Source organism: Gouania willdenowi, chromosome 4 (assembly GCF_900634775.1).
Source record: "Gouania willdenowi chromosome 4, fGouWil2.1, whole genome shotgun sequence".
Taxonomy (NCBI): Eukaryota; Metazoa; Chordata; class Actinopteri; order Blenniiformes; family Gobiesocidae; genus Gouania; species Gouania willdenowi.
In genome coordinates, this window is record NC_041047.1 from 35,603,098 (window position 1) to 35,747,276 (window position 144,179).

Below are 144,179 nucleotides of genomic sequence, written 5' to 3' on the forward strand. Positions count from 1 at the left end.
GGGGGACAAATCCGGCGCTTTGGAGCATCCGATTTGTCCCACAGGAGGAAGTCAAAATGACAGAAAAAACATGAATCAATGTGTAACTGAAACTCAAAGATACAGTATGTGCAGGTGCTCACAGCTTTACCGATGCGTATATCACATCATTGCAGTTATTTTTAATGCTAAACTGTTGAAAAAACTCAAAATTCTTACAAATTCCTTCAATTTTCCTCAAAGTTGTGACACATCGGGTTGCATTGATATTTACCTCATATTTATTTGTTTGCTGTTGTAACGCGCGGCCTTGTTTCCGTGCACAGTTCCACATTCACTTTGATTGACAGTCTCAAAAACAGGAAGTAAAAGCCTATTGGCTGGGTGCAATCGGCGATCATTTCCGTTTGTATAGGGGTCTATAGGAGGAAGGAGGGACTTATATACAGTACATTAATGTATATGAATGACCAGCAGCAGTAGATCATAGTAAAAGACTTGTTAGGGATTTTTATGCATTTCAAAAGAATGATACATAAACATAGATTTCTCAGAAACTTTAGATATCAGCTTTGATTAAATTTAAAGTGAAGATCCTGTTTGAACTGATATCTGTCACTTATCTCTTGGATTTGTCAGTTTCTTTCATAATTTGTATCTTATGTATAAGTAGAAGTGTAAACTAGGACACAATAATGTAATTTTTCAGCATAAAATCTGTGTTGCACTTATCAAACTGATCCATATTTGGCCCCTGAACTAAAATGAGTTTAAATCCCCTGTATTAGCTCATATTGGCATTATATAACACACATTTAGACACATTTGTGAACAATATTTGAGAGAAATAGGTATTTTGTGTTTATAGAAAATTATTAAGATCATGAAAAATGTGAGCAAAAACAAAATATTTTTGTTTAGTGTAGTTGGAATTAACCAAATAAACTATGGCAATGTGATTCTATAAAATCTACATCAGATATTTCAGTCCCAACATTCCACTCTCATATATCTATATGCAATAATTCAAATTACAATTTTATTACAAATACGGTTAGGGGGAAAAAGCAAATCAGAATCAGATGCACTTTTTTGATCCCAGCGGGAAATTACTTTTTTTCAGCGGCCCGAGAACTATTGTAGCATAATTAAGTAAAAGTGTTAATAGAATACAAGTGCACACATTGCAGCAAAAAATGAATACATAAAAAATTATATATATATAGATGTATACATAAATAAGGTTAGGGTTAGGTTTGAGTGTTTAGGTGAAAAATATAAAAACTGGGATTTTGTTGACATTTCTAATAAAGGAATTGTGACATTTCCTCTAAGATTGTGACAGTTGGGATTTTGTCATGAATTCTGACTTAGTATTGGAGTCTTAAAATGTGGATGCTTCTGTTTATTTGTTTTTCCCCAGCAAACAAGTTTTCATAGTGGAATCTACTAACATGACGTTTTGTGCTACAATCAAAGTTACACATGTAAACTAAATAACCAGCATCAAACATTTTCTCTCGCTCAGTCCGAGAACTTTGAGTTTAAATTTGTATGTAATCCAATCTTTCAGTTTTAAGACCTTTATTATATGAACTCAATTGAATATCTTTAAAAGCTGTGGGCTCTGACTTTTAATATCCCTGTAGTTGTGTTTTAAAGAGGTGGCGCTGGGGCTGACGGTTAATCTTTTTTCCCATGCGGAGCGACAGAAGCCAAAGGATAAATTGGCTCCTGGCACCACAAACACGCCTTTTCAATCCCAGATAGCACCGATACGGGATCTAAAAGAACACCCAAAGCTTACGCTCATCATATCAACTGGGTCTTTTCAACGGGGGGTCAAAGGTGGCCCTCAGATAAAGTGCTATACAAGAGATCAGTGGGGGCCGGGGCCTTCTTCACCTAATAAAAAGCACACACAGCGTTCATGGTGATACATTTCTTAGAGACAAGTGTTGGCACTCCTGTGTGAATTTGTCTACTTGTTCCTTTGATGTTTTCTTCTTCTTCTCCCGTATTTTTTCTCCTCCAACAACACCTCTTCTCTCCACTCCAGTGGATGAAACCTCTTTTTTGTTGTGGTTCAAGCTGCATCTTATTGTCTCTGTCACGGGTGCTTTGTCTTACCAAGGCCCAGTGCACCCGCAGAAAAGCCAAGGGGAGGGGAGACCTCATCAAAGCCCAGGCGAGATGGACTCAACAACAGTGGATTAAGGTCTTCTGCATGATAAAGTCCCCTACCTAGGGGTGGAATTAACTTAATATGTGAAAGAATGTTATTGAGAGGGAATAAAGTGCCAAAAAGCTCTGTCATTCTCTTCGTAATGTCCTAATCCAGCGCCTGACACAGAGACCTTGGGCTGGAGTTTGTTAATCACGGTGATGCCCATCTGTATTCCCTGTCCTTTAAGCTATTTAAACTTCGCCTAAACTCAATTATTGTCCCTGGGAGACCAAAATGGCATATTAAGTTACGTGAAAGGGTATTCGACCAAGGGGAAAGAGGAGAAAAAGGAATCCCAGCCTTAAAGCGAGGAGATGTCAACGCAGGCAATTTAAGTACAGCTAAACAGATTAGAGGCTGCATCTATAGAGCTGGAAAACAACAACACAATGAGTTAAAAAGAGGAGGAATCTCATTTTCAAAGCATCCTCTAAACTGTTAATCAGAGAGGATCTGAGAGGCTGTGGCCCTGGTACACCGTCATGGTTCATATACTGTATACTGTAGCTGGCCTCACACAGGTGTGATACAGGTAAAAGATGATTTAAACATCAATGCATATTACACACACACAGACTTATTGTACACACACACACACACACACACACACACACAGACTAATTAACATATTACACTAAATGATTTACCAAAACATTAGCTCATTTTTGTTAAACTCATGGCCCGGGGCCCAAATCTGGCCCTTTAGAGCATCCAGTTCGTCCCATCATTGTGCAACTGACACTCAACAATACTTGCAGGTGCTCAGAGTTTTCCCAGTGCAAAATTGTGACATGATTTTTCCCTTAATTAAATTTAAAGTGAAGATCCTGTTGGGACTGATATTTATCACTTATTGCTTGGATATGGTCAGTTTTATATATATATATATATATATATATTGTGTTTTATGTATTTGAAATGTAAACAAGGACACAATAATGGAGAAATTACTGATTTTCCTGAATCAAATCTTTGGTCCACTACAGATGAAATTGCTCCATATTGGCCCCTGAACTAAAATAAGTTTGACACCCCTGATGTCAGTAGCTCATACTGGCATTGTCTCACTTTATATAAGGACACATATTTGACTTATCTCAAGTCTTTCTTTTTTGTTGTATTGTGATGCTTGATTGTCCTACTGATTAGAAATAGTTGGAATTAACCAAGGTTGGGCTCAATTATAATTGTAATTCCGTAATTGATAATTAATTGCAATTATGGAATAATGATAATTGTATTGAGTATCTGAGAGGCTGTGGCCCTGGTACACCGTCATGGTTCATATATACTGTAGCTGGCCTCACACAGGTGTGATGCAGGTAAAAGATGATTAAAACATCAAAGCTAATGAGACCCATGTCTCTTCAGTGGAGAAAAACCCTGAAGTTGGCGACCAAAAGGCGCATAAAGAAATGTATGTGTATCCCAAGAAAAAGTAAACTTTATACTATAAATTAAATCGATCATGAATGTATTATTTTATTTTCTGCAAGAAAGAATAAAAATTATAAAGCATTTAATTATTGTTATAATAATGATGATGACGGATATATAAATGGTAAATAGACATGATTTATATAGAGCTTTATCACCACTGAAACAGTCTCAAAGCGCTTCACATATCAGCTCATTCACCCAATCACTCTCACATTCACACACCAGTGGGACAGGACTGACATGCAAGGCGCTAGTCGACCATTGGGAGCAACTTAGGGTTCAGTGTCTTGCCCAAGGACACTTTGACACATAGTCAGGTACTGGGATCGAACCCCCAACCTCTCGATCAGAAGACGACCCTCTACCACCTGAGCCACGGTCGCCCATATATATATATATATATATATATATATATATATATATAATATATATATATATATATATATATATATATATATATATATATATATATATATATATATATATATATATATATATATATATATGTGGCAGCCATCTGCGTCAACTGGTTGGGGTTGGTGGACAGAGGGACCAACATTAAAATAAAGTACTTTTTTTCTGCTGCGATGGTTTTTATATTTTTGTACGTTACTAGTGAAAAACTAATAAACAGTACATGATTATAAGACATGTTATGAGATTATAAGATGTGAAGGATTTTCAATATTCGTGAGTAGTGAAATAAAATAAAAACGAAGAAGTCGCATAAAGAAGAGTTGAGCCACTATTCAATAAATCTAAATCACTCACATTTGCAAAAATTGCAAACAAGTCAAATAGCATTTAAAGCACAAGAAAAAATGTATTTATTGAGAAAGCTGAGATTTAGAACTTAAGAGACAAAATACATTTGTGGTCACTACATGCACGGACAACAATAAAAATCTTTAGTGTGTCAGTGAGCGGTACTAGGATGTGAAACATGTCTGAATTTAAAGCAGATTAAACATAAATACATAAAGCACAAGTGTTAAAAAGATAAAACAGTAAATAGGTGTGTATATACTGTACTTGTGTGAGTGTCGACTGATGAATGTATAGTGGATCACATGAATTGTAGAATTATATAGATATATATCAATGCATTATGTGTATATATATATATATATATATATATGTTTATAGTGTAAATAGGTGTATATTATAAAAAGATTATATGTATAGTACTATAATATATACAATGGTCACATAGGTAAAAACTTCCTCCTACTCCTTTTCCTATATATTCATTAATGTAGTACGGTGACAATAATACGGGAAAACAGACAAGTCAGTACCAAATAACAAAACACAAACCCAGTCTTAATTTGTGTTTTTTTTGCTGTCACTTTTTTTTTTTTTTAACCAATTTTAAAGCACCCTAATGTTATTTTAGCCTGTGTGGCATTTTTCATCAGCAAATTTAACCCTGAATGGTCTTCCTGGTATTAGGTAAAACTTTATTTGATTTGGAATGATCATGATTTATTTTATTGCCATTTTGAGAGAAAAAATATTGAAATATGAATTTTGGTCCATATCGCCCAGCCATAGCTCTAAATATGACGGTCCTAAAGTGTAGAGTTCATCAGTTTCTGTAGTTTGTTTGAAACTCCAACAAACACCACAGCGGAGACGAGGAGGAAGTGCATTGCGTGACTTTAAAGGAAATTCACACAGCAAGACAGGAAGTTGACTTATAAAATAATACGTGTGTACTAAATGCGGGTCACAGAAGCATATAAAAGCTCAACAGAAGGGGTCCAAGTACGGAGCCCTGAGGAACACCACAGGAGATTATTAATCAGTCAGATTTCAAAAGTTTCCAATGTTTACAAAATAACTTCACTCCTCCAGGTAGGACTTACAGTGACGTGCAGTGACCACTAGGGTTGGGTAGGCACGTTGTAAATCCAGACCACCAATGACAATTTCATATGTTTCTACTGGCAAGTGTTAATTCAGTTCAATTCAACTTTATTTGTATAAAAAACTTCACAACAAAATCATCTCAATGCACTTATCAAAATATAAAATTCATCATAAGAAAGAAAAAAAACCCAACAAGATCCACATGAACAAGTATTTATCATCTAACAAAATCAACATCATAAACACCATTAAAAAAAACATAAACAATTATTAATATAGTCTCCATACTCTCCCAACAACATATATCTCATGACACGGCAGCACATCTGTTGTTTGTGTTGGAAACACAGAAACATGGAGAAAATGACAACAACAACAACTCAGAACATCCTCAGTGAGGAGCATCCACAAAGTCAATCCTTCCTTTTGTTCCATTCACTGTAGAAAATACAAACAATGTTCTGACCTTATCTTTGCTGAAGGTCTGGTAGCTCAGGTGTTGGTCTCCATCTTTTAAAAGATGTCGTTTTTCCTCAAAAAATAGTTTCTTTATCGTCTCTAGCGCTGTCATCCTGTCTGTAGTGTTATCCCGCCCACTAGCTAGAGAACGTAGCAGCAGCGGTCACATGGCATCAGTTCACTGATGCACCGTGAACTTACGTATAGCATTTAGCATAGCATGGTTACGTCCAAAGGCAGCGTAGAGAGCTGCCTTTGGACGTAAATGGTTTTCATCTTGATGAACTGACTGTACATGTGCAAACACATAAAAACACGCTATGGAAACAGAGGCAGAGCAGCCATGTGCTTTTGGGAGGGGGTGTGGCCTCCTCCTGCCTGATAGCAGAGTGAGACTGTGCAGCTGTTCCAGGAAATAGCACCGTTTAATAATTTGGGCTTTGAAAAGCACAAAATGCTGACACTTTTAAACTTATAGGTACTGTAGGCTATTGGAAATGGAAAAATAAGCAATTCACCCATGGGTAGGCACTGCCTACCTTGCCTACCCTGACTGCACGTCACTGGACTTAAACCATTGCATTAGAGGTCTGAACATTTTTAAAGACTATTGATTATGTTTAAAAAGAGAAAAGCTACTCTAACAGCAAGTGTTTATTTCATCATTTCTTTGTGAAACAAAGCATCGATGGGATGGGCATGAAAAAAATGACCAATCCAGAGAGGAAAATTTCAAAAGTAGTTAAATTGCACAAATTAGAAGATTACTAGCAATGTGTTGCCAGATGCCCCAGCTCATTTTCAGAGGGTAGAGTTTACATATTAAAACAGGGGGCCAAATACGGACCAGGTTGATCTTAAGTGGGACGCAGGGTTCACGCGAGAAAACCAACACATTTCAACATGAATATACTTTAGTTTGCACTTCCATGTATAAATGATATAATAGAAGAACCTACAATAGAGATATCAGTACATCCAGAATCTTTAATCTACATTTCCTTGAATTTGTGCCAACTTTTTTCAAAATGTTTTATCTCATTTGAGTACATTTTGTGGAATAATTTGAGGGGAATTGAAAGATTCTGAAACAATTTAGAGTTCTTTCAACAATTTGGGATTAAAAAACAACTACCATCATGTGATACAAGCATTATATTGTGGAGTTTTATTGAATTTGTCTGATATATCATGTCATTTACACAAAGATACATGTTTTCACTAACATTTTATCTTTCTCCTGTAGGCCATTTAGGATGCTCTAAAGCAGTGTTTCTCAAATCGGGGTACGTGTACTCCTAGGGGTACGTAATGGCACCACGGGGGGTACTTGACGGAGAGAGAGAGAGTAAAATTAACAAGAATCAGTCTTGGTCCCACACCAGGTGTGATATGAACGAAAAATATAAAAACTACAGAAATAAATCTATTCAGGTCGGGACCCCAAATTTCTGAAAAATTAAAATAGATTTTTTAATGAAATAAACACACAATTTTAAACAACTGTATTTCTATATGTTTACTTTGTGAAATATAAATTTAGTAAAAAAATAAACGAATAAAAAAATCAGTTTTGTCACAACTTGTTATTCTCTGGAGCTGAGCGCTATTCATGGGAGCTACAGTCTAGAAAAAACATGTATTTGAAATCACCAGAAATTCTTGATATGAAAATAGGGTCCAGATCCCAAAACACTAAATACTGTTTCATTCACTTATTTACAAAATGAGATTCTGTAAAATGTGTGTCATCACTCATTCATTTTGTCATTATGATCGATAGATGTTTTTAAATAGTTTTCTAAGCAAAATGTTGTAGTCGGACAAAGGGGGGACTTTGATCCAAGATTAAGAGAAAAGGGGACGAGAGCCAAAAAAGTTTGACAACCACTGCTTCTGAATGGCCGAATTTGGCCCGCGGGCCTTAAGTTTGACACGTGTATTAAAGGATCATCAATGCTTAACTAGCTTAATGTGCCAGTGCTATGTTTGCATATGCTCACATACATATATTCATATTTCAACAATTGAGAAAGACAGTAGTAAAACATTCTCCTAAAACACAGAGGATGGAATACATGTGCCTGGAAACTATTGTTAGAACATGAGTCAGAATGACAGCACGGTTGTACGTTAACGGTTATAAAAATGGATTGGACTGAACAGAGCATGAGTTCATTCACCCTGAGATCCTCCACATCTCTTATTCAACCTGCCCGAGCTCATTTACAGCACACCTAACAGGGGAGATAGAGATGCTGCATTTTTAATTTACAACACTGGCTACTGATTCTTCTTTTTGACAACAAACAGCACTTACAGCCGTGCTACACGCAGTGAGAGATGCTGCTTCCCTGGAGCCTTGTTGTTGAGAGGCTGACAGTGAAGTGTTGGCCATGAACCAAGTTGGTTCATCCATTAAGGCTCTGCTCCTCACCACAAACAAGCCTGTCACACAAATCACCACATTCACTATGAAACATATTCCCAAATCTGGCTTTAGAGAGTCTTTCAGTGATTGTCAGCATTGTGAATATATCTTCCACTTCTCCTCCATCCATCAAAATGTTGCCAAACTGTAAAACGACTTAATGGAAGTTTAGTGTTGGGAAACAATCTGAATGAATTACAATCACTGACTGTTGCTGTAAATGTCACACTACATATTATACACTACACACTCAATGAGTATATAATATCTACTATATACTAGTATGATTAGGATGATGAGCGTTCTATGAAATCATAGGTGGAATTTGAGATTCTTGTCGGCAAAAGTTAAAAAAATAATAGAATTAGATTTTTAGACCGTCTTGAGATTCATGCTAACCACATTGTGTGTAACATATACAACAATAATAATAATAATAATAATAATAATAATAATAATAATAATAATAATAATAATAATAATAATATAAAATCTCACTGTATTAGCTCACATTAGCATTATCATTAGCATTAGCCTTGTAATAGCCTAACATTAGCATAAACCTAGCATCAGCATTAGCTTAGCATTAGCATTAACATAGTGTTTGTATTAGCCTCGCAATAGCATCGGCCTCGCATCAGCATTAGCTGAGCATTAGCATTAGAATAGTGTTTGTATTAGCCTAGCAATAGCATCGACCTAACATTAGCATTAGCCTAGCAATAACACTAACCTAGCATTGGCCTAGCAATGACATTAGCATTAACCTAACATTAGCATTAGCCTAGTAATAAAACTAGCATTAGCATTAACATGGCATTAGCATTGGGCTACCAATAGCTGAAAATGGTCAATAAAGTTTCTGTGTTTCCAACACAAACAACAGATGTGCTGCCGTGTCGTGAGATATATGTTGATGGGAGAGTATGGAGACTATATTAATAATTGTTTATGTTTCTTTAATGGGGTTTATGATGTTGATTTTGTTAGATTAACACTTGACAGCAGAATCATATGAAATAGTCATTAGTGGTTTTGATTTGCAACATGCCTACCCAACCTTAGTGGTCACGTGGTCACAAATCTCTTCCCTGTTTATTGGTAAGCTAACAGCGACACCAAAATCTGTTAATGCGACCGTTCACAGACGAGCCCATGTCCGCGCTAGCGTTTAGGTTATGTTATGATTTACTTCATACTTGTATTTAAACTTTTGATATACTTAGTACAAGTATTGAAATGACCTTTAAGTATATTCAGCTTGTGAATGTGCAGATTGTAGTGATTGCAGCCTAATAAATACATTTCTCCCCACATCCAGAATGGCTTTATATACCTGCATAGTAAAATGCAACACTGTTTTCTTTTTTATGTGAATTATTTTCTTTTTGTTAAAAAAACAAAACACAGGACTATTGGTAGGTGAGTTCCCTCATTGCAATATTATGTGGCCCCCAAAGTAAACGCACAAAATGACAGAAAAATACACAAAACAAAAGCACAATAACATTAAAAAAAACACAATTACAACATTCCAGGAAAAGACATGAGAGAAACACTGAAAATGCAAAACGACAACAGTGATATACAAAATTACTCAGAAAAAAATGCAAAATTACAGAATACACTAAAGTACACAAAAAGACAAGCAAAACATGATAAATTACTCCGCAAACCCGCAGTACTAACAAACGAGCAAAACAACACAAAATGACAGCACAAATACACAATATGACTCCAAAAAAACATATATTTTATTGGAAAATTACTCAAAAGGAGAACAGAAATGCACAAAATGACAGCAATGTTGATCATGTGACCCTCCGTTCAAACACACAGTTTTTGTGGCCCCGCTGTGATAAAAGTACCTCTGACTGCTAGTATATTGGGTAAGTGTACTTGGTACCTAAAAGTGCACTGAGCAAAATATACTTAAACTATGCTTAAGTATACTTAGTATAAAACACTTTAGGTATACTTCTTTTTGGTAAGGGAACAAATGATTAGCACATCTTCTTTAAGGGTTTATTTATGAGTCAGCATCGCTTCATTGAGTTTTAAATGTGGCTATTAAAGTACATTCCTGATATTATTCAGCTCTAAATATATTATATAAATCCAAATCCATTACAAGCTAAATCCATTCAAACAAAATGGGACAAAGAAGATGAAGTAAAGCGTCTGTTTCTACAGTCTGTAAATCTAGTGCCACTAGATGGGATGTTATTTTCTTGATTGGTCCTTTTCTTTTCTCCACCAATGCTAACCCAGCTTTTTCATATTCCGTAGCCGTTAAAACGATTTAAGAGCCGCTTACAACTCCTTTACTATGTCGTCTTGAATTTGTGCATCCGTGTTGGCCTAAATCTGCTGTTCCTGCAGCGTGGTGGATGCGGCGGCGCTCTTATGGAGCCCTTGATCAAAGGATAATGCACAGACTGTCACTTGGCCTCCCTGAGCAGCTGGCAACAGCACTGTGAATTATTCACACACGTTCTCATGAATACTTGTGTAGCTTACAACACTGATGATGGCAAATAACACTTATCCAAATAGAGGTGGCTTTATCCTCTTTGGTAATTCTATCTCTACACACAAGTGAGAAGAATAATGAGTCCCATGTAGACATGACCATGAACGTTAACTTTACAGATATGTTGTACTGATCAAAGCCATGTTAGGAGGATTTTTTAGATTTAGAAAAATGTTGAATGAGCAGAGGTGGTGAATGAGCAATTACACTACTTAACCCAATGGTTCTCAACCTTTTCAGCACGTGACCCTCCAAAATAAAGGTCCCAGAGAGTGGGGACCCCCACTGTAGCTGAAGGTGGTTGAACACAGACATGAACATTGAAGAACAGTCATGTGGAGACAGGACCATCTATAAGGGGGAATAAAGGGGAGAGATTTTTGGGGTCCATCCATAAAGTGATGGTCCATTGTTCTATGAATCTGTGATAACCACATTTATTTATTCATCTGAATAATATCCACTGTTATCCAGGAACGTTTATTATTATTATAGTCATCTTAAAAATGGAAATCTTTGTTTTAATCACAAATAAAATGGGTTCAAAGTGACCAAAAATGGTGGAAAAGGTGGTGAAATAGGATTTTAAAAACGACAAAAATTGGTTAAAGGTTGCAAATTAGAGTGGATAAAAACAGACAGAAAATGCGGTAATAAAGTGTCAATATTGAAACAGTGACTAAAATTATTGGAAAAGATGTTGAAATTGGATTTTAAAATCACAGAAATTAGTTAAAAATTAGAGTGGCCAACAACAGACTGAAAAAGTGGTAAGAAAAGGTTTTAAAGTGTCAATATTGGCTTAAAAGTGGCAGAAAAAAAAGAAGAAACAAAAATAATCATGAAATTTGGTGAAAATAGGTTACAAGTGACAATAATGGGTAAACATATGCGACATTAGGTGGAAAAGTGGTGGAAAGGGTTTATAAGTGTGCAATAAGCACAGTTGACCAAGTCTAATTCCTTGAGTGTTTAACATACATGACCAACAAAGATGTTTCTGATTCTGATTTCTGATTCTGATAAGTGTTGAAAATGTCTTGAAAGTGGAAGAAATGTGCAGAAAAGACATCGAAATGTGATGTAGAAGTGTGAGAAATGGGAATAATGTATCAAAAATGCTTTAAAAGGAGCAAAACTATGGCAAGAAAAAGTGATGAAAATAGGTTAAAATATGGCTTCAAGATATATTCTTAGTTTTTTTTAGGGCATCTGGCGACCCCGTCTCAGTGTCTTGTGACCCCAAATGAGGTCCTGACCCCAAGTTGATTTAAAAGAAAACTATCTGGTTACATATGATGTGAAATTTTGGAAATATATGATACTGAGTGACAATAAATCATGTTTTAAATACAGAAATCTGTAGTCCGCTCAAAAAAGTAAAAAAAAAAGATTAAATAATAATAATATAAAAATTATAAAATGTAATGCCAATTCTCAGTAGGGAAGGCTACAAAGCCAGGAATTATTGAACTAATGTATGTACATCAACAGCAGCAAGTTTGGTGGTAATAATTAACATTAGGCCAAAGACACACATGTTTTTGTAACATTTAATTATTGACCTATAGGCTATTAGAACTCCATTCCAAATATTACACTTTGCACCTTGTTTTTTTTTTTTTTTTTTTTTTTTTTTTTGTACAAAATGTGTGTTTTTTTAATGACAAAAAAGGCATTAAACATAAAAAATATATATACTGAAATATAATGAAGACTTTATATCTATGGTTAGGTCTGAAGTTGTTGGAAAAATCTGATGTGAAAAAACAGGGAGGAAAATTATATATGACATTTTTATGAAGCGTACTGTTTTGGTACCTAAGCTCAAAGAGTGTAATTTTTTTTAAAGGTGCCCCAAGGGTTAAAAAAGTAAAACGCACTGAAGAAGCAAATACATACACCAATATTTAATGTTGTTACCATGTAAAAACTCCATAAACCCCACAGGTCATACCAGTAACATGAGTCCATGCACCATTATTTTGGAATTTGTTTGGGGCGTTGAGTGTGGTTTTCTGTGGCGGACTGACACTAACTAACTGATGCAGTAAAGCTTTAGAAAGGATTATTAGTGTTAATCAAGAGTAATTCTCAGGAGACGTGATTTAGCCCAGAGTAGCTGCAGTTCCACTTTTCAACAGATCAATGTTTGGAGCTCATTAGCCTCAGCGTTCGAAAAGTGAACAGGATGTTCAGGCCTCAGATCAAGTAGTTACAGCTGTTTCACTCTGTCGATCAATAATACTGATCAACAATCACTTTTTCTTCTGATTAGCTCGTTTGCAGGTCGTTGATACGGATTGTGAGATTTAATAAAAGCAGCATAATAACTGCACATGTGAATTAAAGAAGAAAAGAGCACAAGAGTTCAGTTTGGATCTTTACTAACTGGTGTTTATAGATGTATTCACATAGAGCAGCTTTATTCATTTATCCATTAAGTACTGGAATACTCGGGTTGTACCGTGTGTATGAATCTATGATGTAATATCTCATGATTAAAGTTGTGTCAAGAGTAAAGTCTAAATTTCATTAGATTAAAGTCATAATATTTACAGATTAAAATCTTCATTTAATGAGAATAAAGTCATCATATTTTGGGAATAGTTATACTTTTTTGACAATAAAATTGTGATTTAATAATAACGTGTAATATTTTGAGAATAATCTTAAAATATTACAACTTTATTCTTGAAATATTATGACTTCAATCTTAGAATTATATGACTTAATTCTTGAAACATTATTACTTTACTCTTAAATAATACTTTGATCTTTAAATATTACATCTTTAATCCTAAAACATTACGTCTTTGATCTTAAAACATTACATTGATCTTGAAATATTACTTTAATCTTGAAATATTACAATTTTAATTTTGAAATATTACTTTAATGTTGAAATATTATTTTGATCTTTTAATATTACTTTCATCTTGAAATGACAACTTTAATCTTGAAGTATTATGACTTTAATCTTGGAATATGACTTTGATCTTGAAATATGACTTTAATCATGAAATTAAAAATGAAACTGAAATGAAGGAGAGGACGCTTTTCTGCCCCTCACAGTTTTTTTAAATGTGTTTTCCTGTAACACTGATATTCACTGAATGATTACAATGGATTACAAATAAAATGTATTATTATTGTTATTAAATATTAAAACTTTAACCTTGAAATATTAAGACTTTAATTTTGAGGTATTATGACCTTAATCTTGAATTATCTCAATTTAAATCTTGAAATATGATGACTTTAATCTTGAAATATTGTTGCTTTATTCTTTAAATTTTACGTCTTTTATCTGGAAGTATTATGATTTTAATTTGGACTTTGATTTGGAAATAATATCACTTTAATATTGAAATGTTACGACTTGAATCTAAAACATGTTAGTACTTTAATCTTGAAATATTATGACTTTAATCTCGTAAAATTACAACTTTATTCTGGAACTATTACGACTTTAATCTTATAAAACCCAGATTTTTTATTTTTATTTTAACGTAGTCTTAATACGACGTCGTACTTTGTAGTACCACTGAGTGTAAAAAGCTACTGTTCGGGTGTTGCAGTAGGATGTTTTTCATCTTGTCCTCCTCAATAACCAGCTCACTGCCTACCAGGAAGTCTCCAAAAAGTCAAGCTATTGATTTTGTGGGCATTGAAAGTCTCCTTCTTTTTTCCATAAAGTGAGATTTTGAGGCTGCGTTAAACTCCAAAGGTCAGCGTATCCCAGAACGAGTGCGTAACCGTGTCATCTTTTCAAACCTCTTCTCTTCCCAGAGCTTTGAAAGCTTCCCACAGACTGACAGGCTGACCACTAAAGGTTCTACGTATACCTATGAGTGAGTCACTGCTAAGAACAGGAAATATTAAAAGTTGTTTTTGTGCATATGGAAGAGAATAGTTTGGCTAGCTGAAGCCTGATGTGAGAATCTCTCATGTGTGTGTAAAGCTTGAGGCGACAGTAAAATGGAACATGTGGGGAATCACTGACTTCTACTGAGTTGTGACCTCTCACACTTTTCTATTTAGCTCCAAATACAGTAGTTCGGAGGAACTATTCAGTGGGTCTCAGGACTTGTTACTTACAGCACTTATTCAGTTCTTTAGTTGTAGCTAGAAAATAAACATTATGCATAGTCAACATTTTGTCTCTGACCCTTATAACAATATTAATATTAATATTAATTTCACTATATTTACATTGGATATTGGTTGAAATGAGAGTTAGGGCCCATTAATGCTCAACATTATATAGATATTTTATCACACTAAGCCTATTTTTGCAGATACAAAGAAGAAACATTATAATAAAGCTTTTTGGATGGCTGCACAATACCATATTATACACTTATGATTGTATTGTTCGTAAAGCACTAACTTATATTTAACTAAGATATATTCATGCTTTTCTGGATTTTTAGTAAACTTTATAAAAACAAATGTGTTTTGTATTGAAATTAAAAAAAAACAGAACTTCATCCAGAACATTCCAGAGAAGTGGAAAATGAACAGTGTTAAATAGTTGTACGTGCTAGCTGCTACATGTTTAGCATTTGGTGCTAGCTGTTACATATTTAGCAATGAGGTGCTAGCTGCTACATGTTTAGCATCACTGTGTTAGCTGAGGCTAGCAGTGTTCTGCTCCACAAATGGGCTTATTTTTCCATCCAGTATTTTGTATTTAAACCAAAATTAACACCCAAAAAGCACAGCGACAACTTCTCCACTGGTTCTCCTGTTTCTGGTGTTGTGGTCTGTGCATCAGTATTATGGTATACTGGGAAAGATTCCACACTGTTTGGAGTGTGAAAAAGCAAGTCATTGCTCTATTTTACACTATTAATTTAAGCTTATTTAAAAAAAAAATCTGTCTTCGGTTGCAAAACTACAACTGACATCCTGACCTGTAAAGTGTTATTTTGTGTGTTTTCATAGTCATTTTGTTTGTTTAAGAGCTTGTTGTCATGTTATGTTTTACAAGTCATTTTGTGTATTTTTGGAATTTACTGTGTTTTTGTGCATTCTGATGCTGATTTGGGAGTTATTTTGTGTATAATGTTGGGCTTCATATTTCTTCCAACTTCTTGAATTACAATTGGTGGGGATTTGCTTTGGGGGCCATAAAAAAGGGCCCATGTGGCCCCCGGGCCACCAGTTGCCCATGTTTGAACTACATCTAGTGGTAACATCTATCCACTGATATTACTTTAAAAGCTGAAAGGCTTTTGCAGAGCTAATTACCTCAGTTTTAATCCAATATTGTGATGTATTACTAAACACGCAATTAATGGGATTTTTTTATGGAAAGAAGCTGGGTAGCCTCTTAGCCCATTTAGCTTATCAGCAGGGTAGCTATATCGGCTATATGAATAACTGGAAGTGTCTCATTAGGATAAACGAGATGTGTTGAGTATGTAGAAGAGCCATGATCTAATTAGTTATTGCGGCCTTGCGTGCATTGTGTGCTTTTGGCTTAAGCTAATCAAGCAGCTGTCGGTTAGCATACCACACGTTGCGTTACTTTTCATCCTATCGGCTCCAGTTTGTATCATATTGTTGGAGAAAAGAGTGAAGGGGATGAATATTTCAGCAGCTCAGTGTGCACGGAGCAACAGCAGGGCTTCACACCAGCTTGTTTGCTCTTACTTCAGCCATTACATTTACAAGCTGCATTTGTATTTATCGCCAAGCCTGGATGATGGTTAGACGCCATCAAAAGAACTAAACACAAGGAGAAAAATACAAGGTCCAGGTTGACATGTGAAGAAAAACTGAGGTGAAGTGCTGACACGCTGATGTCTTAGCAGATAACACTTAAATCATTTTCCTCCAAAACTTCACTGGTAAACCTTCAAAGAGATATAGCCATAATACAAATTTTTGGAGTAAGTAGTGGTGTTTGAAGTTATTTTATGGGATTTTGCTGTAAGGCCCAAAATTGATTTGCAGAAGGGATAAAAGGAAGATACTTTATCTTCGGAGCTTTGTCGGAAAAAGCTTAGCATCCATTGGTAGTTCCGCCAATATGCCTTCAGGGCACGGAGGTAGGGTGGGTAGGGTGAGATGGGGGGTTGCTGGCATTGACACTATATACTAAAATGAATTGTGCTGAGTTTACACCTCCTGCTGCTTACGTTCTGCTCTTTCATAATCTTTCATGAACCATACAATGTTTTATTTAATGTCCTGGGTCAGAGAGAAACTTGAGAAAAAACATATTAATAATGAAAGGCCATAGTAGAGGGAAGGGAAAGGAGAAGAAAAAACTTGGTTTGAGGCTCCTTAGCAAACGGGTCAGAAGAACCTTTTGAAGTCTGCTGCTTCGGTGCAGTCAATAGTTTAAGAACTTGTGTTATTTCTGAATGTAAGGCCAGCTTGGACTTTTTCCTACCTGAAAATGCCAAATATCTCATCGCTGCTGCCCAGTGTTTCACTGGTCCTTGAAAGGCTACTCAACAAAGTAAAGAAATCAGATAAAAAAAACTGACTATCTTAGGCTGTAGCGGTCCAGAACTGAGGGAATATTTTCTATATCTATTTGTTTAGAGAAATGTTGGCTGCTCAAATTGTAATACTGACATATTCAGAATCAGAAAAAAACTTTAATAATCCTCGTAGGGTAATTAGAAAGGCAAAAAGCAGCATAAAAATAAATTGAGAAAAATTTATAGTAATAATAAATGAAAACAACACTGGTAATAATAATAATAATAATAATAATAATAATAATAATAATAATAATAATAATAATAATAATAATAATAATAATAATTATGATAAACACCCACGCAGAAAAACAAGCGTATGAGGTAAACTAAATAATAAGATGCAAATTAATGATAGTGTCTAATGTTTACAGTATGTACAGGTGCTGGTTATATAAATACAATATCATGAAAAAGTTGATTTATTTCAGTAATTCCATTCAAAAAGTTAAACTTTTATATTATATTCTTTGTTACACACAAACTGATATATTTCAAATGTTTATTTCTTTTAATTTTGACGATCATAACTAGGGATGCAACAAATATATTTTGCCAAATATGGCAAAAAAAAGCAACATTCGGCCTTCGGTTTGGTGAGTTAAAAGCAAGGCCGAATAGTAGCGTGTGATGCAATCAAACAACATGCAGTGATTTTGAGTCAGAAAAGTGTGTGCGTGTCGCTGCAGAACCAGCAGCAGCAGCAGCAGCTCTTCCTTTCTGCACACAAACACAGCCAGACTCTCTCCTTTCCACTTACCGCTCTCCGTCGTCCGTCACTCGTAAAAGTTGGAAACCTTCCAATTCCACAACCAAGTCCGTTGTTAGCGCTGTGAGCCACAAATCGTTAAACATCCCCATGGTTTCCTCCTTACACTACACCTGATCTCGCTGCATAGACTGTATGGTGTAGCATTAGCACGGAGTGCTAACAGCTGATGTGTGTAAACAATGGGTCCGTAGCCCCAAGCAGTGACTCCCAACATGATCGGCAGCAGAAAAAGTAGTGCAGTTTGTATTTATATACTGTATATGGCAATAAAGTATAATATATATTCTATGATAAACAGCAGTGTTTGTTTTAGCTGTTAGATAGTTGGAGAGGGAGGAGCTCACATTGTAGGAGGCGTGTTAGGTGACGTCACCTGCCAACGTGGGCAAAATCCAACTGTCCCATTTAAATGGGGGAAACATAACTTTTTACACTTTGTCCCTCTGAATGACGCTAAAGGATGTTTATCACTGTAGCTAAACCATTAGAAAGGGATTTTTTTCATCATTATCTTTTGTTTTATTTGAAGGGTAAATATAAATGAAAAACTTTTTTTCTAAAGCAAAGGCTACTGGAATATTTAAAAAATGTCAGAATATTCAATAAGCATTTACTTTCTTCAAAAAAACATGTTTAAAAATGTATTTTAGGCTATTTAGGCTATTACGCATTCGATCTTCGGTATTTAGATTTTATTCGGCTTCGGCCTCAAATTTTCATTTCGGTGCATCCCTAATTATAACTGACAACCAATAAAAATCTCAGAAAATTAGAATATTACTTAAGACCGATACAAGAAAAAAAGATTTCTAGAAATGTTGGCCAACTGAAAAGTATGAACATGAAAAGTATGAGCAGGTACAACACTCAATACTTAGTAGGTATGGAGTGGATCAGTCTGTGTGTCACCGCTCAGGTGTTATGAGAGCCCAGGTTGCTCTGATAGTGGCCTTCAGCCCTTCTGCATTGTTGGGTCTGGCGTCTCACATCTTCCTCTTCACAATATCTCATAGGTTTTCTATGTGGGTAGGGTCAGCCCAGTTCACTGGCCAATCAAGAACAGGAATACCAAAGCTACCAGTACCTTAAACCAGGTACTGGTAGCTTTAACACTTTTTGTAGACCTACAGAACTAGACTGGAGACCATTTAAAGGCCTTTACATGTTGATACTTTTCAGTTGGCCAACATTTATAGAAATCTTTTTCGGTCTTAGGTAATATTCTAATTTTCTGAGATACTCAATTTGAGGTTTTAGTTGTCAGATATAATCATCAACATTAAAATAAATAAACATTTGACATATGTCAGTCTGTGTGAAATGAATGTATACATTATACACGTTTCACTTTATGAATGGAATTATTGAAATAAATCAACTTTTTCATCATATTCTAATTATATGACCAGCACCTGTATAAGAAAAAATTAAAATAATGACAATGAATAAAATAAAGTATATATACTGTACATATGAAAGCATTTTACTAAATGTAAAAAAAATGAGTATAATCTGAATATAGTCTTATAAGTCTCACAACTGTATAAGTCACACCTTTGTGTAAGTCCCATCATCGAATAATTTAAACCATTGTAAAAATCCACCACTGTATACTGTATGTCGCACTACTGTATAAGTTGCACCATTGTATAAGTCGATATTTGCATGTTCTCTTCAATTTGGGTCATTTTATGTCAATTAATCAAATATTCACAACATCCCACGCACTTCGGCCTCAAAAAACTCTGACATTTTTACCAATTTTTCCTTAATTTTCCAATATACACACTGTAAATTTTGAGTTTGATCGGATGAATACTTTTTGAAATATGGACAATTTAGTGAGGGGGGGTGTGTCCTTAATTTTCTTCCATTTTCATCTTCCAATATGTCAGGAATTCCATCACATAGGAAAGGTTAATGTGGTATAGTAATACAGCTCCACCTACTCTCTCAGAATATAGAAAAAGATAGTAATCAGTTCAATTAGTTTTTCACTCGTAACATGAAACATATAATAACCATTGCAATAGAAAAGAACATTTATTTCACTAGTGGCGTTCTCTGCTCGACCTGACCCTCGCTACTTTCAAAAAAGATGATGCTTGAGACTCTGTGTAGCCAATCTTGCATGGCTCAGCTTCAGCCTGACAAGGGCCATGACTTTTAGCAATAACAAAGGTGCATCGCGCTGGCGGTGTCAAAAAAAAAAATGGTGATCTGGGGCGCTCTGGGGGGCTGGGTCGGTGCGCCTGGGGGCTGGCGGTGCGGCGTGCAGCGTCCCCTCATTGCCCAGGGCGGCCGGGGGTGTGGTCATTGTCCTTGGGCGGGCTGTTCCCGGTGCTGCTTCAATTTCGGGTCCTTCTGGCCTGGGGTCCGGTCCCTGCAGGCTCTGGGCTCACTGGCGGGTGCCCGCCGGCTGCCCGTTTGGCGCGGCTCTGGCCGTCTGCTGGGCGTGGGTCTTAGCCCCTCTGCTGGGGTCTCGGGCGGGGGGCACTCTGGGCCCTCCCCTCGGGGGATTGGGTGCGGGTGTGGGGCTGGGGGTGTGGATGTTGGTGGGGGGCCTTGGGGTTGGGAGTTGGGGTTGGTGGCGGGACGCGCTGGGTCCTCGGCTCCTTGGTGCTTTCTCAATTGTGTATGTGGGGGGCAGTGACTGCCTCTCGGCTTGGTGTCTTGGGGGCGTCTGGTGGGCTGCTTGGCCGTGGGGGGGGGGTTGCCTGGGCTCCCTGGCCCCTGCTTTTTCTGCTCGCCTGGCTGCAGCTTCGGGTCCGGGGCAGCGCTTGAGTTTGCAATGGCAGTTTCTTGCACATACATTGGTCTACGATTCTCTGGCATGCCTTGGACTGTGGGATAAAACTCGTACTGGGCTTAACTTTAGACATGTTGATCCTAAATACCTGTTTTAGACATTACTACTCACTCCTTCCCTCTGTCCACAGCCACCACCGTTATACCTAAGCCTCACGCCTACAACTTCACATCTCACTCCCACTTTTCAAAAATCAACTCTTCCCCAACCTTCCATTTTTCTACCTTGAATCTCTCCTCCCTGCTCCTTTCCCCCTCCACCTCCCCCCACCCCCTCACCCAGGTGTAACACTGCCCTCTCTTTTTATATCCTCCCTTTAATCAGAATCAGAATCAGAAATATTTTTAATGGCCATGTACAGTTTTAAGGACAGTACAAAGAATTTGTCTTGGTAGTTGGTGCACAAAACAAACAACAAAAAAAAATAAAAAAAACAAAGAACAACCCAGCAACAATAATAAAAATAATAATAATGATAAATATAAAGGATGAGGGTGTTTCTTACCCTTCCTTAGGGAGGGCTGGTGATGGTCACAATTCATTTATTTAATTGCAATAACAAAACATGCATTGCTGTCTAAAAAAGATTGCACTTCTTGTAGTGTTGACCTTTGACAGCATGAGCAGACAATGTGAGAAGAAAAACAAAAAAAAAATGCTTCAATTGAGGCTGTATCTTTGGATTAGTCTACACAAGGATTGATTTAAACATTGATGCAGGCTTTCGCCCTCCAATCTACAGAATTGGGGCGGCTGCTATCTGGTTGGCGCAGTCTCCCCTTCAGCGAAGTCTCCCATTGGTCTCTGGAAAGCTTGGAACGCACGGTTCAGACCAGCCACACAAGACAACTGTTGGTGGGGCTTCATAGACAAATCCCTCACCGCACTGTGCCGGATGCTTCTCATGCTTCCTTTCGAAGGTATTCCACACCGCCACGGTCAGCTACGGTATCCCGCAGGGCAGAGAGCCCTGATTTGGGAAATACACACCTTGCTGGCATTATAGTTCCCATGGACCCCCTGCTGGATCCTTTCGGTGAATATGGCGTTTTGTCGTCGATTACAGCTGCTTGCTGCTCGTTATCGTTTTGCTACTTTATTAGTTTTTTTTACAGAGTCATGCAGTCTCACTTGTTCAATACAGTTTACTTGGGAAAATATTGGCTGTTATCTTGAGCCTGTCAGAACTTGCAAATGGCATTCTCTGCTCGATCCAGGTTGTGGCCCCTTGCTTAGACATTCTAGAGTCACAAGTGGCATTCTCTGCTCGACCTGACTCTAGCGTGCCCAATTGTCGGTACCATAGTTTTTATTAGGGTTGACTTCTGGGTGTTTCCAGCACCACGTTGGAACAGCTGTGCTGCAGACTCTGCTTGACCTCGCACCAGCACTACCTGCCCTAACTGCATGATGATGTCACAATCTGTGAAGGTCTATTGCCTGGCTGCATTCAAGGATCCTCTGGATTGGCGCACTATATCTACTACATTACCTGATGGACAGCCACCTACACACAAACACTCTCCCTCGGATACCCAGTCTCTTCTGAGGGAGAAGCAGAGGAAGGAGGACTCGGGAGGCAGGATGTCCAGTAAGGTAGACAACCTCACATTGGAGCTGGTTCAAATGAAAGCTCTATTTCAGAACCTTCAGTCCAACGTCGGATGCAAGGTGTTCCAACGCCGGATGCAAGGTGGTGGTTCCACAGGAACACAAAGGGGATTCAGAACGTGTCTGTGGACTTACTGTCTCATCAGAAGCCATTGCCGGGGGACTGGAGGCTCCACCCAGAGGTGGTGGAATTTATTTGGGAGATCTTCAGCAGGGTAAGGGTGGTTCTCTTTTCTCCCAAGAAACAATCCACTGTCCGTTTTGGTTTCAGTGACAGACTACACCAGCCCCCTGGGGCAGGACGCACTCATCCACGAGTGGCCAAGACACTTCTTTATGCATTCCTACCACTTCCTCTGATCTCTCAGACCCTTCTCCAGGTCTGCCAGCTTGAAGGCGCTAGTGGCGTAGCTTAGCATAATTTTCTTGACACCGCTAGTGTTCGGCTGGTTCCTCAGTGGTACGAAGCACTCATGTCGGCTTCTGGTTTCTATGTGGACGTACTGCCATTATGTCATTTATGTATGTGTAGGTTTGGTCACTAGTGGCATTTCTGTTTGACCTGGCTCTCTTTTATCATGTGACTGGCGACAAATATTCCCCTGTATCTGTGGGTCACTAGTGGCATCTCTCCGCGACCCGACCCTCTTATATCGCTTGGGTTGACGAATGTATTCCAATTGTGTACCTATGGGTCACTAGCAGTGTCTCCGCTCGACCTGACCCTCTTATATCGCTCAGTGTGACAAGTGTATTTCAATTGTGTACTGTATCTGTGGTTCACTAGTGGTGTCTACTCGACCTGACCAGTTTAAATCGCTCAGTGCAGGGGTATTTCATTTGTGTATTTGGGGATTACGAGCGGCGTCTGCTCGACCCGACCCAGCTACCCCTCGTGCCTGAGATATTCATCAGCCTGTAAATTGTGTTTGACGGGTCACTAGTGGCGTATCTGCTCGATCCGACCCGTACACCCTTTTAATCGGGTGACTACCAGATTGATAATCATTGTAATTATTATTAATTTTAAAAAATGAATATAAAAAACAAAACACATCATAATGCTGTAGTCTTTGTGTTGCCAGTCCTGACTGGCTCTACTGCAGTCTGATTGGTGCGGCAGCATCATGGACATCCCCGAACACCTTTGCAGGGTTCTGCAGGGTGAAAGTGCTTTGCCTAATCCGCTGGAAGGGCTTCTCTTGTGGCATTCATCATTGCAGTGAGGTGAGGCATCTGATATTGCTCCTCGGGACCCTGTTGGTATTCTTCATCCGGCGGTCAATAGGGATGAAATAGAATGTAACTACGGTTCTATGAATCCCGGATGACCACCAGAGCGCCAGGTCCCTCGGAGGCCCCATGTTCTTGAAGGTTTCAAAGGACTGAGCGCCCTGTGATGATATAGACTCACGTGCCTCACCGGGAGGTCACAGGTGTTGTTGGGAGGTCACAGGTGTCGTTGTTATTAAAATTCTCGACAAGCTGAAGGATCATCATCCAGTGCTTGAAGCACCACCTCTGGCAGTCATCTGATCCAATTTTGAGATTCAGTTTAAAATCTACAACTGTTGACCATTTACAAAATGTTTCACTTTTTTTTTTAATCACTTTTACTTTCTAGAGCAGGGGCTATGTGTGTTTGCACCTGCTTGTCAGTTGTACTATTTTCTCGTGCTAAAACAATCACAGCAAACACTTCCAGATTTGATGAACTGCGTCCACTGCATTCATTTATTTGCATGTCCTCCTCCCATGTTTTGGCTCCCCTTCTAAGCTCTGCCTACTATACATATTCATTAAAGGAAAACACATTGTGATGCGCTGTAGACGTGCACTCCTGATTCCCTGGGGTTTGTATGGCTTATTAGCGCGTGGAGTGACGTATGCACGTTTTAATACCCTAAACCTTTAGTTAGTGTTGTGGTAGTTGAGACCGGTCTCGGTCTCAAGACCAAATTTTAAAGGTCTCAGTCTCGTCTCAGACTCTGAAGCATTTTGACTCGGTCTTGTCTCGGACTCAGGCTGCTCGGACTCGGGATTTTCCGTCAAGACCGTTTGAGACCAGCACTAATTCCTGCTATTTTTAAACTTTTTTTCTAATGTGATAATAACACGGAGAAGAACGGGATAAAACAATATTTTATTCATTCTTTAATCCACCCTGTATAATGACCACAACCTTCCTTAATGTGACTGAGTGACGTGTGTGACACACTCGTGTGTGTGTGTGTGTGTGTTTATGGGGGTGTGTGTGTGTGTGTGTGTGTGTGACCACGGAGCGCAAGGGAGATATGAACTAATCACCAGTAAAACTCCAGAAAACAATAACCAGTAATAAATATTATCTCCCTGGTAAAGACAGTAGCTCTAATAACTGGTAAAATGATAAACTGATGATTTTACAGCCTGTGAATGTAGTACAGGGGACGCACTTATTCCGCCTCTGGGTCCTAGTGCCTGCCACCGGTGAAGTATGTTCCGTTTACCGAGGTCTGTGTGTGTTTAATAAGTCTGTGTGTGTTTAATAAGTCTGTGTGTGTTTAATAAGTCCGTGTGTGTCTGTGTGAAAGTCTACATGTTTATGTCTCTGTCCATCAACTCTTTTCATTATATTCATGTCTTTTAAGGCTTTATTACATAATATCAGCTGTAGTCCTGGCCACCACCATCTTGGATTATGTCGTCACCAGCTCATCATTGCCACAAGTTGCACATGCGCAGAATGTGTAAACAGGTTCACAATATAATTATTTTTTTTATAGTTTCTGTTTCCACAGTATCCATAATAATAATAATAATAATTCTCAACAATAACTATTGATTAATTTGTCACATGACTGTTCCAGGGTTTGAGTTTGTTTTATTTAGTTTCACATCTACCTGTAGCTCTATGTTTTTTACACTGATGACAACTTGTTTGTAGTTTTATTTCAGAAAGTTTCACTTTTACAGTTACAGTTAGAAACCTTTGTTAATTGAATATCCTAGTTACATTACAGTAACCAAATTAAACTATATCAACTAAGTGAATTAATAAAATAACCTGTTTAAAGGCTTTTTCAAACTAAAAAATGATCTTGTGAAATCTGTGACCTGTTGACCTGCACAACTCAAAGAATCAGAATCAGAATCATTATTTCTTGGCAGAAATACTTTTAAACACTTGCTGTACATTCAGCTGACATAAAAATATTGTTTTCAAATATGTAGAATAATTATGAATTTATCAGTAGCAGTAGTAGTTTTAATATTTTAGTTAATTTTTTGCAGGCACCTTTTTTGTTGGTCAAATGTATTTGAAATAAACTAAAATTAAAGAGAGAATGTTATTTAACTGTTGAACCTTGTCATAATTTTACTTATTTATATATTTTTTTGAATTGAAAAAAAAAAATGTTTATGGTCTTGACTCGGTCTCGGCTCCTGATAGTCTTGGTCTTGTCTTGGTCTCGGTGCATTCTGGTCTCGGGCAAGTCTTGGTCTCGGATAGTGTGGTTTTGAACACAACACTACCTTTAGTGAATCTGCCCCTCAGTGCACGCTTGTCTGGAGGATTTAGCGGCGCTGTTCCAATCTACTCCCCCCCCCCCCCAGCGACAAAATTGGCATTCACCGAAGACATTCAGAAAAGGTGGAGTTACGTTATTAGAGACTTTTAATGCCATAATCTACTTTGTTGGACTTTTAAATGCTTTTAATCCCTTTATTCTCTCTTACTTGTGTTTAACTTAGTGATTTACAGCTGACAGCAAGTCTTTCCCCCCATATTAAAGCACATGTATCAGGACAGTGTATCATATATCATGTAGAACATCATAAATAATAACACTGCTTAATTGTAACATTACTTTCTCATTCTTTAAGTTACAGGAGGTGCTGAAGATTTCAAGCTGTATTTTGGATTTATTTTGGCAGGTCCATAATACAGCTTTTAAAATAATTAAACCCCACCCCAGCAAGAATCTCAAACTCCGCCTATGGTCATGGGGCTAAATTGCATGATTATAGACATTATTTGAATTGAAAACATCATGCTGGCCTTACTGTAAGGGTTAGAAAAATAAATGTGAGTGAAAGTGAGTGAAGTCTCATGAGGATGACTGATGTGTGTGATCCATGAGGGTTGTGATGTACTCATACACTCATATAGTGTATACTTTCTTGCATGGATCTGAATCCCCATCATCTCCAGGACATTTTTTTCACAGCTATCACATGAAAAAGCTTGATGTCAGAGCCGTGGTGCCTTCAGAGGAAGTTCCAGAGGCCGTGTGACTTATTCATGACTTCTCTATTGCTCTGTAACCTGTGTTGGCTCACAGAGCAGCACTTCCACCCCCCTTTTGCCTTTTTCATACACCACAGCTCGTCCTGTTTAAAAAGTAAAGAGCAGGTTGCATCTGTGCAAATAATTAATGTACTGAGGTGTTTATATAATGAGACAACGTCGGTACCAGCTTCATTAAGGCTTTTTCTTTTTCTTTTTCTTTTGTTTTTTTTACAAAAAATGGGGTTACAGAAATGAGCCCATAGCAAACGTTTTATGTTAGTGTCAGTGAGTGCAGCTATTATTATTATTTTTAAGTTAAACAGGTGTATTGTCTTTACAAAAACTTTTCTTATCTCAGTTTTGGCCCTTTGTACTCAGATTGTTTACTTAGAGTAAACAATAAAACTGTAATTTGCAACAATATGTATTGCAAAGTACATTTAACACATAACACATGATGTACCCAATTGAAAAAAGTGGTGCATCAATGTTCACTGTGAAAACATTTTCCAGTGTTAATGGTGTCAAACTGCTCCTGTGTTTAGAGTTAAAATATATATTTTTACTTCATTAATTAGTACCAAGAAAATAAAACATAGAACTGTTCCAATACAACAAATTTGATGAATAATATGTTAAAATAAGCAGAAGATAAATGGACCTTTAGGTGCTGTAAACAGGGTTGGGTTCAATTACAACTTAATTATAATTACGGTGGACGTCATTTTACAATTAAAATTACAATAATATTTTTTTCCATCTTAACTTGAGTAAATTACCGTTAAGTTCTCAATTACTAAAGTTTAATTACAATTAATCACAATTAACTGAGCCTTTAATAAAGAATCTAATAAAATGTAACTTTCCTCTTGTGTTAGCTTTCTGTTAGCATCTCTAATGCTAATGTGTCAGTTTGACCTATGTCTATAATCAGCTGTAAAATACACTAATAAATAGTATCTATCATCTAATTAGTTTCTCATCTCTTGGTTACCTTTTTAGGCTACCTAATCAATGATAATATTAGTTATGGCTCAGATGCCCACAACAAAATTATTAAAACTATATAATAAATATATATATATATATATATATATATATATATATATATATATATATATATATATATATTTTTTTTTTTTTTTAATTTATTTATTTTTAAATGGTTAAATGATCCTTAAGAGAAGTGACAGATAGTGGGACAAGTTGATATGAAACATATTTTAATAATTATTAACTATGCATGTGTAAGACATAGAACTGCAACATGGTTCACCAGGTTTACATTTACAAAGTGAATTATCTGAACTCAATTTAAATTCAATTACTATTACAACATACATAATAATTGTCAATCATGCAATTACAATTATAATTGAGCACAACCCTGGTTGTAGGCAAAGTTGGATTAACTCTGGAAATTGTTTGAAAGTGAGAGAAATGTTTTTGAATGAATCAATTAATGACAGTCAATAAACAAACTAAGTGAAATCAACAATGAGAAAAAGCTCATGTTGTACAGCTGTGGGCTCAACGCAACCCTCTGACCTATGGAGACAAAGACCAATGTCCAACCACCAGGTCCAGCGTCCAGGGTCCAGGGTCCAGGTCCAGCGTCCAGGGTCCAGGTCCAGGGTCCAGCGTCCAGGGTCCAGGGTCCAGGTCCAGGGTCCAGAGTCCAGCGTCCAGGGTCCAGGTCCAGGGTCCAGGGTCCAGGTCCAGGTCCAGGTCCAGGGTCCAGAGTCCAGCGTCCAGGGTCCAGGTCCAGGGTCCAGGGTCCAGGTCCAGGTCCAGGTCCAGGTCCAGGTCCAGGTCCAGGTCCAGGGTCCAGAGTCCAGCGTCCAGGGTCCAGGTCCAGGGTCAGCCATCCCTCAGCCCTGATCTTCTGATTCTCCTCCACATCTTATCTAACAGTCGTTATTTTGTTCTCTTTCCTTTTTTGGCATCAGGGCATCACTTTTAGCCTCTTCACTACAATCAGGTTCAATGTGTTGTTTCCTTTTCTCAGACACACTTTGGTTTCTGTCTTTTTTTTTTTTTGGTAATATCTTGAGGGATCAATAAGGGAAAAAACATTGACAAGGCTTAAAGTTAGTAATTGTAAATTAACACTAGAAAAAATTACATTGCCACGACAACGCAAGTGAGAATGCGGAAAATAATTGCCAACTCCTTTGGCTGTATGTGTTTATTGTCAATTAACACAAGTTTGTACACACTACAACAGCTTAGATATTTGTAGGCAGTACTCAGAGAGAATGAACAGCATTACGTTAAGCAATTGAGGATTTAACATGTTTTTATTTACAGGCATTGTACAGGGAATTCAAACCAGGATGCACTTGATGATTGCTCAAAGGAAGGTAGAAGTAGGCTGTGATCACGCTGAGCTAAAGCTGCTCATAAAAGTCTTGGGGTAAAACTTGTGGAAGCAAAGTAAGGGGTGAATGCTAAGCATTCCCACTAAAAGTACAATTATACTTTTTAAGCTATATATTGTAGCTGTAGCTGCAGGATTAAAGCGTTAACAGCACGTTTCCCTCAAAGTTCATGAGCAACAGCTGTCACACTCTAGCAGGCCTAATCAATAACTCTAAAACACATTCAAAGTAAGAGAGTTAGCATTGTACAAATTAGATCTTATCATTGTCACTAAGCAGTAGAACATTGACATTTTAATGGTGTAAATCAGTTAAGATTTGCATGTAGCACAACAGGGTCACTAAACATTATTATACATTTATTTTGTCAAAGTTCATCTTCCACAAATTACGTAGAATTCTCGTGGGCAACATTTTGAGGCTAAAATTGTGTAACTGAGATAAAAATTGACAGAGATATAGAAGCACAAAAACCAATATTACATTAAAAGTAAAAGTGTTTGCGTTAACACATTCCATACCAGAATTACCACTAAGCATGGGAACAGTTTGATATTTGAATGGTGTGGATCGGTTTAGAATTGGCAAAGTAGCGGCAGGGCAAAATATTGTCGGATGAATGGGAAAGCATTTGGATTTTAAAAGTGGGGATGATTAAATTGGTACATTCACATTCACAAAATGAATTGATCAGTATTCATACAATTGATCTAATGATGACATTTTACATTAACCATTAGCTGAACTATACAAATATGCATTAACTTGTTTGGCTGTATGTGTTCATTGTCAATGAACACAAGTTTGTGCACGTTACCAATAGCTTAGATATTTGTATCGGCAGTACTCAGGAAATGAACAGCATTACGTTTGTAACCCGGGTAAACTTGATGGTTGCTCAAACGGAAGGTAGAAGCAGCCGCTCACTACAAGTACAATTATAAGAATGAAGAAGATTGTAGCAACAATTGAAGCTAGAAATTGTGGCTGTAGCTGCAGAATTACAACTTTAACAGCAGTTTTCCTAAAAGTTCATGAGCAGCAGCTGTCGCACTCTAACAAACCTAATCAAGCAGTCAAAGGCGTGCAAAAGCAGCCTAATTTGCATAAAACCTTAAATTACATTAATGTAAGAGAGTTAGCATTTAAAAATTAGATATTATCATTGTCACCTAGGAGCAGAACATTTTGATCTTTGGATACTGTAAGATTTGCATGCAGCATGACAAACTGGGTCACTTTAAAAATTCATATGAATTTATTTTGTCAGAGTTCAACCATTACATAAAATTGCAGATTTTACAGTGGACAACATTTTGAGGCTAAAATTGTGTCTCTGAGTTCAAAGTTGACAGTGATATAGCTGCATAAACCCTAATATTACATTAAAAGTAATAAGTAAAGGACATCTTACATTAAAGGCAGGGTAGGTAATTTTCGAGAACTAGCATGATTTTGAAAGTAGCATCCTCCGAGTGGCGCGCTTTTACTCGCTCGCTCCCTTCTGTGCTCCCTCTAAAGCCACACCCCCCACGAGCACCAGTGCACCAATAGCAGACCTCAGATCATTGTGTAGAAACTATGTCGTCTCATGTCTCATTCAGCAGTAAGTAAACAATAAACTTTATCATTATATATGTTAAAAGAACGCGACTAAAAACTCTGTTTTAACTCTGTCAGTGGTGACGCACGTTCAGTGTGAGCTCGTGCACGTGAGTGGTCGAGAACGAGCAGGTAGACAAGAGGAGACGTGATTGGTTCAAAGGAATGAACCGTCTTTTTTCATTGGTTTTTACAGGTTTACAGCTGCTACAGATGATGGATTTTCTTTGTTCCTTTTTCAGAGAACATAAGATCTTAATTTCTGTCAGGACATAAAGAAAACTTCAACCAAAAACTTAAAAAAGTTTATTAGGTGAAAATTACATACCCTACCTTTAATCATTAGCTGAATAAGTCAATATTTATACAAAGGGAACGTTCTAGTTGGTTGATTAATTTCAGTTTCAGTCATAGGTGGAGTTTGAGGTTCTTACCAGAGGGGGCAATAGAGAAAAAATAGAATTAAATATACTGTATAGACCATCTAGAGAATCACACCATTCACAATGTGTGTAACATATACAACAATGCAAAAATAATCAGTAACATAATTGATAATGTAGACTACAAACATTTGTGTTTAATGTTGTAAATTAAATTAAATGTTTCTGCTTCATTTTCATCACCATTTACATTGTGAAGAAGAATCAACTTAAAGTCTCAAAAGTTTGGGACAATTTCACTAAAAACTTAAAATTAATTCCTATATATTTTCACTGTGTTTCATGGCACTTAAAATATGTGTATATTATGTACATTATATTAGCAATTGTATTTGAGTACTCCCTTTTTCTACCTTTAGAATCCAAGTCCAGAAAACATCTATAGATCACAATGATGGAATGAATGAGTGATGACACATTTTAAAGAATCTAATTTTGGAAATACTTGTGTTATGGTCATTTTTATATTCATCATCATATCCTCAAATGTATGTTCATGTGTACAATTTGTCATGTTTTAATACATGACGACTCCATTAATCTTTACACTTTTGAACAGCTGAATCATGATTAAACAGTACAGATCGTATTATTCTCAGTGCAGCACAGTCTCTGCCAAGCCAGAATCTCTGCTCACATGCAGACATACACTGACGTACACACTTATCAAGACAGATAAAGACTGGAGCCAAACCTTCTCATAACATCTTCATCATCCTCCAACATTGCCACTATGGGCATCTGACTCCCTCCCTTTTGTCTCTCACTGTTGGGACCTTTTCTTATCTGTATAAAAAGCTTAAGCTTTGAAACTGTTGGAGCGGGGCGCGGCACTTCCTTCGGACGTCCGCCTGGACGGACGCTAATTTTGTTTCACTTTGTTCCATTTTGTACCTTTTTTCTTAGTTTAGAATAAACTATTTTTTATATAAAATCATCAATGCTTCTCCTGGATTCCATCATTCAACCAGAGCAATGAATCATGTCACTAAATGGGGTCAACCGTAAATTCTGCCGTAACAATTGGCGTCGACGAACTGAATCCATCTTCTGCTCTGTGGGGCGTCGATCGTGGACCAGCACTGGGTCGACACATTTGAAGCCCCGGGGCTGGCCCGCGGTGGTCCGCCCTCGGACAGAGACTGGAGCACGAACCATCGGTTGAACCTCAAACACCAATTCGGACTAAGGTAAAGCTGCCTTTATAAACATATATATATATAAATTTTCATTTACATATATATTTGCTCTGTGCTGATTTTTTTTGAACCAGTCAAGCATTGTATTGATTTTCAGCTTTGAGCTTTGATTTTGATCCTCAGCTGTTCTGTGTTTTGACGCAGTGAATAGCTATGAGAAGGGCTCAAATGGTTGAGGTTCTATGCTTTTTAATGCTGTAGGTTCTCTCTGGTTTTCTTCGGGCTCGGATATTTTGTTTAGGCATAAAATACGGCTGGTCATTATTTACTTTGTTTTGTTCGGACACCCACAGCCTGTGAGGTCCTGACCATAGATAGACGGGCAACCAAAGTTTCCAAAACATCCCAGCGGTGCCATGATCTGAGTTCACCTCTGTACCGAAAGATTAAAACCCCGAACCTAACCTAAATTGTGTTTCTGTGAATCAAACAGATGAACAACCCAATAAACAAATAATATATGCATACGCATATACAATCTTGGTATGATGTGAACTCAGATCATGCTTTCAGGCGAGTTTTACTTTTTTTTTATCTTTGTTTTTATTTTGTTTAAACGTGGAATCAGATTTCTCCCTTTGGCTTGGCTTTAATGCTTTCATTTGACGAGTGTCAGCTTTTGAGAAAGGGAGAGAAATACAGAGAGCCAAACACACACACACACGTCGCTGCTGTGTTTTTCTTTTTTTTTGGACGTGTGACCACACACACACACACACACACACACACACACACACACACACACACACACACACACACACACACACACACACACACACACACACACACACACACACACACACGTACAGAGAGAGAGAAAGGGAGAGAGAGAGAGCACACACACAGGCACGCGCACGGGCGCACGCACACGCACAGCCACACCCATCCCAAGAGAGAGGTGGCGCCCCTCACTGGCCAGTTTAGTGCACTACACACTTGTGACACAACATTGTGATTTCTCACCTCTCCTGTGCCTACAGAATAGTGCCATTACACACAGACACTATTTTTATTTTATTTTGATTTCATGTTTGATGGGCAACACACACTCAAACACACACACACAGATGAATACAGTATTTCATTTTATTTTATTTTAATATTACTGTTACCATCATTATCATTTTTTATTATTTAAATTGTTAGTTTCTGTTGGCTTTGTGGTTGCCCCCTGAAGAAACGACATCTTCAATGAAAGAATGAAATCACCTTCAACTCTTACGCTAATGGAATGTCAACATCATTCAAAGGACCAAGCATCAGAAGGAAATGGACAATCAAAGGTGTGTGACCTTTCAGGACTCAAGGACTCAACTCCCATTCAGCAAAGCAATGCTGAAATAACTCGCTCAGTCCCAAGTCAACTCTTCATCGTCTATGAATGGGCCGCATGCCAATGCCCCATCATCAAAGACTGAGAACCTGTGGGCGTCGGAGTGGACACTCCCCCCACCAATGAGTTGCGAGTTAAACGCCACGACTACTGCCTGAATGATGGGCAGCAACTGCAGACTGGTCACACGTCTGCTGGAAATCTTCACCAAAAAGACACTGTTTCAAAAGCCACAAGGATACCAAGCAACAAGAAGTCCACCACAGCCTTTGGTGGTAGTGCTAAATCACTTTAGCCTTGAACTTTGGCATGGAGGGGGACAACTAGCAAATAGCCAACAAGCTTCTCCTTCGCACAATACTAACCCCTCTATCTTCTGACTGTGCACTAGATTATTTTGTTTTCATTTATTCTCTCACACGCAGACAGACCAGACATACAGTCACACACCCACATTCACAACTATGAGAAACACAGGACCACCAGAACTTCACACAGAACCCTTCTGTTTGCCACATGAGATCAAGTGTGCCCATCATTTATCTTTGCTTTTATTCATTATGTTGCTCATTTATTTACACTGCTTTGGCCTTTATGAGAAAACAACAAACAAAGGGGAAGAAAATAGTGTTACTGATAAGGTTGTTTTTGTTTGCTTTTCTTTCATTTATTTTCTTGATTGAGGGGAGGCCCCCACAATGCAAGATATGGTTACATCCGCTGAAGACAGAGCCCTCTGTTGCCTCAGCTTTTGGAGCTGAAGTTTTAATTTTTATTGGCCATGATTTTTTTGAGCTCACACGTTTTTCTCCTTTGTTATTTCTGAACGATTCTTCTTTTTCTCTTTTGTTTTTACTCAATTTCAGGAAAATTGAGACAGAGATTGAGGACTGCAGCCTCAACAAGTTTAAATTTTGACATTTTTTGACCGATACCCTCGTAAACAATCTGTACCTTACCCTTTTTGAAGCTGCTTGCGACAGACAGCCTAGTTCAACATTCATTGTTTTCATTTTGCGCGCCTCCCCCTTAACCGCGTCGGACTGTCTGGCCGGCCCAAAGCCACTCGAGAGCATGGGGGGGGGTACCAAATTTTTCCTGAGAAAAAAATGTCCCATTAGTTGCTATGAGTACATAGGCAATTACTTTTCAAACAAGAAGTCCTGGTTTAATGTGCAGAAAAAGGATAAACCTTGCTAGGGAAAGCACTCTTCGGGGGATAGCAGTCCACCTGATTTGATACATGCTTGGTAACCGAATACCGTTCTGAACAAATTTCTACGTTCCCTTAGAGTGAGGGTTATTAGAGGTTGCGTGCTCCGTTCAATGTTGAGTGATATTAGAGGTGCCCAGAAAGTTCTGACAGTTGAGTTTCCCTCAGGTTGCAGACCGAGGTTGAGTTTCCTGCCGATTCAGAGGTTTTTTCTTAGACTTCTGGAGTTTATGGTGGTTGAGTTATTCCCAAACTCTTATTCTTCAAGAGTGGCGGTTGAGTTTCCTGCCGATTCAGAGGTTTTTTTCTTAGACTTCTGGAGTTTATGGTGGTTGAGTTATTCCCAAACTCTTATTTTTCAAGAGCGGTGGTTGAGTTTCCTGCTGATTCAGAGATTCTTTTTTACATTTCTGGAGATGGACAGCGGTTGAGTTTCCCCCGCGGACCGGGGTTGAGTTTGGTTATTGTGCATGGCCGTGCGATTTCTGCCTGATCAGCAGCTAGTAGACTGTCAGTACTGCAAGGGACAATACTCTAAGTGTAGACTCCGCCAAGGCGGAAGTAAAAAGGAGCGTACCTCTTAGTAATCAGACAATACCAGTAAAAAGCAATTAATTAACACTAAAAGGTTGCCAAGCATGGGGGGGCAATAAGAGCTCATTGACCCCGAGAGACGAGGTGGACTGGCTATCGCCACTGGTGGGTTAGATGAGACCTATATTCCACTTAGACACTATGCAGCAAAACCTTGTGAATGCATGGACGTGAAAATTGAGGCATGAACGTGTGCGGTGCATGAGTGACTGAATGATGACACGTTACGTATGCCTGAGAGAACCGCGTTGTGAGTGCGAATGTGCCGTGGACGTGTCATTGAGTGATTGACCGATGAATGGCTGTTTGACTACACATGTTCCTCTGTTTCACCTTCCTTTCCTCCTGGGTTTTGATGCACTAGATCTTCTCCCTGTTTTTGCCAATTATGTAGTGGGGTGTTCAGAAAACACTGCTGCTTGTTAAAAATTAAGGTTTTAGGCCTTGGGCCTTCTAAAAAGTTACCAGGTTTTAAAGGTTTTTTCTGGGTGTTTAAAAACACCAAACGACGTTTTTATATATGATACCACTTTCAGTGGAATGACTGGCTTTGACCTTGACTGACCTTACTGTTCATGTTCAGTGTCCATGTTTTTTGTTGTTATATGTGTATACTCGTTGTGGTGTGCACTTGTCTACGTCTTCGTCTTAGTTGTTGTTATTATGTAGCTTTTTCCAAAATACAGGTCGCTGTAAGGAGACAAATCAGATCCAACTAAAGAAAAGAGATGTTTTAAATTATCCAGTTAAGTCTTAATGGTTTCCTCTCTTTCTGTTTCTGAGTGTTTCCTAACAGAATGCCACCGCCTTCTCGACTCCGATCCTTCCTCTTCGCCGCCATGCCTGGTCACTGCTTCTTATGATGAAGGATGAGAATTAAAGGGAAGTATTGTCCATAACTGTAACTGGGAAGCAAAGGGGAAATAGATTGAAATAGACACGTGACAATATGACATATTGTGGATGTTCTAACATAATATCTATTCCAGAGACTACAGCGACTTCCAATCCAACTGCAAAAGTGGGGACAGATCTTCAAATTTCCAAAAGGAGCGTACAGTTGACCCTGGCTTTGACCTTTATGGCTGAGGAGAAGGAGGTCGAGGAGGTTGGAGGGCACAAAGGCAGGCGGACACAAGAGAGAGGAAAACGGAGACACATCCAAAATGATCAGATAAGTGATTTTCCAATGATATTTATCATATGGTTTTAAGAATCCAAATGTATTCTTATGTAAAAAAGGGAAGGGAGGGGCCAACGTCCCTCTGATTTTTGATTTATATTTTATCATAGGAAAATAATATACCCCAAAACCCTCCAACCATTTTCTTCTTGTTCCAACAGCACTTAGCGTGCAAGACCATAAAACACCTTCACTGGGTTTAGACACGTTTAAGGGAAAAATTAAGTGTTCTCAACATTGGGTTGGTGGCCCAATCTGGGTCGCCTGAGATTTAAAAAGGGTCCTCCTGAAATTCTTGATAATTGATTGAAATAAGAGATAGTTTAAAGTTAAGTAACTTCCAAGCATTTAAGGAAGCTCTCCAAACCGTGCTGGGGCTCGTCACCCCTACGAATGGGATAAATACAGAGAGCAAAAGACAATATGATTGTTCGACTCAACTTAACTTTAATTCTGTCTAACCTTAAAGGGCCAATAATCTCGCTAAACTCTGGTTCAGACACAGAATAGGAGACACTTTTGCCACCAATTGACCTTCAAAATTAAGTAAATTACATCTCAAATAATAATTATGAGGGAAATGAATGAAATAAATGAACTGACAAATTCAGCTCTATAAAAGAATTAGGCTATGTAATTAGGTGTGGAGTGTTAACATTATTCAGAATAAATAAAGGATAGAATAAGATTTCTCCTTCACAAATAAGAGATAGCAAAGAAAAAATGAAACAAACAATTTAAATAAATAAATAACATTATTTATTTATTTGGTTAAACTCATTTAGCTTTCTCACATCTCCATGTCTCCCAATTGTATGTATTCATCTTGAGAAGACATGTAATCACACTCCACACTTCTCCGTCTGACTTGCATGTCCTTCTCTGTCCGACTTGCATGTCCTTGTAAACAGTGGTTCTCAAATTGCTTCTCACCAGGTAAGTAGACGTACCACAGATAATCACTGCAACTCCAGCTATGCTTCTTCTTACTCCAGGAAAAGAAAATTGAATTAATACTTCCTGCTTTTCTTTCAAGCCTCATATTTTCCCACTCGCGTGCGAATGGGCTACAGAGCTAGCATGGCTCACTAACCCACACCTAACCATTGTGTGATTGTGCAGCAGCACCTTTTAGGATCTGAAAAGCTCTCAGATCCTGACCTCTGACCTGTCTCTGCCTTCCTGGCCATACTAACTATTCATTTAGTTAGTTAACTAAACCTAACACCCCTAAACTTTTATTTTATTTTATTTTTTATTTTATTTTATTTTATTTTATTTTATTTTATTTTATTTTATTTTATTTTATTTTATTTTATTTTATTTTATTTTATTTTATTTTATTTTATTTTATTTTAGGTGAGTGTTTTTCCCCCCCACCCCCGTTTTTTTTCTGTCCAGGTACCAGCTAAAGCCTACCAGGTACCAGGTACCAGCTAAAGCCTCAGTAGTGGGATCGCGCCTGTGTTCAGGTACCAGCCAATCCCAAGAGTTCTGTTTCGGTGTTTTTCCCCCTCTTCTATTCAGGTACCTTCTGATCCCAAGAGAGGTTGCCAGGTGTGTGGAGACTACCCTTCCTCAGACAACAACCAATCATCTACAACGCCGACCGGAAACGAACGACCCACACGGCAGTGAAGGTCGCGGAGCAGGCAACATGGATCCAAGATGATTGCCGACACCGGCTGATGCTGAGACGGAGGCTGACCGAACAATGAAGGGGGAACCGACAAGGCCACTGAGACACACACAAGAAAACGCTCTAGAACAAGGGCCTAGCTTTGTTTATAAGCCACACCAAATGCTCATAGCTAGGTTGAGGGAGGACAACCTCACACCTAGCTGCAGGAATACAGTCATAAACCCTTCTGCTACGATTGAGGAAAATACTCAAGGTTCTTCACTCATGATGCCGCCAATCAAGTGATTTTTGCTTATCTAGATGCAATAAAGGATGATTTTTGATGATTCATGCCATTGATAATAATGATGAAGTTTTTTTTAAGGTTTATTTCCACATTTTTCTTGATATATCTATATCCGTGCCTCACAAAAGAAGAATATATCCAATGTATGACAATAACGATGCTAATGGTTAACCCTGACAGACAGCAAAGGTGGAATATAATAATTTTGTTTCTTGATTTGGTCGTTGAGGCGACCAAAAGTGGGGAATGTTATGGTCATTTTTATATTCATCATCATATCCTCAAATGTATGTTCATGTGTACAATTTGTCATGTTTTAATACATGACGACTCCATTAATCTTTACACTTTTGAACAGCTGAATCATGATTAAACAGTACAGATCGTATTATTCTCAGTGCAGCACAGTCTCTGCCAAGCCAGAATCTCTGCTCACATGCAGACATACACTGACGCACACACTTATCAAGACAGATAAAGACTGGAGCCAAACCTTCTCATAACATCTTCATCATCCTCCAACATTGCCACTATGGGCATCTGACTCCCTCCCTTTTGTCTCTCACTGTTGGGACCTTTTCTTATCTGTATAAAAAGCTTAAGCTTTGAAACTGTTGGAGCGGGGCGCGGCACTTCCTTCGGACGTCCGCCTGGACGGACGCTAATTTTGTTTCACTTTGTTCCATTTTGTACCTTTTTTCTTAGTTTAGAATAAACTATTTTTTATATAAAATCATCAATGCTTCTCCTGGATTCCATCATTCAACCAGAGCAATGAATCATGTCACTAAATGGGGTCAACCGTAAATTCTGCCGTAACACTTGGAAAGAAACAGTATTTAGTGCCTCGTGAATAGATTTATTTTTATAGTTTCTATAATTTCCTGTCATCTCCTTCCTGATGTGGGACCAACACTGACCTTTGTATTTTCATTTAATTTCTATCATTTTGTGTGTTTTTGTTTGTTAATGGTGTTATTTAAATTATTCTCTCTTAATGTGTGTGTTTTTGGTGTCATTTTCTGTATTTTGTTTGTCTGTTCTTTTTATAATTCTTTATATTTTTCTCTTATTTTGTGTTTTTGCTGTTGTTTTGTGAGTTGCTGGTAATATTCAGTGTGATTATCATTTTTAACTAAAAAATTAAAAAATATATAAAATCCCATTTATTTGAATGCTTTCATTTGTTAATTTTCCTCTCTTGTAATTGTGTTCACTGATTCAGTCATACACACAAAATACAGTTATATTGGAAAATGTTGCTTCTTGTGTCAAATATTGTTTGGCCATTAATTCAGATTAATTCATTACAACTAATTAATCAGATACAATTTTTTAATCGAGTCTCACTGGTTCTTACATAAAACTTTTAAGCAAAATAAATGACACCGTAAACAGGTGTTGTTAACAAAAACAATTGTTGTAATATTTTAGTATAAGTTTATTCAAAAATAGATTGACAGTATAAAATATCCCTTGTTGTACAGTTTACGCAGCTATTTTTAGCATTTGTAAAGGCGCAGTTAAACGTTTGCTAACGCTTAGCTTCACATGCTAACTATGCTACAGCAGCTGAACGGTTGTGCTTAAATATTAAGAGGAGCAGAAAAAGCTTTAGCCTGGTTTTATGGAGGTTGATTGTATACATGATTTAGCATCAGAGGTGTACGGCAGGAATACATTTGAAATCTGCTCCACAAAATAGTGCAGCTCTTTGCATCTTTCAAAAGCCCATTTCTTTCAAACTTCTTTTTAATCGTCCATGCTTAAATGTTAATCGCACATGCCTCTTCCAAACACACTCCTCCTCTATTGTCAGCGGCTTTTTGTTAGTGAAATATGTTACTAATGGCTTATGAATTAATAAGAAGCCAAACTGAATGGGACTACTTTCATGCGAGGTGACTATAAAGAGCCTGAAAGCACCGACGTTTTATTTAAATTTTAGATTTTTCTGGACGACTGGGTTTCCCTATAATGCATCCCTTTGTCATCATCTCTTAGCGGTGATTTAAAGCTGTGTGATGCGCTCGGTGTAATTTACTTACCCTGGAAAGAGCCATTAATTTTCTATTATTGTGAAAAGATGATTCGTGTTTTGGAGGCTGTCTGGATTATTTATTTAGATCCACAGCAGGGAAACACCACGCTGTGGCTAATGGAATATAAAGTCACATTCTGACATTTAACTACAGAAGTGGCACATGTGTTAATGTGTCCTCCCCAAGCACCTTAATTCGACTTGAAATTCCTAATGGAACTTGCTCTCTGTGCTGGGCCTCTGAGACAGTGATTACACATAAAGTCACTTGTCTGAGTCGTGGCTTTGCGTCTAGCGACTTAAATGCTCCACTGCATGTGTGTCTAGAGGGAAATGACAGCAGATAGCATTAGCAGTAGCATCTTCACGTGCACTGGTGCATCCATGTGCTCATTTTGACGCAGTGTCATGATTGGTACTTTTCTATAGCACAACTTTATGCACCAAAACCAGGGTTGGGATCAATTATTACTGTCATATGTGTCAAACTGAACAATAATTTAACCCTCAGAGCATCTTTGAGACCAAAAGTGACATTTCTGGTGTGTTTGATAGGGTTAGGGTCATTTTTAAGGCTAGTTTTATGAAATTTTGCCACTATTGTTTTTATGTTTTTGTTTGCTTAATTCCAAAATCCTGTGTATTGGAAGTGTATAGAAAAGCAGATATAATATGCATCATACTGACACTTCGTAAACTCATGACCAAATGTGTCCAAATGACTCCCATTGTAACCACATATTTTTCATATACTGTAATCATGACATATCATAATGCTTTTTCAATTAATACCTAATAGATCAAAGCCTCTTCCTTCAAAATAAAGGTCAAATATGTTTGGAGACCATTGCATAAAGTTTTAGGTACATTTTAGTGAAGGCCTGGATTTCTAATCTCGCAAAATATACAAGGCGTACAACTTTAACACTGTCCTTGTGCCGAAAAAAAACAATGCAGTAAATTAAATTCTGCCATCAATTAATGACATGATCAAAAATATTAAACTTTGGCCCTAAATTTCGAAATACTGCATATTTGATGTTTTTGAGAGGTTCTCATGATAAAAAAAAAAAAAAAAAAAAAAAAAGTCCATAGAAACATATAAAGGTTTGACAGTTATAAAAATATCTAACTTATATCTAAGGATAGGTCGGAAGTAGTTGCGATGCAAATAGCACGTACCACGTTCCCGAGAATTCAGTGAAATGACTCGATTCCACCGAGTAAAACACATGAAATTGTGCGACGTAAAATAGTAATCTACGTTGAATTGCCTTTGAAATGATATATCACACGACTATGTTCTGATCATTTTAGAAATAAGCGAAAAAAGAAGTGCATGTAAATTTAAAGGAGCGCAAAAGAGTTAAAATAAAAAGTGTATATTTTACTTTATTTTTATTAATACCATGAAAAGAAAACATAGAATTGTTCCAATACAACAAACGTTATGGATAATATCATATTAAAAGAAGCAGAAGATAAATGGACCTTTAGGTGTTGCATCTTCAATGATGCGTGTTCAATGAAAACTCAATTTTGATTTACATTAACTGGCATTTTTTCCAATTATAATTAATATTACAGTTATTGTTTCCCCTGAAAGTTAATTACAATCATGTTCTCAATTATGAAAGTTGAAATTAAATTAACAACAATTACTGAGCCTTTAATAAATACATTTGACGTATGTCTAAAATCACTAACACATTTTACGCTGAGGGTCAATCTGACCCCAGGGATGTTTGCCTCCAGAAAATGATTTTCAAAAATTGTTGACCTGTTCTCTAGCGCCACCATCAGGACAAACCTTTACAACATGTTTGGGGTTATTCATTATAAAGTTTTAGACACATTCTCCTTTACGTCTTTTTCACTGTGAAAGAGCTGTTCCAAAACCTTTTTACACAGTTTACACATTTAAAACACTGAATAGTTTTCATCCAAATATTCTCTTAAATTTACCGACAACATTAATGAGCACTAGAGTATGAACCCTATTGAATGTGGTGATGAAATGACCTTTGGCCTTTCCTGGGGATGTAAGGATAACCAAATAATTCATTCATAGATATCACAGACTCTTCTATGACACAAATTCAATACAATTCCACAATTTAATGCTTATATCATGTGATGACAGTTATTTTTCATCTTAAATTGTTGAGAGAACTCAGCATTTTTTTCAGAATCTTGCAATTTCCTCTGAATTAGTCCCTAAAATTTACTCAGATTAAAATTGGCACAAAATCAAGGAAATTTAAGGAAAAAACTGTAAGTTATTGCTTGACTATAGTTACTTCCTTACATAGTTTCTATATCGACTATACATGGAACTGCAAACTATGGTATGAATATATGAAAGCATATTTGGCTTTTGTTAAAAACAACAGAGTAAACCTGCTAAAATATAGAAACATGAAATTATTTTGAAGTGTGGATGTTTGCACACTTCTGAGGAAAGAGTAAAAGTTTAAAGAGCAAAATGCTGTCGCACTGAAATTGCAGATGTGCTGAGTGGTCAGTTTAGTTTGTCTGTGACTCAGAGCTCACACACTGGGTTTGTTACACGTGATGACAGCGTCTCGTCTCAGTGACTCACATCATGTGAACACGACACCTTCCATTGTGGCGTTGGTTTAGAGCAGAGGACATCTAGTGGTTGGACCTCCTCCATCTCCATTATAAACCACTATTTATCATGGTGGGATACTAATTAAAATAGCTCCTAATTAATGCCCATCTTTCAGAATAAAACCATCAGAAAATGACTTTTTAAGATATGGTTTTATTCTCATAAAATTATGACTATTCTTAAAATATTACGATTTTAATTTATTGAAATTACGACTTTATTCTCATGAAATTACAACAATTTTCTAAATATCACAACTTTAATAAAAAATTACAACTTCATTCTCAAGATAATACGACTTTAATCTTGAAATATCACAACTTTAATCTGGAAATATTACGACTGAAATCTAATAAAATTATTATTTTGAAATATTACAACTATTTTTCAAAATATTACGCCATTAATATCACTGTTACGTCTTTAATCTTAAAATAAATATTACAACTTTAATCTCATAAAATTACAACTATTCTCAAAATATTAAGACTTTAATCTCTAAATATTAAGACTTTAATCTCTAAATATTAAGATTTCAATTTGATAAAATTACAGCTTTATTCTCTGAATTTTTTAACTTTATTCTTGCAGAGTTCAGATTTATTTTAATTTTAATGTGGCCCTAATAAGACGTCATAATTAGCTTCTATGTTTTAAAAATAATTATTTGGAGGCTATTAACTTTCTGAGGCATGTTATGAACCATATGTGTCAAACTAAAATACACTAAATATCATCTTAATGTGAGCGATATACAGTACTTTACAAAGTAAATCAGTACTGACAATCATCTATAAAATGAAAATACACAATATATATGTATATGTTTATTAAAGATGTAAATCCTTGTTTTAATCTCAAATAAAATTGGTTAAAAATGGCCAAAAATTATGCAAAATTGGTTAAATGTTGCAAATTAGAGTGGGCAAAACGGACAGAAAAAGTGGTAAAAATGGTTCAAAGTGTCAATATTGGAACATTTAGTTTAAACTGGAAAATAATGGGCATGACAAAATGTGAATATGGTTAAAAAAAAAAAAAACATGAAATATGGTAAAAAAAGAGGTTAAAAGTGACAATAATGGGTCAACATATGTGACATTAGGTGGAAAAGTGGTGGAAAGGGTTTATAAGTGCTGAACATGTGCAGAAAAGGCAATAAATGGGGAGAAATGTAGCAAAAATACATTAAACGAAGCAAAAATATGGCAAGAAAAAGTGATGAAAATAGGTTAAAATATGGTGAGTTTGGTGGAGTTGTAGAAAAATGGTAAAAACGAGCAAAAATGGGCACAAATTGTTCAGACAATTATCATAATTTCTTAAAGGCATCTGGTGACCCCTAATGGGGTCCTGACCCAAAGATAGAGAACCCCTGATTTAAAACAGCGTAACTTCACTAATATTTGCTTTATCAGATAAATTCCACCAGTTTCAGAAAGCTAATGAGTCACTTTTTAAAATAATCAATATCTCAGGCAAAAACTTTAATCACTATCTGTTCATGTTTGTTCTGGTGTTTTTGTTTTTTTGTTTTATTGTTTCGTCAAACCACATCTTGTAAATTCACCTAAAAGTGAAATAACGAGAACAAGGGGAGAAATGTTGTTGAAATGTGATGTAGAAGTGTCACAAATGTAAGTAATGTTGTAAAAATGCATTAATAGAAGCAAAAATATGGCAAGAAAATGTGTTAAAAATAGGTTAGATCAATGATATCCCTTCAGACTTTTAACCTGAAGCCATGTACCCCTACTCTTGTCCACTAAAACAAACATAACAATGTAATGTCAGATACAATGTAGCCCTATAGGGAAATTACCTCTGAATTTTACCTAACCTGTTGATTAATATATATTTATATTTACATTTCCTGAAGAAAATGCAAGTGGTGATTGCCCAAGTCATTGAACACTGCATTAGCCTAGTGTTAGCATTACCCTAGCATTGGCTAGCATTAGCCAATCATTAGAATTAGCTAACATTAGCATTTGCTAGCATTAGCTAGCATTAGCATTTTCTAGCTGGTGGTGTCAGACTCACCACCAGTAAGTGAAAATCCATTTTCAAAGGACGCGATGTGCACCGGGCACGAGCACCAGGCACGAGCACGAGCACGAGCACGAGCGCCAGGCACGAGCACGGGTACCAGGACGCGATTAGCATTAGCTTCCATTACCTTACCAATAACATTAACATTGCATGAGCCTTCATCTAATGTTAGCATTAATTAGCATTAACTTAGCATTAGTACTAGCACTCCCTATGACAATTTGTGTACCCCTGAGGGTACCCGTACCCCACTTTGGGAACCGAGTCATTAGAATATGGAAGGTTTGGTTTAGTTGCTGAAAAAGGGTAAAAGTAATCAAAAACGGGGTCATATTGTTAAAAACTTATTAGTTTGTTGAATTCATGACTCCAGGGTTGAGAACCATTGTTCTAAAGTTGCGTACACATTGAACTTGACTTCAGCGACTAGAGTGTTTTATGTCCCTCCAGTCGTGGTGTGTGGTTAACATCTAGTAGTTGGACCTCCTCCATCAGCTCTATTATAGACAACTATCCCTCATGGTGGAATGGAAATAAAAATAGTTCCTAATTAAAGCCCGTCTTTTAGAATAAAGCCAATAGAAATTGATGTGTGAGGGGACAGGGACGATGTAATCTCAGTGAGAACGTTGTGATAATTAAAGAGACGGAGCAGTATAAGGACATGGCTATTAGCAGGTTAATTAGGCAATAATGAAAGAGACACCCAGGTTACTGTGAGCTTTAGTGCAATATAAGATTCCTCAGTGAAAGATAGAAGGTGGGAGTTAAATTTAATCCCGCCACATTAATAGCGAGCGGCGTAGCATCCACTAAATTATTGCCTAAAGACTTCACCTGCTGCAAACTCACACTCACACATGGATTGTATTTGGTGGCTGTCCACTCTCATTAGTCTGACGAGCCCCGCTCAAGCTTTTAGGACAGATATTTGTGAATTGAGCAGGTGGTGCTTATCAATCATGGATCTCCTTATTAAAGACGTTGAAGTGTCTCTTTTAATGAGTAATTCATTCCCTGCTACTTTGTGACCCACTTTGAAAGAAGTAGAAGGACGCTGTCAAGCATATCAAATCAAATCAAATCAAATAAAAAACGGCTCCATGCTAGCTCCATGCTAACCTGGGATTAAGTGCAAAATCAACTACTTTTCTACGTTTGTTTAATGATATAGTTTAGTCTCATATACCAAGATCAGAATTTATATATATATATATACAGAGGTGCTCACGTTACTGTAATTGAGTTGCTTTTGTGGACACTTGAACTTTTTGAGTAAATTTCTAAATCAGTCATTTTATTTGTACTTAAGTAAGTTTTAAAAGAAGTAAAGTAATTAGTTACATTTGTTTATTATTGTTTTTTTTTTTAATGATCAATGGACATTGTGTGAAACTACAATTGGTCGGCTATGATGTGATGCATTATGATTAATGTGATTGGTCGGTTACGTCTGTTGATCATTTTAAAACAAAAACATAATAGTTTACTCAGTAATGGTTGGGTGTAGAAATGTAACTTATAACTTTACTCATTTTAAAATGTACTTAAGTATAAGTCAAATAACTGATTTAGAAATATACACAAAAAGTACAAGTACCTATAAAAGCAACTCAACTACAGTAATGTGAGTACTTGTAATCCATTACTTTCTGTTAGAGGTGGCAACAAGTCCTAGTCTTTAGTACTCAAGTAAAAGTATAGAAACTTGAATAAAAAATAACTCTGGTAAAAGTATTAAAGTTGCTCTCTTACTTGAGTAAAAGTTAAAATGTACATGATACTAAATGTAAAAAAGTTTTTAAGAATTTATAGAAAACTGGAACATGGAAACAAGTTAAATCTGTTACATTTATTAACACATGGAAAATGTATCACTCATTATAAATAACATTTGTAAATAAAATATGTCAAAAAAAAAAAAAAAAAAAAACAAGTGCAAATTCTCAATTAAACCCACAGCAGCTTTGATTTGAACATTTTTAAAGTCTTAAAAGTAACGAGCTCATTTTTAAAATGTAAGTAGAAAGTACAGATATTTGTTTGAAAAAATAAGACATAAAAGTAAAAAGTCGCCAAAAAAAAAATAAAAATAAAAACTCAACTACAGCAGATAGAAGAAAACACTACATTAAGGAAGTATTTGTACTTGTTAGTTTTCACCTCCGTCGTTAACACACAGTCGTTAACATCTGTTCTGCAGATGTTCACGACTGTGTGAGGTCAACTTTTCACAACATTCAGCAACAAACCAGGTTTAAAAAAACTCATGTGAATTTCAGATTTACAGCAATATTTGTGAAATGTGTGTATGTATCTAATAGGGGTGTAATGATACACAGTTCCATACGTACCTCGGTATTGAGGTCACGGTTCGGTTAATTTTTTTGGTACAGTATGGAACAAAATGCAAAACATAAATTTGCTTGTTGTTTATTCGAAACTTTAGTAAACCAACAATTTATTCAACATTATACAGAATATGAAAATAAAATTTAAAAAATACAATACTTGTAAAGTGCTGCCTGGTAAAAATAATATTCTCAAGCAAAAAATACATAAAATATTATAAAAATAATCTCCTCACAGCTTGTTTACAGCTTTTATCTGCTGCTATAAAAACTCTGATGACAGTTGTTAAAGCTTTGGTCAGATCTGAATTACTAGACAGAGGCTGCTTAAATGCTGAGTCAGCTGTGTTCTTGTCACAGTGAAATTCACACTCGGGTGGTGACGTTTTAAGTGAGTTAGCATGTTCGTTGTGTTCCTGGAAACATACCAGATCCCAGCTGAACAATGTCTACACACTGCCCTCGTGTTATCCACTGGTCTTTCTCCGTTGCAGCATTTCACCCAGAAGCCAAAGTGTTCCAAAGCACGAGACTTTAGCGACAGGGGAGGGGCCTCACTAGCGTTAGCCATGACGTACACGGGCTGCAGCCGTTACTACTTGTCACGTGTAGCTGCAGGTAGAAGTAAACACACGCAACTTCCGTTCAATTCCGGGAACTCACCCATGCACAACCCTGTACCCAAACCGAACGTCCTGTACCAAAACGGTTCAATACAAATACATGTATTGTTACATCCTTAGTATCTAATCTAAATCTAAATGTTAAATATTAAATCTAATTCTAAATGTAGAGGAACACTGTGGACCATGTGACCTAAAGACTTGAACCATATGAGTTATTTTAAATGATTCCTCAGGCCAATATACAGCGCTGACAGTATCAATGCTGTGGGCGGGGCCTCTCTCTGGAAATACCGACTGTAAGTTTGGAGGAGACGGACCGTCTTTGACCAGGTCATGTGACCTGGAGAATGCCTGGAGAACGTCTGACTTTACGGCAGTCACGTGACCACAGGCTCAGATGTATATAAAGTTCCCACGTGACGTCACAAAATACGGGCATTTCCCAACCCGGCGCCATTGCTGTGGGCAGCTAAAACCAGTTTAGCCTCTGTTTACAACTAAAGAGAACAATATGGTAGTTTGGTGTTGGGTTCATGGTGCACTAATCATCGTGATAGGTCAGTTAAATGTGGATTCTTTAGTAAAGGGAAGTCGACAAGTCAGATCCGAATCTTTGGGATGAGGATTGGCTCTCAGGGCTGGGGTGCGAAGCGGGGCTAGGCTAGCGCCGTGGCTACAGTCTATGGGCTGGAGTATGAGCTAGAGGAGCAGCCACCACCACCACACTGTTCTCCCCACTGCTGGAGAAGCAAGCCCACCTCCCCACGTCGGTGGCACTCCCTCCCATTCCCTGGCCTCGCCGCCATTGTCGGAACCCTTCGCAGGGGGTCGGAGGGGTCGCCCGTCTGCGCCAACCCCGGCCGCCACGCCGAGCACCAACCCTCGGCGAAGGGGGCCGACAACTGCGGTGAGGCCAGGGAGTTGGGGGGAGCGCCACCAACGGCGGCAGTGGCGGCTGCTCCTCCAGCCCATAGACTGTAGCCACTGCGCGAGCCCAGCCCTTAGAACCAATCCTTATCCCAAAGGTTCTAGGTCAACTACTGTCTGCTTACACAATCAAAAGACGAAGGGAGGCGGGCCCCACTGACTGTTTGTTGATTTTTGTGACAGTGCTATGACGCTTGTGGCCACTAGGGGTGCTTGCGTGAAAGTTACCGGTCTAGCGTCCCTAGTGGCCAAAAGTTACACAGTGTGCCTTTAAATCCAAATGCTGAGAATTAAATCTAAATGTCAATGTTAATCTAAATGTTAAATGCGCTTTTATTTCGGTACTTCAGGTGAATTTGCATATTAGCTAAATATTTGATTTCACCTGCAACTTTTTTAGATTTAACATTTAAATTCAACATTTACATTTAGATTCAACATTTAGATTCAATGACAAAAAAATAAAAAAAAATATTAAAAATATTGGTGTAAATCTTGTCAAAAGTAACAAAAATTTGCATACGTTACTTAAATGCAGTTTGTTGTTAAATATTGCAACAAGTTGCTGTTTATTTTTTCATTGCACAACTTTACAATCAGTGCCCATACATTAAAGCTAGGTTAAGTAATTTTTACTTTTTAAGTTTTTGGTTGAAATTGTCTTCATGTCCTGACTGAAATTAAGATCTTATGTTCTCTGAAAAAGGAACAAAGAAAATCCATCATCTGTAGCAGATGTAAACCTGTAAAAAAACAATGTTTTTTATTGACTATTCATGTCTCCTTGTCTCCCTGCTCGTTTTCCACCCCACACATGCAAAGTGCAGCACTCGGAGGATGCTACATTCAAAATCATGCTAGTATTTTGAAAATTACCTACGCCGCCTTTAATCTCTTTCATTCTGGAAAAATAAATCTACCAAACGTGTTAATTGAATATCAGTAATGCAACATGACAATGACAATTTACGTACCCGTGGGGGTACCCGTTCCCGACTTTGGGAACCTAGGCTGTAGACCATTAGCTCCGCCCACCCTCCAAACTAATTGACGTGTAGCTGTGGAGTCAATATGACTTTAACTTCTCCCTGGTCCCCATAGACAGGTCCTAGTGGCTCTGAGTGTGATCTACTGTCCAGAGACCCTCATCCATTATCCCACCCCTCAATGACCGTGTGTGTGTCACCCTCGGAATCTAAATCCCGGAAGAACTCACGCAGGCGTCCAGAAACCTCCACATTGTTGTTTCCCCCGTTAGGAGTCCATCAGTAGAGCTGTGCTAATCCACAAAGCCAACCTTGGATTTCAGCTGCTGCGTCTGAGGGGAAAGTAATTGGGTTGTTGCTAATAATTGGATTTTCTGCAGCTTTGGTTTAGAAAAAGGAAAAAAGGAAATCATAATCAATGCAGGCTCGTAAAAGCCCTTTAAGCTTCAGTTCAGCAGTGGATGCATGTCTGCCCCAGGTTGTGTTTATACAATTATTCACCTCTGAAATACATGTATTTAGTTATTAGCTACAGCAGCGTATTAAGGCCACATTACAATCAAATACAAACCGGCCACAATGATAAAAGAATAAAGTTGTGATTTTATCAATATTATGTCAAAATTAATACAAATTTTATGAGAATAAAATCATATCTTAATAAATTTGTAATTTTGTTATTTTAAATTGTATTGTATTGTATTGGTTTATTTGAAAGGGGACAATGCAATTTCATATAACCTATGAACAAACATGGTTAAAAAAAGCCAGAATTAGCCAGGAGGCTATTTTTCATCTGTCGTCCCCTGGCCAAGATGTAAAAAGGCAATAAAATACAAGCATGACAATACATGTATAAAGTCGCTATATTTGAAGAATAAAGTTGTGATTTTATCAATTTTAAGTCATAATTAAAAAAATCATAATTTAATGAGATAAAGTTATATTTTAGTATTAAAGTCGTAATATTTTGATAATAAAGTTTTAATTTTATGAGATTCTCATAGTTCTCAGATTATTATTTTATTTTATTGTGGTCCTAATACGCTGTCGTAATTAGCTTCTATGTTTTGGAGGCTATTAGTTTTCTGTGGGCATGTTATATTATCAATATATATTAACTTTAAAACATTGTTATGAGTGATGGGAAGGTTTGATAAATGTTAGTTAATAGTTCTTTTAAGGTCAGGTGTGATACGTTAATAAAGTGGCATATTTGGATGGTGACATCTTTATTAGCCTTTAGTAATTAACATTAGCATTATGACCTCCATCAAGTCAAATACACTAATTATCCTCTCAATATGAGCAATATACAGAACTTTATATAATTATATTAGTCCTGAGTGGCTCTTTATAATCTTCTATAAAATAATAAAAAGCCACACTGGAGTAAAAGTGAAAGTATCTTCATTAAACATGACTTTAGTAAAAGTAAAAGTCACCTTTAACAACATGATTCATGTCAAAGTCCTAAAGTAGTGGCCTTTTTGGTACATAAAGCTGCAGTTTGTAGAATCTGTGAGATTAGAATGGAAACAACCATGCTCCCCCTCCCTTCCCTGTTTCAAACATGACTTACTTCCTGTTTCCCCGTTGTTCACCGGCATCCTCGTCCGTTATTACTCTCTCTCTCTAAAGGTGCGTTCAAGTTCACACCGAATGAATCTTCAGAGACTTAAATGATAGTCACACTTTTTTCTCTCTTCATCTCTTCATCTACCGCCAATTTCAAATCCTCGTACAGCCACCATGACTCCTCGCTCCATGGTCCTCCAGTAACGAGTAGACAAATGACGTAGGGAGAAACTCGTTGCTGATTGGATGTCGCGAAGCAGTGTCACTCGAAGGCGCTTGAAAAGTTCAACATTTTCAACTTTGAGCGGCTTCGTGTGATTGAGTCGCTGGAATTGCGTGAAGGGAGGTCACTTAAAGTTGCGTCAATTCAATTGAGTTCCATTCTAATCCAGTCGCTAGAGTCGCTAGAGTCGCTAGAGTCACTGAAGTCGGAGTCAACGCACCTTAAAGACCGTGTAAAGCTAAACACATTAAATAGGTCATAAATGTTTTCCTTAAAACATCTAAAAAGCCATTCAACCATTATTAATGTAATTATGGAGCTCGGATTCGCTAACTGTGTTTCAAATTTCTGCGTTCGGGATTCATGGGCGGGTCAGAAATCATAGCCGCGTTACGTAAAGGAGTCATCATTAGCATTAACACGCCCCTGCTGCTGAAGCACACCAAACTTCTGTGGCCTCCTGAGGGCGCCCTTCGGCCCCTAGCCGAAAACAAACCACATATTTAGACTCAGGGGAATAAAACGCGTCCGCTGGTGCCACATTTTAGAATAAATCAGTAATTTAATACACCGTGATTGTGTGTTTTGTCTCTAGGGGGTGAAGTTCTGACTCTACTCGGACAGAGCAGACCATTTTTGGACAACCAATGGGAGAAGCTCTCTTTCACACTGCCCTCTCCCATAGACACAGTAAAGAGGCGGCGCCCTTCCCGTGCGTAGGCGTGGTTCCAGCAGCTCTAACTGACACGCCCCCAGCATGTTTCTGTGGTGTGACACACACTTTAAGACTGTTGCTTCTCCACGTTGGTCGCACTTTTCCACCTGCTTTGCCGTGTAACCGTTGTGTCTAACGCCGCGATGAGGACTTTTCCTGCTGAGTCATCCACCATTGCACCTTCATTACTGATAGTAACACACAGAACAGCTCATGGACCAGATCTCTAACTGCGTTTCCATTACTCTTGGAAATGCACAAAATCTGAATCTCATTAAAAACTGGTGATGGAAACACTTGAATTTATAAAAAAAAAACACTCAAATAACAATAAAATTTTTTTTTTTTTTTTCTTTATTGTTTCATGAGGAGGTTTTTCAGACGTTTCCATATTAAATGTGTGGTTAAAGCTCAATGGAAACACTTTTTACACAGTTACATGGTCACATGACCAGTTCTCTCTGACTAAACATGGAGCGGTACGTGTGGACAGAGGAGGAGAACCAGATATTTCTTATTATTAGACTTAATAGTGATTAGTGCCACATTAGACGTGAAATGCAGAGTGTTCTAAGGACGTACGTATAAAGGAGCTTAACTCTGCTAATATTTATATCTGAGAAATTTCACCACTTTCTGAAAACTATAATTAGTTTACATCCAATATCAATCAATATTTCAGGCAGACACTTTAATTACTGACTCTTTATGTTTTATTTGTTTTTAATTATACTTTGTATTTTTCCTTTACCTGAAAGTGAAATAAAGAAAACAAGAGTAAACATTTTTTTGGCTGTTTTGCTTCTTGTTATGCATACTTTCAAAAATAATGAATTTATACTTTTATTAAAGTCAGTTTGAATTATTGTATTTCTACTTTAATTTTTCAGGCACTTTTTACACCTCTGGATGACAGTATGAAAATGATTGTGTATTTTACCATGGCATATGATAAACGAAAACAGTAAATAAGTGTTAACCGTACAAAACACGTGTCAAACTCATGGCCTGGGGGCCAAATCCGGCCATTTGTAGCATCCAATTTGGCCCGCAGGAGAAAGTAAAACATGAATCATTGTATAAATTAAACTCAACACTCCTGGTACTTATACCACATGATTGAAGTTATTTTTTATATTAAACTGTTGTAAATTCTTACAAAATCCTTCAATTTTCTTCAAATTCTTACATAAAATTATCCTTAATTAAATAGAAACTGGTCACAAAATACAGTAAATGTAAAGTGTAGATCTTGTTGGGACTGATATCTGTCACTTATTGTTTGGAAAGTATTAGTTTCTTACATATTGAAGGCACAGTAATGCTGAAATGACTTGTTTTACAGCATAAAATGTGTGGCCCTCTAGAGATCAATCTGCTCTAAATGAGTTTGAAACCCCTGAATGAGTCAGCAAAATGTTCATGTGGGCATGTTATAAGGCCTTATATTATCAATATATATTAACTTTCAAACATGATGAGTGCTGGGAATGTTAATTCATAGTTTTTGTAAAGTGTATGTTGATAAAGTGGCACATTTGAATCTTTATTAGCCTTTAGCAATTAGCATTAGCATTACAACCTCCATCAGGTAAAGTCAAACACACTAATTATCATCTCAATGTGAGGAATCTTTAAGAGTTGAAAAAACTCAAAATTCTTACAAAATCCTTCAATTTTCTTCAAATGATTATGTAGAAGCCCAAACTATAGGCACAATAATGTTGAAATTACTTGTTTTCCAGCATAAAATCTGAAATCAAACTGAATTAAAATGAATTTGAAACCCCTGAATTAGTCAGTAAAAGGTTTCTAAAATACTAGAGACGGCGCCGGCTAGTCTTAGTTTTCCAGACAGATTTTTATTGGCTGCTTGAAAAAGGAAACCATGGGCAGCTACGGAAATGAGCAGCGCTACACGTAGGGTTTGTTGATTCACTGAGGGGAGCAACAATGCTCCCTATCGTGACTCTCAGATCCCAGCCCGGATTATTGGGGGAAGGAGCCAAACTTCACGTGGCGTTGAGGGAACGGTGGAGCAGCTCACCACCACCACCACCACCACCACCACCACCACCCTGGATGATACAGTGAAGTCATCCCCACACTGGTCCCTGGTGGAGCCATTAGAACCAGAGCCATGCTGGCTATACAATCTTCTACTTTGTGGGCAAACATCTACTAGATGGGCTCTATAGGCTACCTACAAATGTTATTATTCTCCAAAAATCACGCTGGGTTGACAAGAAGTCAGGTTTGTGTTGGACGCATCCAGAGCAGGAAAAAGTACAGGGTTTATCATCATCCCTTTGTTTTAAAGTTTCACTGAGAGAACAGTTTGAAAAAGTTGGTTGTAACCAAATGAAAAACAGCAACGCGTCTGATTATTGCCAAAGTGTGATTATTTGGACAAAAGCCCACGGACCGCTGCATGCATCGCTCACACACTGGGATCCAGCAAATCTTTTCTACGGCACAATAAAGGTCAGAGCTAAAAAAAAGGAGAGAGAAATGGCTCACAGAGTGGTTACAATTATGGATGATTTTTAGCAATAGAGGGAACAAAGACGTCTAAGAACACAGTCACTTTTCAGGACATCTAATTCTATACTGCACGTTAAGGGCACGCTAAAAGCAACGGGTGATCTTTGCTTAATGGAAAATGATCATGTAAGAACCAATGTTGTATTAACCCAACAAAGGAAGAGCATGCATGTGTACATACATGAAAGATTCAGAAAAGAGCTTATTGTCTGTATAATTTATATATGAATGGACATCCAATTTCCTTTCATTTTGACATAAACACCAAACAAAAGACGCACAAGTGGCGTCTTCGTAGGAGGAAAAATGACTCGTCAGATTTGAGAAGAAAGCACAAATAATTAACTTTTTAAATGTATTTATCATGTTGTCATTATTTTATTAAATGTAAAACACATTTTGCATGTATGAATACAGGAAAATAACTGTACATTTTGAACATTTTCCATCAGTAAATTCAATGTATTCTTTAAAAGAAAATGATGGAGAGGTTTAAGATACTGATGTCTCTGGAGGAAAAAAAAGAGCATCTAAATAAAATACAGTGATTTGTGCAAAGTGACTAATAGTGCAGCAGATTAAATTAACATCCCATAACTATCTTTCACTTGGTGATATAAACATGCACCAAATTTGGCTTAAATGATGTCCAGAAACTTAAGAAAAGTACTCTTTCCATCTCAAAATCCAAGATGGCCACCATTTTTCAAAATGATCATCTCGTAAAATGCAAAAAAAATCCTGTTATTTATTTATTTTTTTAAATATACCAACATTAGTTGAAGCTTATCTTAAAGTTTAAAGTTCTTATTATTAATTTTATAAGAAATCAGAAAAACTGCTTTCAACAGGAACCCAATTTTAGGACATTTTGTCTGAAAGGTCAAAAAAACAATTTTCAAAGAACTTTATCACCTTGATAAAAAGCTGTATCCAAAATGATTTCATTTTTTCATGTGTAAGACTATATGGATTATAGAGACATTACATTACCAACAAGGACGTGGATAGAAAGTGATGATGAAGCTTGAATGGTGCTAAAAACATACGTAGCATTTATAATTAGTGTCAATGTATGGAAAAGATTTTCAGCCCAACATGATTTTACAAATGACGTAGAAAATAAAACATAATGTTTTTCACTTTTAGATGTTTCACCACAGAACACAGTAGAGATTTACTGAGATGTGTAATTTATATAAATAAATGATGAGTCAGTCCATCAGGACATCCCACGCACTTAGGTTGAAAAAAAAATCATATTTTTTGTTACCAATTGTTTAGTAATAAGTACATTTTTAATTTGATCAAACACTGTTTGAGATACGGCATATATTCGCTCGTCCTTATTTTTCCTCCATTTTCAGCTTCCAACATCTTCACATTGGAAAGGTAAATGTTATATACCGTATAGTAATAAGCTCCACCTACTCTCTCAGAATAAAGAAAAAAATCTGGTGGACATGCCAGATATACAAAATGACTTCAAACGCACAAACAATAACAGCAAAAATATACTGAATAATAGCAAAAATATATTGATAACACAAAGCTTCACCAAAAAAAATGGCAGAAAAATACACAAAACAACAGCAAAATACATAAAATGTGTCCAAAAACCAACAACATGACTACATGTACACACAAAATAAAAAAAGAAAAATATGAATTTTTTGTTTGATTGGATGATTTCTTTTTGGGCCTATGTTACAAATCTAGATAATTATATCCTGGATTAATCTCCGTTAGCGGCCTTCACCTAACCAAACATTGTCCATCAGATAAAAGCTGTCCTACGAACGTCGATAACAACACGCCGAGGTAAGCATGTTGATTTCAGGCTGGTTAACCGGCGCGCTCTTGTGACGGACGTGGACATTACAGCGTCAGAACAATCACACGGAGGAACTGTAGAACGTCACAAATGAGCAATAATTCTTTAAAAACATGAAGAATTAAAATCCATAATTCAGACCAAAAACAACACTGTTGCAGCAGTAAAAGAAGGAAGTAATTAATGCAGGTGTTGATGAGTGTTAATGATTAAATATGTGAGAACAACAGACACTCTGATCACTGTCTTTTTCACCTTGTCTGTTCATACATATCTACATCATAGGGCGGAATATATTATATTCATAATATCTACAGGACCGAGGCTCTTTGCATTACCATAGAATACATTAATTAATGAATTAATTAATCAGTGTGAAAACACCTGATATACGCAGGCTTTATCAGCTGATTTTTTTTGTTTATTGATTTTACTTTATCAGACCATCAGATATAAATCTATTTGTTTCCTAAATAATATCATTGTTAAATGAAAGGGTTGCATCGATGTCTAAATATTCTCTCTCATCAGCTGTCAGATCAGATCCACACAGTGACACATCACTTTTTTATTAGACAGCTCACTTTCTACGAGATCTGATTGGTCAGGAGGCGGGACTTTAGCACTCGCTAAGATGCTAGCCAGAGAAAAATCTGCTCCCAAGCAGGCTAGTTGTTCAGCATAAGTTACCATGGTGATTTAGCTCTGTAAGAAACTCTAGATACGTAACATACACCCTTTGAAATATGAGTCCTTGTTTTTCTTCCATCTTCATCTTTCAATACATCAGGAACTCCATCACATAGAAAAGGTAAATATGGTATATTAATAAGCTCCACCCACTCTCTCAGAATATATAAATAGATCTGCTATACATCCTATATATCTGGTGGACATGTCAGCTCCTCTAAATAGTCACAAAATCAGTGTGTGTTTGGGTCTGGAACATGTTTGGGTCTTCAGTAAACTACTTAGCATATGTCTCACCTCCCTGTAATGTGATCAGCTTAGAGCTATGAACATAGACTGTTCACATCACTAATGATTAGTCACAGATATACATTGGTTCTAGACTCACACGCTCTGGAAATACTTACTGTACTGTTTTCATTGGCCCATAACAGCATAAATGTAAGAACAAATCTGATCTCTGTTTTAATTTATAGTTTAAAAGTTACTCTTTGATGGAATATTAAACAATTGTTTTTAATGTGACTTCATCATTTTTATTTCACCACGATTGATTATTGAAAATCTTTAACATGAGGCCATTGTAGCTTGGCTCTGTGTCTAATAATGATTTATTGTTTATTAGTTTTTCACTCATAGCATAAAAAATACCATTTCATCAGTGAAAACATTCATTTCTGAAAACACTATTTATTAAATAAAAAAATTCCTTCATTTTCTCATTTTCTTCATTGTCTTTTCCTTCAAAATATATGAATATAAATCAGAGATGAGCAACTGTTATCACAGCAGGGCCACACAAATGTGAATGTCTGATCCAAGGGCCACATTATCAATATTCATGCCAGTATTAAGAATAAAGACAAATCTGAGCATTAACACAACAAAGAACAAATTGTTGTTTTTTTTGTTTTTTTCTTTCTCTAAGTTTTTAGTAGTTTTGTGTATTAATATGTCATTTGGGGAACTTCTGATCATATTTTGTGTATCTCATGAGTCAAATGTACTTTTGTTATTTATTGTGTGTTATATTTACATTTTGCATTTTATTGTTTATTTTCAATCTGTGCTATTTTAAAAAAAAAATTCAGTATTTTTGTAATTTTGTGTTTTTTTTTGTAATTTTGTGTAATTGTTTGTGTCTGATGTCCTTTTGTGTGAACTATGAGTTTTTTTCTGTATATTTTTTAATCTTTTTAGTCTTTGTTGTTGTTGTTGCTTTGAATATTTTTGTTGACATTCTATGCATTTTGCTGTTTTTTTATGTGTTTTTGGAGTTATCTTGTGTATTATGTTCGGATTCATATTAATTCCAAATTCTTGAATTACAATTATTGGTAGATTTGTCTTGTGGAGCCGCACAGAATAAGGTCAAGGGCCACATGTGGCCCCCGGACCATCAGTTGCCTATGTCTGATATATATCATCAATATCATCATCATCATTACAGTATTAATGCTGCATCACTTTTATTCTTGCAGAAAATAAAATAATACATGAATTAAATATTTAAAACAATTTAAAAACAGAGGGCAGTGTTAGTGAGGGGGGAAAACAAGGGAGAGTGAGTTAGGGAGGGAGGGATCTGTATGTAACCACTGTATCCTTGTAGCTATCACTCTTTGAATCAATAGTGTCCCATTACATTTGTTATTTGATTTGTATTAACCTTCCTGCAGCTTCACTTTCATTTTTTCCGCTCATTTCTCACACGTCTCACCTCCTGCTCGTGCAAATGCAGATGATTTAATATCACACGTAGATATTCTGCTCATGTTTCAGAAATCTGTTTAAGTGTAAAAGGAAAAGTCAGTCATTATTATTAATGCTATGAATTATTGACATGATTCACCCACGTGTAACTCTGCTTTAATTACCTCAATAATGGCAATGAGAGCTTTAGAAGCTCTTTATTTATCTATTTATTTATTATTATTATTATTATTATTATTATTATAGGCACAAACAATGTGTTCTCTCTCTCTCTTTCATTTGCTTTTCACGTCTCAAAAGCTCTCGGTCTCTCATTGTCTGGCGTGACACAAGCCAATCAGTGTTCCCCTCTTTTCATCTGTGTTGAAAAATAATTAAAAAGACAGAGCTGAATTGTGTACAAGCTGATTCCGCTGTTCGCTAAGCCCCCCTCCCTCCCCCCCTCCTCACCCTTTTCTCAATAATATGTTCACTTCTGTTTAAGATTGAGATCAAATAGTTCCTCCTAGAGCCGGAGTAATTAGATTTCACTATGTAAATGTCCTGTGAAGCGTATATTGTGAGTGTGAGAGAGTGTTTTCAGCGTTTGTTTGCTGCACTGCTGCCTCCCTCAGGTCATTGAGGAGGAATCAGTCCACACACACACACACACACACACACACACGCACACACACACACACACACACACACACACACACACACACACACACACACACACACACACACACACACACACACGCACACGCACGCACGCACAAACGCACGCACGCACACGCACACGCACACACGCACGCACGCACACGCACACGCACACACTTATTATGAAAACATTGAAATAGGTGTATTATGAGGGAAATAACTCAATATTATCATTTAAATTCAAATATGGCTGCCAGTTTAACATGAGAGACCGAGAGAGAACTATAATAATAATAATAATAATAATAATAATAAAATAAACATATTAAACAAATACACGTGGGTGAATCATGGCAATAATTCATAGCATTAATAATAATGACTGACTTTTCCTTTTACACTTAAACAGATTTCACAAACATGAGCAGAATATCTACGTGTGATATTAAAACATCTACGTTTTACAAAAAGTGCAACAGAAAACAAGCTTAAAATCTATAAGAACATTAAAATCATCAACAAACATCATCAACAACATGACCATAAATCTCTCTCAATCATATACAGTAGAGAAAAATAGTTCCTTTAACTTTGATTTAAAAATGTTCACATGTGATGCTGACTTCAGCTCTGCTGCAGTTTGTTCCACTTCTTTGCAGCATAACAACTAAAAGCAGCATCACCATGTTTACTGTGAGCTCTGGGCTCCACTATCTGACCTGTGTCCATAGATCTCAGAGACCTGCTGGGTTCATACCTGACTAACATCTCACTGATGTATTCTGGACCAAACCCATTCACACATTTATAACCAGCAGCAGAACTTTACATTCTCCTCTGAGGCTGACTGGGAGCCAGTGTAAAGACTTTAAAACTGGACTAATGTGTTCTGACCTCTTTGTTCTGGTTCAGACCTGAGCTGCAGCGTTCTGAACCAGCTGTAGATGTTTGATGAAGACCATTACAATAGTCCAGTCTGCTGGAGATAAAAGCATGGACCAGTTTCTCCTGATCTTTCTGAGTCATTAAACCTTTCACTCTGGAGATGTTCTTTAGGTGGTAGAAGATGTTTTTGTGATAGATTTGATCTGATGCTGAATGTCAGATCTGAGTCAATCAGAACACCAAGGTTTTTGACTTGGTCTTTATCTTCTAAAGATCCAGACTCAGATACTTGCTGACAGCAGTCCTCTTTTCCTTGTTACCAAAGACAATCACCTCCATCTTGTCATGGTTTAGTTGAAGGAAGTTTTCACTCATCCATCAGTTTATGGATTAAAGGAGCAAAAATGTGGCAAGAAAAAGTGATGAAAATAGGTTAAAATACGATAAGTTTGGTGCAGTTGCAGAAAAAGTGTAAAAATAAGCAAAATAAGTGTCAAATTATTAAAAAATAAATACATTCCTAGTTTCTTGAAGACATCTATGACCCCCTCCTGGTGTCTTGTGACACCAAGACACCATAAATGTCAATTTTTCTTTATTATTTTTTCATTTATTTCTTCTATAAAACAATGAAGACACACTATTAGTGTCTATACCTGAGATTATCATTGCATGTGTTGTTTTTTATGTGAATGTGATCTTTTTCAGGTTTGGAGGTGGGGGTTGAAGACGACAGGGAGGGGGAGTTGGGGGGGGGGGACGACAGCTATTGTCTGGAGGAGACAAAAGAAGTAGTGACATCACTAATGTTTCAAGGAAGACAGAGGAAAGTAAACAGCAGGCTTCCTTATTATTGTGTGCTTACAGTTTAAAGGCCTGGAAAAGAGAGCATATGTTAGGCTGAGGGCTACGGCCCCCCCGCCCCTGTCAAAGCGACTGCTGCTGTAAAACTATTACGCTCCTATTAACATATATTTTATTAATTGCCCTATCAGCGTGGAAACACAAAGACACGTAAACCCTGACACATTTCCAACAGCGCAGCGTTCTCACAGATCACGACAGCTGAAGGAATCAGGTCAGATTATATCAGCATGGACAACTCAACACACTGGTTTGCTATTGATAGCAGCGATCAATTCAATTAATCCTCCCTCTCACAACGCTGGATGTCTGATGAGATTCTGTTTTGTCATTTACTGTTTGACTGCTGACCATAACGTCAGCTACTATTTGAAGGTTTAACACAGGTTGTATTCATTCCACTGAATAATACCGTATCCATTGTTACCTTATTAATACCACATGCAGCCCTCGGACTAGTTTTATCTGACGTACGAAATGACAAGAAGCAAGAATACAAAGAATTCTAACATTGCAGGAAAATACAGTGAAAGATAAGAAAAACACAAAAAACTCCAAAAACACACAAAAATGATCAAAATTACAACAGCAGTACACAATATTACGCCAAATAACACAAAACAAGAACAAAAATTGACAAAGCAACAATAGTAATACATAAAATTACAAGATAAACACAGAAAATACTCCAAAAACACACAAAACTACTAGAAAAATTAACAAAATGACAACAGTAATACACAAAACTACTCCAATTAACACAAAACAAAAACAAGAATGCACAGAGTTAAAAGAAAAACACAGAAAATACTCCAAAAACACACAAAACTACTATGAAATGGAAAAAAATACACAAATTTACTCCAAATAACACAAAACTACAACAAATGTACAAGAAAAAACACAGACCATGCTCCAACAACACACAAAACTATAAAAAAAAAAAAAAATGAACAAATTGACTCCAAAATATATTCAATATTACAGAAAAAGACAACAAAAGTACAAAAAGACAAGAAAAACACAAAAGATGACACTCACAGTACTAACAAATGAGCAAAACAACAACAGAATTGCACAATATAAAAAACATACATTTTAAAGGGAAAATACACAAAAGGACAACAGAAATACACAGAATTACTATAAAAAGGTTTTGTTCTTTCCTGTATTATTGCTCAGATTGGTCATTATTTTAATGCTGAGTCATGAACGTTGATAACGTGGCCCTTCCTGTGCCATATACACTTAACCTGTTTAATAAATGATTAATTTTGCTGTTGCATTGTTCAACATAAATTGGGCTCCATTTAGTCTTTATTTTATCTTATTTTTCTGCCACTTTGGTACTTAAACATTTCTTTTGAACTGTTTTAAAACTAAATACCAGTTTTGTGTTCAGTCATTTTTTAAAAGGCCAAAACCTGTTATTATTGAGCTTTAAACTTTAGAAATTTCACTAAAAATTAATAATTGATTTACCCGTTTCACATAAACCACCACAATATACTGTATATTCATACATGAGCTAATAGCTAACTGCTAACTGCTGAAAGCTAGCCTTAGCTAACTTGTTGTATTGTCTGTTAGCTTAACAGTATATAGTAATATTCAGAAATATTCTATTACTGTTGGCTACATAGTTACAGAGATTGTTCATTTTTTAAACCTGGTAGCAGGGTTGGGGTCAATTACATTTTTCAATTACAATTACGTCTTCAATTACCCAAGTTCAATTACAATTATAATGACTGACATGTTTTTACATTTACAATTAAAATGACAGTTTATTCCACTTTAAGTTAATTATGTTCTCAATGACTACATTTCATTAACAATGAATCACAATTACTGAGCCTTTAATAAATAACCTTATAAAACATAACCTTCCTGTTGTGTTAGCTTTGTTTGCTATTGATAGCAGCGATCAATTCAATTAATCCTCCCTCTCTCATACTACGCTGGATGTCAATTACTGTTTAATGTATGCATTTGATTTTTCTTCATTGTTGGTGCAGAAACTGTTTCATAATTATTGCCTCACAGCTTTTCTATTTCCTCTGAGTAATTGGACTGCCCCGTTAGATTATCCGCTCTAAATTGCAATACTAATTATAAAGCCTAACAGTTGTGTCGCATCAATAGTCTATTAGGATTAATTAAGATAGGAAGTGACAGCTGACGATTAAAGCGCATCAGTCGCAGTTCAACGACGTAGAGGTCAAACCGTGTCGGAGGAAAAAAAAAAGATGTAAACGCGACAACGTGACGATCCGACACGTGTAGCGTGTATTTATATTTCATCGCATCCAGATTTAGACGCAGTCCAGCGTCGTCGTGTCTCAACAGCAGAAAAAAAAAAAAACTGATTCTGTAATTGATTGTGTGTCTAATTACAAAGCATACGATTAATGGAAGTTATTGATAGTTGATTATGTTGCCTTTTAACCCGCGGGAGCGTGTCCGTCTGCTCCCAGAGGAGACGTGTGTCCTTCTAATGATGGAAATGACTTTTAGATAACGAGAGTGTCCCAGACTATCAGCTGTGTTTACACACTCACCCTTTGTATCTCCTGCTCTAATTATATATCTGCACATCACTGTGAGACTCAAAGAGCATCCTATTTATAATAATAATCACCTACAACTATGTGTTTATTAATTCATTTTAACTCAAACAACCACACACGGCAAAATAACGAGAATAAAGTCGAAATGTCAAGATTAAAGTTCAAACGATGAGAATAGAGTTGGAATAAAATGTTGAGATTAAAGTTAAACTTTTCAAGATTAAAGTCAAAATGTTAAGAATAAAGTTGAAATTTTGAGAATAAAGTCAAAAATATAAATTTGAGATTAAAGTCAAAATGTCGAGATTCAAGTTGAAAAAGCAATATTAAAATTGAAATGTTGAGATTAAAGTTGAAATATGTCGAGATTAAAGTCGAAAATGTTGGAATTAAAGTCAAAATGTCGGAAGTTTTTATTTTTCATTTTTTTTTTTGTTTTATTCAGTTTATTTCCGACATGGTTGCATTCACAGAAGTTTTGTTATTCCTTTTTTTTTTTTTTTGTACATGCCGAAAAAGGAGAAGAGAGAAGCAGTTTGCTTATCCAAGTCCCATCCCCTAAATAAAGAATAGAGTTGAAATGTTGGGATTAAAGTTAAAATGTAAAGAATAAATTCAAAATTACAAGATCAAAGTCAAAATGTTGAGATTAAAGTGGAAATGTTGAATGAAGTTGAAATTGTCGAGATTAAAGTCAAAATGTCAAGAATAAAGTCGAAATGTTGGTATTAAAGTTAAAAAGTTTAGATTAAAGTTTAAAATTTGCAGATAAAGTTGAAATTTTGAGAATAAAGTTTAAATATGTCAAGATTAAAGTCGTAAATGTTGGAATTAAAGTCAAAATTACGAGATCAAAGTCAAAATGTTGGGATTAAAGTGGAAATGTTGAGAATAAAGTTGAAATATGTTGAGATTAAAGTCAGCAAAAAATTGAGAAAACAGGATTTTTGAAAAAAATAAATAAAAATCTGTCAGTGACTTTGAAGCATTTTTTTGCTTTATTGAAAACTATAACATCTGAACATTGGTTTCCTTCTAAAAAAAACAACAACACTGAGACAAGGCTTTTGATGGAAAATTTTTCATTATTTTGCTATCTGACTCACAGTTGAATGTTTTGCTGACTGTATTTTGTATCTGCTGCCCCTCCCCCAACCACCAACCTCAATACTTCATCTTAATCCCTGGCTAATCTGTCATTTAAAGGTGTGCTGCTGCCACCTTTAGGGCACAGGTGGTCACTACATCAACAGAGAAGCATTATATTCACAGTAGAACTCCGTCACACTGTATCCTAGCAACTTCCGTGAAAAAACGCAATTGACGTAATATTATGTCAATGGCACTGAGCGTTTGGAAATGACGTACGTCAATGGCACTGAGTGAGTTAAAGTCAAAATGTTGAGATTAAAGTAAAAAATACCAAATTAAAGCCAAAATGTCGAGATTAAAGTTGAAATGTTGAGATTAAAGTCGAATAAACAAGAATAAAGTTGAAATGGGGAATATAAAGATACAATTTTTGAGAATAAAGTTAAAATATGTCAAGATTAAAGTCAAAATGTAAATATTAAAGTCAAATTGTCAAGAATAAAGTCTATATGCCGGTATTTATTTATTTGTTTAACTACAGCTATAATTAAATCATTATTTTTAATTTATTATAAATTACGTGATTACAATTATAATTGAGAACAATCCTGCTGGTAATTATTGACTATCATGATTCATTAAACAAATGTTGATCAGATGAATTAATGACTACAGAGATATGTGGAAACCACATGTTTTTCACAACATTATCTCACTAGTGGTTAAAATGTTTAGTATTAAATGTTCACTGTTTGTGTAGCTTTGCTGCTAACTGGGATTGTCAGTAAAATATGCACAGATGTCTTTCTCAATATTATAAACGTTAATGTAATCGTTGGTTGTTGTCGGGGTCAGTGTGAGATAAACCTTGGGTTGCAGAGGAGTGTGTGTGTGTGTGTGTGTGTGTGTGTTTCAGTTGTTGCTACAGTGAGTGTATTTAGTCCAGTATAGGGAGTGTGTGTGTAAGGGCTGGAGTGCCAGGGGGCATACTTACCCTCCAGCTCCCACAGGACCAATGTTATTATTGGTAATATAAGTGATAAATACAGAGTGAGGCCTGCACAAACCTCCACACTCCACTGAGAGTTCTCCCTCTTCTAGATCCACATTGATTTAGCTTAGAAAATAGAAACTTGTATTATTCCTGCAACAGCTATGGAATCAAGTAAGTTTAGGACAGTGTTTCTCAAATGGGGGTACGTGTACGCAACACTACAGGGGTTACGTGAATATTAACAAATTAAAACGTTAAAAATATGGGGTATTATCATGTTTATTTTTTACTGAATAATAAAAAGAACAACAACAAAATACACAAAATGACAACAAACTCACACGAAATGAGAGAAAAACACACAAGATCACTACAAAATACACAAAAATGACAGCGACACATGCAAAACGACACAAAAACACACACACTGAGTGAGAATAATTCAAATAATACCTACAACACACAAAACATGAAATAAGACAAAAAATTAACTGAATAATAAAAAGAACAGACAAACAACAAAATACACAAAAACAACAACAAAAACACACTGTACACTTCTGTAACTCAAGTAATTTCCCCCTTTCTGATATTTCTGATTCTGATATATGTGTATATGTAATAAAGTTATGTTATTAGGGGAAATTATATTTCCTGCCCCACAATTTAATGTAAAAAAGATTCAAAATTATATAAATGTCAGAATTCTCCAAAATACTTTAATAATCTTGTTACATTATTATCAGTTTCTACATTTTTAGAGGGGGTCGTTTTTTAACTGTATATCGTGCTCTAACAAGGAGCAATGCTAATGCTAATGCTAAACTACTGTCAATATAAATATTTCCCACACTATAATGGAATGAAAAGAGAAATATAAGCATGTTGTAAAAGTGTTTCTTTTGCCTGTTTTTGGCCCCTGGCATCAGGCTTATTGGGCACAAAGAGTGCATTGTTAGCATTGTTAGCATTGTTAGCAGAGCCATTAGCAGCACTCTGACAACACAAAACGCTCCCGGGAGTTCATCAGACTCATGTCATGTGACCTCGCTGGGTTCTGAAGGAAGAGAAGAAGAACGTTCTGAATGGACAGCTTTTCCAAATGCTTTGAATTCCTTTAAGGAATAAATAGGACAGATGCTAGAAAAAGAAATGGACGTGGCCTATAAAGTGTAAGTGGTTTCTTGATGCCCATTTCTTCACAGGGACCACATTAAGGAGACACTTTTTTATTGATGGCTGCACACAGAAAAAATTAAATAAAAAAGGGTAAAGAGTGCACACAATTAGGAGTCAATTGAAGCACTAGGGGATTAAAGTTGGTATATTTTAGCTCTTTAGCTTTAGGTCTTTCCATTTTGGAGACACAAAGAAGAAGAAAGGCTTTGAGTGTTTATTCTTAAACACCCCTTTCTCCCTCTCTTCTTCTTTTATTTACTCTTCTTCTGTTATTAGGGAGGATGTCGGACTCATCCTCACTATTGTTGTCCGTTTTTTTTAACGTCTCCTACACAGTTTGTCCCATTTTGACAAATAATCCATCAAAAAACTCAGCTTGTATTTTTATAACTTGTAAACTTTTTGACTTATTTTGACATTTTTTCTTTCCCATTCATTTCTATTGGAAACATCAGCTTTTTCAACCTTTTCCACTCATTTCAGTGTCCATACCAGCCTGTCATTGTCCGATCCCGTTAGATCTGTGGAGATAAGCAGGTCTGGTCCTGGTCAGTAGATGATGGAGACCACTGAGAGTTCCAGGGGCCACAGTGGGGGACAGTCACCCCAGTGGTATCTGTCATTGTGTCCTTGGGCAAGGCACTTCACCTACATTGCCTAGTATGAATGTAGTGTGTTAGTGAGTGTTGGTGGTGGACAGAGGGTACAATGGTTCACTATGACAGCCTCGCTTCTGTCAGTCTGCCCCAGTGCAGCTGTGGCTACAATAGTAGCTTACCACCACTAAGTGTGAAGTGAAAGAATAATCCCTTAGTTCTGTAAAAATGACTTTGTGTCCAAATAAGCGCTATATAAAATTTATGCATTATTATTATTTCTACCTTTTTCAACCCATTTCAATCCATTTCAACTTTGTCATTATAACATTTTTAAACCTTTTCAACAACTTATTTAATAATAATGCTAGACTGATGCTAATGCTAGGTTCATGCTATTGCTAGGCTAATGCTAACACTAGGCTAATGGAATGTTCACGCTTTTTCACAACTGAATCTGTTGACAGAGCGGATCCTTTCACATCCTGCATGCGCGTAGATTACAGGTACGTCACTTCCTTTACTCACAATCCTTTACGACAGAGCTGTTGGGACGTGATATTTGAGTGTAAACTGACCATAGGATGTTTGTTAAATATATTAATAGTACACATTTAAATATGTGACTGTTTTGTGGTGTTCTTAATTTTTTTTTTTTTTTTTGCACAACATTAACAATCAAAAACCAGATAGAAAATAAGATTAAAAAAAAACAAACAAAATAAATCGGAATTCACTCAAAACATACATTTCTAATTACTCTTTAAAAAGCAGGGTTTCAACCTTTTAAATAGTACACAAACTGTCGTAAAATAGGCCGACCGGATGTAGACGTGTTTCGCGGATGCGTTAAAAGGATCTGCCCTGTGAAAGGATTCGGTAGTGACAATGTTATACGAATGCCAATGCTAAAGCTAGCTATTGCCAATGTTAATGCTAACGATAGGCTGATGGAATGCTAATGCTATGCGAAAACAAAGCTAATAATATGCTAATGCAAATGTATGCTAATGCTAATTTATGCTAAGGCTAATATTAAGCTAATGCAGTGAGATGCAGGCCAGCACCTGCATCCTCACTTGCATTTTTTTCAGGAGATGCAAATATTCTAGTTTACTCTCATTTGATCTTGTTATCAGCTGCTTTTATCCCCCCTGTTGATGTTAACAACGACCTCTCTTTGGAACAGATGTATTACTTATGACATCCCAGTTTTCATGCGTTCACAATTTCTACATTAGACTTTAAATCTCTGCAGCTGGAATCTCACGGCTGAGTTAACGCGAGCCCATGAAATATTGAAGCGTTCGGAGCCAGTGGCAGGAAGGCATGGCAGGTTGAGGCGAGTTCATGTCCAAAGCTCGGCTTCAGATTCACACACATCCCAATAGGAGCTAGTGTACGTACGACTGCAGGAAAAAAGCACTAATAAAACTTTCATCAAAATGAGACGGGGATATTGCTATAGCATTCTTCCCAAGCATCAGTATGAAATCTTAATCTGAGTTAATGGAAGAGATATAAAAGCCTTTCTCAATTCAAACACAAGTGGTGCATAATTTATAAATTATTGTCAGTAAAGTGATTCCGCTCTGAGATTTGCTCTTTTTCTAGATGGATGTGAACTCAGCGAGACAATAAGTAAACACTGTGTTTTTGACCTCTAACGCCAGGAGATTTTACAGTAGAGCTGTCGATATAATCCGCCGCTAAACTTCTATCTTTTTCTTTTTTTTTTAAAGCTAAAGCTTTACTGCAGCACTCAGAGCAATGGAAGTGCTCGTCGAGGCCAAACCAGTGCACGATGAGTAAATAAAAGCGCCTCAGGAGGACGGAGTGTAAGAATCCTTTTGTCCTAAAGGTTGACAGTTTGCTAAAAGCTCCGTAATGTCTCTACCATGTTGCTTATTCCGAATAAAGCCTTTCCTTTCCGCCCCCTTTCATTTACCCACCGTGGTGCTTTCTGTCTTTCTCTTTTCTTTTTTGAAAACTCCAATTACACAAGCTGTGTTTGCGTGGCACGCTGGATGTTTAATTCACTGTGACAGCGCTGGTCTTCCTGGTGCATGTGGAGCGTAATAGAAGCGCTGTCCCATGCTGGAGAACATTATTCACTAATGTAGTCTCAGCGTGTCCAGCGTACAGCTCAGGGTTGTTCCTACTCCACTACATGGCAGGGAACAGGCTCTGATTAGGATTAGCACATGTACTGGTCCCCACACACACACTTCACACACACACACACACACACACACACTCCCTGAAGACCGCCTCCTCGTTCAATCAACCTTTCTTCACACTCCAATGTATGAGCTTTGCCTTCATGCACATTCTTACAGGATAATATGCTACATAACTCATTATTATGGGATAGGGGTGTTAATGACATAGTGTGTGTGTGTGTATAATGCAATCGGTGTGTCTGTACCTTGATCCGTGTGTGTGTTTCAATCTGTGTGTGTAGAATAAGGGTTTGTAAACTAAGTTGTGTGTATGTCTGTATTAACATCTGTATGAGTGTGTCATCAAACTGGGACATTCTATTGGCTGTCTCTGGACATGTGACTTCTGAAACATATTTGGATAAATCTAACTTTTTTAAACTTGTAACTCGTGTAATAACGCTAGAAACAACAGTTGTTGCTGATATCAAGTGACAGACCCTCCAATCAGAGGCCAACTCATAATAGACTTAAAAATATAGCTATATATACAGTATAAAAATCTATTGATATGTTTGTTAGAATAAATGAAGCAGTTTATGTTCAAAGTGATCGTTTCCCCTGTTCTTCTTTTTCTGATTTTTTTTGGCTTAGTTTCCTCGTTTATGAATCCTAATTCTACACACAGATTGAAACACATACGGATCAAGGTACAGACACACAGATTGTATTAAAATTGTTTTGTTACAATCCTGTCAATGCATGCACGTAGACTACGTCACTTCTTTCACTCACGATCTTTACGTCAGGAACTGGGACGTTATATTTAAATATAAACCGACCATACAACTTTTGTTAAATATTTTAATAGTAGACATGTAAATAGGACTGTTTTGTGGTGTTTTAAATTTTTATTAAAACAAAAAGACTAAAAGGAAAAACCACCGCAAGACGATATACAAAAACGGATAAAAACACAATACAAAACACTGACAGTCAAAAATCAAACAGAAAATAAAATAAAAAAACAAAATAAATTGGAATTCACAGAAAATACATACATATGTTTCTAATTATCTTTAAATAGCGGTGTTTCAACCTTTTAAATAGTACACAAACTGCCGTAAAATAGTCCAACAGGATGTGGATGCATTTCGCGCATGCGTTATATGATTCAAAATGATCAGGCCCGTGAAAGGTTTGGGCACTGACACTAGCTGCTACATGTTTAGGCTAATGCTAGCAAATAATGATGTTAATGACCGCTATTGCTAGCTAATGCTAATGACAGCTAATGCAGTGTGACGTGGGACAGCACCTGCATCCTCACTTGCATTGTCTTCAGGAAATGCAAATATTTTAGTTGCATTTGTTGTCAGTTGATGTTTCCTCACATTGTGTTTTTTAACAAACTAAACCTGTGCTTTTTACAAATGTAGTCACACAAACGTGATGAGACGAGAAAGATTATTTTCATAAAATGAGTTGAATCCAATAAAAGGTTTGAAATATTGTAGCGTCTTGGTCTGCAGCTAAAGCTGTGAATATAAACACATCTAGGTCAACAGTTGTTAGCAATCAGCCATAAAACCCTCCATGATGTTTGTGTCACTAAATGGCAAAGAGTGAAGTCGCTCGCGTACACTGGAGGATGTGTTTTATACGTCGTCGAGGGAGGGTCTCACTGGATGTTCCTGGATCTGACAGCGTGTGCACGGCTGGCTGAGCTCAGTCTATCCAAGGTGATAAAAGCATTAAAAAGGAGACATGAATGTTAGATGCTGCTGACGTCTACACAGCAAACTTATTTAGGACACCAGCATCTCAACGTTAATGTAAATACATAGATCTGATGTGTTTCTCAGACTCTGATGAGCTCCAGGAAGCCTTAATGGTTAGAAATACAGTACGACTGTTAATTACACACTATGTTTGGGCTGTTGTCATAGGTGATGAAAACTAAGCTTTAAACCTTTATTATTAGTGAGGCTGCAGAAGGCTTTGCTAATGTTAAGCTAATACTATTACTTGGCTAATGCTAAGTTGGTGCCAATGCTAGGTTAATGACATTGCTTGGCTAATGATTAGTTAATTCTAATGCTAGGTTATTGTTATAGCTAGGTGTATGTTAATGCTAGGTCAGTGCTATATCGAGGCTAATGCTAGGTTAATTCTAATGTTAGACCAATGCTAATATTAGGCTAATTATAGGTTAATGCTATGTCTAGGCTAATGTTAATGCTAAATTAATTCTAATGTTAAACTAATGCTAATGTGAGGCTAATGCTAGACTAACAAAGTCTCTGGTCTTTTTGAGAGAGCAGACGTGTTTTCATTCGCTCCGATAACACGACCTTGGCTACAGCTGGCTACAGCTGAACAGCCTGAAAAATTGGGCCCAAGACTGAAGGAAAATGGTGAAAAAACCGCAGGGAGGCCCTTCAGAACCCAATTCGGGTTTGGAAGAGGTCAAGGAGATGATACGCGAGGGTCTATGAAACCTATCTGCCGAGATAAAGTCATTGGAAAAGACGCTGGAAAACTCACTGGAAAACCTACAAAGCGAAGCAAAGGTACTGAAAGAAAAGAATGAAAGAAATGCTGAAGAGATAAAATTGTTGAACGCCAGGGTTGAACAGCTGGAACAAAAGGAAAGAGAGAAAGATGTCATCATCACAGGCCTAAAGATAAAACCCAGGAGTTACGCGAGTGACGAAGAAACAAAATCGATTGAACAACAGGTCATTGACTACCTGGAGTCGAAGGACATTGTCCTGAACCCTGACAACATCAACTCCTGCCATCTCCTGCCGAAGAAAAATGATAACAGAGCTGTAAAAATAACCTTCACGAATATGAAATTCAAAGGAGAACTACTGAAGCAAGGAAGAAAGCTGAAGGAAATGAAGGTTTTTATTAATGAAAGCCTGACAAAAAAAATGCAAGCATGGCATGGAAGGCACGCCAAATGAAAAAAGGAGGAAAGATTCTAAAGACGTGGACAAGGAACTGCAGGATTTACATCACACTACTGGGAGAAGAGAACGGAATACCAATCCTCATCAAAACGATGGAAGACTTGGGAAAATATGAAGGATCCACCTAAACAACAACATTACTGATGGTAATCATGGATATGGACCCAGATCTATATAAACACTGGAAACAAAACTCAGACTGTGATTATTTTACGGAGACTGAATTAAATGTGGAAACCAAGAGTAAAAAAGGTCTGTCATTTATTCATTTCAATTGCTAGGTGGTGGGGTGATTAAGGATTACATTAAATTTAAATTCAAAGTGTTTATTGTCATATGTGCAGTTAGAAACACGTTTTCCTGTCCAATGAAATTACTACCTTGCTTATGAACTAAGATATAATAATGCGTTTATACAAGTTCAATCTAACAGTGGAAAATACAACACTGCCAATAGAACTAACAACAGCTGGATTAACCTTGATGTAGAGACAAAACAAGCTGCAAACAAAAAGAGACATTCCTGAGTGGTGAAATTATGGATGAAAACGGAAAAACCTTCCAAACACCTTCGAAAGAGGAACTATTCTTGAACTGGAGGAATGCTAACAACGTCTGGCAGGGAACAAGGCCAACACGAACAATGATAGAGAGGAGGAGGAATAAAATAAAAAAATAAATAAAAAAGACAACACTGACTACAGATGAGAATACACAAAAAAGGACTGTTCAGAACAACTCAAGAATGTTTGCCCAGAGAGACATGTAAACCCATGTAAATTTGCGATGGTTAAACAGGGGACGGGACCCAGATAAGCAAACTGCTTCTCTCTTCTCCTTTTTTGGCATGTACAAAAAAAAAAAGTGAATGTAACCAGGTCGGAAATAAACTGAATAAATAAATAAAATAAAAAATAATTCTAGGTTAATGCTAAGCTAACACAGTGCGACACAGGCCAGCATATGTACCCTCACTTGCATTTTCTTCAGGAAATGCAAATATTCTCATTAGAAAGTGATATTACTTGTTCTGTTGCTTATTGCTACTAAATCATTAAAGCAAATATTGTGTTGATCATGAGATGAGTGAGATGTGTTATCCACCCACTGAGAGGGGACGTCCTCTATGGCATGGGTGTGCAATCTTTTTTTTCACCAAGGGCCAAATATGAAAAATTACACCAACAGCAGGGCCACTTACTCGAGGTAAGGCATATAGGGATCTATTCTCCCGTCTGGACTTAAGCGCTTTTTTGCAGTTACGCGCTTCTCTCCTACGCGTATTCTCCGGTCCAGGCAGCTGACACGCCCACCACGCGTAATTTGTGAATGAAGGCGGGCTGAAGGAAAGGAGGCGGTGATGTCATTTTTGGGCTGTCTAGAAATCACAGAACATGGAGTTTTACCAACGCTTGTAAAAGTCATTGAAATCTGTGAAAATAATAAATTTCATTTTTAATTTGAAACGCCTTCACTGATAAACAATGTAACAGGTTGATTTGATCAGATCATTGATCAGATTATTGTAGTGTGACTATACATTCTTAAAGTCTCTTGAAAAAGAATCAAACAGTGTATTTATGATTTTTCATATTTCTTCTAGTAAAAAGTGCAGTTAACAATCTGCAGTCATTCTTATCAAAGTGTCTTGAATACAAATCAAACAAAAAACTAAAATATTTTATCATCTTTCATATTTTACATACTTTATACGAGCCATGGGAAAAAATGAGCATGTGTAGACCATTTTTTCATCCGTATTTTCCAAACATCGACCGTCAAAATACGGTGGGGCGGCTCAATGTCAGCGCAGCCAGGATTCGTGCTTGGGCCATAGTCCAGTATCTTATTGGAACTTGCCGTGGGCCAATTAAAAAAGAATGGCGGGCCACAGTGGGCCCGCGGGCTGTAGTTTGGACAACCCTGCTCTATGACACGATACACAATGACTTATAGATTAACAAACTTGTTCATCCTGTTAATGATGAGAGCTAGTTAAGTCACTGCGGCTGGGGAGTCCATGTTGGGTGTCATTAAGATATCTTACAACTTCATCACCAAGGCCCACATTCATAATTCATAATTCAGCCTCATGTCATGTGTGACTAACAGAGCTTTATTGTCAGAGTGCCTTAACGGGGCAAAGTCATGTGGAAAACGCTCGGCGCTGGTCTCTGTGTCCCACCAAGTGGAAGAGTTAAGAAGTGTAAAAGCTGCCTCTTTGGAAACTCTGACGAGAGGAAACACAAACCAGGCGAGGTCACGTGACATTAACAGAGAGAGAGAAAGAGAGAGAGAGGGAGGGAGGGAGGGAAGGGTTTCTCAACCTTCTAACTGCGTGGTGAGGTGAAGCTGCTGTGCTGTTCATCTTTGGAGTCTGGGGTCCCAGAGTGAGTCCGGACTCTGAGCTGGAAGAGGAAGAAGCAGGAAGTGGTCCCTGGACGGGCGACGCCCACTCGCTCACTCAGCGTTGCTTCTTCTGGTGGGACTCACTCGCTCACTGCTTTTCGATCCGTCTCTTTGGCTTCCTCCCCCGTTACCTTTCCATTCCATCCATTTTTTTCCCAACCTCATTTTTCCCACTCTGCTCCAGTCCCCTCATGCATTCATCATCCGACTGGCCCATCCATCTGTTGTCGTCCCACACCATCCAGCCTTGTTATTGTTGTTCTTTCACACTTGGCAGGCCTTATTCACAAATGGTTTGCCGCCTGCTCGACAATATCTCAAACTTTCTCATATCAATTACTGCAGCAGCAGGATGAGGTACTGATGTTCTGCCAGAAAGTGATCATTCACTAGAAGCTGAACACGTCACATACTTTATTATTGATCATCGTCTCAGTGTTCAAATACATTTATTTCTCATCTAATCTGCCTAAAAACTTATTTACCTCCAAAAGTTAAATATACTCCTCGACCAGGTCTGTGTTTGAAATGTCACACTCTACACTGTGCACTACAAACTCTACTGTCTACTCTACCTGTGTCAAACTCATGGCCCGGGGGCCAAAATGCGGCCCATTGGAGCATCCAAGTTAAATGACAGAGGAAACATAAATCATTGCGTGTAGGAAACTCGACAATATTTACAGGTGCTCAAATCACATGATTGCAGTCATTTTTAAAATAAACTTTTCAAAAAACTTAAAATTCTTACAATTTTTTTTAATTTTCCTAAAATGATTACTTAACATTTCCCCTAATTAAATAGAAATTGGTCACAAACCTAGGAAATGTACAGTGTAGACCCTGTTGGGACTGATATCTGTCACTTAGTTATTGGATATTGTCGGTTTCTTATATATTTAGTATTTCAAGTATTACTGTAAACAGAAGTGGAAACTGGGCACAATGATGTTGATATGACTAGTTTTCCTTCATAAAATATGTTTTCCATTTAAAGGATCATAGGACAGAATCTGTGAATAAATAAACATTAATGTGAGGTCTTTTAATGCTAATGGTTGATGAAGTGTTCTAAACCACAGAGAATGAGTTCACACACATTTCTACCTGTTGCCTTCAACAGATTGTGATACATTTAGTTCTGCTGTTCTGGGTACGATTTACCACAGTTCTGCAGACGTGACGTCAAATGACGCTAGTGCACGTTCTCCACGGTTTGGAAATAAACCGTAAATAAAGAAGAATGAGAAGAAGACGTCACAGTGGACTAAACTACTAGTGTTGTGTTCAAGACCACACTATCCGAGACCAAGATTTGCCCGAGACCAGAATGCACCGAGACCAAGACAAGACCAAGACTTTCGGGAGCCGAGACCGAGTCAAGACCATAAAAATTTTTTTTTCAATTTATAAAAAATATATAAATAAATAAAATTATGGCAAGCTTCAACAGTTAAATAACATTCTCTCTTTAATTTTAGTTTATTTTAAATACATTTGACAGACAAAAAAGGTGCCTGCAAAAAATCAACTAAAATATTAAAACTACTACTGCTACTGATAAATTCACAATTATTCTACATATTTGAAAACAAGATTTTTATGTCAGCTGAATGTACAGCAAGTGTTTAAAAGTATTTCTGCCAAGAAATAATGATTCTGATTCTGATTCTTTGAGTTGTTCAGGTCAACAGGTCACAGATTTAATAAGATAATTATTTAGTTTGAAAAAGCCTTTAACAGGTTATTTTATTAATTCACTTAGTTGATATAGTTTAATTTGGTTACTGTAAAATAACTACAATATTAAATTAACAAAGGTTTCTAACTGTAACAGGTAGTTGTGACACTGAATAAAACAAACTCAAACCCTGGAACAGTCATGTGACAAATAGCAATAGTTATTGCTGAGAATTATTATTATTCTGGATACAGTGGAAACAGAAACTATAAAAAATAATTAGATTATGAACCTGTTTATATTGTGGGGAACATATTATATACATAAATGTAATTAGAGTCTAAAGACACAAAAAAGCACCACTTTAAAAAGAAAATAGACTAATATTAGACCTCTTTACAGTTATTTGACTCATTCTGTGCTAGTGCAACTCTGCAGCGATGACGCGCTGGTGACGAAATAAACCAAGATGCCGGCGGCCATGACTACAGCTGATATTATGTAATAAAGCCTTAAAAGACATGGATGTAATGAAAAGAGTGGATGGACAGATGCATAAACATGCGGACTTTCACACAGACACACACGGACTTATTAAACACACACAGACTTATTAAACACACACTGACCTCAGTAAACACGGTAAACGGAACAGGCTTCACCGCTCGGCTGGCACTAGGACCCAGAAGCAGAGTAAGTGCGTCCCCTATCTTGACGGAAAATCCCGAGTCCGGGCAGCCCGAGTCAAAATGCTTCAGAGACCGAGACAAGACCAAGACCTTTAAAATTTGGTCTCGAGACCAAGACCGGTCTTGACTACCACAACACTATAAACTACTGTTTGGTTCTACAGACGTACGCAGAGGCATGTGCACAGGTCTTACAGTAAACAGTCACATGAACGGAGAGTAAATAAATAACTGTGTCACAGTTGGAGTGCTGATCAGGCTCCAACAGTGAAAACCTGATTTATTTCTTAAAGAAATGACATATTTACATTTGTTTTAGTGGTAAACACTGATTTTATTAACAAACAACTGTTAATATCAACGTGAAACACAAACAGGGGTGCAGTGCACCATGGGATGTATTTCTATAATCCATGTATGATAGATAATGATAATCATGTAGTTATTCCTCTGCTCTGGGATCCTGTTCTCACTGTTACAGTTAAAGCTGCATTCTTCAGCAGCTGCAGCAGGAAAGGAAGAACGCTGCACGCTAACCACACCATGTGACCCACTTCTACATATCTGTCTGAACCACACCCGTACGGTGCCGATAAACAGTTGATTATCAATTATGTTAGTGATCATTTTTGCAATGTTGTATACTACTTCTGGAGACAGTCTGTGTATCTAATTCTATTTTTTATCCCCCCCCCACCAACAATAATCTCTTTTTGGCCTAACTTCCTGATTTGCTTTCTCCTTTCTTTCGCCTGACTTGTCGTTGCGCTACAAACTTGGGGCCCGGCCCTCTGGCTCCCATCACAGCACTCACATTTATCTGGTCTAGGTGCTAATTTGTGTGTTTCATGCCTGTACTCACAAGCTTGTTTGCACACCATGCTCCACCTGGGCTTGTCTTGGCCAAACCAGCGGAACGAACAGCGGCTGTGAGAGAAAGATCCCCATGCATGTTTAATTAGAACAGGACACGTTCTGTCTCTGCAGACCTCTCCTTAGAGAGGAAGGGACTCCTGCAACCTCAGCATTACTGTCACATTATTAACTATGGCAAGAAGGAAGGACAAATGAGTTCATATTTAAAGTGAATTCACACAACTGCCATAGTACGATATGGAAGTTGAAGTAGACTATAAATGCTTTTACCTATTGTTTGTAATTCAATGTGTGTGATTCCAAAGGGACGAAGTTCAGCCTCAATCTGTCTGAGCCTAGTTTGAATCGTTCTTTTATCCCAGATCAAGAAACGTATTGCATTGTTTCCTCATCATTTTATGACTTATATCTAACTATGCAGTGTCATCAGGGTCTGACAAGCCCCCACTTAGAAAACCTAAATATAATCATTACCTTTAGATCAACCTTTTCAGCCCCAAAATGAAGGAACCACAGGTTGAACACAGACATGAACATTGAAGAACAGTCATGTGGAGACAGGACCATCTATAAGGGGGAATAAAGGAACAGATTTTTGGGGTCCATCCATAAAGTCAGTAAAATGATGGTCCATTGTTCTATGAATCTGTGATAACCACATTTATTTATTCATCTGAATAATATCCACTGTTATCCAGGAACGTTTATTATTATTTGCTCCATAGTAAACAGAACTTGTGTCAAACTCAAATCCGGCCCTCTGTAATTTCCAATTGGGCCCATAGAAAAAAGCAAAAATGACAAAACATTAATTATTGTGTGAAATTACCAGATAATTCAAATGCATAAATCTCAAATTAACCAATTTAATAAAACTCCACATTTTACTTTGTTTATATCACATGAATGCAGTCATTTTTAATTGCAAATTGTGGAAATAATTCTCAATTTTGCATTTTCTCACAAACAATTTCACAAATTTACTCTAAATCACACAAAAATTTGAAAAAAAATGTAAACATTTTGAAGCTAATTGAAGTGATTTTGAAAACAAGGACACAATGATGTTAAAATTGTTCTTTTTCCCCCCAACCTAAAATCTGCGGCACACTTCAGGTCAAACTGGTCTGTATTTGGCCCCTGAACTAAAATGAGTTTGACAGCTTTGGTATATAGTCGTCCTTCTTTTAATCAGAAATAAAAATGGGTTAAAAGTGACCAAAAATGGTGGAAAAGGTGGAGAAATGGGATTTTAAAACCCACATAAATGTTTTAAAAGTTATAGAGTGGCAAAAAAGGGTTTCAATATTGGAACTTTTAGTTTAAACTGGCAAATCATGTGAATGACAATTCGTGAATGTGGTTAAATTGGCAAAAAATACGCATGAAATATGGTGAAGAGGTTAAAAGTGACAATAATGGAACGTCATATGTGACATTAAGTGTAAAAGTGGTGGAAAGGGTTTATAAGTGCTGAACATGTCTTGGAAGTGGAAAAAATGTGTAGAAAAGGCTTTATAAATTGATGTAGAAGTGTCAGAAATGTAGTAATGTCGCAAAAATGCATTAAAAGGAGCAAAAAATATGGCAAAAAAAAAGTGATGAAAATAGGTTAGAATATGGCAAATTTGGTGTAGTTGCAGAAAAAGGGTAAAAATAAGCAAAAATGGGCTCTAATTTGGGCCTTAGTATATAATCATCATCTTTGTGTTAATCAAAATAAAATGGGTTGGAAGTGACTAAAAATGATGTAAAAGGTGGTGAAATGGGATTAAAAAAAACACAAAAATTGGTTAAAAGTTGCAAATTAGCATGTGCAAAAAAGGACAGAAAAAGTGGTAAAAAAAGGTTCCAAGTCTTGATAGTGGAACAATTATTTAAACTGGCAAATAATTGGCATGCCAAAATGTGAATGTAGTTAAATTGACAAAAAATAAGCAAGAAATATGGTGAAAAAAAGTTAAAAGTGACAATTATGAATCGAAATATGTAACATTAGGTGGAAAAGGGTTTATAAGTGCTGAACATGTTTTAAAAGTGGAAAAAAGTTAATGTTGAAGTTTTAGAAATGGGAGAAATGTAGCAAAAATACATTAAAAGAAGCAAAAATATGGCAAGAAAAAGTGATGAAAATAGGTTCAAATATGGCAAGTTGCATAAAAAAGATTAAAAAAATAATCAAAAATGGGCTCAAATTGTTCAGAAAATATTTTTATTTTCTTTAAGGCATCTGGTGACCCCCTTTCAGTGTCTCGTGACCCCAAGGTTGAGAACCACTGCTTTATACATTTGCATTTTAAGTGTATAAATTGTATAAAAAAAGTTTGTATGTATATACTGTATATATAGGAAGACTATAAGTCTGAAGATATGGAATTAAAACTCACATCATCCATCCATATTTTTAATCATTTTTCCGACAACGATGTATTTATTTAAACTGAGTGAGGCTGCATGAAACCTTGTCTCTGCCTCTGCAATTATAATAAACTAGTACAGTGTCCATTGGAACTACGTATTCATAGAGTGGGAGGAGCTTAAGTAGAGCTGTCAATTATGGCCCAATGAGAATATGTTTGAAGGTTGGATGTACACAGAGGTGTACATTGTACTCTGTGTTATAAAGGATTTATTTGTATGTAAAATAGTGTGTGTGACTTCCCTGGTTTAATTCTATGAGACATGCAGATGATAAATTGATAAATAAAGTTCGCACCAATGCGGTGGTTTAGGTATAATCTCATAACAAAAACATGAATTCGTACAAAAACGCATGATTTAAAGGAAGTTTGGGGTCAGGGGAATAATTTTAAATAACCATAAAATATTAACGTAAGTTTTAGCAGCACAAAAATGTTTTCACTTTCTTTTTTAAACCCAAACAAACTGTGACACAGTGACGTCATGAACCAGTGAACCAGAAGTACCGCGATCAATACCAAGAGAGAGTCATAATCTTAAATTTAAAATAAATGTTTTGCAACACCAAACTACTCCAAAATAGCGGATACACACACTCTGGCTATGTGCAAGTGGTTGAACAGACGCCGCATCGGGAAGATATTTGCTCCACACACACACACACACACACACACACACACACACACACACACACACACACACACACACACACACACACACACACACACACACACACACACACACACACACACACACACACACACACACACACACACACACACACACACACACACACACACACACACACACACACACACACACACACACACACACACACACACACACACACACACACACACACACACACACACACGCAGAACTTCCTTGCTTTTATAGAGAGATGCAGACGTTATTAATTTGTTTTAATGAGAAAGTAGTAGGGGTGCAACAATTGCAATTTTTTGGTGATACTGATACTGATTTTTAAAGAGCATGCACCTTGAATATTCCAATCTTTTTTATTGTAAAACATTGAAGAATATCCAGAAAACAATACAAACATGTTGTTTTAACTGCACATGAGGTAGTTATCTCAAATATAAATGAAAAGTTTAGAACATTGCTGTCCAAAATACTAAATTATATAACTTGCCTTAGCATTTCATTTTTCACATTTTAAAAACAAACTAAAGGTGTCCATCAAGTTACACTGCAGACCTGTTTACAGCTCTTTACCAAAAATAAAGTAAAAATCAATAAAATTGGCACCGATCGATCGGTGCATCCTTAGAAAGAAGTCCTTTCACCGTTCAATCATTACCATGACAACCAAGGATGCTCCAATAATCAAACTGATCCTCAAAGTAACGCAGTCTACACTCCAAGATATTTACATTGTTTGTGCTACGAACACCTGATGCAAAAAGTCGACAAAATGACATTTCGTAATAACAGCAAATTCAGAATCTTATCTTTTATTCCATATATTCAGACTTTCATTTTATATATTCAAATTTTTCTTATATAAAGTCAAAATTTCATAAATATTCAGACTTCCATTCATTGCAATCAATATATATTTAATTTCCTAAACAGCTTGCCATTATATATAAACATTATCTGACTTTTAATGCTGAGATGTGAGAAAATCATGAGTTACAGATAAACGTTCTGTTTGAAGGATTCATTCAGCTTTATTGATTGAAATTCTGTTTGAGTGATGACGAGCTAATCAACCCGCTGTCAAAACTGTTAATAAAGCCATCAGTGCTGAGGCTGAAAAATACATAACATTATAAATATAGTTTATATATAAGCTATTTAAGGCTCTGGCTTCAGCTAAACGATAACTGTAGTGATTAAACAAAGACTTCAGTTAATGGAAACATCACAGAATTCATCACATCACCTGTTTAATACAATATTAATATGAATATTTTCAATTCATATAAAGTGACCAGAAAAACTATTTAGGGTTAAATTTGCTGGTGAAAAATACCACACAGGCTAAAAAATTGTGTGTATCACAAACATAGTGTCTCCAAAGGTAAATACACAAAATGACACAAATAACACAAATAACACAGAAATACACAAAAGAACAACACAAATATTTAATAGGAAAACAAAACACACAAAAGCAGAAAAGAACGCACAATGGGACAAAAAAAATACATAAAAAAACTACAAAATCATACAAAGAGAATTAAATAAAGAACAAAAATACACAAAATGAGTACAAAAACACAAATTAACAGAAAAAATGTGTATTTCTCTGTTAATTTGTGTTATGTCATTTTAAGTATTTCTTGCTGTCATTTTGTGCATTTACCTTTGGGGATGCTACTGTAGTTGCCCATGTTTGTGATATAGATATATGCACAAAAACAACAATAATACACAAATGGAACACAAAAAGAGGAACAAAAATAAACAATGGAACAACAAAAAAGAACTTACAGACCAAAAAATACACAAAATGACTCAAAGACATCCAGAATTATCAAAAGCAAAACAAAATACACAAAAGGATGAAAGTTATACACAATGGGACATTTATTAACTAAGGGACAGCACGTGTGAGTGAGAACGCACTTAGTGATCATTTAACTGAGCTTTACATGTTCTGAGAAGTAGAGAAAGAAACAACTCCTAAAACAAGTATTTTAATACTAAATAAACTATAAAATAAAAATACATACATGCATCAATATAGGTAATATTGTAATTTTCTATATTGCTAAAACAGAAACGCCCTGACCTACGTGCTGGTACCTCTTTGTGTCACAAACCATACAGTCATTCTCCAACAAGCAGAATGGCAACATTAAAATGCAAAATGTAATATTAAGATGGACATTCTGTAAAGTTATTTGTGATGTTTTCTTGAATTTAGCATTAACATGAGAAATGGTGACATAGGGCTAACAATCTAAATTTAATTAATAAAACAGATCCTCCACTGTTTTTACAAGTTTGGCCTAAAATCATTAAAATGTCTTTATTAGTAGATCTATGTCTAACAAAACATTAATATGCACAATATTAATTTACTTTTCTTTTATAAAAAGGACTACTTTACAGTTTTAGAGCCTGAGTTCCTCCATCTTGAAATCACATGATTGATGATGTCACACGGCCCCACTGTCTGTAAACATCCCATTGTTTTCTATTGGAGTGAAACATTCAGCCTGATTTATTGATCATTTAACAGCTTTTTACATCATTTGTTAGTGAAACATTCTGCTGACACGCTCTCGTGGCTAAAGTTAGCGAGTAATCACAGACTGTTGAAGGACTTCCACCTAAAAGTCTCATCTTCATAATTTGTGCATCTTCAACAGTCCGTAATTACTCGCTAACTTCAGCCACCAGAGCGTCTCAGCGCACAGTTTAAGGGAGAGTAAAGGTCCCTTAGGACAGCTCTTCTCTACTTGTAGAGACTACAGTGGTTTGCCTCGTATATAAATGGTAGAAATTTTAATGTGGCTTTTAATGATGTAATGTCCAATGTGTCCACCCTGTCATGTGGAGTACCCCAGGGCTCTGTTCTGGGGCCTGTTTTGTTTTTATTGTACCTGATGCCTCTTGGTCGGTTGATCCGTGGTTTTAAAAATGTTTCTTATCATTTTTATGCTGATGATATCCAGTTATACTGCTCTTTTAATGACTCAGAGTTTCACTTTTTACCTGAGTTCTTGGACTGTATCTCATGCATCAAAAACTGGTTTTCATCAAACTACCTCCAGATAAACCCCAACAAAACTGAAACTCTGATCATCGCCCCTGATAAAAAGATCCCACTTATTAAGAACTCTCTCGGTGATTTGGGTTCATCAGTGAAATCCAGCATCAGAAATCTTGGGGTTGTGTTTAACCAATCGATGTCTTTGGAGGGCCACTGTCGTCAACTGACTAAAAACTGTTTTTACCATCTGAGAAATATCTCAAAAGTGAGGCATCTACTGTCCAAACCTGATCTGGAACTGGTCATCCATGCTTTTATTTCGTCCCGCATTGACTACTGTAACTCAGTTTTTACCTGTTTTAATAAGTCGACCCTGTGTAAACTCCAAATGGTTCAAAATGCTGCTGCCAGACTTTTGACCGGTACGTCCAGAACATCACACATTACCCCGATACTTTCCTCCCTGCACTGGCTCCCTGTCAATTTCCGGATTGAATATAAAATACTGGTTCTAACATTCCGGGCTTTGCATGGCCAGGCTCCTCTATACATTTCAGACATGTTGTGTCCCTACACTTCAGGACGCAGCCTTCGATCCTCAGGTCAGGGTCTACTAAGGTTCCCAAAAACTACATTTAAAACCAGAGGAGACCTGGCGTTCCAGGCTGCAGCCCCCAGACTCTGGAATGGTCTGCCCCAGTCTCTCCGGGAGATGAACTGCGTGGACACTTTTAAAAAACATTTGAAGACTTCGCTTTTCAAAAAAGCTTTTAGTTAACAAGATTTTATTTTTAATTTTTACTGCCCTTTTATGATGCTACACATGTGATGTAAATGTATGTTTATTGTTTCTGTGTACAGCACTTTGTGATTTTATCTGCGAAAAGCGCTTTATAAATAAATACTTACTTACTTACTTCACTGTCTACTAACAAACGGCAGAGATGTTTTTATTCTCTTTCGGTAAACAAAAAGTTCACATAGTCATCATTAACTTTCCTGATTATTTAGAGCACCAGTGTCAAACTCATGGCCCGGGGGCCAAATTCTGCCCTTTGGAGCATCCAACTTGGCCCGCAGTAGAAAGTAAAAATGACAGAAAACATGAATCACTGTGTGAATGAAACCCAACAATATTTGCAGCTGCTCACAGTCACTAAAAAACATAGAGCTACAGGTAGATGTGAAACTAAATAAAACAAACTCAAACCCTGGAACAGTCATGTGACTAATCAATCAATTGTTCTTGTTGAGAATTATTATTATTATTCTGGATACAGTGGAAACAGAAACTATAAAAAATAATTATATTGTGAACCTGTTTATATTGTGGGGAACATGTTATATACATTAATGTAATTAGAGTCTAAAGCCACAAAAAAACACCACTTTAAAAAGAAAACAGACTAATATTAGACCTCTTTACAGTTATTTGACTCATTCTGTGCTAGTGCAACTCTGCGTTGATGACGAGCTGGTGACGACATAATCCAAGATGGCGGCGGCCCGGACTACAGCTGATATTATGTAATAAAGCCTTAAAAGACATGAATATAATGAAAAGAGTTGATGGACAGAGACATAAACATGTAGACTTTCACACAGACTTATTAAACACACACAGACTTATTAAACACACACAGACTTATTAAACACACACAGACTTATTAAACACACACACAGACTTATTAAACACACACAGACCTCAGTAAACAGAACAGGCTTCACCGTCAGGCTGGCACTAGGACCCAGAGGCAGAGTAAGTGCGTCCCCCGTACTTCACAGGCTGTAATATCATCAGTTTATCATTTTACCAGTTATTAGAGCTACTGTCTTTACCAGGGAGATAATATTTATTACTGGTGATTGTTTTCTGGAGTTTTACTGGGATTTTTACCGATTAGTTCATATCTCCTTCTGCTCTGTGGTCCAAACTGACACCGTAGGCGCACACACGCATGCGCACACACACACAAAGGAAGGTTGTGGTCATTATACAGGGTGGATCAAATAATGAATAAAGGATGTTTTATCCCGTTCTTCTCCGTGTTATTATCACATTATTATAAAGTTTAAAAATAGCAGGAATTAGTGCTGGTCTCTAACGGTCTTGACGGAAAATCCAGTGTCCGAGACAAGACCGAGACCTTTAAAATTTGGTCTTGAGACCAAGACCAGTCTGGAGTACTACAACACTAAGTCATTCACTGTGTCGACTTCAGAGTTAGTTGGGCATAATATGACACGTTCACATAGCCACGTTGGACAGGAAATGTTGGCCAGCATGTCTTCATACACCCAATTTACAATGTCTTTTAGTTTGTCACCAGAAATTGTCAGTATGTCGTTGAGTTTAATTGCACAGTCACCTTCCTCTGGAACTATTGGAATTTTTGCCTCACCACGGTCTAAGAAAAATTCTTCTTCAGCTTGTTGATGTTCTGTAGCTTGAGAGATTCTTATGTTGTTTGTTGATGTTTATTGTTAGACTGAGAGTTTCAACATTTTTCCATAGGTATGAGCTCTTACAACACCGTCCTATGATCTCGGTTCGGCTACTGTGTGGCACAACGGTCAGTATTTGCCTCCAGTCGCCACCAAAGACCATTGTGATGCCACCAAACGGTTTGTCTGATCTACGAAGCCACCGAAATGTACGGTCTGCTGCTTCTAATGGACGGTGATCCATCATCGTCACTTCATCCACAACATGAGATGTGCCATCCTAATGAGTGTGGCAGTGTTGTCATGTTCACTGACAGCGCAAGTGGATTCATCAGTGAGAACGAGAGGACATTTTGTTCTACTGTGAAAGGTGGTGCCTTCTGGCAGTAGGGTTGCTGCAATGCCACTCGCGGCTGTTGCAAGAGCCACGTAGCCTTTTGATGGACTTTGTTCAGGATGTGGCACAATACAAAGGTTTTTCCTGTCCCACCACTTGCATCAAGCGCGATCATCTTTCCAAGACCCTGTTCCACGCTCTCTATCACGGTTTTGACAACACTTCGCTGCTCATGATTAAGTGTGTTTTCTGTTTGAGTAATTTGAGCGTGAAGTTCCTCCATGTTGTGCTCCGTCTCGTGCTGGATGATGTGGGGAGTCTGATTATGATCATGAAGTGGATTAGGCTCAGGGAGTCCAAAGTTTCCACTCAGTGTGAAACCATGTCTTTCAATGTGGTCCTTGAGGTCGAGTAGCACTTGATTCAGATTGTTCTCATTTGACTCATTCATCACAGCTCTGTGCATGAAGTCTTCACAAAGAACACGTTTTTGTGTCTTTCCCAAAACTGCAAGTGCTCTCCTCTAAGGTCACATTTGCTGCTTCCTCCATAACATAATCCACTTCCTGGTCATTGTCAACAACACCATGTGCAGCCAGATAGGTGTCCATGACCACATCTCCAATTTTATTATGTATAAAAGGATACAGAGATAGAACAGTTCAGCAGTGTGTGGGTTAAAGGCAATCATTGGAATGAGTCCAACGGTGTCGGCCATGCAGTAATTGTGGGAACTTTTTTTAGCAATTGAAATGTCTTACTTGTGTATGTGAAGTGTTGAATAACATCTGAATACACAATGTGTCTCATGTGTGGATGTCAGTGTAGTTAAAGGTGGTCCTGTGTCCAGTAAGTTGTGGGCAGCGCCGTCATTATTGAACGTGATGATCTGGAGTTTTTTTTTTTTTTTTGGATGGGGAATTCATAGATTCCCCAGTAGGCCTCAGATGCAGTGATGCACAGTGGGTAAGAGTTGTCTGAGAAGCTTGTGGTATGTCTCAACAGTTTGGGGTGGTCCTTTGAACACTTTCTGTCAACCATGCATGGACTGTTACGATTCCATTGTCCACATGGGCCGTGAATCATGTGATGTGACAATGTGATGTAGATGTGGATTTGTTTAATTGTTGGAATCTCTGCAGATACGACGTGATCATTATCAGTGGAGGTCCTGGGTTTGTCATGTTGCACCATGGTGATGAGCATATGTATATGAGGAAGATGTCTTTTTTGAGTTTTTCACCATCACAAATGCATCCACATGTCCCAGTATGTCATGTTTCAGAAGGTCTGTGAGTAGAGCTTCCACCTTCATGTGGAATACTCTGGCAGTGATGTCTGGTCTTTGATTAATCTGCTGACCTTCAAAAAGCGATCTTTTAATCTCAGCCCAGTTGGGGTTGCAAGTGAAGGTGAGGAAGAAGTCTGGTTTGCCTTTGACTCTGACCAAGGCCATGGCGTCTTGGAATTCTTTGGCGTACCATCTTGGTGATCCATAAATCTTTGGGGGGCAGTATGGTTAGTCGTCCCGGGATGATCTCAGGGTCACTACTCAGGGCATCAACAATGACATTGTATTTTTCTGCCTTGATGGATTTCTGGTTGTGGCGAATCCAGTGTGATTCAATTTTAGCCATCATGTCACATACATACTGTTGTGTGAGTTTTCCACCACGATGCAGCAAATTAAAGTGATGATCAGTGTTGCACACTTGAAGGTGGAATTTCTAAAAGTTTGTTGGGGTGACACCTATCAGTTCAGTGTGGTATCCTTGAGAGCCCTGTGGCAGAAGAAGCACATATGATAGCGGACCATATGCTGGATGAATGGCATCAATTTTCTGAAGTTGTCCTCCTCTGAGGTGAAGAGTGACAGCCAGCTTTCCAAACTGCTCAGTAGGAGTGGTTCCTGGAGCAATGACTGCAACATCACTGTCCAGTGATGGAAGATTCACAGTGCCACGATGCCACGGTTCATGTACTCAATTGCTGACTTGAACTGTTGTACATATGGGTTGCACCTGTGAATGGCCTCTTGTGCTCTAAGCAATAATTCTTCATTCAGATCACTGTTTGAGGCATGAGTACGGTATAATTCCACTTCATGGGAAGGATCATGAAAGTAGATCTGAGCAGGTGGGCATTTGACCCTGTTCAGGAAGAGGGCCGGCAATGAAATGAAAAACTTTTCCTTGTATCCGTACGTCTGGGTTGAAACCAGGAATAGCGATCTCTTTTATGCCAATGCTTTCCATTGCCAATGCATTGTTGTATTGTTTAGCTTGTTTAACAAAGTTTTGATTCATGAAAAGGTCCTTGATAGCATTTGGAGGCTGTGGTGGGATTGAGCCAGGTTTAGGATTAGTGGGATTGTATGTGAGGTCTATTTCTCCAGACACGCAACAGAATCCTTTCCTCTCCTCTTTCCAGACATAGGAATTGCAGTGTATGCATGTAGGACACTCAAACAGTGAGGTGATACTGAGTGTGTGTGTGAAATCCCCATAAATCTCCTCTTTGAAAAAGTCTGTCATCACATCGAGCCAGGTTGCAATTGTTTTTGCGCGCCTGTTCTACGCGTGCACGACTCATTTCCTGTTGGCACAGGGCATCTCTTGCCTGTCGTTCCTCCTGCTGCACGCCGTCTTGCATCGAGCGCAGCGTTGCTGGCCAGGCGATTACTCTGTTCTTCACCTGTTCTCGCGCAGCGTTTCTGGTGCATTGCCTCACGTTTCCGCTCCTTCTCTGCACGTCAATTTTTTGGCATGATACAACCTAAAGTGTTTTGTAGAATAGTGGTTATAGTCATAGTAGTAATGTGTGCGGCTCAGACGCTCTACCGACTTCTCATGTCCCATTCGGTTTAACCCGCATTTATTTTAAATTCAATTTTAGGGCCAAAACTGTTCATTTTATACATAAACGACATTTTCAAAGTCTCAAATTGCCTCAAACTAACGTTGTTTGCAGATGACACAACCATCCTATGCTCAGGTAAAGACATTAAAACTCTAATAGAGTCAACAAATGAAGAACTATCAAAAATTCAAACATGGTTAGATGTAAATAAACTAGCCCTAAACGTCAGTAAAACAAAATTCATCAATTTCGGAAAGAAAAAAATAACAGGAGATATAAGACTGAAATTAAACACGGAAATAATAGAACAAGTAAAAGAATATAGGGCAGTAGGAGTGTGGATGGACGAAAAGTTGACCTGGAAAAACATATACAAATAGTTAAAAACAAAGTGGCCAAAAGCAGTTACATCCTATGGAAGCTTCAACAAATCCTACAAACCAAATCACTTAAAACAATCTATTCTTCACTCATAGCATCGCACTTAAATTACTGCTCCGAAATATGGGGTAATAACTACAAAACGTATCTTGAACCACTATTTAAACTACAAAAAAAAGCTATAAGAATTTTACATAAAGTACCACACAACGCACACACAAACAAATTATTTGAGAAGGCAAAATACCTAAAACTGCAAGAAATAATACACTACAACACACAAATACACGCATTTAGGGCTTCATCTAAAAAACTACCTCATCAAATACAAAAACGTTTCACATACAATCAAAATTCCTACGACTTCAGACATAATAATGTGTTCAGACCGGACAGGGTTAAATCGAATGTTGGCAAACATAGTACTGTGTATAGAGCCATGAACCTCTGGAACAGCCTTGACGCAGAGACAACAATCCGTAAATCTGAAAAGATTTAAGGAGAAAACACGGAGGATATTTCTACACGCATACAGGTCTCAAGTCAACTCTTCATCGAACTATACAGCGACGACATGGAACTCATCAACTGGTCATTGAGCGCCATCGACAAAATCTTCACGACGATGAGAATGTTTGACTCGGGAAGAAACGAGGTTTGATGTAAAATTATCTGTGTTCAAATCAGGGGACGGATCTGGATAACCATAATGCTTTTGTCCGTCGCCCTTTCCGGCATGCAAAAGGACAAAAAAAAAAAAAAAAAACAATGATGTGATTTTGCTCTGAATGTCAAAATGAATTTCTGTGATTGCAACCATGTCGGAAATTAACTGAATAAAAATAATAGTTTGTAATCACCAAAAAAAGTCAAAAATAGAGGATGCACACCCTCAGATTATGTGTAGTGTGAGGGTTGCTTTAGCACGCAGACCTTTGCTGCTTTATAGATAGATTTCCCTTAATTAAATAGAAATTAGTCACAAAATCTAGGATATTTAAATTCTAGACCCTGTTGGGACTGATATCTGTCACTTATTGCTTGATATGGTCAGTTTCTTAGATATTTTGTATTTTATGTATATGTAGAAGTGGGAACTATAGGGAACAATAATGTTGAAATTACTCATTTTCCTGCATAAAATCTGTGTCTCACTTGAAATCAAACTGCTCCAAATTTGGCTCCTGAACTAAAATGAGTTAAACACCCCTGGTTTAGAACAACCAAAGCAGCACAAGTTGTCATTTTGACTGAAAGAGATACTAAATGACTTAAAAATCTGCTAAATGATCTAAAAATCAGACTGAATGCTTCACTTCAGTAGAAAACAATGGGATGTTTACAGGCAGTGGGGCCTTGTGACATCATCAATCATGTGATTTCAAGATGAGGAACACAGGCTCTAAAACTGTAAAGTAGTGTTATTTTTAAAAGGCAATTAAATGAATATTATGCATAATAATGTGTTTTATTAGACATAGATCTACTAATAAGGACATTTCAATGATTTTAGACCAAACTTGTAAAAACAGTGGTGGATAAACACGTTTTTAAAACAAATGTTAATTATTTGTCTTCCCCATGGCTGCGGACCAGCAACAGAAAGTAAAGTATGTAAAAAAGTAAAAGTAAAAAGAATAATTGTTTGAATAATGAACTTACCTGCTTCTGAGTGGTCTGGTCCCAGGTGTTACGGCTAAAAGATTCCCCCGGGGAGCCGGAGCACCTGAAGAAGGTTCCGGGATGGACCATTATGTGAGGAGCAGGAGGGGTGTGTTATTAAGGTTCTGTCAAAGGCAATCCCTTCAAGGATTCTAATAAATAAACTTGTGTTACATGCTTTTTTAATGTGAACCAAAGCAAAATGAGAAAAATCTTGCAGACCTCTAACATTAGAAAGTCCACCAGACTCCAAACCTCCTTCCTGTGACCCCAAAGAAAAATCTCCTCCCATTCATTTTGAATTTTGAACATCAAGGCATATTTCTTTATTAGGGCCAAAAAGGGATAAACAAACGTTTAAAAATCAGTTGATTTTCATTTTTTTTTTTTTTCTAAAAACAAAAAACAGAAATATCAGAGGATCGAAACAAAAACAAACGTCAGATTTTAATTTTGGTGAGACGTGAAGTTGTTCTTTTGAAAATAAGAGCACATGTATGCTGTTTTCACTGGTGTTTAAAATGTGGTTGGAACCGTACTCTGAAATCATTTTTTAAATAACAAAACAAGACTTTTCATCTGCAGAAATCACTGCAAATATATCACACCAACGTGGTAGTGGAATGGGTTTTGGCCCCAGCGTCCTCATATGTGCTCTTATTTTGAAAAGATCAACTCCTGTCTCACCATAATAAAAAAACCTTTTTGTTTCTGTCCTCTGGTTTTAAAAACAAAAACTGAAAATCAATAGATTTTTAAATGTTTGTTTATCCTTTCTTAACCCTGATAAAGAAATCTGCCTTGATTTTAATTTTTAGATTTCCTTTTCAGAACAAAACATTCAATAACCAAAACATGCACATATATATATGGATATAATATTAGGACTATTGGATATAAGGACACTTAGTATAATAATCTCTCTTTTTCTCATTTCTGAATCCTCGTCTCCACTTTATGTCCGACGACAACATCTTGCTCAGAATTATATGAAAAACATCTATAAATCATAATAATGGAATGAATGAGCGATGACACATTTTAAAGAATCTAACTTTTTAAATAAGTGCTTCCTGAAAAGATTTATTTCTATAGTTTTTATCATTTCCAGTCATCTTCCTCCAACACCTGTGGAACCAACAGACCTTTGTATTTTCAGTTTATGTTCAAATCATTTATACCATCTTTTTGTGTGTTTTGTGTGGTATTTTTGTGTATTTTGTTGTTGTTTGTCTGTTGTTTTTTTATTAATTATTCAGTATAATTTTGTGTGTTGTTGGTATTATATAAATGATTCTCTATCATTGTGTGTTTTTGGTGTCGTTTGGTTGTTTCTTTGTTATTCCTGAGGATTTTGTAGCAATCTTGTGTATTTAGTGTCTTTGTTGTAGGTTTATTTGTGTTTTAGTGTTGTGTTGTGTAGTTTGTTGTTGTTTGTCAGTTCTTTTTTTTATTCAGTATACTTTTCTCATATTTTGTGTGTTTTGGTTCTTGTTTTTTTTAATTGCTGGTAATATTTAGGTTGATTATCTATTTTAACTCAAAATAAACATTATAACACCCCATCATTTTTAATGCTTTCATTTGTTAATTTTCCTCTCTCTCTCTCACTCAAGTTCCCCCTGTAGTGCCACCGGGTACCCATAGGGGTACACGTACCCCCAATTGAGAAACACTGTTCGAGGAGATCAAAGTAATCATAAATAATAATAATAATAATAATAAATACGTAAAAATATTAATATTTCACATTAACAAAAGACAATATGGTTTATAGGAATGTGCACGGCCCACGTGTGACCACGCATGTGAACCCTTTGGTTGTAGAATAACTTCCAGTGCTCAGCAATATATAGAATAATAAAAGCAGCCGCTGCCAGTTAAAAACAATGGACTCATCACAGAGGAGGAGAGAACACAGAGACCTGACCTCTTTTCTCCACGTGTCACATTATGGTTCTACACAACGCTCCTCCTTTGCATAGAAAAGGTCAGGAAGATAAATCAAAATCTGCGTTTGCCTGACTCGCTCGATTCATCACAGCAAAGAGGGTCAAAGTGTTGGCTGTAATCACTTTTCCTTTTTCAAAAATGCTGAGATAAATTGCATTGTTAGCCCGACACATCTGTGGAAACGTTGGATCCGGTTGCATTGTGCAAACACACACACTTGTAATTAAACTAGCGTACCCAGTCGTGGCATGTTGCTGCTTTTTTGGATTGGATGGCGTTCTAGTGCTTTTTTACTCTTTGGGTGTGAGGAAGAAGGCTAATTTAGCCCTGGAGGTTCCTGAGATGTTTATTAGCTTAGCGACACTTAGATAATCTGCCCTGATGCAATACAGTGAAATGTAAACGCTCTGGCAGTGTGGATGAGGGCTTTGGTTCCATCTCACTGTTCTCTCCACCCCTGCTGAGACGTTAATTAGGGCTTCTTTATTCTTCAGTTGGCCTCGTAATGCTCTTTCTTGGATAAAACCTACACATGCAGGTGTCCCCGTCATCTCACAACAAGCTCCTTAATTAACTAAAGGTCTCACCAAAAAAAACAAGGCTTTACTTTTGTCTCCTTTTCTGCACTTTTTCTCTTTCTCTTTGTTTGCCTCGTTTTCACGGCGAATGTGCAAAAATAAAAAGAAAGCATGAATATAAAAAAAGGCTTCCTAACCCGTCCCCTGTGAGAAACGTTTGTCTTCTTTCTATATTCTGTCATCTTTCAGAGGTTATCGCGCTGCCATTGACACAGTCATCACACGCCGCTAATTACACTTAATTATTAATACACTTTCATCACATTCCAAAGCAAACCGTGCATGTTTTTCTAACAAATGAAAGGAGTAGGAAGTGATTATCTTACTGTGCAACCCTAATCAAAGGCCCTGCCGTGTTTAAATGTCCATTTAGAAAGACACCAAAGAAGAAGTTGAAAAGAAAAATAGTTTTAACGATTAGAGGAAATGCACGAGGCACAAGTGTGACAATGACACAGTTGGACACGCCTTTTTTTTGGACATTTTGAGGTAACTTTTAAAGACAGTATTATAGTGCAGCAGATATAGCTGAAACAATCTTTCACTTGGTGATACAAGCACTAAATATGGCACACATATGATTCTGGACCTACTCTTTCCAAAAAATACACCTGAACAAACAAAATGGCCACCTTTTGATTTGGTTTTAAACTTTATTTGATCTGGATTTTGATTGAATATATTTTCAAGATATATACATCAAAATACATGTTTGAACATGAGAAATCCAGTTATGGCTTTAGAAAATTGAAATAATTGAAAATAATTATAAAATAATTGAAAATAAAGCAAAAAATGCTGTCTGTCTGTGATGTTTTCGTGGGATGTCTAGGTTTTACCACCTAATGCAGGGACATGTTTTAGGATTGTAATAATGTGCATATGTTATCCTGCAACTTGATGCAATATTGATTATCAGAAAGTTAGATCATTAACTTTTGAGCTTTGTCATAAACATGCTGAAAATTGACAACCATATTTGAATTTAATTGATACTATTGAGTTTTTTCCCTCAGAATACACTCATTTCAATGTTTTAATAATGAATGTGTGTTTATTTATTGGAGTTTTACACTGAAAACTGTTTCACATTTTACGAGGTGGCCATCTTGAAAAATGGCGGCCATCTTGGATTTCGAAGAGGAAAGCGTACTAAATATAGGTTCTAGACATAATTTATGCCAACTGTAGTGCTTGTATCACCAAGTGAAATATTCTAATAAAATATGAACTTACGTCTTCAATTATCCATGTTGAATTACAACTCATTTACAATTACAATGGCCGTCAATTACAATTAAAATTACAAAAAAATGTTTTTCCTTGAAAGTTAATTACAATTACCTTCTCAATTACTAAAGTTCAATTAATCATAATTACTGAGCCTTTAATAAATAACCTTATAAAACCTAACCTTCCTCTTTTGTTAGCTTGCTGTTAGCATCTCTAATGCTAACGAGTCAGTTTGACCCATGTCTTAAATCAGCTGTAAAATACACTAATAAATATGATAAATAATGTTTATTTGATAATTGATTAATTAATTAATTGATATATTGGTTTTAATATTTTTAGTGTGAGCATTTTTTTTAATCAAAAATGGTAAAATGATCCTCAAGATTCACTGACAGGTAGTGGTGAAAGTTGATATGAAACATATTTTAATAATTAATAACTATGTATGTGTAAGACATAAAACTGTAACATGGTTCCACAGGTTAACATTTAATTAAATTTTAATTTACATTTTTTAGAGAATTTTCATGCCAACAACAATCACAAAATCATTTATCTGAACTGAATTATGAATCAATTGAAACATGTTTTTTTTTAATTATGTGATTATAATTATAATGGACCCCTACCCTGGTTCAGGGGGTACACAAGACAATTGAACAGTCATTGCGTCTCCTTTTGGCAGAGTTTGTTCTTCAGCACTTGTATTTTAATGGACAGTTTTTTATCTTCCAGTTCCATGGCCACTTTCTGGAAGAACTCAAATGTATAGTGAAGTGGTTTTGGGTATAGCTCAGATGGAGGCTGTAAATAACACAAACAAAAGCACACATCTGTATTAGTGCATCTTTCAATGATGACACCAACATCTTCAAGGGAGTCATCTGGCTGTGCTCCATCGTGGATTATTTTATACACGCCCAAATCAATTCCCTCGAGTTCTTCAGCTTCCATCATGTTGACATCCTGAAAGGGACATAGAAATATATTTAAAATTTCATTGTATTGACTTCTTTCCATTATCAGTATACCACAAAATTAACTCCATTTTAGTTAAATAGTTGTTATTTTTACTTTTAGCTACCGATGATCAAAGAGACTGACACAACTATTTTTTTTTGCTTCAAATCCTTTCATCTTATAAACATCAAGCCACTTTGACACTTTCGTAAAGATTATTTTAATTGCAGTGGCAGTTAACGTATTTTACAAAATTTACAATTATATGTAAATAATGTGACGAAGCAATAAAACAATGAACATGTATGTGAACTGTCTCATGAAAATATAGATTTAGTAAAATACATGAACCACTTGGCCACTGCATCAGCTGTCAGCTCTCGATCCTCATCTCCACATAGCGTTAACCTAAATATAAACTATTTTTGGTCATAAATGACTCTAACAACCTTATTCAAACAATCTGTGGAGGCAAATCTCAGCATTCTGCCTTTACAGTGAAGAAAAATGACTTTGTTTCGGTCATATCACCGGCTGCTGCGCTAAAAAGACACAGTCCTCTGTCTCCACATCCTCGCTTCTGATTGGTCAATCAGATAAATCACAAACAAAAACAATAAAATAGACCCTGTCTCTGTTAAGGACAAAAAAAAAAAAAAAAACACCTCAAATGCAAAACTACACACAACCAAAGCAATGAATACAATGATTTATCAAGTCTCTCAAAAACTAAATTGCACTTGCAATAATTATTAAACAATGAGGCTTAACAGAAAACACTTCTAATCCAGTTAGAACCTTTGTAAACAAAAATGCTGCTGCTGCCCCGCCTCCTCCTGTTTCATTCTGTCCTGTTTTCATTCAGTCTTAAACCAAACAGAATGGACCAAATACTTTGTTTCCTCCGTTCATTCCACTATGGAACAAACACGCAGGTGCCGAGGGTGAACCCCCTTATCATTCAGCCTGTTTGGAGGCAAAAGACGAGGAAAACAAAATACTTAGACTTAGCTTGGCTGCTAGCCCCGCTCTGCATCCCCGCTTCTACTTCTACAATGTTAGAGTTTATTACAGTGAACCCAAAAACAATAGAGGAAACTGTTCAGCAGCTGAATCCATCAACGTGTTGCCTTGACACAAAACCCTCAAACTTCTTTAAAACTGTTGTAAAGTCAATTGTCACTGATTTGTGTCAGATAATTAACTGCTCATTCCAATCAGGCACCGTACCAAAATCCCTGAAAGTAGCTGCTGTGAAACCGCTGTTAAAAAAGAGAACACTGGATGCCTCTATACTGGCTAACTATAGACCAATCAGAACCTTCCATTTATGGCCAAGATCATTGAGAAGGTGGTCTTCAACCAACTGAGTCAATTCTTAACATTCAACAAAATATTTGATAAATTTCAGTCAGGTTTTGGTTCTCATCACAGCACTGAAACTGCTCTTATCAAAGTGATCAATGACATAAGGTTGAACACTGATTCAGGAAAAGTATCTGTTCTCATTCTGTTGGATCTAAGTCTGCATTTGACACTGTAGATCATACAATTTTGTTGCACAGATTGCAAACATGGGTTGGACTAAATGGAAAAGTAATGCAATGGTTTAAGTCATACTTGGAGGAGCGAAGCTATTTTGTAAGCATTGGAAACTTTGAATCTGACAGATCACCAATGTCCTGTGGGGTTCCTCAGGGATCTGTTCTAGGACCTCTTCTGTTTAACCTTTACATGCTTCCTTTAGGACAAATTTTACAGAACTGTAAGGTTGATTATCAGAGCTATGCAGATGACACACAACTATATCTATCACTGAACCCAGATGACTATGGTCCCATTGAGGTGTTGTGTGACTGCTTAGAAAAAGTAAACTGCTGGATGAGTGAAAACTTCCTTCAACTAAACCATGACAAGATGGAGGTGATTGTCTTTGGTAACAAGGAAAAGAGGACTGCTGTCAGCAATTATCTTGAGTCTCGATCTTTAGAAGATAAAGACCAAGTCAAAAACCTTGGTGTTCTGATTGACTCAGATCTTACATTCAGCAGTCAGATCAAATCTATCACAAAAACAGCCTTCTACCACCTAAAGAACATCTCCAGAGTGAAAGGTTTAATGACTCAGAAAGATCAGGAGAAACTGGTCCATGCTTTTATCTCCAGCAGACTGGACTATTGTAATGGTCTTCTGACAGGAATCCCCCAAAAGAGCATCAAACAGCTACAGCTGGTTCAGAACGCTGCAGCTCGGGTCTTAACCAGAACAAAGAGGTCAGAGCACATTACTCCAGTTTTAAAGTCTTTACACTGGCTCCCAGTCAGCCTCAGAATAGACTGTAAAGTTCTGCTGCTGGTTATAAATCTGTGAATGGGTTTGGTCCAGAATACATCAGTGAGATGTTAGTCAGGTATGAACCCAGCAGGTCTCTCAGATCTATGGACACAGATCAGATAGTGGAGCCCAGAGTTCACAGTAAACATGGTGATGCTGCTTTTAGTTGTTATGCTGCAAAGAAGTGGAACAAACTGCCAGCAGAGCTGAAGTCAGCATCACATGTGAACATTTTTAAATCAAAGTTAAAGGAACTTTTTTTCTCTACTGCATATGATTGAGAGAGAGATTTTTTGTCATGTTGTTGATGTAATGATGATTTTACTGATGATTTTAATTGATTTTACTGATGATTTTAAATGTTCTTATTGATTTAAATGTTCTTATTGATTTTAAACAATTGAATGTTTTATCATGTAAAGCACATTGAGTTGCCTTGAGTATGAAATGCGCTATACAAATAAATTTGCCTTGCCTTGCCTTCTGATCACAACACTTACGTCTCCTCCGCTGGCGGACACCGCTAATACGAGGCTCCGCTGCTTCACAGGCTGCTGGTTGCAGTCGGCGTAGCAATCTGAAGCTACGTAGTTGGTCCAGAGTTGCAGCATCTACTGGACTATAACAGTTTGATTTACCTAAATCTAAGATTACCGTAATTACACTGCAGGTTCACTGAGAAATTATTAGAACTGACTGACTTTTCTGTTTTTTAATATCTGTTGCTAACACTAGCCTCTGCAGCCGACAGACGCACCGCTTTGCTCGCTCTAAAACTCGTGAAAACTTCACTTCACAGGGGAAGCGAAGCAAGCAGTGGATCGCTAACTTTCACCACGCTTGATACTGCAATAAAACAAATAAAATGAACGTGCTTGTCGCCGTTCGAAGGCGATTTTAAACGCAGTCGAGGCAATATTCAGGTGTATAATAACGTTGGATATGCAAATGAATGTTTTTGACGCTAGCAAAATGCGTTTACCAACAGAACACATACACGTACACCTTTTTTTTTTTTTTTTTTTTTTATCGGAAAAATATACCCATGTATATAGACATGTATTATCACAAAGAACGAGCTAAATAATATTCCTTTAATAAAAGGAAGAAATTACCTTAATTTTGACGGATGATCTTTCCAGACAGCATGGTCAGACTTCACGGCAGCGTGGATGATGAAGATAAAGGCAAATGTGCATGCTCGTAGATTTGTGTCATCTTTTGCGTATGCTCAGAAATGATGTTGAAAAGCTCTTTGGATTTAATTAAAAGCGTTCAGTACATTCTAGATATTACAATCAATTAGAATTAAAACTGTTTGAAATTAATTCAATCAAATGAAACATTCTTAATTACACCCCTAAAACTAACAATGTTAAGTATATTGAAAAGAAAGTATGAATTAAATTGAAAAACCCCTATGGTTCATTCGTTAAAGTGCAGTGAATAGAGAGCTGTAGTGAGTAATGAGTAGCCAGTTAGCATAGATTGTTCAATGGAGATTTTATAGTATAGAGTGGGCGTGTCTTAACTGATCCTAATGCTACGTTCACCCACCAGCAACACATCCAACTGGGTGAGTTTCACTGCCTGTTGAAGTGATGAGCTGTGCACCTTTTTCTCCTCTCACAAACATAAACCACCAGTGAAGAAAGTCGGTGCGATTAGCGGCTAATGCTATGCTAGCTCAGTGCTACAGAGAGAACTTTTACCTGCTACTACCACCTCCTCTCTGATTCTCCTCCACACCTAAAGTAATCTTTCCTAATCCGGTCCTGGTTATAAAGGGCGTGTCCTACAGCTCCAGGTGGTCACACACAGCTTCTACTCCATGGTTGAATGAGTGAACAGACCAGTGTCTGTGTTAACGACCTGACGTCATCGTCAACAAAGACTCTGAATGTGTTCAGCATCAATGTCTGATCACTAGCAGTGTGATTCTGAAGTGTTGTATGTTTGAAAACAGGTTTATGTTTTAAAATCTATGAAGGTTTGAACTTTGAGAGAGTTTAAACAAGAGAGAAATGTTCATTCCTGTCTGAGAAAAGTGTATAAAGTGTGTGGTGAGGGGTTTTACAGCCTTAAAACATGTATAATAATAGTGAAAAATAAAGATGACTACTTCGCCGATTTCGCTTATTGTCTGTTATTTTTAGAACGTAACCCCCGCGATAAACGAGGGACTACTGTACATTTGTTTTCATTCTTTATTTGTGAAGCTAAACACTCTCACACTGTCACACGCTTTTACAGTCCAATTGTTTTTCATCAACAAAGATTTGTTACACATTCGTTTCTCTTCATTGGGAATATTGGTCATTTTTTAAATCGTACCGTGACTATTTTGTTAAAACCTGAGTGAAAACACAAGGACACATCTGAACGGGGTCATTTAAAGTTGGTGTTCAACATGCGGTCTGCTCCAGGCCTGCAGCTAAAGATGCACTTTAATAACACCTGAGTGACTGTTCCTGGTTGGGGAGTCGGTGTCGAGGGGGTGGGCTTTGCCTCAGACTCTGTAACTTATCACTGGGGCTTGTGATAACACCCCTGGACCTGAGCTGGTCTTGTGGCCGGCTTTGGGGGCGCCCATGAAATAGAATCATCACTCCTCACAACAAAAACAAATAAATCCTTCCTCCCCGTCTGTTTTGATTTGTAATGAGTCGATGGTTCACTCTTCTGAGATCTTGTTATGTGGCATATCAGTGATGTGTCTCTCCGCGGCCCACGGTTCATCTGTCAAACTGGATTTTCCACCTCAAAATAATGATCCCCTGCTGCACCGAGGGCCCTGCTAAAGTATCTGCTTATTTAAGATGGCTTTGTACTGCTGCTGGGTGTGAGTAACACCTGGCCCCCGCAGGAGGCGTCGGCACAGGGCTACAATTGGAGATTCCCCTGACAGAGATGGAGACAAAAACAAGCCGAGTATCAAGAGGTGGTGAGGTGTTTTTTATGATGGCTGAGTAATGCTATGGTTATTGTCTGTGGATCTCCAACAATGATGGATGCCATAAAAATATATATACCATACTTAGCAGCAGAGTTGGGCTTTAACGGTCCTGAAGAAGGAGCTTTCTTGTCAGGGAAGGTATTTGGAGACAGCAGGTGATGAAGTGATTCAAACACACCAGCTTTACTATTATCTAGTATCATGTGGCAGATACTCTCAACTCCTCACTGGGTTCCACAGTTTGGTTTATACAATTTAAAACAGTTTAAAATGTATGAGGCTTGAGGAAACATCTGACAAAGAGAAAATTAATGGAACACTATATTACCGTTAATGAATAACTTGTATCAACAAAACCAATTATGTAAGATAAACAACTTAATAATGTTTGATTAACAACAGAAAGCTCTGTCACACTCATAAGCACACATCTACTCCCCTTGCTCACTTTTATCTTCATAATGTCATAGCAGTGGGATGTTTTACCAAGTGCTGTTTAAATAATGCTGCAATTAATAAATTATGCTCTGAAATTAATTAATCTAATTAATATTATTTTTTAATCGCACCTAAAAATTTCTGAGAAACACCCTCCACTTGAGGTATTTTCATTTAAATCACATTATTGTGGCAGATCAAAAGATTAATACATTTAATCAACAATAAATGCAGGCGTAGCCAGGGCTTTAAATGAACACCCACCAACCACCAATTGTGGGTAAAAATGAACTTTGATGGGTAACATTGTAGCGTTCCTAGCTATTATGGCTGTTGAAGAACCAAACAGATACCACTGCGTCTGTTTGAATCGGCAGGCTACAGAAACGATGCGACAAGTCATTGTTGCAAGATTGGGCTGTTTCACACCAAGAAATGTAATAATAATAATAATCATCATCATCATCATCATCATCATCATCATAATATAGCACTTTTTTCGACACTCAAAGTCACTTTACAGAAATAAGACATTATTCTTTCACTCCACGCTTAGTGGTGGTAAGCTACTATTGTAGCCACAGCTGCCCTGGGGCAGACTGACAGAAGCGAGGCTGCCCCTCCCACTACCACCAACACTCACTCAAACACTACATTCATACTAGGCAATGTGGGTGAAGTGCCTTGCCCAACGACACAATGACAGATACCACTGCAGTGACTGTCCCCCACTGTGACACCTGGAACTCTCAGTGGTCTCCATCATCTACTAACCAGGACCAGACCTGCTTAGCTTCACAGATCTAACCAGATCAGCCAATCACAGGCTGGGATGGACACATTTAAGTGTTTTTGTGTGTGTTTAGACTTTAAAAGGTAATGAATATCTGGCAACACTGCTGGTTGTACTAATCCTACATTTCCCATGAACACTATGTTGCGACGTGTCGTACAACAATTGTCTACGTACTAACGTTTGCGTGATTGTTATGGTTTGACAAACAGAACGATGCAAAACAAATAATGGGAGGCGAAATTAAGTTGTAAAATTAGTTGGTAAAAAAACAAACATGGAGATATTTATTAGGTGTTGAAAAATCGGAAGGCTGCTGCTGACTCAGGGGAAAAATGAAGAAGAAGAAATTGAAGAGTTTTATTACAAAATGGATATCAGGTCATGAGTGGCTGGTATTCCACCATTTGTTCACCTTTAAAATGTGCACTATACAATTTTTTTACAGTTGAAGAGCATGTATGTTAGCAAAACATGTTTCCCTACAGTACATGTAATTATTAGTACTAATTACTTCTATTCTTTCTAACTTCTAACAGTGTTCCAGAGATTCAATTTTCATCAGCGATTAACGGAGGGATTATTATTATTTTTACTGCATTATTTTTTTCTGTAATTAATTAATCGCAATTAACGCAATTCACTCCCACACGTCTTTTCCAGTCCACCCTAACTCAATTTCCATAAACAAAAAAGGTTTAGTGTGATTCTTTAAAGCACGGGTGTCAAACTCGTTTTAGTTCAGGGGGCAAATATGGACCAGTTCTAAAGTGCGCCACAGATTTGAGGCGAGAAAATTAGCAATTTAAACATTTCCTTGCCCGAGTTTGTAAGGTTGTGAACAATAAACTGATACAACCGGATATCTGGTTCAACAAGTGAGCGATACAGCTTCAATGGTAGCAGCCTCCTCAATTGATAGGAATTAGCCATGAATTCCAAGATGAATTGGTTGTAGAGTCATGGATCAGGTATAGCAGGCGTGTACTGCAGCTGTTCCCACTCAACATTCTTGAAGCCAAAATACGGCGCTAAGGGATGCTTCCATCTTGCAAATTTGACGTCATTTGGAGCCAGAGTCTGCGCAAGGAACCCTGGTAACATGCCCCGCCCATTTAGCATTTTGCCCTGATGACTTACGCAGCCCAGCTACGCCATGAACTTTAGTATATTTCCCACTGGAAATTCTACCAACGTCATAGAGGTTAGAACTAGTACTCGGAGCTAAACAAATGTGAACTGAAAAGTTTAATGGCATCTTGGCTTTACTTCACAACAAAACAGCTATTCACAAACAGAGCTACGCACAGTGACATGCCGTCAGGGTAGGCAAGGTAGGCAGTGCCTACCCAAGGGTGAATTGATATTTTGATTATTTAATTAGAATTTTTTTTTTTTTAGTTATCATAAAATTATAAATTATTTATTTTTCCATTTCCAATAGCCTACAGTACCTATAAGTTTGAAAGTGTCCGCATTTTGTACGTTTCATAGCCCAAATTACTAAACAGTGCTATTTCCTGGAACAGCTGTTTTTTTTTTTTTTTTTTTCACTCCGCTGTAAGGCAGAGGGAGGCCACGCCCCCTCCCAAAGGCACGTTGCTCCTCTGCCTCCATTCTCATTGCGTGATTTTACTTGTTTGCGCATGCGCAGTCAGGTCTCCAAGATGAAAACCATTTATGTGTAAAGGCAGCGTAAAGGGCTGCCTTTAGACGTAACCGCGCTATGCTAAATGCTATACGTAAGTTCACAGTACATTAGTGAATTGATATCACGTGACTGCTGCTGCTAGGTTCTCTAGATAGTGGGCGGGACAACACGACAGTGTGGATGACAGCGCTAGAGATGATAGAGAAACTTTGTTTTGAGGAAAAACGACAGCTTTTAAAAGATGGAGACCAACACCTGAGCTACCAGAGCTTCAGCAAAGATAAGGTCAGAATATGTTTCATACTTTTCACAGAACAAAAGGAAGGATTGACTTTGTGGATGCTCCTCACTGAGGCTGTTCTGAGTTGTTGTTGTTGTTATTTTCTCTGTGTTTCTGTGTTTCCAACACAAACAACAGATGTGCTGTCGTGTCATGAGATATATGTTGTTGGGAGAGTATGAAGGCTATATTAATAATTGTTTATGTTTCTTTAATGGTGTTTATGATGTTGATTTTGTTAGATGATAAATACTTGTTCATGTGGATTTTATTGGGTTTTTTCTTTCTTATTATGAATTTTATATTTTGATAAGCGCATTGAGATGATTTTGTTGGAAATTGCTTTATAGAAATAAAATTGATTTTAATTGAATTAACACTTGACAGCAGAAACATATGGAATTGTCATTGGTGGTCTCGATTGGCAACGTGCCTACCCAGCCCTAGTGGTCACGGCACGTCACTGGCTACGCGAGACCCACAGCTGTCAATCATCGTCATATATGACGTCAAATCTCAAATAACTTATTTAAAAACAAAGTTGACAGAAAAATGAGCACTTGAACACAATGTAGGGTGATAATAACTAACGATCACAGCAGAGTTTAGGTTTGTGACGAGTATTTGAAGCTTTGTTAAGATAAGAATGTGGTTCCACTCTCACTCTTCAGGCCTAAGGCCACATTTTAAGATGACCATCATTATAAGGTTATTGTTACATGGTTTGTTTATAGGTGTGGAACTTGTTTAAATTGAAATGTTGCATATTTGTTACCTACCTCTCATGCACTATGTTCAGGCTTAAATGTTGCACTTTGTTGTTAGTATTTTGAGCTACTTTTACCTCTGAAGTTCCATCTAATGAGTCAGCCAGACTTTTGTTTTTTTTGGTCCATGTCTAAAAATAAATACATTGAGTGATGATTTTGTTGTTCTGTTTTGGTTTTGCCAGTGCCATAAAGCCACAATGCTTGGGAATATGTGGTCTTTTACATATTTGAAAAAAAAAAAAAATTGTACTGTCACATTAGAATCGGCTTCTTTATTTTATAAAATATCTACAACAAATATTTACAGTAGAAACAAATTGTATAGTTCCTACACTGTATCGAATTGATTCATATTGAATCTGTCAGTAATAAAATGATATATTGTTTTTTAATCGAATCGAATTTTTGGGTTTGTTACCATTTAAAAAAAAAAAAAATGTGATATTTTGTAGATGTTTTGCAGGATTTTGGAAAACATGAGATTCCATTCAATAATTTGAGATTGTATCACATGATGGCAGACATTTTTAAGCACGAGAAACCTGTAAGACCTGCACATTTTGCAAAATGTGCTTGAATTTGTGTGTTTGGCCATCGGAGATTGAGTTTGATTTAGAGCAACTGAAAAAAGTTACTAAATGATGAAAAAAGCTACTAAATGATCTATAAATCACTCCAATAGAAAACAATGGGATGTTTACAGGCAGTGTGACATCATCAATCACGTGATTTCAAGATGGAGGAACACAGGCTCTAAAACTGTAAAGTAGTCCCATTTTTACAAAGTTAATTAAATGAATATGGTGCATAACAATGTGTTTTATTAGTCATAGATCTAATACTGTATATACATTTCAAAGAGTTTAGGCCAAACTTATAAAAACAGAGGAGGAAGGAGCGTGAGAACCTACATCCTGGAAGCTGATTTCACTTTACTTTCAGAAAACATAATGGGCACTTTTATAGATGTATGTGGTTACTTTTTATTAAATAATTTAAGAACTTAACAGATAAACATCCCACTTGTTTTTTGATATATTATTTATTTCCGACATGGTTGCATTCACAGTTTTCTTTTTCTTTTTTTTTTTTTTTGTACATGCCGATATAATAATAATAATAATAATAATAATAATAATAATAATAATAATAATAATAATAATAACAATAAAATTGAATTTCAAACTATTTTGTGATACTGCGATGTATCGTGATGTATATCATATTGTTTGGTATTGGGATATATTGCATTGTGACATGCAAATCTTGAATTGTATAGATGACAATGTACACCCCTACTGTTTGCTCTGAGACCTTCACGCACGCCACTGCGGAAAGTTTCATAAACTGTTAGTCCCTAGTTTGTATTTAAGTCCCGAGTTGACTTAAGCCCTGTTCGCACAGGATTAGTGTTACCTAGGGACCACATGTGATTTGTAATAATTGGGGAGAATGTCTGTGATGTTAATCATGTGCCAATCGGCCATGTCAGCAATTTGTAAAGTTAAAATTCTGCAAATAACCTACTTTATTTTGCTGAACTCCAAGGTCCTGTGATAAAACCAATCCAATGCAAACAGGCTTTTCTGTGATTAGGACAGAAGTGGGCGGGATCTGAAGCCATGTACACTTTGTTCTTTAAGTTTTCTGGTCGTGCTCATTTTCATTCAGTGGATGTTTTAGCTCGTAAAAAGCTGCTCACGTTTATGTTTTGTTTCGCGGTGTTTCGGTCCAAATAGTATCCAGATAAGCAGGTGACTGACTATTAACTGTGAGGCTCATGTGAGGAACAATAAATGTTAAAACTTCTACCATTTGACACTTTTGCAAAAACAACGACAGCTTTTTTGAGGGCAGTAAAATGTTTATTTCACATGTTATAAATACAGCTAACAGCAGCCGTCAACACACAGAAGTTGATCATAAGAAACGAGGAGCACCAGTAGATTCATTACACCACCTCTGGTTCCACACATGAGCATGTTTTAAGTAACATCCATTCTTTGGTTTTGATTTATTTACGTATTAATAAAGTTTTAATTCACCAGTAATGTGACTTATGCGTTGCTTCTTTTTATGTCCGGACCGGGAGCAAAAGTCACCAGATTATCTGGATACTATTTGGACCATAACATTGGTAAAAATAGCAGATACTGTATTCAGAGATTCATACTTCCAGCATCAATAACTGTTTAAAGAAACGTCATCGATACATAAATTACACCTTAGTGTGAGGTGGGCAACATGATAAAAGATCATTTTTTATTAAATGCAGCAGAATAAAAGTCTGTCTGTGTGTCTCCTCTGTGTGGTGATATTAAAATATGAAGATCTCGTCCTAGTTCCACTTAAATAACCAAATAACACACACAGAACCAAATTTAATTTTAAAACAGAAAAACGCTGCTCATTTGTTTTTATTTGTTTTTGTTTTCATGTTTCTGGTTTTAAATTAATAAAACAAAAAAAAAAAAATCCGTTTTTTACATTTTTTAAATTGGGTTATAAAACAAAACAACCAAAGAACGAAGGATACACGGATTGTTCTCTATCGTCTTGAGACTATCTCTCCAGCCAGATACATATTTCATATGTATGGGGAATGACCCCCCTGCTCGTCAGGGTACATGGATAATTCTGTAAGACACTCCGGCTTGCCCGGCCACGCCCCACAGGTTACCTATAAAACACCTGTGCAGGCGTGGATTCAGTGATTGTTTGATCTCCACTCAGTCAGGGTGCAGTGTGTCAATCAGTTGTAGAAACTTCTGTGTGTGGGTTACAGCATATATCCGCTTACCTGTTGTGGTTTGGGCTTCTGTCTGCGGGCAGCCTCCCTGGATTGCTGTTTCCTTATTCGTTAGTGATGTTTATTTTCAAAACAAAAAAAAAAAAAGCTTTGATTTTTGTGGATGTGATCCCCGATACCGGCTTATTGCTGCGGTGCAGCTGACGCACTTGGTGGGGCCCCGTGTCGAGCGCAGACTCTCGAGTCGGCTAACAGTGGGTCGAAGCTCCAGCCCGGTTAAATCGGCATCTCCCAAGGTTCTTACCGGCGTATTGCTGTGGTGCAGTTGCCGCGCCCGGTTGAACTGCCGCTGAGCTCCGCTGCTCGCGGCTGTGCAGTGGGCGCTCCGGCCGTATCGGCGCTGCCGGCGACTCTGAAGCGTATTGCTGCGGTGCAGCTGACGCGCTCAGAAGTCGATTGCAAACCAATCTCCTCTCTCTCACAATCCAAATCCCAATCTGTCGCTCTGTGTTTGGGCAACGTGCTGCTACTAGCATAAGCTAACCGGGTCCACTGCCGTTTGTAAACAAGGAAGTGTGACGCTGCGCGTCACGCTTGGGCCCCGCCCCCTGAAAGAAAGCGGCACTGTAATGGCGGCTATGGCCGGCCAAAAGGGACATCTTTGTGTGGGTTGTGGCATTTCTATGCCTTTGGAGGATGGCCATGATATGTGTGTGTTGTGTTTAGGTCACCAACATGCAATATTATCAAAGGAGAGTCCACAGTCCTGTATGGACTGCTTTATCATGCCTGCACGCACAAGAGAGGCTCGTTGTCGGTTTTTTGCACTGAAACGGGCAGGCTCCCCTCTTCATGTAGTTTCCAGTGGGAAAATTAGAAGTAGGGCGGAGCCTGTGCAGGGTAGGGGGGAGTGTTCAGAGTCATGGCAGGCTATCCTTCCTTCCCCTGTTATCGAGCCTCTGTCAGTCCATCCTCAGACCAGCCCACTCTCTCCCCCGACTCCGGAGTTGGTGGAGGAGGAGGAAGAAGGGGAGGACGTGGATGTGGAGACTGTCTTCTCTTCTGAGGAATGTGACCCTGTTGATGGGCAGGACATTGCAGGCACCACCTCTAAAGGTGGGGGAGCCCACCGCTTTGAGGAGGTTATTGGCAGGGCAGCCAGAGCTCTGGGCGTTGCCCTCCCTGAAAACCTTGGGGTGCCCTCCTCCCTCCAGCTCTGTCTTAGGTAGGGCTACCTTCCCTAGCAAGAATTGAAGGATTATGGACGGTCTGCTAGCAAAGATGCACAGGGCTATGGCTACACAGACCAGACTGGCTAATACTGGAGCCATTATGTCCCTTTACCTCCATCAACTGTCTCTGCAGCTACAGGATGGTTCCATTGTGGATGAGCTCCAGGCCGCTTCTGCATGCCTTTCTTCTATTATGAAGGAGCAGGCAGTAGCTTCAGGCAGAGCCTTGGCTACATTTTGGGTCGCCAGACGCCACCTATGGCTGTCTCAGTCTCAGCTCCCGCAAGGATATCGGGACTGTTTTCTTAAGCTGCCAGTGGATCCTTCGGCTGTATTCGGAGCAGAGGCAGCTAAAATGCTGCTGCAAGCTCAAGAAAGTCGCCGCTGTACGCAAGCAGTCTCTGGCGACTTACGTAGGAGGGCTAGAGGTTCAAGGCAACCAAGAGCCTCAATGCCTCGCCCGACACCGCATGTCCCACATTGGGGACCAGGGGACCTCAGGCCTCATCTGGAAGCCTCTCGCCGCCGTGGCACTCCCCGCCGGGGGAGAGGTGGACAACCCACTTCCCGGGGTCAGGGGCCCTCAAGGCGCCCTCCTCCTTCCTGACAGTTCAGGAAGGCTAGCCAGCCGCTCTCTGTTAGCCCATCGCAGAGCGGCATGGCTAGCTCTGGGCGCGGACCCATGGGTGGTGAGAACTATGTCCCATGGCTACCGCCTGCAGTTTCTCCACAAACCGCCGGTAACAAAGGCAGCTACCTTCACCTCAGTCCACGACCCTCGGCACGCTTGTATACTGCGGGAAGAGCTGTCCACCCTCCTAGGGAAAAAAGCCATAAGGGAGGTGAGGCACGAGGACCACCAGGCTGTGTTCTTCTCCCACTACTTCCTGGTCCCAAAGCGGGATGGGGGCCTTCGCCCTGTTCTGGACCTCAGGGGGCTCAACAAATATCTCCGTCCCCTGAGGTGCAGGATGCTGACAATTCCCAGGTTCAGGCAAGCTATCTCTACGAGAGATTGGTTTGCGACTATCGACCTCAAGGATGCTTACTTCCAGATACTAATCTGGCAGGGCCACTGGCGGTTCGGCTTCGAGAGCAGGATATTCGAATTTCAGGTGCTGCCTTTCGGTATATCTCTGGCTCCCCGTACATTTACCCGGTGTATGGATGCAGTCCTTGCACCCATGAGACACCAAGGGCACAGGATCCTGAACTATCTGGACGACTGGCTGATATGCGCGAGCTCAGAGGAACAATGCTGCCATCATGTGGCTCTCCTCTTGGAGCACATTCACAAGCTGGGCCTGCAGCTGAATGGCAAAAAAAGCAGGCTTCGACCTTCACAGGTGACAGTGTTTCTGGGCATGGTCCTGGATTCCAGGAGAGGGACCATTGTGCTGACTCCAGAAAGGTGGCAGACCTTCATGGCTTGCCTAAGCCACTTCCGGCTACACTCTCTAGTCAATTGGGGTCTTTGCCTTCGCCTCATGGGTCTGATGGCTGCCATGGTGCAAGTAGTCCCTCTCGCTCTCCTGCATTTGCGGCCTGTTCAAAGGTGCCTGTCGAGAACAGGCCTTTGTCCACAGACGTACCACCGGACCCCAGTGATGGTCTCTCAGGGACTTCACAAGGCCCTTCGCTGGTGGAGGGACTCGGCCAACATAGCAAGGGGGAGCACTCTGGGAGCTGTGATCTATCGCCAGCTCGTATTCACCAACGCGTCCCTAGTAGGCTGGGGCGCTGTCCACGAAGGCTGCGGGATCAAAGGGCGCTGGACTGGCCGCTGGGTAACCCAACACATAAATGTGCTGGAAATGAGGGCTGTCTTCCTCGCACTTCGGCAGTTCCTGCCAAGGTTGAGAGGCTACCACGTCATCGTCAGGACAGACAGTACTGTGACTGCAGCATACATCAACAGGCAGGGGGGCCTAGGTTCCCCTGCCCTTTGCAAACTGGCAACCCAACTGTGGCGGTGGGCTCACCCCCTCTTTTGCTCACTCAGGGCTGTACATGTACCAGGTCTGTTAAACACAGCGGCGGACATCATGTCGAGAGGGGGTCCCCATCCGGGGGAGTGACGACTTAATCCTCAGGTAGTCGAGGAGATTTGGTGTCGCTTTGGGAGGGTAGTGGTCGACCTGTTTGCTTCGAGGGAGTCGACACATTGCCGACTCTTCTTCTCTCTCAGGAACAACGATCCACCTCTGGGATGGGATGCTCTGGCACACCAGTGGCCCAAGGATCTGCTCTACGCCTTCCCCCCCTTTGGTCTTCTCCCACCCCTTCTCCAAAGGATCCAGGTGGAGTGGGTAAAGTTGCTCCTAGTGGCCCCCCTTTGGCCCCACATGCCATGGTTCTCAGTGATTCCACCTCTTTTGGATGGAACACCATGGGAGCTCTCGCTTCGGAGGGACCTGCTGTCTCAGGCCAGCGGGACCCTGTTCCACCCCTTTCCTGCGGGACTGAGAGGGACAGGCTCCTTGCCTTAGGCTTATCTGAGCTGGTAGTCCGGACAATGCAGGAAGCACGGGCACCATCCACCAGGGCTGCTTATTCTTACCAATGGGGGGCCTTCACTGCTTGGTGCGGAGCACACAAGGTGGATCCCTACCTAGCAACAGCCAAGGAAATCTTGCCATTTTTGCAGTCCCGGCTTGAGGAAGGAAGGTCTCCCGGTACCTTGCGAGGTATGGTGGCAGCGATCAAGGCTGTTTGCATCGGTGAGTGCATGCTCACCGAGGACAGTTGCTCATTGATTTCGCGTTTCCTCAGAGGTGCCCAGAGACTTACAGCCCAGAGAAAAAGGCCCTTGGTTCCTCCATGGGACTTAAGTATGGTGCACAATGCACTTCAGCATCCCCCCTTTGAACCTCTCGGGGTGGCAGAGTTGAAGTGGCTTTCCCTCAAGACTGCATTTTTGTTGGCGATAATGTCAGTTCACAGCGACTGTTGCAGGTTCTTGCCAGGGGGGTCGGGTGTAATTCTTCGTCCCAACCCAGCTTTTCTGCCTAAGGTTTTATCCGAGTTCCACCTGTCCCAGTCAATTGAGCTGCGCTCTCTTACCGCCTCTGAGGGAGGCCAGGAAGACCTGAGCCTGGCAATGCTATGCCCGGTTAGGGTTTTGGCGGAGTACGTCCAGCAAACACGGCCCTATAGGAAGACAGATCAACTTTTTGTCTCCTTTGACAAGAGCAAAATGGGCATGCCCCTGTCAAAATCTAGACTATCCCACTGGGTTGTGGAGACAATTCAGCAGGCGTATGTACGCTCGGGGGTGCCTGTCCCGTCCGGAGTTCGGGCACACTCGACTCGTGGCATGGCTACCTCCTGGGCCTTATGGCGAGGGGCCTCCCTGGCTGCCATTTGTACAGCTGCCACATGGTCTTCTGAATCCACCTTTGTTAAATTTTACCGCCTAAATGTAGCCGCCAGTCCATCCTTTGCGGAGCAGGTGCTGGGTGTCGCTTGTCGGTAGATGACTGGACAAGGAGCAGGCCTCTGCCTATGTGGGAGGTCTCCTTTGTGACTAACTTGTCGACCTAAGTCTCCCTGACGGTGTTAGCCTCGCGTCTTGCGGAGCTTAATCGGAGCCCCTTGGCGTCTTGCGGACCGACCAAAGCAGTTCCGCTGCCTTTCAGGCTTGGCCCTTGCGTCTTGCAGGGGGGTCATTCCCCATACATATGAAATATGTATCTGGCTGGAGAGATAGTCTCTTCACTCAGAGAACCACGGTTACATCGTAACCATACGATCTGATGTGTGATTACGCCTTGTTTTGTTTCCGATATGCATGTTTATTTACTTTTGGCGAATGTTACGCAATACACAGCGCGATGACATCATATCCGGTCTGTAAATATCAGCAAAATCTCAGGCTTCGGTTATCTCGTGCGACTGCGCCACATGAGAAGCAGACGTTGGGGGTCATTTATTTATTACATGTGGTCTTAGGTAAAATAAGGCTTTAAATACAAACACCATGAATTCTGTGCCTCAGCTTGGTTCATTCATTTAGTTTTAACAGTGTGATAACTTTTATATTCCACTTTGCATAGTAAAAAAAAGAAGTTTTTGTTTTTTTTTTTTTTGTCCATTCAAACATGTGGTTTGAATTTTTTCTTTTTAATCCTTCTTTTTCTTTTTTTTTTTTTTTCATTTTTAAAGCAGAAAAACACAAAACAAAGATCACAAATCATTCCATTGACATTCATTTTATATTAGAGGTATGTATTTTTTGCGCTTCCTTAGTCCTAAAAGCTACAAAGAAATCTAATATATCTATTATTAAAAATGATTTTGATGCCTCCTTTAGACTAATAAATCGCTCATGCTAGCTAGCACTTAATGAAGGAATCTGTCTGGAGATACAATCGCCCTTGATCTTTATATTAACATTTCTTTAATGCGTGATTTCTTTTAGTTAGTGTGACAATATCATTGTCTATATGGTAGACCCTTCCTTGATTGCGACATACTATACGTTCCACTTGCATAACAAAGCTATATCTGTGTGATTGTTAGGACGTATAAAAGTGTTTGATTACAGCATTTATCAAAGCCCATGAGTTGTAATTCAAACAACTCTGTGAATATATTAGTGTTTCAAAACATGTAAATGTGACAGACTTAAGAATAACATCTTTAATGTGTGCCACATGTTTTGGCCGTTAGAAGAGATAAAATAGGAAAATTCACTTTGTTTTCTATCTGTCACGGTTTTGATATGATGGTCCATCTTCTTTTTGTGGATTTTTGTGACTTTCTTCTTCTTTCCAGGTGGACCAGCAGGTGAAAACATTTGAGAACCTGCTTAGTCGTCATAGCCGACGTGTTCTTCACCATACTGTCAGACCAAACAGAGTTTTATAAAGGTACGTTAACACCCAACACGACTTCAATGACTATTGTTCTTTAAATCACCTGTGTTGAGTCACTTGAACATTGACTATGTTCACACTGCAGGTCTTAATGCACAATTCAGATTTTTATTCATTTATTGTGTGGTCATTCATATTACATATTAAATGCGTCTTCAGTCAATTTTACGATTTACGTACATTTTAGGACCAAACGGACCCATGACTCAGCAAAACCTTTGTCAAATCTAACAGCCTTGCATGTCAGTCTAAGCGCTGTTAAAATTACAAGGTGTCAGACTTCAAAATAAAAGTCATCAGACTCAACGGCCTCAGGCCTTAAAACATGACATGGCGTTTTATTTTGAAGAAACCGAAAGTGCACAAGCCGAAAAAAGTTGAAAATCTGTTATTTCCCTTTATTTTTCCCATATTTTAGTAAAACATGTTTTCTCTACAGTACATGTCATTATTAGTACTAATTACTTCTATTCTTTCTAACTTCAAATCGTGTTCCAGAGATCAAATTTTCATCTGTTAAGTTTGTTTATTAAGTTATGAGAATATATTTATTAAAGATTCACTCACACACCCAAAGTTCCATTACTACACCTTTTAGGCATCGTTACAACATTGTTTTTAAATGAAATGTTTATATTTTTACCATTTTAATGTATTTCTGCAATCAGCTAAAATAAAAACTATGTAAAGAAAGATGAACGCTTCAATATATTCAGTGGCTCATAATGTAGATTATTTTCGCTGGAAAAATATTTGGCTGGTGGAAAATCTGGTTGGTTTATAACTTTAGGAATCTACTGTCTGTGCTGGCTGCTGATCTAAAAGTTATTTAAAGCCCTGTGTGTGTGCGTGTATATATACATATATATATATATATATACCATACACAGAGGGCATTTATACATATATACACACAGAGCAAACATGTACAAAGGTTAATAATTGGTAAATATAGAATGATTAGAATCATGGCGACACTCTGACCACCTACTTAAAAGTTGGTGGAAGCAAAAGTCTTCAAAATCATTTAAAAAAAAAAAATAAATTATATCTTTTTAAAATTTGATGTGCAAAAGGAAATTACGTTCATACTGAAAACTGATTGAAGACATATTTAACATGTAATATGGACGATTACAAAAAAAATCTGAATTGTGCATTAAGGCCTGCAGTGTGAACCTGGTGTAAGTAATTAAATCTCTCACAAAATAAGGATTTCTTCCTGTGGGCTCCACCGCTCATCAAACTGTTACTTTCCTACACGCCCAACCCCCCACCCCCCACCTCCACAGCCCCCCACCTTCACAGCCCCCCTTCCCTTCTCCTGGGCCAAGGCAGTTCAGCCTGTCTACTCTATCTTCCCTCTGCCCTGCCTTTGCTTTTTAATTGACGTTCTTTGAGGTTGTTTTTAGACTTCATGTGCTCCCAAGATGCAACCTTAAGCCTATCTTAAATAGTCGGAGAAAAGCTTTTTTTGACCCTCGAAGGAAGCTAAATTCAAAGGATCAAGTGAAACATCAGGAGAAGAAAAAGACAGGGTCACATGTGTGGATTTCAGGCTGTGATACCTGTTTTTAATAGATTCTAATTATCTCTATCCACGACCCGCTGCTCATCTTTTCTCCTGCTTTTGTCCTTTTAGAGGGAAATGAAGGCAATGATTGGACTTCATTAAGGAGGTAAATAAAGAGGGGGAGTGCATGTCCCTGATGATTTGTCTGTGTTGCTAATTGGCACGACATGAGGGTTTGATGTGGAGCATTGCAGAATGGGTAGATGTTGGGGATGGGCCTGCCATGTGACCCGGGATCTGCACCAGCACCAGCACCAGCACCAGCACCAGCACACAGAGGTTCTCTGATTGTTTTTGAGCCTGAAAAGTCAAGGACTTCTCATTCAATCTGACAAATCTGCACAGATGTAAATATATTAATGGTGGGACTTGATCAAATCATTTGGAGACTTTGTAATTAATTAATCTCAATCAGTTCCTAAACAATATTTGACATGAGGAGAAACTTTTTTCCAGTTTAAATGTATGTTAATATATGACTGAATCAATGAAAACAATAAATGATCTTAAACAACTAAATAGTGTTTATTATTTCCATCACTGAGTGCTAACATAATGTATAATATGAATAAATAATATTATGATTGAATTGATCACAAAGCACTAACTTACATTTAACTAAGATATATTCATGCTTTTATGGATTTTTAATAAACTTTCTAAAACAAATGTGTTTTTGTATTAAAATAAAAAACATCACTTAGTCCAGAACATTCCAGAGAAGTATAAACTGAACAGTGTAAAATAATTAGTATATCTGTGAAATGAGAAGTGCAAAAATATAAAAGCTATTAACTTTGTTAGGGCGTTATTTTTCTGTATTTAAATAATGGCAATTAACGCAATAAAGTCCCAGCACTAAAATATATATATATATATATATACATATATATATATATTGACAAACAAAGTGTTAGTCACTCCCTTCTACTAAAATGTAGTTGCAAAGTAATAGTAATACCCTCAATATGATGCTTCAAAAGTTAAGATTCCTTGTTTGCTCCACATTTTGTAAAATGTGTGCACAGACAGGCAAGTTTGACTTTGCTCCATTTGTGATGTCAGCAGAATAACTCCTCCCTCTGCCCCTCCCATAGGGAAGTGAGCTCCAACCAAACAGACATGGCAAAGGCACGACATTGGATTACAAACAAAATGCAAATGAACGCTGCATCCTAGACCAGAGCAGGGCATGGAGTGGGCGTGGCCAGACACAGCTCATTTGCATACCCGGAAGTACACTCGGAAACAGCCTGTTCTGAGAGAAGCTTGTGACAGCAACTTTTTAAACTGCTGAAATTTGTTAAGAAAAGAAGGTTTCATCGACATCTTTAACTTTTTCTGATTTTTTTTAGAGCAACCAAAAGCATCACAAGTTTTTATTTTAACTGAAAAAGCTGCTAAAAGAGCTAAAATGATAGCTAAATGATACAAAAAGCTGTTAAATGATATAAAAATCTGCTAAATGATCTAAAAATCAGACTGAATGCTTCACTTCAGTAGAAAACAATGGGATGTTTACAGGCAGTGGGGCCTTGTGACATCATCAATCATGTGATTTCAAGATGAGGAACACAGTCTCTAAAACTGTAAAGTAGTCCAATTTTAAAAGGGAATTAAATGAATATTATGCATAATAATGTGTTTTATTAGACATAGATCTACTAATAAGGACATTTCAATGATTTTAGACCAAACTTGTAAAAACAGTGGTGGATAAACACGTTTTTAAAACAAATGTTAATTATTTGTCTTCCCCATGGCTGCGGACCAGCAACAGAAAGTAAAGTATGTAAAAAAGTAAAAGTAAAAAGAATAATTGTTTGAATAATGAACTTACCTGCTTCTGAGTGGTCTGGTCCCAGGTGTTACGGCTAAAAGATTCCCCCGGGGAGCCGGAGAACCTGAAGAAGGTTCCGGGATGGACCATTATGTGAGGAGCAGGAGGGGTGTGTTATTAAGGTTCTGTCAAAGGCAATCCCTTCAAGGATTCTAATAAATAAACTTGTGTTACATGCTTTTTTAATGTGTACCAAAGCAAAATGAGAAAAATCTTTAAAACTGTAAAGTAGTCCTGTTTTTAAAAGTTAATATAATGATTATGGTGCATAACGTGTTCTGTTAAACATAGATCTACTAATAGAAGATTTTAGAACAAACTTGTGAAAACAGCAAAAGATCTCTTTAACAAATTTAGGTTAGACCACGGTTGGGTTTGATTTTTGTCTTAAAGGAAAATAATTATGTTAGACTTCTAAAAAATAATTTGATAATAAATCAATTAATCTGGGTTGTTTTCACTTTGTATAGTAACAACAGCACTTTACCACATTGGACGTTGATCTCTTAAACAATTTTAGACACAAGTCTGAGACTTGTTTACTGTAAATGTGTTAATGCACTCACTGCCCACTCACTGTCTGAAACCTCCTTTATCCTCTGAGTCGCTCACACATTTAGGCTGGCTTAGTACAGCTCATACTTCCACCTACACACACACACACACACACACACACACACACACACACACACACACACACACACACACACATTTCAATGATTGTATAAGACAATGTATTTATAAATCACATTTCTTTGTCTGTCTGCAAATGAGTTTACAAGTACATCGCAGAAGCTTTGACCTAAGTTACTACTGAGTTTTGTCCAGGGCCGCCCCTCCCTACACGTAGAACACACGCTGTGCATAGGGCATCAACCTCCATAAGGAGCCACATTTTGCACATGGGGACACGTTTGCGCGGATGCACATTGGATGCGCTGTGCACATATACGCTCCGTGAGGCGAGGAAGGAGCTAAAAGTGAGCTGTAAAGGATTTTTTGTTTATAGGGACATCCCGCGTGACGTCATCCCATTCGGAGCAGCCATTTTGACGATTTACTAAGTAGTCGCTATCATGCCGGAGCAATGTTGTGCTGTTGGATGCTATCAGATTTGTGATTCTACTAAAGAAATATCTTTATACCGTATCCCAAAAGAAACAAAACGGAGAAGCAAGTGGCTAGCGGCAATAAACAGGCAAAACGCTGATGGCGGTGTTTGGCTTCCATCTCAACACACGCGGCTTTGCTTCTTCGTTTTGGATCAGGTCAGTGTTTCCCTCAAAGGCTAATGAATGATTTCTCTGTGAATTTGGGATTTCATGTTATAAATTCACTGTTACCATAAAAATCTGCAATGTTTGTGTGCTGTATCAAACATTCAACATAACGTTAGCTTGTCGTTAGCCGGACACATCAGGCTCCCAATTTTCCTTTTTTTTTTGTTTTTTTTGTTGTTGATTTAAACTTTATGATAAAAAGATTGTGCATCTCGTCACGGTTCTAACGGTGCATGTTTGACTACTTTTTTTACATTTTTTGTTTTTTGTAGCAGTGAAAAAAAACCTTCCAACATTAGCTAGAACCAGAATAAGGAGTAGAGAAGAGAACCGTGGAACAGCTCAGTTAGCTACACAGTCATTACTGGTAAGTCACAGTATGTTTTGGTCATTGAATTTTTCGTTCAGAAAAGGAAATTGAAAAACTAAATATGAGTGTTTTTTTTCAAATTCAAGCCATATTTCTTCATTAGGGTCAAAAAGGGATAAAAAACAAATAAAAATAACTTGATTTTCAATTTTTTATTCTAAAACCAAAAGTTCTTTATCTTCCTCTTGTAATTAACAGTTTGACGACATGACGTTCTGCTCAGTCGTTGACCATCAAACTTGCTCACACTCGGCTAGGGGTCATGTGACTGGGAGGTCCTTATGGGTTGCTGTAAAAAGTACATGTTGCTGTTAAGTTCTATTTGTATCTCAGATTTGTTTTTGTTATTTCAGTTTGAAGTTATTTCTATTAAATAGTTATTTATCATTTAACAACTCGAATAAAGAAAATATAATTAAGTAGAGACTTTGTTAATAATCTTGATTAATCTAAATTAATGGCCTTTATTTGACACATTAAACAATGTTTTTTTTTTTTTTTTTTTAATTTTGGTATATGACAATCAATGAAAATAGTAAATGAACTTAAACTAAATAGTGTTTATTATTTCCATCACTGAGTCTTAATGTAATGTGTAATATGAATAAAGAATATTATGATTGCTAAGCACTAACTTACATTTAACTAATATATTCGTGAATTTCTGGATTTTTAGTAAACTTTCTAAAACAAATGTAGACACATTCTGCTCCACCCGTCTCTGCTAGCTGCTACATAATCCGTGTATCATTCGTTCATTCATTTTTCATTATGTAACAAAATCATGAAAAACAAAAAAAACACTCATTATTTGATATTTGTTTACAAAACCAAAATGAAAAAACAAAAAACGCCTTGTTTTTCAAATCCAAGCTCTTTTACTTCGGTACAGAAAACGAAAAACAGAAAACAAACACCTTTATTAGTTTTCTCCATCACCGATTTGCCAAAGTACGTGACCCGGAAGTGTACTCTCATCCGACGCTAACGGCTATGCTAACGGCAGTTCGGCATGATAAGATCGCTGCTTCCACCTGTGCATCAGAAACGTGTCCTTTTAGCTTTAGCTGGTGTTGAACACAGAACCTTCTCACAGACATTTAGGAGGATTTAGAGACTCCTCAGTGTTGCAGAGATAAAGATATCTCTGAATGTGTAACGCTTCACTTCCTGGTCACGTACTTTAGCCAATCGGTAATGGAGGAAACAAATAAAGGTGTTTGTTTTTTGTTTTTTGTATTGAAGCAAAAGAGCTTGAATTTGAAAAACAAGGCGTTTTCTGTTTTTTTTTTTCATTTTGGTTTTGGAAACAAATATCAAATAATGAGTGTTTTTTTCATTTTTCATGTTTTTGTTACATAATGAAAAACGAATGAATGAATGATACACGGATTCTACATGTTAGGATTGAGGTGTTAGCTGCTACATGTTAGCATTGTGGTCTTAGCTGTCACATGTTAGCATTGAGATGCTAGCTGCTACATGTTAGCATTGAGGTGTTAGCTGCTAGATGTTTAGCATTGAGGTATTAGCTGTTACATGTTAGTATTGAGGTGTTAGCTGCTATATATTAGCATGTAGGTGCTAGCTGCTACACGTTTAGCATTGAGGTGTTAACTGCTACATGTTTAGCATTGAGGTGTTAGCTGCTACATGTTAGTATTGAGGTGTTAGCTGCTATATATTAGCATGTAGGTGCTAGCTGCTACACGTATAGCATTGAGGTGTTAACTGCTACATGTTTAGCATTGAGGTGTTAGCTGCTGCATGTTTAGCATTAAGGTATTGTCTGCTACATGTTTAGCATTGAGGTGTTAGCTGTTACATGTTAGCATTGAGGTGTTAGCTGCTACATGTTAGCATTGAGGTGCTAGCTGAGGCTAGCAGAGCTCCCCTGATCCACAAACTCTTTTTCTAACTTTGTTCACACAACATGGCTTTATTTTTCCATTCATTGTTTTAATTTAAACTTAAATGAAGCACAGTAACAACTTCTCCTCTGGTTCTCCTGTTTCTTGTGTTGTGGTCTGTGCATCAGTATTATGGGTAAACTGGGAACTTGTGAAATGAAATTCTGCACTGTTTGGAATGCAAAAAAAAAAAAAAAAGTGATTAACGCCATTATTTTTTTTAGTACTTTTTTTTCTGTAATTACTTAATCACAATTAACGCAATGAAGTCCCAGCCCTACTGTTAACGAATTATTATTGTTTTTTTTTCTTTCATAGAGCCAAACTACTGTAAGAGAGTACATTCTTTAATACTATTTATGGTTGTCTAGTTAAATGCATGTTGTATTTTGTACTGATAATATATTAGGGATGTGTTGAGTTGGGGGCCCTAGATTAGTCACACAAACAAGAGCAATCTTTACTGCATGTTTTGGTCTCGATTCTGCATAACTAGCTTTGTTGTCATATGGACACCCCTCCCTTCCCCCCACACCCCTCGATGTGGACACCCAGCCTTTTAAAAACACAACACAGACTTTTACTGATTAAAACACACATTGCGCAAGCGCCAAAAGAAATGAGGCCTTGGCCTTATGTAGAAAATCTGTTTCTCTTCAATGATTCATGCTCTCCAATATGTTAAGACTGGGAATTATACTAGTGATATTTATTTCATGGTATCATGCCCTTGGAAACAAACATAACTTTATGCTGAGAATGAAATATTAAAATCAGATCTGTAAAATAAATAAGTAGAAAGACCAGTGCTCATATTTACAAGAAACATGATGTGATAGTGGAAAATAAATGAAGGCTCATCTAGCGTATACTTAGAAAATGATGTACAATGAGGCAAAAAGTGCTTTGGGATATTTTGATGAAATTATTTATGAGTTTAAATAAATCATTTATTCAGCCAGGCTGAGACTATTTATCCAAAATGAATGCACCCTGCATTTAGTTTTCATAGCTCAGCATTTAGAGATGCTTTCAAAAAGCAGCAAAGGGATAACATTAACCAAACCTGTGCTGCTGAGCATGAAAATAAATGAGGTATTAAAGCAAAGTCAATCAAAATTCAGAAAACATCTCATCATTTTTTTAACTTCTTCTTGAAGTCTTTGACCTCTCTGTAATAAGATGTGATTTCTTGCCAGCTTGTTTTTCTTTATGTTAAATATTTCAACATAACAAGTGCATAAAGAATGAAAACGACGGCTTGTGCTTGAGTCTAATTGGAGTAAATCAGTGCAAATATTTAGAAGCTTCTATGTTTAAAGTAGAAGGACTGCAAACAATAAAAATACAAGGTGTCGTAGAGTCGTGAGGTAAAAGCAGATAAATGTAACGTAATGTTTTTTAGATTTTCAAAGATATTTTTTTTAGATTTTCACATGTGACTTTGTTGTAATTTGCGTTATATAAATAAAGTTGAGTTGATGTGTTTTTCAGATTGTCACTTTAAAAATTCCATGTGTATTTTTCATATTTTCACGTGTTTTTGTAATTTTCACGTTTTTAGATTTTCACGTGTTTTTCGGATTTTCATGTTTTTTAGATTTTTACATGTATACTTCAGATTTTCACATGTTTTTCTGATTTTCACGTCTGCTTTTTTAAATTTTCACTTTTTTTTCAGATTTTCACGTTTTTCAGCTATAATGCTGGATGATCTATTTAGGGTTGCATAAATTGATTAAAGAAAAAAAACTGCAGGAATTATAAGCAGTTGGTGAGAAAATGCAAAGCTTTTCGTCTTCTTTGTGTAGATAAAGCGAATCCTACCGCTTCGTATTAAGAAACGGTTGCATTTAAAACATTTAACCCATTTTAAATCCCCGTATTCCTCATATCAAAAGGCTGTTTTTGAAAAAGCGCTGTTCTTCATAACTGGAGGGTACACTTTGTACGCTTTTTACCCTCACACCCCCCCTCCCTGGCCCCTCCACTCTTCATTTGTGAGGAGTGCCGGGGTGTTAACACTACAGAAGCAAGAGGAGTGAGGAGGAATCCTGAAGGTACCCTGTGGGTATCTTTCAAATTAATCATCTGCCTGGTCTTTCTTATGTGCAGTTTTGAAACATTAACACGACCTTTGAGAGCAGGAGTGGAGGGGGGAGGGTGCGGTGGGGGGAGGACATGGCATGATTGGCTTTAATGTTTTATTGAACAGATACAAATTATTTTGGCCTCGGCCTTCCCTGTTTGGTAGAAAAAGCAAGTCGGGGCTGGCCCTGGGCGCTGTGTGGGGGCCACGGAGGAGTGTGTGTAATGAAGGGTCTGAGGCTTCAAACCACCTTCCCTTCATCATACATTTCTGGAACAAAACAATAGCATCACAAACCATGGGGAGAATTGCTTCATGCTCCTATTATTTCATGGTCTTTATCAGTCACAGAAAAACCTAAAAACATGCCTCAAATTATTGGCTGAGATTGGGATCAAAGGAGTTTGGTTTGTTACAGATTCGTTATAATTAACACAATATTTGTAATTTAACCTGATGAAAATAGGTGAAATGAAACATCAATAAAGCAAAGAGCATGGGGAGAGATTAGTTGCAAAAACAATGTGATTTTCACGTGTTTTTCAGATCCACAAATATATCCACATTTTTCACGTGTTTTTTCAATTTTCACGCATTTTTCCATTTTTCACAAAATTAACCAATTTTCACTTGTTTTTTTACAATTTTCACAAGATTTTTTTTTCTTTTTCTCGTGTTTTTTCACCATTTTCACATTTTTTTTTTTTTTACAATTTTCCCGAGGTTTTTACAATTTTCACGTTTTTACGATATTCACAAGTTTTTACAATTTTCTCAAGTTTTTTCAGATTTTCACGTGTTTTTGCTCCATGCTCATATGATTGAATGGTCTCCATCTGTTACAGAAAAAACAAAAACAAACCTCAAATATTGGCTGAGCTCAAAAACACAGGAGTTTGGCTGTTAAAAAGATTTTTGTAACACATTCATTAAAATAACATTTTTGTAATTTACCCTGTTCTTCATTTAATCTGATGAAATGAGGTGAAATTAAAAATTGTTAGAAAATACATGTAAAGCCAACATCCACTGTATGTTTTCCAAAAGTTTGTGGGACCGAGCAATAAAGAATACGAGGAAAAATTTGTGGGTAAATATATTCACAATTTTCACATGTATTTTTCAGATTTTCACGTGTTTTTCATTCATACAATTTTTGTTGCACAGATGTGGGTTGGACTAAATGTAAAAGTACTGCAATGGTTTAAGTCCTACCTGGAGGAGCGGAGTTATTTTGTAAGCTTTGGAAACTTTGAATCTGAGAGATTACCATTGTCCTGTGGAGTTCCTCAGGGCTCTGTTCTTGGACTCCTTCTGTTGAACTGTGACCCGGGGTTTCAACTGGAAAATTCTCCGCTGGGCCACGGCTCCGATCCAGTTTTGCTCCGCTGTCCGTCGTCCGCCAATCCCCACCGGTTGCATTTTGAATGCGCCACGTTGCTGTCCGGTTGACGTCACGAGACTGAGGAGTTCTCAGGATATTTACATAATCGCGTGAAAACGCAGTAAAAGGAAGTGTTGTGTAATCATTAATAAAGTGCGGCAATATTCACAAACAAGTACAGATACAGTAGGTTATATCAGCATAAATACATAGTAATTAAAACTTGCATTAGGAGGCCACAGTACAGGGAGAGCTGCTGGTATGGAGGTGATGACATCATTCTGAAGGTAGAAATCGACGTTAAAACAGGACAAAGTCATGTTATAAAAGGACACTTTTTTTTCTCACCGGAACGCATCAGGTCACTAAAGTCTCACTCTTGTTATTTTCTGAAACTTGGCAGCCCTGCTTAATGTCTATATCAGAACTTGAACTTCTCTCTGTCCCTGAGTCCTCCTCATGTCCTGGATAGTTCTTCTCCTGTTTCCTGTCTGTTGGAGGCAGGTTCTCCTGTATTAGCATCATTGCTACAGGTGCTGCCACTCGCAACGCTAACTGTTGCTACTAGCTACGCTAACTGTTGCTTCTAGCTATGCTAACTGCTGCTACACTAACTATTGCTATGCTAACTGCTCCTACGCTAACTGTTGCTATGCTAACTGCTCCTATGCTAACTGCTCCTATGCTAACTGCTCCTATGCTAACTGCTCCTATGCTAACTATTGCTATGCTAACTATTGCTATGCTAACTGCTCCTATGCTAACTGCTCCTATGCTAACTGCTACTATGCTAACTGATGCTACTCTCCTCCGCAATTTCCACAGAAACAACCTCAGACTTCTTTACCTCAGGCTTAGCTTCACTTATTGCCTTAAAAACTCTTTAAATCCAACTGCCTTTTTTAGCCATTTTCTACCACCTTCCAAGCTGACAGAGAAACTATTTTTGTGCAAAATCACACTTTAGACATAGCGTGGGGGCGTGGCCTGACTTCCCTTCTCTTTCAAACTCGCGCTCAGTTTTTACATTCAGTTTTGTGTAAACAATAAAATATCCAGTGATTCCAACTCAATAAAAGACAAAGCTGTTCAAATATAAAACTTCCAAGTTTAATCAAAACACCTAAAAGCAGACGAGGTGCTGGAAAATAAAATAAAATTAAAAAAAAAACAATTAAAACGAGGTGCTGGATCCAAACTAATAAGTGCCGGTCAAAATGTGGGAGGTGCTAAATCCTGCTCCGGCAGAGATGAGGCCATGACTTAGTTTGAATGACTGATCATTTACATAAAGTCTATAGTTATTGCTGTGGCACAGCTGAATCACACTGTGGGAGTGTGGATGTGAAATATATGTCTATTAATATTGTGGAGTTAACACTGAATTACTTACCTGTGGTTCAGTTTATGTAGCATTTCTGATAAAGCTCACACCTCATTTGATTGAGCTCTGTAATGTATTAAATGCTATCAGGTGCATTAATATTTGCTAATATTTATGAAAAACTACACACTTAAATTGCTAATATTTACTTTTTAGCTCCTAGCAATGTTTTTTCAACGGTTCCTGTAACTTCTAAGCGTTAGCTAAGGCAGATTCAGATGGATTTGCATGCAGCTAATGAGCTAGCCTCTTTTGATAAAGCTCTCACTAAAAGGAAATGACAACAAAGAGAATCCCTACCTTGATTCTACTTGTTGTCCTTGGAGTGCAGTCGCTATTAATGCATGATTAACAGACCTGCTAATTCAATTAGTGTAACAAGTCATGGTGTTTTCCCTCACACTCAATAGTTTTTAATGTGCTAATGATGCTTTCACGTTGTTATTTCATGATACGTTGCATGTTAAGCATATGAAGGAATCCTTGAGGGCTGCAGGCAGTCTGTTGTCATTAATGCATTAATCAGAATAACTAATCAGATTAGATTAGTGTTGGCACATTTCTCCACATCATCCTGTACCTGCTAATGCACTTAATTATTAAAGCAAGGAGGTCCGTTACTGTCCAGACTGTAATCAGGAACGCTGCAGGTGTTTATGAATAATGGCTTTGTCAGTTATAGTAAATGCATTTTTATGTGAATAATTTTTACTTAATGTCTGTCTCCATGGTTGCTGTCAATTACATTTTAAAATTACAATTACATCTTCAATTATCCATGTTACATTACAACTCAAACTTCTGCATTCAATTTCAATGCTTTTTTTTTTTTTTTTTTTTTTAACTTTCAGCACTTATAAACCCATAACACCACTTTTTCACCTAATGTCACATGTGTTGACCCATTATTGTCACTTTTAACCTCTCTTCACCATATTTTATGCAATTTTTTTTGCCAATTTAACCACATGCACGATTTGTCATACTCATTATTTGCCAGTTTAAACTGATTGTTTACCAATAATGACATTTTTGTCCACTCTAATTTGCATCTTTTACCCAATTTCTGTGGTTTTTAAAATCCAATTTCAACTTCTTTTTCACCATTTTAGTCACTTTGAACCCATTTTATTTCTGATTAAATCAAGGATTTCCATCCACTGTTTTTACAAACGTGGCCTAAAACCTTCTAAATGTCCTTAATAGAAGATCTATGACTAACACAAATCATTATTTTGCACCATATTAATTTCATCAACTTTTAAAAATGGGACTACTTTTCTCTCAGCTTTTTGCTCTGAAACTGAAGATTTGTGTAAAACTTGCTCTATTCAACGGCTGATTACAAAAGAACGAAACGAGCCAGAAACAATTTTTTTTCAGATTTCAGTATTATAGTCATAGTAGACAATATTCTGTGGGTCTTTAAAAACAGCTGGAACTGAGGGGGTAGAAAATCTGAAAATGTCTGGCACTGAATGAGTTAATGAGCAACAGTAGATCCTGGTTGTCTGTATTTACATCCACAGGGCTCTTCGTCTCTTCTTCATGTCGTGTATGAAACAGCAGAGATGGACTTGTCGCCCCCTGTGGTCACAGATTTTTTCGGGTCACAGATTTTGTTTATCGAATGTAAAAAAAAGACTTTTTTAACTTTTACTGATTTTTAGATCAACCCAAAGCAGCACAAATTGTCATTTTAACTGAAAAAGCTGCTAAATGACGTTGAACGCTTCACCTCATATAGAACTCAACGTACTGAAAGGAGTGATTGGTGTCATCAGTGATGTCATTTCAACATGGCGGCGCACAGGCTCTACAACGGTAAAGTAGTCCCATTTTTAAAATGTGTTTTGTTAGACATAGATGTTCTAATAAGGTCATTTCAAAGGTTTTACACCACATTTGTAAAAACAGTGGAGAATCCCTTTAAGATGACTATACACTATGGCCCAAATAATAGTTCACGGATAACAGTGGATATTATTCAAATGAATTAATAAATGTGGTTATCATAAAGTCATAGAACAATGGACCATCATTTTGCTGACTTTACATGTTTTTTAAACCAATTGTTTAATTATGTTCAAACGTTGCATTGTTGGATTTTGTTTCATATTCTCAGTTTAAGTATTGTGTAAAATAAATTGAGTTGCCTAGTGTATAAAATGTGTTAAATAGGTTTTAATTGCCTTGTCTACGTATAATTTATTCTCCGCTACAAATGTTAGGTCTACATTATTGGTGCTAAACTATCTATTAGGAAAGAAAAACTATCAGTATTAAGGTTTGATATGATCTTTCTGGTAAACCATATGTTAAATGTGACCCTCGGCGTCTGTTATCAGACGGAGAACACAAACACACCCTGGACTTCCTCAGCTCACAGTGGAAAGTAGTGGAAAACAGATCCAACTCCTCTGGTGGAGGGAGCGACGCGTGCATTAATCAGGATATAGTATCAATATGTGCGTTCACAGTAAAAGTTTGGAAGTAGTTTTTGTGTGACCAACACATCCATCCATTCATTATTCAATCTGCGCCCCGATGGATTGTGTTTGAAGGCCCACGTGGGATTCAGGCGCCGACGGTGAGTTGCGTTCCGTTGGGAATCCTGGTGGCAATGTGACATGTAAGAAACCCAACGCACTGAAGATTTACCTCAAACTGAGGGAAACGCAGACTTGGAGAAGAACGTGTGTGTGTGTGTGTGTGTGTGTGTGACTGATCCTTGTCCTAAAACCACTGCTTTCACTTGTGGCACCATTTCTTTTAATGAGCACACACATTATCAATAACATGAATAAGCAATGTAACGCTACCATCACAATGTGAGACTGAGATGATCCAAAGCAACCTTATTAAAACTTATAATATTCATCTTATTACTAAGAATCATTCAGAACAGGGGTGTCAAACTCATTTTAGTTCAGGGGCCAAATACAGAGCAGGTGGATCTCAAGTGGGCCACAGATTTTATGTGGGAAAATTTATAATTTCAACATTAATGTTCTCTAAACAAGTGTAAATAAAAGATAAAATGTGTAAAATATCAGTCCTAACAGGGTCTACACTTTAAACTATCCAGATTCTGTGACCAAATTCTACCTTTTTAAAAGAAATATTGTGTAATATTTTGAGGAAAATTGAGAGATTTTGTAAGAATTTTGAGTTTTTTTAACAGTTTAACATTAAAAATGGTTGAAATCATGTGATATAAGCACCAAGAAAACTGAGCACCTGCAAATATTGTTGGGTTTCATTCACACAATGATTCATGTTTTCTGTGTCACTTTTACTTTCCACTGCAGGCCGAATTGGATGCTCCAAAGGGCCGGATTTGGCCCCTGGGCCATGAGTTTGACACGTGATTTAGAAGCAAATGTATTTAAATTTCTTAAAAAAGAATTCAAATGTTTTCTAATGATACAACTTTTAAATAGTGAATTATTGTTTGTTTCTTCTGTGAAACTCAGCTATCATCCATCCATTCATCCGTCCATCCATCCATCCATCCATCCATCCATCCATCCATCCATCCATCCATCCGTCCATCCATTCAGCCATCCATCTATCCATATATCCATGGATCCATCCATCCATTCATCCATCCATCCATCCATCCATCCATCCATCCATCTATTCATCCATCCATCCATCCATCCATTCAGCCATCTATCCATCCATATATCCATGGATCCATCCATCCATTCATCCGTCCATCCATCCATCCATCCATCCATCCATCCATCCATCCATCCATCCATCCATCCATCCATCCATTCAGCCATCCATCCATCCATATATCCATGGATCCATCCATCCATTCATCCATCTATTCATCCATTCATCCATCCATCCATCATCCATCCATCCATCCATATGTCCATTTATCCATCCATCCATCCATCCAGCCATTCATTCATCCATCTATATATCATCCGTCCATTTGTCGTCCGTCCGTCTATCCATTCATCCATCTATTCATCCATCTAATCATCCATCCATCCATCCATCCATCCATCCATCCATCCATCCATCCATCCATCCATATGTCCATTTATCCATCAATCTATCCATCCATTCATTCATCCATCTATATATAAATCGTCCATTTGTTCGTCTGTCTATCCATCCATCCATCTATTCATCCATCCATCCGTCCATCCATTCATCCATCAATCTATCCATCCATCCATATATCCATCTATCCATATATCTATTTATCCATCCATTCATCATCCATAAATCTATTTAGCCATCTTTCTGTCCATCCATCCATCCATCTATCCATCCATCCATCCATTCATTCATTCATTTACATATCATCCGTCCATTTGTTCGTCCAGTCATCCGTCCGTCTATCCATTCATCCATCTATTCATCCATCCATCCATCCATCCATCCATCCATCCATCCTTCCATTTATCCATCAATCTATTCATCCATTCATTCATCCATCTATATATAAATCATCCATTTGTTCGTCTGTCTATCCATCCATCCATCTATTCATTCATCCATCCGTCCATCCATTCATCCATCAATCTATCCATCCATCCATCCATCAATCTATCCATCCATCCATATATCATCTATCCATATATCTATTTATCCATCCATTCATCATCCATAAATCTATTTAGCCATCTTTCTGTCCATCCATCCATCCATCCATCCATCCATCCATCCATCCATCCATCCATCCATCTATCCATCCATCCATCCATTCATTCATTCATTTACATATCATCCGTCCATTTGTTCGTCCAGTCATCCGTCCGTCTATCCATTCATCCATCTATTCATCCATCCATCCATCCATCCATCCATCCATCCTTCCATTTATCCATCAATCTATCCATCCATTCATTCATCCATCTATATATAAATCGTCCATTTGTTCGTCTGTCTATCCATCCATCCATCTATTCATCATCCATCCGTCCATCCATTCATCCATATATCCATCTATCCATATATCTATTTATCCATCCATTCATCATCCATAAATCTATTTAGCCATCTTTCTGTCCATCCATCCATCCATCCATCTATCCATCCATCCATCCATTCATTCATTCATTTACATATCATCCGTCCATTTGTTCGTCCAGTCGTCCATTCGTCTATCCATTCATTCATCTATTCATCATCCATCCATCCTTCCATCTATTAATACATCCATTCATCCATCCATCCATCTATCATCCATCCATCTATCTATCCATATATCCATATATTTATTTATCCATCCATCCGTCCATCCATAAATCTATTTAGCCATCGATTTATTCATCTATCCATCCATCCATCCATCCATCTATTAATACATCCATTCATCCATCCATCCATCCATCTATCATCCATCCATCATCCATCCATCCATTCATTCATCCATCTATATATAATTCATCCATTTGTCCATCCGTCTATCCATCCATCTATTCATCCATCCATCCGTCCATCCCTTCATCCATCAATCTATCTATCCATCCATCCATCAATCTATCCATCCATCCATATATCATCTATCCATATATCTATTTATCCATCCATTCATCATCCATAAATCTATTTAGCCATCTTTCTGTCCATCCATCCATCCATCCATCCATCCATCCATCCATCCATCTATCCATCCATCCATCCATTCATTCATTCATTTACATATCATCCGTCCATTTGTTCGTCCAGTCATCCGTCCGTCTATCCATTCATCCATCTATTCATCCATCCATCCATCCATCCATCCATCCATCCTTCCATTTATCCATCAATCTATCCATCCATTCATTCATCCATCTATATATAAATCGTCCATTTGTTCGTCTGTCTATCCATCCATCCATCTATTCATCATCCATCCGTCCATCCATTCATCCATATATCCATCTATCCATATATCTATTTATCCATCCATTCATCATCCATAAATCTATTTAGCCATCTTTCTGTCCATCCATCCATCCATCCATCTATCCATCCATCCATCCATTCATTCATTCATTTACATATCATCCGTCCATTTGTTCGTCCAGTCGTCCATTCGTCTATCCATTCATTCATCTATTCATCATCCATCCATCCTTCCATCTATTAATACATCCATTCATCCATCCATCCATCTATCATCCATCCATCTATCTATCCATATATCCATATATTTATTTATCCATCCATCCGTCCATCCATAAATCTATTTAGCCATCGATTTATTCATCTATCCATCCATCCATCCATCCATCTATTAATACATCCATTCATCCATCCATCCATCCATCTATCATCCATCCATCATCCATCCATCCATTCATTCATCCATCTATATATAATTCATCCATTTGTCCATCCGTCTATCCATCCATCTATTCATCCATCCATCCGTCCATCCCTTCATCCATCAATCTATCTATCCATATATCCATATATTTATTTATCCATCCATCCGTAAATCTATTTAGCCATCCATTTATCCATCTATTCATCCATCCATCTATTAATCTATCCATCCATCCATCCATCCATCTTCAGTCTGTTAATTAGAATCATCCTTTAGATTTTGTTTATGTTTATTATTGCATATATAAATTAGGGGTGTTCCATTGAAGGAACCTCACCATTTAATTAAAACATTTTTCATGGTGCTATGATTACATTAATCAACAATTATTAAAATTTTTGATGACATTTTTCCCCCTCACTTTGTGGCTACTTCATACTTTTAAACAAGGTTTATGTTCATTAATTAAAGTAACCAAAAAAATGTATCACTATTATCTTTTATTTATGTCAAATCACCAAAACCAACAATAATCATATTACAATAGAAAAAGATTAGCTGTAATAACCTGAACCAACACATAAACTATGTTATTCAGTAAAAAATAAATCTTCAATGAGAAACTTTAAAACATCAAACCTACAACATCAACTCTCATAACACAATAAACAGTGGATGGATGAATACATAATCATCTTATAGTTCATATGAAAAACAATTTTTTTTTTTTTTTCATTTATGAATCATCATTGTTATTGAAACGTCACGTGTCACATGGCAACAGTCAGTAAATTGGCACAGCTCTATTATAAAGAGTTAACAGTAGAGATCAGTTTTTCAATTATTTCATTTTGTTTAACTCAGTTAATGAAAAGTTTTTATGTACTACATTAAAAGAAAATAGTTTTTGTGACGGAGCAGCGCCGTCACTAACCGAGCAGCAGCGCACACACACACACACACACACACACAATTAAACTCAGAGATATTATCCTGTAATTTTGCATTTTGTAACGCCCTTTATTCATGTGCTAGTACGGTACACCCGTAGGGGTTTGTGTTGGAAATTTCCTGCATAGATTATGAACATGGACCAAACGTGACTGATTGTACAACGTTCATTCTTACATATTGTTGTCACTTCGTGTTAGCTAGCTGTCATTTTAACAACATAAAGTGAGTAGCAGGCACAGGAGGCGGGAAAGTGCGTTAAAAAGGAGGGAGCGCTTGCTTTGCACCTTTCGATGTGACTCCGTCTGTGAGGTAATTAAAAACACACGCCAACTCATCGGTGGAACTTCCCACCTGAGACTTTACATTGACAGGTAATTGCTGCGTCTCCCAAGGGCTTCGATCTGTCAAGTCAAGCGTTTGTATGTAAATCTCCTCTCACTAGTTTTCTTGTAAATGACAGGATTAATATCTTTTCTTATTCTGAAATTGTCTTTCTTAGTGAAAGAGGAACGGTATCCAGAACAGTGGCCAAGGTTACATGATGTTTTTTTTAATTCTGCTTTGTGTTTACATGGAAATAATAATTCTGAGTTGAAATTTACATGGAAAACAGGTTTATTCAGCTTTATTTAATTCTGCTTTAGGTCTGGGGGTTTAGGAAGCTTTCTGATTGGACAGGGAAACATGTGACGTATTCACATCTGTCGGGAAAAAAATCCACAACATTTGTCGGCTACAACATAGAAAACCACGTGATAAGAACTGTTTTCACTTTTATTTTGACTGTAGTTTTGAATCAGCAGCTGGAGGATAACACATGGTTTCACTTTGGTCATCTGAGCAGGAGAAAGAAAAAGGAACTTATCACTGCTAAATAAATGCCAGTAAAAGTTTGGAAAACAATAATCAGGAATAAATATTATCTCCCTGGTAAAGATAACAACAGGTACAATGATAAACCTGGTGATATTACAGCCTGTGAATGCAGTACGGGGACGTATTTACTTATTTTTATGCCTCCGTCCATCCACTCTTTTCATTATATCCATGTTTTCTAAGGCTCTTTTTAAATAAATAGTCTTGGCTCTAGTCCAGGCAGCCATCTTGGATTATGTCATCACCAGCCCATCATCGTGACTGGAATTAACTTAAAGCGCAAGATAGAGGAATTATTTAATTTGGAATTAAAATTGGAATAAACCAGCCACCTAATTTCGTTTGAAGTTTAATTCAGAATTAATTTTAAGGGTTTACATGATCAGTTTAAAGAGGTTTTTACTTTTATGCTGAATTAAAAAGGAATTAAAGCTCCCATGTAAAGTTTCTATGTTTTTCTATGATCCGTTAACAGTTTTTATTTTTAAATAAATCAATTAGTCTGTTACATTTATTTTGAAACAGAGGCATTTCAATGTAGTTTTTATAAAATCATGCTAAAGTCATAATTTAGCATAAAGGACAAAAAAACAATTCTGAAATTGTTACTAATTGTTCTGTGATTATTCAGTATCCTATCATCCTATCTGTTGGACATGTCAGCTCCTCAAAACAGTCACATACTCTATATGCACTGGTTCTTGGGTGACACTCTGGAAATCCCCAAAAATTAATTATTTAAAGTACAGACGTCTGTAGATGATGCTGTAAACCTGGCTCTCCACTTCATCCTTCAGCACCTGGACTCCCCAGGCTCCTATGCCAGGATCCTGTTTGTGGACTTCAGCTCTGCTTTTTATACAATAATCCATCAGGACAAGCTTTCCCAGCTGAACGTTCCAGACTCCACCTGCAGGTGGATCACAGACTTCCTGTCTGACAGGAAGCAGCACGTGAAGCTGGGAAAAACCATCTCTGCTTCCCGACCATCAGCACTGGATCTCCTCAGGGCTGTGTTCTTTCTCCTCTGATCTTCTCCCTGTACACCAACAGCTGCACCTCCTCTCACCAGTCGGTCAAACTCCTGAAGTTTGCAGACGACACGACCATCATCGAGTCTGACTACAGGTGGAGACAGACCGGCTGGTGTCCTGGTGCAGCCAGAACAACCTGGAACTCAACGTTCTAAAGACAGTGGAGATGATAGCAGACTTCAGGAAGAACCCAGCCCCCCTCACCCCCCTCACCCTGGGAGACTCTATAGTGAGCTCTGTGGAGTACTTCTGCTTCCTGGGGACCATCACCTGATTCTGATTCTGATAAATATTACTCTTTATTGGAATATAAAATTATTTTTCTTTATAGGACTTCTTCATTTTTGATTTGGACCCCAACTTTGGGTTATTTCATCACTCATGAATATTAAAAATCCTTTACATGAAGTCATTGTAGCTGAAAATGGAAGAAAAACAAGGACACGTACTGTACCACGCTCACTAAATTGTCTATATTGTAAAAAGCATTCATCGCATCAAACTAAAAGTTTACAGTGTGATTATTGAATTATTATGAAACAATAGGTAAAATGTCTGATGCTTCATTGTCTACTACCAAACTTCAGAGTTGGATTTGTTGCACTGTCATCACAATTTTTTGGGGGGAAAAAACTCTTTTTATCCTCTTTCTAAACAAAAGAGGTGTACATGAACATCTTTAACTTTTCCTGATGAACCAAAAGCAGCACAAGTTGTTATTGTGACTGAAAAAACTTCTAAATGATCTAAAAAGCCGTTAAATGATTTAAAAAGCTTCTAAATGATGTAAAAAGCTGCAAATTGTCAACAACAATTTTGCAATACTATTATGTCAGCCCCACTGTACAAACTTCCAGTAACAACAACTAAGCTAAATAATAATATTTTACAGGTGATCCCACGGTTTCAACACAACGGTAATCAGAGCATCTGTACGCTGTACAATAGTTTGGCATCTTCACTCAGTAATGTCCTGTAGGAATCATAAAAAGTTAAATCTGGTGGTCTCAGCCTTACATAAATATTCTGCATGATTAAGTCGTCTTTTGAAGAGAAAAGCTGCAATTTTAACATATTCAAACATCCAGAATTGTAGCCACATTAATAAAATTTGTGAGAAACCAAACAGTTTGTAATATTTAGGTTTGTGCAGATCACAGAGTCCATCAGAGCTGTCTGTGGTAAGATGGCCTTTATTATATGATATTTATGGTTTTGGCTATGAATGAAGCTAATACACATCTCCTCTGTTTGTCCCGCCCACACTCCAGGCTCCTCCCCCATCCTCTCTCTCTGCCCATTAAATCCTTTAAACACTAATTAAACAGATTCTAACCCATACCTGTCACATTTGATCAGATAAAGTACGTTACAGGCACACATTATTGGCACAGATTCAAAGCTAACCTAAAAATGTCTGCCTCCTAGGACAAGTGCAATTCAAACACTTTCTAACGACTCTAAAGGAAACACAAGAAAACTGTAATAATTAGAGGAGAAATCATCAGCGCAGGCTGAGACTGTTGTGCTACGATGACAGGAGACGCCTGTGCCAACCTCTAACGCCAGGAGCTTCATCATTTCATCGACAGAGAAAAGTTGCCTGTGTTTCAATGGAAACAAACATTGCTTTGGGCCCCTTTGTAAACAGCACAGCTGCTATTTCGAGTGACGGGAGCTCCACCTTGTCACAACAGTTTCCTTAAAGAGGAACAGTTTAATGTCAACAATATTTTCTCCATCTGCCTGCTCATGAGAGAGAGAAAAAAAAACAACAAAACTCCCCAATCCACAGGGAAAATGTTTTTCCCGATTCCAGAAGGAAAAAAAGCACAATAGAGGAAAGTGATGATCGCAGTCAAACACTCAACATTAGCCCGACCACAATGAGAGCGTTCCACTGGCACGTGCACATCCATCTGTTCAAAGACGTGTCACGCCTTCCGTTATTTAAAAAAAAAAATTCCCATGCAATTTTCAGGTAGAACTCCTCGGAGCACCATGCGGACTGATTAGCATTAGCCACATTAGCTGTAAAATGTAGCTATTCTTGAACCCAGGGCCAGCCTTCCTGATAGGCAAACCAGGCGTCCACCTAGGCCAAATTGCACCCACCCTGAAATAATAATAATAATAATAATAATAATAATAATAATAATAATAATAATAATAATAATAATAATAATAATAATAATAATAATAATAGTTTTAAAAGGTATAATAAATGTGAAACACACCCTTTACAATATTTGTACATGTTTTCTCTTAAATAAATATTAATAATATAAATCTGCAATTATTCCAGAGTGGTGTTCCATAAAGCGGGTTATGTTCAAACTCTGAGTATGTTCAGGCTGAAATGAGGGAAACTCTGAGTATCTCATTCCTAAACGTGAGGTATGTTCTTCTCTGAGTATATTACCATGGCAAACATTGTTCGTGAACTAAACCTGGTCACTGGCAGGTTTTATCAAAGAAACCCTGGGTTTCTACCTGGCTCCGCCCACCTGAACACCGTTTCTGAACACTTTAATGAACCCTAACACTTTTCTCTGAAACACATTAGTAACATCACACACCACAGACGTGTTCATATCATTACTAATGTTGTGTTGCAAACGGTAGTTTTCTTTATAACATTGTAGACACAGATCATTAAGTGAAAAACACTGAGAGGTTGATCTGCATTAAAACATCTACTGATGTCTGTAGTAAAGTTCACTGAATATAAACCTGTAGATAATATAAAGGAGGAGATGATAATTTAAATTAATCCACTTTTAAGGCTCAATTGTTATTTTATATTATTATACAGTTAAATCTGTAGATTTCTCTTTGAAGGTATGATGTCACAGTGAGTTGTGATGCTGCGCGTGAAAGCGGTGGGTTGCGGGTTCGCGTCCCACTTCAGTGATTTTTTATGACATTTTTTAGGACGTTGAATGACTCTGCCGACAATATTACATTAAAAATCAATATAAATTATGCAATATCAAGCGGCATTTACTGTTTTAATATCCAGTGTAACAGGAGGACTCTCTATGCAGACATCCTATGCTGCTGCCACGTCTCCTCAGACACATTTTATTCATATTATTCACCGCTCGTCACGTCACTGAAGCAATAAAGTGATGAAGCGACCAAAAAGTGTGACTAATTACAGATGATTTAAGCCACTATAGTCACTGAAGACTGAACACACCTTTAGAACAGGCTCATATTCCTCAAACACCGGCTTATTTCACCCATTATGGTGAATAAATCACTATTTTCAGGGTGGTTGCCATGGTAGCTCGACTCATCTTCGATCCATTGATGATGGATTTTTATCATGCACGATAAAAAGGTACCCAAGGTTTACATACTCAGGGTTGATTGACCCACTTCATACCAGCTATAATGGAATCCGACACCAAGAGTTTCCCATCGCGGGGTATGTTGACCTAGAGTTTATGGATAGACTCAGAGTTTGTTAACCCTCTTTTATGGAATACACCTCAGCGGATCTTCTTCTCATATTTACGCATATGTATATTTATTTTATTTTTAGTCAAACAAGGAAGTAGAAATGTCCTTGTACTGAAACTTTAAAATTTTATTTTAACTTTCAATTGCACTGTTTTGCATTGCTTTTGGATTTTGCACCATTGTTGTTGTTGTTGTTGTTGTTGTTGTTGTTGTTGTTGTTGTTGTTGTTGTTGTTGTTGTTGTTGTTGTTGTTGTTGTTGTTGTTGTTGTTGTTGTTGTTGTTGTTGTTGTTGTTGCTGCTGTTCCCTCAGGACATTTGCACTATACCTGTTGGTGTTATATTGTTTTATAGTGCATTATTCTAATCAATGGTTTGTTGTGTCGCAGAATTGCATCAGTTTATCTTGATATTTAAAATAAATAATAATGTGTACATACTTAATAAAAAAATTGTATTCATTTTTTTGGGGGGGGGCACAGAATAACCTAAAGCCCTAAATGAAACCTCAAGCCCTGCTTGAACCCAATCAAAAGTCAATACAACATGGTCTTGGATATACTGGCAGATGAAACTAGTTAATCATGGGAAAAGGAGTTAAGTATACACTTCTATGACCAACAGTGGAAAAACAGCGATATCCGGGATTTGTGCCGATACTCTCTCTGCAAGGCTACAGTTATTTAATTTAAAGTATTACATAGGGTTCACTACTATCTGAAATCTACCAACAGATCGTGGATTAATGTAACCTGAGTCACATGTTGTGAACATTAGTGACGTCTGGTAAAAAAACTACACATTTTCCAAAAATGGACTACTAAATAAATAGATAATAATAAATAGTACTTGAATGTAAATCAAAGGAAAAGAGGTTACCAGGTTACGAAGAACTAAAGGTAAACTAAAATAACTTCACATTGAGAATGGTTGATCACACTCACCTTCCACTCACTAATATGAATAATGTTGAATAAAACATCATGTGGATTAAAATGTTTCTGATTTCTTATTCTTGAACCACAGAGTGTCTGTTTTATGTCAGTTATATTCTGATAATATGTCATACATATAATAAAATTTGGATTTTAGATTATTTAAAGTTGTTCAAGACATATAATTGCATTGGTAATTTCCATGATCTCCGTTACTTGTCAATGCTTGGGTGTGCGCGTCCCTTTAAAGTTGTCGCCGCAAGGAATTGTGGGTCAGCATTTTCTCGTCTCCTTTGGTAAAGGATGTATCAGTGTTTCCGAGGCTAAAGGAGGTTATAAAGGAAGTATTGAGCCTCTTTTCCTGAGCTTAAAGAGAACTTGAACGTTCTTTATCGCGGCCACCACTTAAACGCTTCCAGGGGTGAGGAACAGTGGATAGGAAAGGAGATAGGAGGGAACAGTGGATAGGAAAGGAGATAGGAGGAAATGTTCGGACGCAAGCAGAAGTTAGTTTAAACCGGAGAGGGGGGAGGGGTATCTGAGCAGCCATGCTCACACTGATAAACTAGCAAAGCTCTCAAGTCTCACTGATTGGGCCTGATGTGAGTCACTGCGTGTGCGTGCAAGTGCATGGTTAAAGCGCGTATGTGTGAGCGAGTCACACGTGCACACACACGCACACGCATGCACACACACACACACACACACACACACACACACACACACACACACACACACACACACACACACACACACACACCAAACAACAACAAAAATATTAAAATGACTCAAAATACACAAAACTAAATATTTATACAAAAAATACACAAAATGACAACAGAAATGCACAAAACTACACTAAAAAATGTATAAAAATGACTCCAGAATCACACAACAATGGCAACAAAATACAATAATTACGGTATACAAAAAACACACAAAAAGACAACAGAAAAATACAAAAATACACGCAATGACTCCAAAAAAACATACATTACATAAAAATACACCAAACAAAAAAAATGTAAAAATGATAAAAAAAAACCAAACACATTTACCATGTACATGTCTCATTGAATTAAACCAGATAAATCACACACACTATTTTACTTTGCACCCACAAATAAATCCCTTTATAACACTCCAGAGTATGTACACCTCTTTATACATCCAACCTTCAAACACATACTCATCTACTTATCTCCTCCCACTATATGAATGCATACTTCCAACGGACACTCTACTAGTCTATAGTAATGCAAGGCAAAGACTTAGATGGAGATTCTCCTTTAAAGACAAAACTTGTGCCTGGATACAAATGATTGTTTGGATTTCTTCAGGACTTTCTTTGTGCTCTGGGCTCCACGTTAAATGTTCTCCATATCTGGGAGTCGATGATTGCCCTGAGGCGCAGACCGTGGGCCTGAGGCGAAGAGACTCCAGCACACACTGCTGAGGTGAATGTGAGACTGACAGGAGGGAGATTCAATTTCCACCTTGTGTTATCAACGTGTGACGGCTGGCAGGAGGAGAATGGATCATCACGACGAATGTACGTCATCACGACGGCTTCTACAGAATGGCTTTAGGCTTCTTCAGACTATCATTCTGTCAAGTAGTGAAAGTATTGGGCCGTGCAATTGGAATTCTCAATAATTAAACTTTTATCATTCTGTGTGGCTACAGAAAAAAAGGAACACCACAAAATGACCGCAAAAGACATGCAAAATGACAGAAAAATAATAAAACCCAAAAAGAAGCAAATACATACAAATTGCTCCAAAAACACATTAGATGACAACAAAAAATACATTAAAATAGAAAAAATTACACAAAAATGACTTCAAAAACATTTGAAATCACAAAAAAATACACAACAATACAACAAAATACTACAAAAACACATGACTACAAAAATCCCAAAATAAATAAAAAGACAAGAATACAAAATTACTCAAAAAAAGTCCAAAACAAAAAGAATCCACAAAAATATACAAATTTATGCAAAAATAAACAAAAATACGACAAAAACACACAAAACTACAACAATTCACAAAATATAAAAAACATCAGTAAAGATACACAAAGAAAATACAAACATACACAAAAATGACTCCAAAAACATACAAAGTGACGGAAAAATGCACAAAAGGACTGCAAAAATTGTCCAAAAACACACAAGACTACAAAAAATCACAATATAAAACATACAACAAAAACACACAAAAATTACTCAGAAAACATATAAAATGACATAAAAATACACAAAAAGACAACAAAAGTACTCGAAATACACACAAGATTATATATATGTTGTTATATATATACAGTATATATAGAACAACAACAAAAACACACTAAGTATAAAACATACATAGAAATACACAAAATATTCAAAAATACACAAAAATGACTCCAAAAACATATAAAATGACAGAAAAATACACAGACAATTACAGTTTTGTGGCCCCTGCTGTGATAAAAGTTATGCTTTCATATTGTGAGAAGAGACCAGTTTTCATAAAGTAAACACATGAGATTAGAGAGAACATGCAATGATGCTCTTGAACATAAACTGTGTAAACACAGAATATAGACATTACTCCATATACTGTACAAACACCTGCTACATTTTATTTTAACTCAACACAATAAACTGCCCTAAAAAATAATTATTAATCGTTAAAAGTTGAAAGCTGATGAGGAAAACTACAGCTAGAGATTAAAATACAACTGTTAAATTGTGCATTACTGTCGAAACAATTAAACAATTGTCAAACATTGTGACGAATGCTGTGGGATTTACAATTAAACTAAATTCTGAGGATAGGATAAACTCTCCATTATAGTTTATTAATGTTGTACTTTTATTAATTAATATTATAATTAT